The sequence below is a fragment of the Colossoma macropomum genome, unplaced genomic scaffold (assembly GCF_904425465.1).
Source record: "Colossoma macropomum unplaced genomic scaffold, Colossoma_macropomum, whole genome shotgun sequence".
Classification (NCBI taxonomy): Eukaryota; Metazoa; Chordata; class Actinopteri; order Characiformes; family Serrasalmidae; genus Colossoma; species Colossoma macropomum.
The window spans coordinates 16,919,874-17,045,405 of NW_023494804.1; the positions used below are offsets into that span (position 1 = coordinate 16,919,874).

Here is a 125,532-nt window from a genome sequence, read left to right on the forward strand (position 1 = left end):
TAAAGACGGGTCTGCATCATTATAACCAAAATAATTTATTTTTGTTGGGTTACATGAATATCTTTATTCATCAAAACAGAAACTCATCCGTAACTGTGACTAGTGAAGATGATCACAGCACACAGTAAACAAACACTGATTGGTTGGAGAGCTCATTTGCATATTGCAGCCTTCTGTAATATCACTATTTCATTGCAGAATTGCATAACAAGTAATTAACAATATATTCTGTAGCCCTAAACCATTGTGGGATGGTTTCATTCACACTACCCATGCTCCACCCACACGTGTTTTTTCATGGCTACTGTTGCCAGGCTGGGCAAAATTTACAGAATGCTGGTAAAAATCCCATTCAGCCTAATGAGAAACTGTAGTACAGACTCAGTTTATATCACAATACCTACATTTAGAGCCAGTTGTTCATTCAACCTAATGAGAAACTGTAGAGATCTTTGTTTGAGTTATTATATGACGTTGACCCCGCATTGTGAGATGCTAAGATAACCAGCTGCACTGTGTTATTGTAGCTTTTTAAAACAAAGCAGATTGGAAAATTAGCCACCTTGCAAACGGTAGCTCAATCACATGACAAAAAAAAGAACCCCAGTCTATCTTAAAGGTGTGAGCTATACAATAAACATAATTTGAATTGAATAACTGACTCTAAATGTAGGTATTGTGATATAAACTAAGTCTGTACTACAGTTTCTCATTAGGCTGAATAGGATTTTGACCAGCATTCTGTAAAGCTTGACGAACCTAGCAACAGTACATATGAATGAGGCATTTGTGGGCGGAGCTTGGGCAGCTCAGTTAGTATAAGGCTGGAACTGGGGTCCATATGCTTGTTAAGGAGCTTCACCGAAGTACATTCTCTGATTTAATCAGCTCTATGATCATCTGTATGGTCTTCTCATCTGAGGAGAGAGCAGAAACACAAAGTCACTCTCAAAACTGTCTACTCAGAGAAAAGAGAGAGAGAGAAAGAAAGAGAAAGAGAGAGAGAGAGAGAGAAAGAGAGACAGAGAGAGGGGGAGAGAGAAAGGAGTTGGTGGAGAGTTTGAAAAGGAGCTGTTGTGTTGTTAAAATGTGAAATACCTTCCAGATTCATTCGGGGGTTGGCCAGTTTCCTCTCCAGCAGCGAGTCGATGAGTTTGCGGAGGTGTTTAAAGATCACCCCAATTCTGACTGGAGCCTTCAAGGAGAAATAAACACAGTCACTCTTCACTGTATCAGCTAAAGACAAGGCAAGTTCATTTATATAGCACCTTTCACACACTGCTGGCATTCAAAGTGCTTTACAAATGAGAAAATAGTCATTTTAAAAGTAAAGAAGAATAGAAATTAAAACATGATTGAACATGATAAAACAACAGATTTAAAAGAGAAACTCATTCAATTAAAAATCAAATTAGAAATTAAATTTGGATAATTAAGAATTAAATAAAAATAAAAAAAAGTACATTTGGATATTAAAGTGCCATTACAGAGGAATACAAAGATATGTGGAGAAATTGTGTGGAAAGCGCAGATTCTAAACTTTCAATCTGTACAACATTTGTGTTTGTAAAAAGAAAAGGAGATATTTTATTATTATTTGAATTAGATGGAAAGTTGTGTAAAGTGTCTGTCATCTTTTTAAGGTCGAAAATAAACAGAAGTACAGAAGTGAGGATTCAAATCTGTCAACACAGAATGCAAATTGAATGTAAATGTAACTCCCTACATAATTAACTATGAAATTCATTATGTAAAATGTATTTAAAGTAGGGATGTAAATTTTGGCAACCGACAGTTGTTAGTGATAAACCGTTACCTGACAGAATTAAAATCACGAACATGAAAAACATCTAACACAGCACTGCGGTTTATTTAAAGACTTTCCGTTTTACTGAATATACCGCGCAACAGACATGACAGTAACATAATGCAGTCACATCTGTACATTCTTAAAAATGATGGTGCTTCAAGGGTTCTTTAGTGAAGAAAATGGTTCTATATAGCACCTTGAACACTCTAGGGTCAAGAACCCTTTGCATGATTCGTGAAAGCGTTCTTCAGACTGATGGAGAATGTGCTGTAAATGGTTCTATATAGAACCTTTTTGAAGAGGAGCTCTTTATTAGAGTACCAAAAGGGTTCTTCTATTGTTACAAGCGTGTGAAGAACCATTTAACAATGTATAGAATCATTTAAACACACCAAGTGTTCCTTGAGTGTTCATGGTACCATATAGAACCATTTTCTTTACTAAAGAACCCTTCAAGAACCTTTTAAGTGTGTAGGCTGAAGCCAAAGAGCAGAGCAGAGTCAGCTGTCGCCCACATTAACCGTGTGTCACTGTGCTGTAAACCACGTTTAGGATGGTTTGTTCTCTGCTGTATCCCTTCAGTAACAGCTCTGCTGCTCTCAGTTATAGTTAAGATGAGTCAGGGAGCAGAGAGTTGAAGTCAAGCATTACCAAGTTAGGCTACTGGAGCAAGTTGCACTCTTGCGCCCTCATGTGTACAATTAAAAAATGGTCCTCAAGTTAAATGAAATACCCACCTATTTAAATATTAATTTTACTGGAAATTAAATCAACTTTTTAACAGCAAGCATTGGTTGAAAATTTATTTATTTGTTGGTTAATGGTTAATGAGTTAATCAGTAATATCTCTACACTCTTTAAAAAGATAGTGCTTTAACGGTTCTTTAGTAAAGAAAATTGTTCTGTATAGAACCATGAACACTCAAAGAACCCTTTGTATGATAAGAAAATTTCGTAACTGCATTTTATTATTTTTATCATTAATATTATTATTTTATTTATTTTTTACCAGCTATGCTTAAAATTGTGCAAATATGTCATAATGAACAGGCAGCAAATTAGTCATTTTTAATTTTTTACATTTTTTTACTTTTTCCTTCTGTTATGAAGGTATAATTTCAGAGAAACACAATTTTGGTGAAGGTGTTTATGTTCTAACCTGAAAGTGAATCCATCCATCCACAGAAATCAGTCTCTCACGATGCTGGACGTCAATGTCTCCCCCAAACAGCAGGATGGGGAACGGGGAGATGAGGGTGGTGTCCCGCAGATAAACCTTTGAATACTTCACCTGAGGGAGAAAATACAGAAACATTAGAATGCATCTCAAATTAAACTTATTTAATATTATATTTACAAAGAAACAAACCCTTCCAATAGTTAAACAGTCAGAAAAGTTTTGCTAAAGTTATGCTAATTAATTTAAATGTATTATAATTCTGCTTATTTTCAGAACTGTTTTGTAATTGATGTAGTTTATACTTCCTTTACTTGTAATGATCTAAGATGATCTTGAGGTTCTTTTTTTGTTCTGCTCTGCTCTGATCCTCACCTTCTCCTGGTAAAGCAGCCAGCCGTGGGTCTGCAGGTTGCGGTTGACGGAGGACGGGTGGACCTGAGCTTTGCCCTGTGCCGTCTCCACCGTGCAGGCCACACGCTCCTGCAGGTCCACAGAGGGGGTGTAGATCATCCGGCCCACGCTGTCGTAAAGGCCAGCAGTCAGAACCGATGCCAGAATCGGGACGTCCTGCTTGGAGAGCGAGCCTGGACCTTTGTTTTTGGCACGGATCTGCGCGGTTCTGCTGAAGCCGGTCTGCTCCACCATCCGGATCAGCTCCTGCTTCACGTTCTGAGGGAGGAAACCACCCACAACAACAAGGTAAAAAAAAAAGTCACGGCACGCATGCCCAAAACACTTCCTGTGAAATGTTTGGGGACGCCAAGCTTAGAGAAGTGCTTTTAATAAATGGGTCAGTTCTCTCTGTTAGTTCACAACAACTTAACATATTATATGAAGAAAGCTGGTAGGCCTTTTTTCAAAAACCTGCATAACCAGTTTGAACAAGATGAAATCCTTGTACATGCTGATAAAGTGATTCCGATTCTGAAACTGACTCTAGAGAAGCAATTCCTACATTTTTTTTTTATTGCAACTGATTTTTTTCCCCATGAGGTCGAATTATAATGTTTGTATGTTTTTAGGCACCAAAAACATTATTAATTTGAACATTATCATTTCTCCAACCTCTCTTTATCCCTTATAAATAAACAGACTGTTTTTGTTACTGTGTCTTTGATATATGTAAATAAGCTCTGTTCTGAATGGCTGTGTCTCATTCAAAAAGCAGACCAGGCCGAAACACTCCTTATAACTTCAGTGGAAATGGGCAGAGCTAAACTGATGGCCTGTTGAGCCTGTTGAGCCCTGTGCGCATTCAAAGATAACTGCTGATGCTATAATGCTCACCTCTTGTGGTACGGATAGAGTAGAACTTCTACTAACTGTAGAAATATCAGTTCAGCTCAGCCTTTTCAGTTGTTGCCAAATTAACCTGAATGTCATTTGGTAGCAGCCAGTCTGTAAAGCACTTTGTAGCCGAACTGTACTCTGTTTGTTTCTAGCCAGTTCCAGCAATTACAGTTGTTCCGCCGTCACTGCAGTCGACCTGAGTTACATGATAATGGCTGCAGGTCAAATCTCATCTTACAATAATCCATTTTATCAATTTCTCATTTTGTATAAGCACAAATACAAAACAACTAAGGTTTGTGTGCATAAAGCTTATCGCTACTTGATAACACATCAGTCGTTACTTGACAACGCGTCAGTGGTGATACAATTTTGGTATCACAAATAACACGGTTAGAATGCTTCTCAACCAATCAGATTGTAAGGTCGGAACTAACTGTTAAATAAATTAATAAACATACACACACACACACACACACACACACACACACACACACACACACACACATCTTTACCTCGATGGTGATAAGTGAAGTTCGGTTCAGGAAGTGTTTCCTACAGTACATCATCTCCGCACGCATTCCCTCACTGCGGACGCTCTTCCACCTGACAGTGAGCAAGCAGAAAAAGTGAAAATCACCACACAAAGCAGATTTAGGCCTCTTTTCCACAGCAGGGCCGGACGGTTCTGAGCACAGGGAGTGACTGTTCCAGAGGCATTTCCACACGGACACGCTTCAACATGGAACGCTTACAAACCGGTGAAACGTAAACAGTCAACGCTGTCCTAATCTTAATAGAGTGCAGCGGTGCAGCTAGGCTAACCAGGATAGCTGAAGATATACTTCTCTGATCTCAGTGTCGCCTCCACAAGCCAAGATGTTTTCCCAACACATTTTCAGAAAGGTTCTCTGTAGAACCATCTATAGCACATTATCTATTACTCTGAAGAACCCTTTCATAATGCAAAGAGCCCTTTAATCATGCAAAGTGAACGTTTAAGTGTTCATGGTTCTATATAGAACCATTTTCTGTACTAAAGAACCTCTGAGGAACCATCTTTTTTAAGTGTGTATATAAACAAACATTCACTGCAAGTTTAGCGTGACAGGTCACAAATTACATGATCACATAATCACAAGCTGTAAACCCCGAGTTTACCAGTATTCCCAGTTCCCAACAACACTCGAACCAGCATTAGTTTCAATCCGAATGTGTGCCTGTGCCTGGTTCAGATATTTAAAATATCAAGAGAACCTAATTCAGCTGGTTCAAAAGTGTTAAATTAGAACTCTGCAAGCAGCACATCTCTGTGTTGGGGTACGTACCCTAAATAGGCGTTATAGATGGTCAGGTGATCAGAGTTGGCAATGCCTAAAGCGTCTCTGGCCAGGTTGGCCTCTTCCTTCCGACTCATCGGAGTGGAGAACGGAGACTTCTCAGACATAGCAGCAGCTATTGTGGCCTGCAGAGGACAAAAAAACATGGTCAGCATCCAAAAAAGTGGCAACCAAATTAGTTCAGTTGGTGTGTTATGGCTATTTTAAAGCCTTTTCACACAGAACAAATCGACAACTGATATACTGACAATTTGGTCCAAGACGAGGCTCATTCGCTTTAGCTGTGCTAAATGTCTAAACAGGTTCTGTAGTAAAGTGTCAGTTGGAGGTAACATGGCCCCCCAGGCCGAGACTTGCTGCTTTTGCATCATAACTCATTATAATAAAAGCTAATAGCTAGAAATAAGGAACAATAACAGCTAAATAAAACTGTTCAAGTGGTGATGTTTCGTGTTCTTATACTGAATGTGTATCTCAGTAAGCAACTAGGGCTGCAACAAACACAATTTAATAGTTGAATAATCTATCGATTATTGAAACGAATAATCGATTATTCGGATTATGAATCACTAAATTACCAAATAACTCTTATGTAGCAGTTTTTAAATTTATCTTGAGGTTGTTTCATACATTTGCTAACTAACAATGAAGATAATAAAGATGAACACCTTTCTAAATCTAAATTCTAAATTTAAACTGTGCTCTGTGCATTCTGCTGTTTGTCTACACTCTGTTGCAACTAAATGCTACAATCACAGTCATTACTGAAACGGAATAAAGTCTGCATCCCTGCATGCTATTGTGAGAGACTTGCTCTCCTCTGAGAGCAGGTATACACTGCCGCAGAGAAGATGCGCTCTGATGGAGCGGCTGGAAAAGTGGCGAATGTTTGTGGCAAACTTGTCCTCTATGAACAGATAAATCTGAAAGATTTTGTGTAAACATTTCATTATAATGGTAACCCTTCGTCCAGCTCCCCTGTGTGTCCTCTAAGAACTACCTCCTGAAACCGTTTATGAGTGGTGGCAAATGTTCACGGCGACCTCAAGGTAACAGTAAACTGCAAATGTTCTCCTAGGTTCAGTGAATTTGGACGCACCGGTGGCCTCGACGTTAAGACAACGATGCAATGTTTAAAAGCGTATTTGGAAAGTGAACAGGGTCGCTGTGAATAACAGTTATTGCTTCTCTGTTCCAACTCCATTAATGATAATAGAGAGCGTGCAGTTTTCAAAATAGAAGATGTTACAGCTCATAACATGAAGAAGGATGGCTTTTTCGTTGATATTAGCTAACTAGCTAGCTAGCTAGCTAATACAACTATTTTACCGAGATGAAGCTTCATCCAGTGAGCCGACGTGTTTCCTCTTCAGGTGCTCCCACGCGGAGGATGTGCCCCCATGCTAGCTTTAGAGGTAGCACAACTGACAGCGTTTTTTCTGAGTTAAGCGTGAAATGCTAGCAGTCTTTTAAGGATTTTGTTCTTGAGGCTGCCATCGCGCTTTTGTTAACTCTCCAGTAAGCAGTAATGTCAAAACATTCCTAGTGAGCGTGAGAAACATGCGTAATGACGCCATCAACTAATAGACTATTAAATTGGTTGGCAACTACTTTGGTCGTCGATTTTAGTCGAATAATCGTTGCACCCCTACAAGCACCTAAACTGCTTTAAGTGGTAGTTCACAGAGGAAAAAAGAGAAGAAAATTCAGACTTCTAATGTCTGCTACTGTTTTTAGCTATGCTAATGTTTATAGATAACAGTGTCATTAATTGCATAACCACATAATTAAGTCTATTAGAGATACTGAACAACTCTACACAGTCTGAGACAAGTGTGTGATGATTTAGGCAGTTGTTAGCACCATGAGAATTGGTGAGGTATAAGCTTCCATTACTTGTTAGCTACATTAGCCTTGTAGCTCCAGTTCTAAAACAAAAGGAGCTAAACTTCAGACACCAAACATCCACAATTATTTTCTATCAATTAAGATACAAGAGTGTTATTTTGATCAAGAAAAACAGAATATTCACTTTTTTCTAGTCTGAAACTTGCTGAACGTAGTGTGCCAAACTGCCAGTTAGTTGTGGTTGTAATGCCACAACACAGAAGTGCATCTGATAAGTGCAACTCCTTTACAGGCAGTTCACAAGCTCGAACTGTTCTAATTTTCCACTTAAAACTTAGATAAACTTAGATGATGTGTAGATAATGTAGGCTATAATAATTTTGATATAAAATTATTTTGATTTAAAATGACTGATTTTTCTAGCCCCTATCTACTTGACTACATTTGGAGTGAGATGAGCAAATCTGGGCAAGTTAGATTTTTTATTTGAGTATGGAAGTACGGAAAGCTGAACTCACGATGGGCTCCAGGCAGCCCAGGATGGCGCCGAAGATGAGCATCTTGCCGATCTTGACGTTGACGGGCAGGCAGGCGAGGTGCTGGCCGAGCGGAGTGAGCGTGTGGCTCTCTCTCTCGCAGGCACCAATCTTCCTCAACAAACTGACCGCATTACATACAGCCTGCTGCTGCGGAGCGTCCAGCGAACGAGAAAGGAACTCCTCTGGAGAACCGTACTCACACTTCTGCAGACACACACACACACACACACACACATTTGTACATTTTTAAGACAAAAAATTCTGTAAAGTGTTTTACAGTATATAGTTTTTCACATGATCATGAGATCAGGAGTCTAACTGTCCTCCCTCTCTCTCTCCCTCTCGCTCTCTCTCTGTGCCTCTCTTTCTCTCTCAGGGTGGTAAATGATATATTTTGTGTGAAAAAAAAAATGTAAAGTGCGTATTAGATCACCATGATGTGAAGGCACAGCTCCTCCAGAGGAACCCTCAGGATTTCTGGTTTGGAGTAATCAATGAAGCTATCGAACCTGCAATGGGACAGAAAATACCACACCTGTGATTTATACTTTAAGGCGGGGCAATGTGGCCAAAACCTTTATCACATTTTTCCATATCAAAAACACTACTAGATGAGCGAGAAATCCGACCGGCTCCCTCTGCATTAAAGCCAGGTTAGATCAGGAGTCGCAACACAAATGTTAACAAGAGCCATTTTGTCCTTTCAACAAAAATCAAACCAGCTTGGGAGCCACAACATTTAATGTCCAGTATGTGATAATGTCCTAGTTTAGGCTAAACAATATAAATATAAATTTACTTTGCTCTGCTTTAAGCTTCGCCTACAGCCGCTTTCCTCCCATCTCTGCCAGAAAACTTTTCCTCAGAAGTAGATCAGTTAAATGTCTCTGAACATTCGACTGTTTTCCGAGGCTGAAGACGCTTCTTATTCTCCAGCTTCTTGTTCGAATTTACCCGTTCCACCTTAAATTCTAACTGAGGCGCCGAATGTAAATGCGGCACCATTTAAGTTGGAACGGGAGAATTCGAAAGAGAAGCGACTTCAGCTTTAACGTACCAGGAAACCAACTGCGCTGCTTATAAATGCGAATAATGCATCGCTGCTATTGTGACCTGCAGTCTGCACGCCAGTTCTCAGTCTTTGCGAAACAGGGCTTTCGCACTATGTTGCACACGTCCTGTCTCAAAGATACTTTACTGACACAGCGATCCACGCCGTCTCTACAACGAGACCAAAACCGAAGTTATAAAATCACTAAAGAAAACGGGTAGAATAGCTGTAACATGTGCTGCGTGGACATCCATTACCACTGGATCTTATTTCACCATAACTGCGCATTTTATCACAGATGAGTAGCAGCAGCTTCTCGTGCTCCAAACAAGAGCACTGAATGAGAGCCTTGTAGTTCACTTACCACATCACTTCCATTTGTTTTATTAAAAAAAGATATTGGAAGTAAATTCATTATGGATCATTACAAATACTTTGCTTTAAAAGTACCAAGTCACTTTAAATAACAATAACACAGAGTCACTTAGTCACTTTAAAATGTATATTGTCTCTATATTCTGTATATATTCTGTGTATATTTTGTGTATATTTAATATATTTCAGTTGTTTTTTCTTTTATTTTTATTTTTACTTATTTACTTTCTGCAGAGTGATTAGCTGAGCCTCACCACAAGCATTTCAATGCATAAATGTCCTGACATGTTGGGCAAATGACAAATAAACTTGAAACTTAAACTCGAAAGTTTAGCTCACAGTGAGAAAATATAAATGCTATATAGAAAAAAAAAAGATGCATCGAGATGCATCATTAATCGTTTTATAATCGCATTGCAGCCCTCTGAATTGTAATCGAATCGTGAGGTGCCCTAGAGATTCCCACCCCTATTCCTTAGATTAATGGAGAATGTGCTATAGGTGGTTCTATTTAACACCTTTTGAAAACAGTTCTATATAACATCAAAAAGGGTTATTTTATTGTTACACAGCTTGACATCATAATTACACTATTAAAAAGAGGGTTCTTCAAGGTTTAGTAAAGAAATTGATTCTATATAGAAAACTGAACACCCAAAGAACCCTTTGCATGATTAAAGAGTTCTTTGCATCATGAAAGTGTTCTTCATGTTCTGTTCTGGAGAATGTGCTGTAGATGGTTCTACACAGCACCTTTTTTAAAATGGTTCTATATAGCTCTAAAAGGGTTCCACTATTGTTACAAGCCAAAGAACCCTTTTTGGTACCATATAGAACCCCTTTTGCTAAGAATATACACCAGAACCTCTTTTGGTGCTATTTAGAACACTTTTCAAAAAAGTTCCAGTAGAACCATCTACAGCACATTCTCCATCAATCATGATGCAAAGAACCCTTTAATCATGCAAAGAGTTCTTTGAGTGTTCATGGTTTTATATAGAACCATTTTATTTACTAAAGAACCATTGAAGAACCTCCTTTTTAAGTGTCAGAAATAATAGTAATAGTATACTATATATAATAATATCAATACAAATATTAATTATATAAAAGAACATCTATCCATACACTGTATACACGCTTCCCTCTACACACAACAGCAACACTTCAGAGTTCCAGCCTTCACTGATATTGGACTGAGGAACTGAACAGTATAAACATTTCATCAAAGTTGATTTGTGAATTAACAATATTCTGTGGAGCAGATCAGCATGACAAGCTGAGCAGATCATCACGGTTTCACACACCTGAATTTGGGGTAGAGGCGGAAGCAGAAGCCGTTTCTCACTCGTCCTGCTCTGCCCTGCCTCTGGAGAGCGCTGGCTTTACTCACAAACGTCTCCACCAGAGAGCTCATCTGACTGCTCTCATGATACCTGAACACACACACACCATCACTCGCTTTTGCCAAAGCATCCAAATCAGATTTTCAGACTTTTTATCTATTAGATGTTTGATAATAATATCTTTTCATCCACAACCACTTACTACAAATTACATTAGGCTGCATAGATCAAAGGTTTTCAGAAAATCCTAAAAGAACATAACTATTATTTTTGTGTACAACTACATATAACTATAGAGCAGACTAATTTCATAGTAGATACTGAATTATTCATAGTAGATACTGAATAATTCATAGTAGATACTGAATTATTCATAGTAGATACTGAAAAATTCATAGTTACTGAATAATTTTTAGTAGATATTGAATAATTCATAGTCAATACTGGATAAATCAAGGTAGATATTTAATAGTTTATAGTAGTTACCCAATAATTGATAGTAGTTACTAAATAATAAGTCTTGAAATTACTGAATAAAAAATAATTTGAAATTTGGAAAGCTGGTCTCATTTTTTGAGCGTTCTTTTGTCTTACCGGTTCTCTTTCGTTTTCCCTGTATCAATGACAAACACCACATCTGGAATGGTGACTCCAGTCTCAGCGATGTTGGTGGAGAGAACAATCTGAAACAGAACACACGCACATATTGACTCCTCACCTGCTCAGAGTAACAGCAACACAGCAGCTGGAACCAAACCTTGCAGTACCTTTCTCACACCAGCAGGGGGCACTGTAAAGGCTGAGGCTTGATCCTGAGAGGAGAGCGTAGAGTGAAGGGCGACAAGCTTATACCTACAGACAGCAAAAGGTAATGATTACACCACAATGAAAAACACACATTTAAAATAGCTTCTCAAATAATTTTTTAAAGCTTACATATAATAATAATTTACATTATGTAGATTAAATATTGGAAATATGGTAATTATTTACAGTCTATGGGTAAAGTCATTGTGTTATGGTCATTTTTGTTTTTTAAAAAATTTGAGATCATCATCCACAGTTCTGTTAATTATTTTTAACAGCTTCTTACTAATTATTAGAAGCCTGTGAAGTTACACAGAACAAGCACATAAGAATATTTTATATGCAACCAAACTGTTTTTATATTATTAAAACCTTTTGAATACTGGTGCATCACAGATCTTTTGACTTTTATCTGAGAACAGAGAGATTTAAGGAGGAATCACCTGTCCTTGGAGCTGAATCTCTTGTCTGTGGTCAGAAGGTCAAAAAGCTGCTGAATGTGGGCCAATCCAGGCAGAAATACCAGCACAGCCCCGTCTATCCCTGCAAACTGGGGAGATTTATCTGTATACAAGAGACACCAAAGGAGGTTTTTAATGCAATTTAAGTAGGGTTTGACTGACCAGTTAATTTGGGATAAAGTTCTGGGATCTGTAATTTCCCAAAATTCCCACAGATAGGCCGGACTGAAAGTTCATAGCCCGGATATTTATGTCAGCGATACAACACAGGACACATTCACTAACAATAACAACAACATGCCTGGATATTAGCAGGTTTTGTTATATTGTTTTCCATTAGCAGATTCATATTGGACTAAAATCATCACTAATCTATCAAATCGCAGAAATAATCCAGGAGAACGAATCCGGCTCGAACAGGGTTTTGCTGGACTCCAGCAGTGGTCCGTGTTTGCAGGGTTACCCAGGTAAGCGAGCAGGTCCAGGATTAGGTCCACATTGATCTTGTTTGGGTTCATGTACTGCAGGGCGTGACGTGTACGGTTGCTAAAGTGATCCAGCTCTGGACCTAGATCCCATCCAGCAGCAGAGTCCCGCACAATCACCTCCTAAACACAGACACACAAAGTGCTGCATATCAACTACAGCTACCACTGTATCAGCAGTATGGGCATTCTGTAAGTTCGGGTAACACAACAACAACAACAACAACAACAACAACAACAACAACAACAATAATAATAAATAACAATGACAACAGTAATAACTAGAGAGGAAAAATTTGTGAAGGAACTTTAAGTTGGCTTGATAAAGTCAGCTAATAACACTTCAAAAGTTAAAGCAGGTGCACAACACTTTTGACTGGGTTTATATAGTAATTCAGGCAACTGCTATAGTGCTACTTTGAGGTTGCTATGGTATTCTAGGTTTTTGTTAAGGTGTTGCTTGGTGGTTGCTAGGTGGTTGCTAAGGTATTGCTAGGCCATTGCTATGGTATTCCAGGTTGTTGTTAAGTGGTTGCTAGGTGGTTGCCAAGGTATTGCTAGGCTGTTGCTATGGTATCCCAGGTGGTTACTATGGCATTGCTGGGCCTTGCTGGGCCATCCCGGGCCATCCCAGGTGGTTGCAAAAGTGTTGCTAGGCTGTTGCTATGTTATTCAAGATAGTTGGTAAGATGTTGCTAGGCTGTTGCTATGGTATCCCAGTTGGGTAAAATGTGTTAGCAGTGTTAAAAAAATTAATGGTGTTAATAATTGTAGCAGTAATGCGCTATTAATGCGCTAACTTTGACATCGCTGCTTTTCATCTATGAAAGTGCTTCATAACAATAAAACAAAAACTTTGAAATATACAAATAACATAAATGTGTTTAATGGTAAAAATAATAAAAAAAAAACTAAAAACGTAAATTCAATCACTGAAACTGAGATAAGCAAAGTCATTCAGAGTGGTTTGGTGTGAAACGCTCTGTTCTGGAGAAACTTACTGAGTCAGAATTGTTCACAGTGGTGGTGATAGGAACCAGACGTCCACCTCTAAAAGCTCCCTCACAGAAAGTTATTACATGAAATGGTTATGAATACACTGCCTGATGTCTGAGACACTGTTCTACGACAGTTTTGGCCTTAAATATCCATTCATGGTGGAAGGATACATGCAGGATGTTGTAAAACAATCCCCAAAGAAAATATATTTTTTCTGATTTTTTCACTACTTTCCCACCATCAACATTCCATATAAAACCCAGAAGACACCTGTAGGTTCACTGGTGGTTTTGAATAGTAAATAAAATGTCTATATTTGTGTTGTAGTCATGGTGACCCCTGGTTCCTATCACCACCACTGTAAAGCCATCTGTGTCTGTAAAATCAACCGTTTTACACCAAACCATTCTGAATGTCTCAACAACTGAATAATACTGAAATTTAAAAAAAAATGACCGGAAATCCCTTTAAAAATAGCAAATGTTTATGACTGGACAGCAGCATTAATGATTGTAGTTTAGACTCGTACCTGATGCTGTAGTGTTTTTCCTCCCTTCTGTGTGATGGAGACGCTAACCTCCTCCTCTTCCTCCACAAACCTTTGACTGTAATCCGAATCTTCTTCCAGCACATACCCAGTCTCCTCCACGATATCCTCCAGGTGGAACACCTAAAACAAACAGCAAATACAAACAACACTTCACTTACATCACTCAATCCTTAGCACAAAATCATGCTGTTATTTATATGCATTATTTCTGACTCAGGTGGAAATCTGTATGGAAAGTGTGGATTCTAAACTTTCAATCCATCCCACATTTGTGATTTAAATTTGATATAAAGTTATTGTTGTATGTACAGTCTTGTTTTGCAGAAAGAAAAACACCCTTTGCATTTTTGCCATATTTTTGTTCCTTTTTCATTTTTCTGTTACAGTGCAGACTGTCCGCAGTAACAATACTCCACATAACTTCATCGCAAATGGGTGGAACTACAGTGCTGCAGGCTGAATGATCAGTCATATGTAAGAGTTGATGGTTGTGACACTACAACAAACTTTAAAGTTTGAAACAACTTGGTTTTCTGTAATATGGGTCCTTTCCCCACAGTACAGTTAATAATCCTCACCTCCACAGGGAAGGTCCTGCCAGGAATGGTGACCACAGGGCAGCGGTTAAAATAGCTGGAAAACTTCTCGCAGTCCACAGTGGCGCTCATCAGGATCAGCTGCAGGTCCGAGCGCTTATGGACCACGTCCCTCAGGATGGTCAGCAGGAAATCAGACTGGACGCTGCGCTCATGGACCTGAGGATGAGAAAAAGGCACACAGTAATCAACTAAACTAAACAAACCTTATCCTAAAGCTCCAATCAGGAATCACTGTAAAAACTCAGGCCAGCTTTCTTTACTGTGATATCAATCACCAGCAAATGAAGTTAAACACCTAAACAGTCCCTCAGAGTTTATACACATACATTGCCACTGTGTACAAAATTTAGCAGACATCTATTATAAAGAGGCACATAGTGCTTGGACCCTGATGATTGCCCCAATGTAATTTCGTCTTTTGTAGTGTTTACAGTCCACAGAAATCAACATGTTCTCCAATGATTACAGACACAAACTGAATGGAAGTTGATTGTCTTGGCTGCTAACAATGATAATTTTCATATAATCTTTTTTCGCCCACCAAAGTTACTAAAGAAGGAAACCCAAACAGGCAGCAACCTATTCCTAAAATTACAAATCAAATCTACACAATTTACATAAATGTTCAGCATTCAAAGGTTTGCAGGTATGGTAAATAATAATAATAATAATAATAATAATAATAATGATAATAATAATAATAATAATAATAATACATAACAATAATTAATTGACCAAAGTCAGAACCAGAAATAGACCCACTCTGTAACTGCTGTCATTCAGCTCCAGCTCCACATGCTCTCGTCTTTTTTCATCACTTTATAGATACTGGTCTGAAATTTTTTCAATGATATCAGAGGTTTTAAATGTTCAATGAAAACTTAATGCAGTTACAGCACTGTCTGGAATTCTCCCCGTTACAGAAGCAGTCCCTTTTGGCCAGATGCCTTATGGTGCTAAATTGCGAAAAGAAGAACTCATCAACCCCCCTTCTCAAATCCTTACACTGCCTACCAGTCTGTTTCAGATAAATGTCTTAATAGTGCAGGAGCAGCGTATTTATTTATTGCTGCAGTGATATGAGCCGAGCAGAACTCTCAGATCCTTAGGAACTAGTCAGTTAGTCCTGCTGAAGGTGAAGTCTAAACATGGAGAAGCAGCGTTTAGCTACTATGCTGCTCTTAAATGGAACCAGTGGACAGAGAGCATTAGAAGAGCCCAGACACTGGACACTTTTAAATCTGATCTGAGCAGCTTTCAGCTCAGTTTAAACACTGTTAGCATTTCTAGTCCCTTTTTCCTCTGTAACGGCACTTTTTTATCCTAATCTAACTTTTCATTTTAATTCGATTCTTCAACTATCCTAATTTTATTACTAATTTGATTTTTAATTTAAGGACTTTCTCTTTTAAATGTATTGTTTTAATCATGTCTCAATCATGTTTTTAATGTTATTTTCAACTATGTTTTTCTATTTGCATTTACCTTACTTTTTTTTAAACAACTCTGTATTTTCTGGCTCTGTATTTTCTTATTTGGAAAGCACTTTGAATGACAGCAGTATATGAAAGGTGCTGTATAAATACACCTGCCTTGCCCTGCCTAAACTGGAAATTGCCTGCCTCCCCAACTAATTCTCTTTGGATTAGGCATACACCGTACCATGCTACCCTTGAACGTATTCTACTGACTTTAAAAGGTTCCAGTGTAAGATTTAATTAAAAATGGCAGCCTTTTTTAACTGTGAAAAAGCTTTCCAACTGTACTGTCCCCAAGTAAAATTTATTAATTGTACCAGAACGTTGACCGTTGTTATATTGAATGTAGTTAATAATGGATCCATATATTATTTATTTATTTTTCTCACATCATGTTGTTGTTTGTGGTTCATTGTTTATTAAAACATATATTCAAAAATTGCAAAAAATAAAAACAAGTAATAATTGAATGTGGAGAAGGGGGCGTGGCCAAGCGTCGAATGCGGGACGGAGAAGCCGGTCTGGCTGAACCAGCGGGTTAAGTAGCTGATAATGTTCACCTGTGCCTTGTTTCTGCCAGCCTACTTATAGGCAATCTCTTCCTTCAGTAGGCGGCAGAGCCCAGAGAGAGAAGGAGACCACTGAAGGCGTGAGAGCTGAGCTGAGCTGAGCTGATGAGATCTGGCAGAAACAAAGCACAGGTGAACATTATCAGCTACTTAGCCCGCTGGTTCAGCCAGATCGGCTTCTCCGTCCCGCATTCGGCCACGCCCCCTTCTCCACATAGAACTTATCAGAACTTAGGATTTTGGTATTGGCCACTGTAAGCAGTTCATTATCGTTTAACATATTGGCACAGAAATTTCACACTGGTGCATTGCTAGAAATAATAAAAAATGTCCCCAAAAGCTCAAACATTTCTGCGATTAGCAGTTCTTTGACCTACGATCAGAAGCCTTTCCAAAAATAAAACAGGTTTAAAAGAGAAGACTGATCAGAGAACAGCCTGAAGGCAGCAGAGTGAGGGGTGCGTTCACCTCGTCCACGATGATGTGCGTGAGGGAGTTAAGGAGGCGGTCCTGCTGGAGCTTCCTCAGGAGGACGCCGGTGGTGCAGTAGAGCAGACGGGTGGAGTCAGAGGAGCGGTTCTCCATCCGAATCTGATATCCACACAGAGTGTCCTGCAAAACAACCACTCCATTACCACTGCACATACTGTTAACTACTCACATTAAAGCGACAGTTTACTTCCTTAGGTTTTTTAAAACTGAATGCTAGCAAAACTGAGTTGTTTTTAATTGGCTCAAAGGCACTTTACTTTTTGTAAAGTGTTCTATACAACACCCAAAGGTGTTCTTCTATTGTTACGATGTCAAGCTTGTAACAATGAAAGAACCTTTTTGGGTGCTATATAGAACCTTTTTCAAAAAGGTTCCATAAAGAACCATCTACAGCACATTCTTCATCAGTCTAAAGAACACTTTCATGATACAAAGAACCCTTTAATCATCTAATCTATATAGAACCATTTTATTTACTAAAGAACCTTTGAAGAACCATCCTTTTTAAGAGTGTAGGGCTGATTTTGGGGTTTATTTTGTAAGATCCCGGTGTTGCAGGCCCTGAAAAAGCTCTATTTGAGAACTCATGAAACTCATGATATTTCACACATGAAATATCAAATATAGGCAAATCTTGACCCCTGAATTTAAGTGTACCATTACAAACCCATCCAGCATCCTCACCTTGCCTCCAGGTTCGTCCTCACTGCCCAGCTCCTGACTGACCCTGCTGGCCAGACTCATGGCTGATATCCTCCTGGGCTGAGTGACCGCAATGTTACAGGGCCGCGCCTCGTTTCCCCCAGCCAGCAGCTCCTCCAGAATAAACTGCGGGATCTGTGTGCTTTTCCCACTGCCTGTCTCTCCAGCCACCACCACCACACGGTGGCGCCCCAGAGTCTCCAGCACACGTCCTCTGTGCTGAAACACAGGCAGCTGCTCTCTCTCGGACCGCAGCCTGCAGGCCAGTGCAGATTTACGCAGCTTCAGGAGAAGAGCCCGAGACTCCTCCCACAGCCGCATGTCCTGAACTGCATGCTGGGGCCCCTGCAGATCATCCTGAAGAGCCAAACTTTCCCACGAGTCCTCGGGCTCGTCTCCGGGATCCACGGAACCACACCTAGGAGTGTTCAGAGACCAGAGAAATGGTTATTTATGTGAAAGATTTTGTACACTAGTATAGTGCTGTACTCTGAACAGTATATTAGTATCATCGGAAAGCTGAACCTGGCCTGCTGGCTGTGGGGCTGCTGCTGTTTGAGGCGGGTGAGCAGGCGGGCGATGAACTGATCACGGGGTTTATTGATGGCTGAGCGAGTCTGTTCTTCCTTCTGCTGCTCACTGTCTCTCCACTCCAACCACACGTCACGATATGGAGGTGGAAGAAGCTGATGCACTGACTGAGAGAGAGAGAGAAGTGAATGGGAGGGGCTAAACTGCTGAGTTTAGTCATATATAAATATGTTCATGGTTGTGACTTCATTACCATTACGATTGAGTAAGGCCTAATCCCATTTCATCCCTTGCCTCTACCACTACCCCTCCTTTTTTCAAGTCTAGGGGTAGGGTGTCCTGATTGTTGTTGAGAAATGGAGTGTAATAAGGGAAAAAATGGCAAGATGACCACGCAAGCAACCAAAGAAACCCACAAATCTGAGTATTTTCTCCTTAAAAAATCACAACAACCATTGTATTATCTTAGTTTAATGTTGTTTCAAAGTATTGTGGTCCTTTTCTTCATAACAAGCTTAAAAAAATTGTTAGTTGCTTGCAGATGTCTCAGTAGCTAGCTAGCTAAATTTCCCATTCCACCTTAAATGGGACAGCAGTTACATTTTGGCACCTCAGGCATTTCAGGTGGAACAGGAAATTCAAACAAGAAGCTGGTGAATAGTTGACTTCAGCTTCATATCAGTGAAGAATTAGGGGTGGGTGATAAGAAATAATTGCCCCCCCCCCTTTTAAAGGCATATGATTCCCTAAATGTAACTAAAGCCCAGTAGTGAGGTTGCTGAACTTTACCCTCCTCTGCTATCACTGCAGACTGGCAGGGTCGCCTACAGAGCACCGCTAGTTGCCTGTTTAGTTCACATGCTCTTTAAAGAGGAGACAGGTAGGACTCACCTGTCCCTTCACCAGGCTATAGAGAGCCAGTGTGGCTCCTAAATGCTGCGCCTGCATGCTGTCCTCAGTCAAGATGGTGGGACAAACTTCCAGCACATCATCCGGCCTCTGAATACGAACCCTGACGCACAAGAATGTCCACATTTACACACAAATACACTGCCAAGTTAAAAACGTAATAGCTATTAAGAATATTTTTAGGTATTTTTTTAAACATCTCAAGCATTTTGAATACAATATGAGGTTATTAAGTGATAAATAATACACTGTAATGATCTATTCATAATGATGCCATGAGATTTGATCACCACTTTTCAATCTGATCATATCTGGACACATCTAACATTATTCATATTTACAGTTTCCTACTAATTAGGGAAATCTATGAAGGTGCACATAATGAGCATTAGATTAATTGCATGCATTTATACAAATGAATTAGCTTCATATTACTGACATTGAATCAGCGACTGCAAATGTTTGAATGTGAGCGTTCATACAAATATGCACACAGGTTTAACAAGCCAAACACAGCCAATGGAAAGATCACATACTTGCATTTCCAGTATCTTCCAGCAGGAACCTTCTGGAAGGACGGCGGTGGGCTCTTTGGAAGGTTTTTCCTGCACCAGTCGATCAGGAACTGTTTGGGAGATTTCCCGGTCCAGCTGCGGCCGGTGTAGTCAAAGTCCCGGATGTCTTTCGGCTCCTTCTTCTTCTCCGCTAGAAAGCAAAGACAGATCAGGGCCAGAATGCACCAGAGCACCAAAACCAACAGGATATGATATTATTTTAATCTAACTAAAACAGGTGGAACGTTATTAACACTGTAATGTTTCAGAGAATGGGCTCAGAGTAGACTTAAACAGGAAATCTAGCGATTTTTCAAAATTTCTGCACAGTAAAATCAGAAATGTAAGTTTTCTTTGGGGGCTATTTTGCCTCACAACACTGTGCATGTACTTCACCACAATAAACGGATTTAAAGAAAGACACTGCAGCACTAAATCTTCTCAAAACTATCATATAATAGTATATCAGACATCAGGCAGTGCAATCATAACCATTTCATGTAATAACTTTCTGTGAGGGAGCTTTTAGAGGTGGACGTCTGGTTCCCACTGCAAACCACCACTGTGAACAATTCTGACTCTGTTATATATATATATATATATATATTATATATATATATATATATATATATATCTTGTACACAAAAGCGGTGTCCCAATTCAGGGGTTGCATCGTTCAAAGGCTGCATCTGAAGGCGCGACTAGTGGCGCGACTAGGCTGTCCCATTTTGAAAGCTCCTTCATATGCAGCCGAGAAATGTGTCCTTCTTTTCCATGGCAACGACGGATCCGATGGGTGGGTCCTTTGCCAGCCAATGTATCCCGAGGTTCATTGCGTGTCAGCAAGGATTCAATTACATGGCATTATCAACAGAGGAGTGAACGGCAGCTGAGGAGCCACTGTGGTCTGAAGCAAAACTTACGCTAACGTTTTGTTTTGTTTTAGGGAGGAAGGAGCAGACAGAGAGAAGCATCTCCAGCTCTAATAAATGAAAAAAACAAAAAACTAAAAAAAGCGTTTCGTGACACAACAGTAAGGGCGGGAACAGCGGTGCTGTAACGCAAACAGGAAATCCGCCATAGAGCACACCGTCTCATTTTGGTGCAGCCTTCGAAGAACACGCCTTCATAGTCCCTGAATTGGGACACAGCTACTCTGTTGGGCACAATATCATTATTTCCTGAAATATTCAGCCAATCTGAGCCGGTCAGTCAGGAACCTTTTACTGAAATTTGGTGATTTGAGGTAGATTTACTGTACTCTCTTAACAAAGATGGTTCTTCAAGCATTCTTCAGATTGTTGCAGAATGTGCTGTAGATGTCAAGTTTGTTCCAGTAGCAGAACCCTTTTGGGTGCTCTATAGAACCTTTTTCAAAAATGCTCTGTATTAAACCATTTACAGCACATTCTCCATCAGTCTGAAGAACGCTTTGACGATGCAAACAACCCTTTAATGCAAAGGGTTCTGTGAGTGTTCATGGTCCTAAATAGAACCATTTTCTTCATTAAAGAACCGTTGAAGAACCATCTTTTTTAAGTGATATCTTGTCTATTGGTAAATACATTTTTCAGTGTGTTGCTCACTCTTCTCTGCTGGTGCCTTCTCAGCTTGTTCAAACAGGTTAAAGTTGAGGTCCTCGTTCGCTTCCTTTACAGGCGCCGGCTTTTTCTCCTCTTTCGGAGTGTCTGTGACTTTAATGGCTGGGTTAAACAGCGGGTGAGACTCCAACGGCTTCATCTCTGAAACAAAAACAACAGTAACAAAACACCTTCAGCTTTCCTCCATCAGCTTTCAGTCCTCTGTTTATTAATACTATTAATACTTGTCAGGATTCTATCACCACTTTTAATTTAAAGTTTAATTTGTCTCACTTCATTTGAATAGTCCACTACAGCCCCCTATAGATTATCTACGGATGTTCAAATTGTTAACAAACTATCTGTTGGAACTCAGTTGATTCTAAACAGTGGTGGGGTTAGGGTTAGGATTTGGACCAGGGTTAGGGCTAGGACCAGGGTGAGGGTTGGGTTTAGGTTTTGGGTTGAGGTTAAGGCTAGGGTTAGGATTAGAGCCAGGTTTAGAGTTACTGAACACACTGTGCAAACTTTTGAACAACATTTTTAAACAGTTGATCTGTAGCGTATGAGAGTGTATGACCTTGCTGAATGACCCTGATGCGGTCCTGCGCCGTTCGTTGGCCTATTTTGTCTTTCTTGGCTTTAGCGTCTGCTGCCATTTCCTTTGCATCATACAGCTGGGCGGTCAGCATCAAATAGCGGTCATTCTAGGAGGAAACAAATTCATTTACAGCAAAACACAAAGCAGCCAATGCAAGAAAACAACACAATCCAGAGCAATATGGCCTGTAGTGTTACTGCACTGTAAAACCAGCTCCAGACAAAGGCTCGTCTAACATTCTCTTCCAAAATTAAAGGGTAATTCCATCAATTTTTAAAAAATATTTCTTCACATTTTTCACTATTTTACCATCATCAATATCACATATAAAAGCTTGTGTAGGTCTCTACAAATCAACCATTTCACTCTGAACCACTCTGAATGACTATTTACATCTCAGTTAGGCAGAAATTTTAGAGAAACAGTGGAATTCCACTTTAACAGGCTGCAATAAGAGCATCTACTCATTGAAAGGCTTTCTGCTACACTCTGAAATAAAAGTATGAAAGGGTTCTTTGGGATGATGAAACAGAAGAACCACTTTTGGTTCCATAATGTCTATAATTAGATGTGAGAGTGTGAAGCTTTTTTGTTTTTAAGAATGTAGATGTTGAACATTGCTGTGAGGATTTGATTGAGCATTAGTGAGGTCAGGTACTGATGTTGGATGGTCAGTTCTGAATCACTCCAACTCATCCCAAAGGTATTGGATGGAGCTCCATCACTTCAGAGAACACAGTTCCAGTGCCCCACAGCCCAATGCTGGGGGGGCTTTGTACCCTCTAACCCACGCCTGGCACGTCTGACCTTAATTAGCCAAATCCATTAATAATCTGGATCCTTTTTGACTTGTAGTGTATTTAAGAAGGTAAAATAAAGTAATCTGGACCTACAGGATCAAACTTCTCATTCAGCTGTGGATTGTTCGAGCCATCTGCACTCCTCTCCTCCTCTTCACTGCTCTCCTCCTCCTCCTGCTCTGCATACCTCAGGATCCACTCTTTCACGTTCACTTCATCATCCTTTACCTGCGGCCGAGGACACACTTATTGTTCAGGTCAGACTGCTTACAATACAACACGCATTCTAAAACATGTCTCTTCACAGCAGTTTGGTGTCTTCTGTAGTTTTAGAACAGACTTGATGATGTGGTTTCTGACACTGTATGACTCACTGTTATCTACAAACATGGACTAAAGTATGTCACATACACTACTGTTCACAAGTTTGGCATCACTTTTTATAGTAATAGCTCTTATTATATTGACTTATAACTTATACAGTATAGACTAATATAAGTTATATAAGCACATTAAGGGGCCCATATTCTACATTTTTCTTGCCCCCCCCCCCAAGATCCACTTTTGACATTTGTGTGGCTTTATGTACCAAAAACAGCCACAATTTACTTAAACACAACAATTTTTCAGCCTCTCTTCACCCCTTACAGTTAAACAGACTGCTTTCGTTAATGTGCCATTAACAGTGATGTATGCAAATGAGCTGCGTTCTGATTCGACTGTGCCTCTTTCAAAAAGAATGTGTCACTGAAACACTCCTTATAACTTTTGTGTGAGTGAGTGGGGCTAAACCTATGCAGGCTGGATAGGTGGATTAACATAATTGTTCTGGTTTCTGTGACACCACAAAAACAATACTTTCAAAAAGTACCACATTCTGCTTAGTTTCGTTATACGGACTGTACAGACTGGAGAGTGAATGTTTACATACAACAAACTTTTTCTTGTCTTTTTTTTTAGAAAAGTGAGAACAATTTGTTTTTTGCCTTTGTTTTTTTTTTCCAAATAAAAAAAACATAATATTATAATATTGACTACTAACTTCCTCCCTGCTCACAGCCTTTTGTTGTTGCATCCTGCCTACCAAACGGTCTGTAGCCTGGTACCGGTCTGCAGTCTGGTGTTTGGAAACTTCTGATATAGACTCCCAGCAGGGCGAACAAGTTTAAAAGCATTAACTGAAATCCTGATGGTTTGCATTTTTCAGCAGAGATGTGAATGTGATTGGGGTTTTCTTCTGTTTGTTGATGATTTACCTTTGCTTTGGGCTTCTCCTCCTGTTTGAGCTCCTCTTTTCTGACCGTTGCCTGGCTCTGCTGTTTTTGATCCTGGAACTTGGCCCGACTCTTGTTGTTCTCCTCTCGCATCCTCTGGCTGAAGCCTTCCGGCAGCTCATCTTTGAACAAACCAATGGGTCAGACAAATTTCATTAGCCTCTTGCAGCTGTAACTGTATCTTGTAGTTACGCTTAGCAGCCATTTGATTGGACACATGAAGCCTATAGCTGCACTATATACAGTTGTATGCAAAAGCTAAGTTTGGCTTTTATGTTTTCATGACTTTGAAAATAAGTTAATCCTCTGCAGAGAACTTCTGCACATCTTAGTGCAACATTACTGTTTATTTGACCCTCATTTACAATGTAGGTGAGCCAGTGTAAGCTGCACTATATAAGAATTTAATGTTAAAACTGAAAGAAGTATCGTTTCTAAAATATGGTGAGCATGCATCACTGTGAGTCGTCCTGTGAAGCCTGAAATACTAAACATCAGAGGAGTCAGGTTGGGAGTTTTTTGGATGACGCCACACACACAAGCTCAAAAAAAGATCCGGCTCAATATTTAAGTCTCAAATGCATGAGTTCTCTTTAAATTCTCTATCAATCATCAGATTCATGCTCAAGGAAGGGGACCAAAGCACAATACATGCTACAAAACGTTCTTCTGCACGCTGCATGCAATTACACATTTCCACCAGAGAGGTCTCCAAATCCTCAAATCTTACACAGTGCAGCCTGAAGCCAAAAGCAGCATCCTTTACCTTCTCTCCTGACAGATTAACTTATCAGGGATTCAGAATCTAAATAGTAAAAACATAACTAATGCTAAAAAGTACTAATAATCATAGTAGTAAATTAAAAAAATACATCAATAAACCATTACAATTACAATAATTTAATAACGTAATAAATAAGATAAAAATAAAGGTAAACAAAACATGTAATTAACAAAATAAATAAAGTAATAAAATATGTAAAACTGTAGCTTAGCAATATTAAAATAAATAAGAACAGAGTAATAAAATGAATTAACAACTAAAAACATACCAAAAAATGCCTTGAAAAGTTAACTAAACTAGTAAATCTAGTAAATCTAGTAATCTAGTAATCTAGTAAAACAGTGTCAGTCTGATTGGAGGTGGTTGGAGAATAAAGGTTTAAAATGTTCATGCGACACCAGTGAGTAAAGCTTTAGAGTTTCTTGTAGTGAAGTCCAGTCCTCTGCTGCTCTACAGCTAAAAGCAGATTTTCCCAGTACAGTACAAGCTCACTGCACCTGAGAGGTGATCCAGTCACTGGAACGAGTCTGATTTACACTGAGCATGAAAAAATAAAATGTGGGCTGTGCAAAAGCACATTTTAGAAAAAATACAGCATAATTCTGAATTTGACCACTAGTGTTCAAATTCTGCACACAACTGCAGGTCTACAGTTACAGGCTGAAGCCCACTTGTTGCTGCACAGTTTACTCCCTTCATCACTGGTCAGTTTCTGACCAAAGGACTGCTGTTGTCCAGATATTAATTGGGTGGCGATCCATTCTCAGCACAGCAGTGTCACTGACATGTCAGTAGCTTGAGAGTCGTCCACCAACCAAAAAAACATCCAGCCGAGAGCGGCTCATTTTATAAAGGCAATTTTACCATCTTTGAGATTCAGGCAGAGCCAATCGAGCGCCGAGTGCAGATCCCCTCCGTACAGCATGCTGCTTTTCATGGCCTCTTCTATGTGAGCTGTCTTAAAGTGGAAGTTCTGCAGAGCTGTGTACAAATCCTGTCAAAACAAACAAATAAACAAACAAAACACTCAGTATCTGTACTGTCTCAAGGGTATTGTCACAAATATGGATAACGTCACATGCACCAGCTCAAAAAGAAAATCTGGCTCGATGTTTAAGTCTCAAATGCAGGAGTTCTCTTTAAATTCTCTGTCAATCATCAGATTCATGCTTGGGGAAGGGGGCCGAAGCACAACCAATGCTACATGTTTTTCTGCACACTGCATGCAATCACACATTTCCACCAGAGAGGTCTCCAATTCCCAAAATCTTACATAGTGCAGATTGAAGCCAAAAGCAGCAATCTTTACCTCCTCTTCTGACTGCTTAACTTATCTGACTAACAGAGAAATGCTACCTTTTAGGCATCCAGATCAATCTCAATCAACATAACCAGTAAAAGAAAACACAATGCATTTTCAATACCAGCAGCTTTTTAGTGGTGAGCCTCCCTGATATTGGCCCTTTGTCGCCATTCTCCTGTGTGTGGTCGTTGATCATTTTGATAATTTTCTTTTCCAGGTCCGGCTGAATGATGACCTTCAATCAGAGTGCAAAGAAACAGTCCATTAACTACTGCATGGCATTCATCACTGCAGGTTTATGAGCAGTAAAGGGTGCACAGTGGGACTGCATGATATCTATCGTTTGTTCATTGTTATCACAGCACTGGCCTATGCAAGACTGAAATGTTGTCTGTTTTTAAGAGCATAATGAACAATTTCTAACGATCCACATCAGATTTGTTGTGAGACAAGAAACAATTACAAAGAATGAAATAATTCTTGTTAAAATAATGCAAGGAAGTATTTAATATCGTTGCTATTAGTAAATATATTACATATGTTAGTTACCATCTCACAATATGTAGCAACATATCCACTATATGGCTTTGCAATCACATTGTGCAGTAAAATTACAATCTGCTACTTTGCTCACATCGTGGAGTCTTATTCCATAAACATTTGCTTCAGCTGGTGTCTTACTTTGAGGACTGATTTATCTGAGGCTCCACTGGTGTCAACCTGTGAGGTGCTGGTGAGGCTGTATGTTTTTGGTGCTGGAGAGGAAATAAATAAATGAAAATGATGAATTCAGCACAAATACAGCAACCTGAAGTATAATACACGCTTAAAGGGGAAGTCCACCAATTTTTTAAATGTTCTTGATGATGTACTGGTTAAGATGTGAACAGTCATTCAGAGTGGTTTAGTGTGAAATGCTCTGCTCTAGAGAAACTTACCAAGTCAGAATTGTTTACAGTGGTGGTGATAGGAACCAGATGTCCATTTATAAAAGTTCCCTCACAGCACAGAACGTTATTACAAAATAGTTATGAATGTGCTGCCTGATAATAATATTATTATTGGTTTTGACATAAGCTTTTGGGCTATAACTCAGCAGAGACGTACATGAAGGGTGTTGTGAGGCAAAAAACTCTTTTTTTCAGATTTACAACTATTTTACTATCATCAACATTCCATGAAAAGCTCGGAAGACACATGTAGGTTCACTGGTGGTTCTGGATAGTAAATAAAATGTCTATATTTGTGCTGTAGTCATGGTGACCCCTGGTTCCTATCAGCACCACTGTAAAGAAATCTGAATCTCTATAATCAACCACTCTGAATCACTGTTTACATCAAAACCACTAAACTATGGAGAAATTATGAAAATATTGGTGGAATGCCCCTTTAACCAGCCTAAGCTAATATGAGCTGTAAATCAGGGCTACTGTAAAGTGGTTTGATCTTTAGCTAAAGAATGAAGTCTGATGCTGAGACCTTTGGTTTTACTCTCCTTGTTGGGGGGTTTAGGGCAGTGGGCTCTCTGCTGCTGTGGTTGTCCTGTAGAGTCCGGCGCGCTGTTTACAGCTCCAGCAGCAGACGGAGCTGCAGATTTCTTCTTTTTCCCACCCATGGAGACTTACGGACTCTTTAACTGTATGATCAGATGGATAATGTGTGATCAGCGCGTTGGAGAGCGAAGAGAAACACACAGAGATCTTCATTAAAACCACACACACAACTCACTACTGCAGAGGGAAGCCGGGAATGGTTCAACTTATTTCAAAATAAAAGTCTCAGACAGACACTCGTTTGAAGTCTCACATTACTATCATGCAAAAATATTTATTTCAAGTGGCTTATCAAATTGTATCATATCATCATGAAGTTATGGGTGAAAAATTACGATATGATACCGTTATCGTGATAAATTAAATCAATATATATTTCTTAGCATATTGTGGGTATCATCAGTATTTAAAATGAAATTAAATCGAACAATTACCTTTAGATTTATGGAGCTCAGGAAAGAACATTTGGTTGATAGGTGACAAGTTAAATAAATAAACAAACAAACAAATAAATAAATAGAGTGAGTGAGTAAATGAGTGTGAGTGGGTGAGTAAGCGAGTCGAGCAAACAATAAACGGACAGCAGACAGTAAATTTACATCTTGTCATAGAAAAGGAAAAAGATTTAAATTATCCCATATTTTAACAATTTCCACAAAAGTAGTAACGTAATTGACATTATTAGATAAAACGACCATGTAAATTATTAAATAATAACATTTTTCTTTTGATTATTTTAGCATTTTATTTATTGTGTTCATTAATTATGTTTAATATGTACTTATTTAGTAAAACTATTAATCATTTTTTCATACAAAAATTAACATAAAATAATGAAAATCTTTTTGACTTTTACAGTTCACATTTTTGGTTTTGACTTTACGGCGTCAACGCTCATTAAGCGGAAAGAGCGCTGCATTGTGGGATTTGTGTCTTTTTCGAGCAGCATGGCGGACGCATTTGGAGGGGATTTGTTCAGCGTGTTTGAGGAGGAACAGAGCAGTTCCAGCAAAAAACCATCCTCAAAGACTACAGCGCAGCCCGGGTAGGATTATACGGGTTTGGGTTCTTATAAAGCGCTTTATTTTATAAACAGAAACACAGTGGCGCTTTAGTTAGTTAGCCTCCTCACCACATGCCGTTCACTAACCGGCTAACTGACTTCAGCACGCTTAAAGTACTTTAACAATTTTTGCTCTGAGTCTTCAAGATTAACCTCAAAGTGTTTAAAATGAGCTGATACGATGAGGGAGATGTGTGACAGCAGGAAACATTAACATGTGCTCTCCAGGACCACTGTAGAAGCTGCGCTGAGAAACAGAAAGGAAAATAAAGTGCTTGTGTTGGAGCAGATGAGTAGAGACTGAGGCTGTGTTTCTGTTGTAGTGGAGTTACTTCAATTCAATATTGACTCAAGTAAGTTAAACATGAGAGTACATTTTCAAAGCTGAACAACCAAAGTAGCAGCTCATAATACCGCTTAAGTAAGTTAAGTACTGAGTAACTTGGAGCACTGCAGTGGAAGTTTAGCATATCTCAGCAGAGAAACTAAAGTTTGTTAGACTGTCTTCTTCTCTTCTTGGATGCTTTTGGTCTGAAATAAAATGCTGCAACTCCAAAGTGAGAAGAGTGAGCAACTAAAATTGAAGTGAGGAAAAAGTAGATTGTGTTCCTCACTGATATACCTTTTAAAAAGATGGTTCTTCAAGGGTTCTGTAGTAAAGGGAATTGCTTTTTTTTTAGAAAAGCGTGTGTTCTATATAGAACCATTTATGGCTGTTTGGATTGAAGCTAAATCTATGTAGAACCTTTTTGTTCTAGCACCAAAAAGGGTTCTGTTATGGTTACATTGTCAAGCTTGTAACAATAACTGTATAGAACTGTATAGTGGTGCTGTATAGATCGATGGGTGCAGGTATCATGCAGATCACAGCTGAACATAATGACTCGTGATGAAGGGAAAATCCAACCCCATAATACAAACCTATCCTGAAACTGCACACACTCTCACTGTGTGGTGTCAGCTTGTTAGCGGTGTGTTTCTTTGTGGAGTAAACACCCGCGAGAGACACCTACCAGACCTGATATTAAACGCTAGTATTGAATCGTTGAGGTCACTGATTTAAGGATAAGTGTATCGGCTTTTAGTGTGTAGTTGCAGATGAACTAACATTGAGTGATTTTTCCATTTGTTTTTCAGGAAAACAGCCAGCACACATGGCAAAGACAAGACAGACTCTCCATCTGTCTCAGGGGCGAAGCGAGAGGCAGATAACGATGGGACTGAGGAGGTGGTGTTTGGTAAAAAAGCCAAGCTGGAGACAGTCTCAGCAGAGGAGATCAAGTAAGGCTCAGATACTCATGACCAAATTACTTTATATATATATATATATATATATATATAATATATATATATATATATATATATATATATATTTATTTATATATATGTATCTTTTCGTCAATCGATTTTCATTTCAAATCTAGTATTGACAGTTTTCTATCACTTGAACCTGAAATAAACGTGCAGAGGGCATGTGTTGTGTCAGGAGCTCAGAAATCAGGCAGTAAAAGATACAGGAAAGATCGGGCATTAATGTTGACAAGATAGGCTGAGTCCTGGCATTTTGGGCGACTACGTGACGTTTAATTAGTGTTTGTATATCTAATGTAGCTATTCTATCAGCAAAAAACTGAAGTGATGTGGGGAGGAGACTCTACAGGACTCCTGCCATTTATCAGTGCTCCTCAAATCAGAGTCCTCTATTGGCTTCCGAGTGGCGCAACCGTCTAAGCGTTGGCCCTATCATCAGGAGATTGCGAGTTCCCCCCCAGCATTCAAAGCGATGCTAGTCAGCGCAGGCGTCTGTTAGCTGACGTATCAAATCTGGCGGTTGGCACTTTCCTCTGAGCACGTTCAGCTGTCCAATGACGTTGCGTGAGTGGCAGTTCGAAAAGAAGGGGTGGTTGGCTTCACAGGAAGCCTGTGTTAGCCTTCGCCCTCCTAGCGTTGATAGTATCGTGTGATTGGGGGAGTCCTAACTAGCGGGTGGAATTGGAGACGACTAAATTGGGGAGAAAATCAGTCCTCTGGGGGGAGTCAGAGTCCTCTGAGTGCTGCACCAACATCCAATTCTTTTGTTATGTTAAACTAAACAATCACTATGAGACTCAGTGTTTGGCTTTAGGTCCTGTTGTGCTGTATTTTGTTAAGGAAAAGTCTGGATTAACCCTTATTTGCACACAGAGACAACCAAAATCGCGAGTGTCTATGCCTGCGAGATGTGCGTGCATGCGAAGGGGAGTCAGGATTCAGCACAACCGTGACAAACAGGCCTGATTTCAGTTATTTGCGTGCCCTCTGCATGTCTATTTCCGGTTAAAGCGATAGAATTTATTTTATTCTTAATTTATACAACCTTTTATTTCAATAAAAAACAAGAATTGACCCATTTTCCTGTTTTTCAATGCTATTATTATTATTATTATTATTATTATTATATGTGTGTTTTTTGTATTTTCATTTTTTTACATGGGTAAATTGAATAATCAAAACAACATCCACTGAAACTCATCTAGAACTGTGGTTGGTAGGATAGTCATGGCACACCAGACACAAATCATTGTTAATCAGTAAGGCTGATCATGAGAATAAAGAAGCCATATAATATGCAGCTGTACTTTAAGCAATTGTTCATTAATTGTATTGATTTCTCTCTCAGTCTTGCAGACCTGATGCCTAAAGTGAAAGTGGAGCAGGTTGAGACGGTGGAGGGCTGCACACATGAAGTGAGTCTGCACATACAGCCTGCTTTCATCACCCAAACTGTTAAAAGCTTGTTAAAGTCTCTGCATGTTTTTTCTATGAATTGACCAACACTTCAGTTTGGGAGTAATACCAGCCAATATTGACACTGTCTGTATGTTATAGGCATTTTTGCTGATAATGTGCAGATAATTAGCGACTTTCGTAACTCCCTTTTTTATAGAGCTAAGCCTTAGACCAGGGTAGCGTACTGCAGTCCTAGAAAGCTGGTGTCCGGCACAGTTTGGTGATTTTCCTGCTCTGAACTCTCCACCTAAACCTGCAGGTTAGCTCCAGGTTAACTAGTTGAATCAAATGTGTTTTGAGATGGAAAATCACCTGTGCTGGGGTCTGGCCCTTCAGGACTGGAGTTCACCACCCCTGCCTTAGACAGTTGTGCCACTGCGGAACCCAATGTGAGTTAACTGGATTACATCACTACAGGCTTAAGTGGTAAATCTGAACATAAAACACCATCATGGGTAATATATAGTAAATTGCATCCAAACCCAGAGGTTCACTATATGTATTGGGACACCTATGCTTTTATGACATCCCATTCTAAATCCATAGGCATTAATATGGAGTTGGTCCCCTCTTTGCAGCTATAACAGCTTCCTCTCAACCCCTGAAAAACAACCTCATAGCATTGTCCCTCCTCTGCCAAACTTTACGGTCGGCACAATGCAGTCAGGCAGGTAGCGTTCTACCGCCATTCACCAAACCCAGACTCGTCCATCAGACTGCCAGATAGAGAAGCATGAGTCGCTCCACAGAACAGGTTTCCACTGCTCCACAGTCCAGTGGCGGAGTGCTGTACACCACTCCATCTGACGGTTGGCATTGTGCTTGGTGATGTAAGGCTTGCATGAAGCTGCTCTGCAATGGAAACCAATGCCATGAAACTCCCGGTGCACGGTTTTTGTGCTGATGTTAATGTCAGAGGAGGTTTGAACTCAGCAGTTATTGAGTCAGCAGAGCGTTGGTGACTTTTATGCACTTTGCTCCTCAGCACTCAGTGAGCCGAGTGTAACTTTACGTGGTCTGACACTTCATATCTGAGTTGCTGTGGTTCCTAAACGTTTCCACTTTTCAGTAATACCACTCACAGTTGATCGTTGAATATCTAGGAAGGAAGAAATTTCACGAACTTTTTGCAACAGTGGCATCTTATGACTAAGAGGTGTGTCCCAATACCTTTGTCCATATAGTGTATGAGTGGGTATTTGAGTACTCAGTTAACCATTTGAGGTGTCAGTATTTGAATACTGAAATCTGAATTCGAGAGTTCATAACGTTTCATTATGGGAAGAGGGAGAAAACATACAGATTAACAATTCAGTAAAACGCAACAGGTTTGCATGTATTTGCGAGTAAGTATGTTTACCCTTTGCCACTCCAGATGTGCGTGCCTGAACGTGAGCACTTTGTTGAGGGTGTGCTGTTAAGGTCACAGCTGAGAAAGTTAGGCTAACTACTCTAGCTGATGTTGCTGAGGTCCAGAAACACTGAAAATATATTTCTCTGACAAACTAACATGCTGTGACTCTGAGGGGAAAATACCTTGTGTAGAAGACCATCCTCATCTGCTTCCAGCATAAAACTGAGCTCTGTCAGCTCATCTGAAGAGGCAGGCCTCTGTTACTCATGCAACATGAACATCTACCGATGTCTTTTGACTGTTTTTGAATAATATTAAATGTTCCTCTGTGAGCTGCTATAGTTTTGTGCACCTATTCTATGACTTTTGTGTAGTGTTTGCATTGTTTTATTGTGGAGTTTCCTGACTTGATAGGAGAAAAATGTTGTTTAGTTGCCAGTTTGTTTGTGAGAGGTTTCCTCTCTTCCCTGTAGGTGGCGCTACCTGCAGATGAGGAGTACAAACAGCTGAAGCCGCGAGTCGGAAAAGCAGCCAAGGTAACATAACTGTTTGCTTTCAGTTATGCATAGTGTCGTTTTCGTTGGTAGAAGGTGTGTAATAGCTAATGGAGACCCAAAGAAAAATAAGAATAGATCATGTTTTAATGTGCTCTGTGTTCACTTCCTCTCCTGCAGGAATACCCCTTTATTCTGGACCCTTTCCAGCGGGAGGCCATTTTGTGCATCGACAACAATCAGTCAGTTTTGGTGTCGGCTCACACCTCTGCCGGGAAAACCGTGTGTGCTGAGTGAGTCTGAAACTAACGTGCTGTTATTTACAAAGTCAAAGCAGCTAGAGTTTCTTTTCCATTGTAACCTGCAGATCATGGCCACGTTTTTGCATATAAATCCCTGTTACACTGGGTTAGTTTTATCTGGGGAGGTTCTGTAATCCAGGGTTTCTCAACCAGTGGGCTGTGAAGCAGTCTCTGGTGGTCCGCAGGCCTGTACTCAGAGGGAGGCCGTGATTCATATTTGGCCGGTAACATCACTGTAAGTCATAAAGACAAGTGGAAAAATGGTTAACTTAATAATTAAAAATCTATCAATTAAACGTTTTCATATTATAATCAAAATAAGTATTAATAGAGACGTACAAATAAAAACATCACAGTAGTGGCCTAATTAAACGTCAACAGTCTGAGACAACTCAGCCACGGACGCATGATGCAGACGACTGGCCAGAGATGAAGTTGTTTCTCAGGGCGCTTTGATGTGGACTATCACACCTTTTTCTTTAGTTCACTCCGTTTTTGATGTGTGAGCACTCCACCTGTATTCAGGTCTACAACAAACAGCTTAACTGGTCTGGCAGAAACCCTTGGGTCTCAGTCTGTTTCAAACCGAGCCTTGTTCAGTTCACTGCTGATGGAAACGTGCTCTGTGATGAAATGAGGGAATTCCTCAACAGAGATGGCTTTCTTTCTCTTCTAGAGGCACGTCGACGCTGTACAGTGTAATGACTGTTTTAACGACTGACCCTGTACAGGTTCTTAACACAAGCTGCTGTTAAACTATAGACGAGCGATAAAGTAGTAGAGAAGACGTGCTTGATTCCAAATCATGAATCGCGGAGGATATGTTTGTTTGAGCATCAGCGACCAAACAATTACTTATTTGGAAAAGCCAGTGGAGTATTTTCAGTGAGAACTTCATGGACTGCAGCACCAAATCACAATTCATATCTACTTTGTACATTTTCTATTTTTTTTTTTTCATTTTCTTTTTCCACCTTCTTTAGCATCACTTACCATGTGTTTTTTTAGGTTTTGTAACATACCTGCAAATTTTGCAAACCTACTGACAAATAGAATGTGCGATAAGATCTTTTCCAGGCCCTAATTTTCAGGTTTTCAGTGTCAGCATTTAAGAAAAGAAAAATAAAGTGGGATTTAAAGTTTTTAAAGTTAGTATTTTAGTTTTCCTGTGGGCTGCTATGCTTTGTAGTTATACACATGTGGGCCTTGAGGTGGAAAAGGTTGAGAACCCCCCCTGTAATCTAAGCAGTCAGCAAAAACATCTGATTAGTATGAGCCTGCAGTGTAGGATAGGATAGTTTTTCAGCTTTAAAGCCCTATTTGGACAGTTTATTAGTTTCACATGAGGAGGTGGTTGATGTCGTTTTCCCCTCCTCTTTCTCCCCCCCAGCTTTTCTCAGTGATTTTAGTCTTAATGTGCCATGTCAGTCAATTTTACTGACTGCATTCTCCTACATCAGTAAAAATTCCACATCCTTCCACCTTCTATAAAATGAGCTGTAGAAATAACCTCAAGTTCTGTTAACCCCATGCGAATTAGCATGTCAGTATAAACATTATCATATTCTGTGGAAATGGAGTTTCTTAAATAATTGGTAAACTCCAATTACCTACTTCCCCCAAACTAATCTTGTCCGAATAGGTTTTAAGATGAATCATTGTTTTAAACCAGTATGAACCGGGTGTGGGGGTGTGTGTGTGTGGTTTTATCAGTCTGACAGTAATAATTGGGCTAAATGGTTTTCTATAATAGTCTTCAAGAACAGCAGTCCTGTTTCAATCCACCTCATGTTAACTGAATAGCAAAACCTGTGTGTGTGTGTGTGTGTGTGTGTGTGTGTGTGTGTGTGTGTGTGTCTAGGTATGCGATTGCTCTGGCTCTGAGAGAGAAGCAGCGAGTGATCTTCACCAGCCCTATTAAAGCTCTTAGTAATCAGAAGTACAGAGAAATGTATGAGGAGTTTCAGGATGTCGGCCTAATGACTGGAGATGTTACCATCAACCCCACAGCGTCCTGCCTCGTCATGACCACAGAGGTACACCAGCTTCTTCTGTGGTTAAAGAAAATTATGATGCTCCGCCCACAAATGTGTTCTTAGATAGCTGATGTTGTGAGCTGGACAAACCTTACAGAGCACGTAAAAATCCAGTTAACCCTAATGAGAAACTGTAGAACAGACTCAGTTTGTATCACAATACCTACATTTAGAGCCAGTTAATTATGAAAATACAAATTGGGCTCAACTTTTATTGGTAGATGGTCAGTATTTACTGAGTGGGATTGCCTGCTTTCAGATTTTGAGGAGTATGCTGTATCGAGGGTCAGAGGTCATGCGCGAGGTGGCCTGGGTCATCTTTGATGAGATTCACTACATGAGGGACTCAGGTATATGACTCTGATATCATTAGATGTTTATTAAATTCCCCAAATGAATATGAATGTGCATATATTGGAAGTGGTCTGGGGGCAGTGATAAGAACCAAATTCACAGTATGTTTACTAATACAGTAAAATGTGTGTCCTGCAGAGCGTGGAGTGGTTTGGGAGGAGACGATCATCCTGCTCCCCGATAATGTTCACTATGTCTTCCTGTCTGCCACCATCCCCAATGCCCGACAGTTCGCTGAGTGGATCTGCCACCTGCACAAACAGGTACACGGTTCAGAGAGGACTGATTTCATGGGCTTTGCTCAGACTGCCAGTCCAAATCCGATTTTTGCAAACTGGATCCAAACTATATTTGGAGGTGGTTTGAAATATGATTCCAATCAGATTTTTACAGATGTGTCACAGTCCGGATGCTCTAAAATCAAATCGAATTTCAAAGTGTCTTTTGCGTCACTCACAACACAACAGTGTCAAAGAGTGATGGAAGTGCTGTGATTCCAGAAGAGCTCCAAAGATTCATGCTTATGCCAGAGAATTTAAGTTTAGAGGGTGACATGATGCACCTCCATCTCTCCTGCATCCACATTTGAAATCCACGTTACTGGCGCCTACATCCTTACTACGGCAACCCATGCAGATAGACTGGTGATGTCTGGATACACAAATCAAATCTGATAACTTGTTCATGTGTGGACAGTTAATTTGAGAAGCAAATCCGATTTTCCTCAGTCTGAGTGCAGCCATAAACTGTATATTTACTTCATAGTTGAGACTATGAATGTTTGTTTAGAGTTCATCAGTAAATCACGGGCCTCTTGTTAACGATGTTGCACTGATCCTTTAAATACTTGCAACAGTATTCATGTCACATTTATCTACCTCTGTATCTATACCCACTTTAGAGGTTGATGAATGTGCACTCCTAAAAAATAAAGGTGTCAGAAATGTTGCCATAGAAGAACCTCTTTTGATTCCCTACAGAACCTTCAGTGGTTGGTTCATGAGGAGAAAAGAGATGTGACCTTATAAGAATCTCCACATGATTTAGGAAGAACCCCTTAATTGTTGTTCAGCCTTTACTAAAGGAAGGTTCTTTAAGGCTGGGCCCACACTACACGATTCTTAGGCAGATTTTTAACCCCAATTTGCCACTTGCGACAAATTTTCATAGTCTGAAGTGATTTTCCAGGTTGGGAGAAATGACTGACTGTGTGGATGATCTGTTAGTGTGAGAGGAGAAATGAGTGAATCTTTAGCCCTCTGATCAAAATTTGAAGAGATCTGACGTGAGACCCTCTGATATTATCAAACATATTTATGACTCAAAACATTCATGAGTCCTGTAGTGTGAGAAGGTCAGAGATTTACTCAACGAGTGATTCAAACAGCCAATCAGAGAGCTGGAAGAGTGGAGAAACGGGTGAAGAGGCATGTATGCGCACTGCCTGAACAACGGAGCTGCATGTAAAACACAGGCAGATAAGAGCCATTATAATGTTTAGAATGCTGGATCCAGACATCAAGGCACTCTCTTTACAATTTCAGCTCAGCTGCCAGTTTGTAGTGAAATATTTCTCCAGCTCTCACTGTAATATCAGCACTTCTCACCACATATTAGCTCTGGGAGTTTGAGTACTTTTTTGTAGCCCAAACTCGTTATACAGGTTATTCTCTCTCTCTGCTTTGTCGTCTAGTCTAAGTGCCCTCATGACAAAAAAAACTAGAAATTCTGTAACAAACTGCTGTTAAGTTTGTGATGCTCTCCATTTTAGAAATCTGTTAAGATTAAGTTGTGCAGTGTATGGCCAGCATAAGCCTTTTTTTTCTTTGTTTTACTCATCTTTTTTTTAAACTTGGTTCTTAAGAGAACTGAAAAAGGATCTTGCATTGTCTCGCTTTAAGAACCGTTTGTGGCACCTTCATTGTGTTAAAGTATCTACATAAAACCTATATATTTCACCAACTATAAAAGGCCAGTAAGGCTTCTTTTATAGCCTCAATACTAAAGTTGTTGTTAGCTGCACATTGACCATGGCTGAAATATGAGCTTTAGCCATCATCTAATTTCAATATCATCATATCGAATTGTGGCACATGTTCATGTATCAACAGCTAGTTGCGGTGTCCAGAACTAGTTTCTGCCAAATTTGTGAACTAGCAAGAACCTCCACATCTGTCAGTCAACTCCAAAATTTAGTTTAATGTTTCTTCTGTAGTAAAAAATCTTTCAACTGATTGTTGGTGTTATAAGCAGTTATAAGCACAAAATCACCAGATTCTGTTGTCCTGTTTTTGTCTGTATCCAGCCGTGCCATGTGGTGTACACAGATTACCGGCCCACTCCACTGCAGCACTACATATTTCCAGCAGGGGGCGACGGACTTCACCTGGTCGTGGATGAGAATGTAAGATTGATCTGCTTTCTGCTTCTCAGTAACTGTAAGGAGCTCTGTGTGGGGTATTTACAGGTGAAGTGTGAGAGGTTTTGTGTTCTAGGATGCTTTTATCCCCTTTAATTAAGTTTGACTAGCACAATCTAGATGCCCTTGTCTGGAAAAAGAAGCCCCCTTGGTCTCGCATGAATTTGTCATCTTATTTTTTTCAGACTGTGTAATTTGTCGAAGCGCTCAATTGTTTATTAATTAAAGTTAACGTGATTACAAATAATATGCTAATATATGCTATAATATGCTAATATGCTTAAATAACTACATATATTTTCTCTGTGTTTGGTAAGTCCACCTTTGTCTTCGCATCTAAGAACAGCACTGTTTTCAGCATACCTGTATTGTTCCTGCATTGTTTCTCTAAACTGCTGGAACTACTTTTTCTGGCGGAAGAAACTGACAGTATTAAACACAGATTGTAAATGTTGATGAAATTAGTCTAACTATCTATCTAACTATCTTTCCCCTGTGGGTTTTTATTTATTTATTTATTTATTTATTTATTTTTAAGGGTGAGTTTAGGGAGGATAACTTTAACACAGCCATGCAGGTGCTGCGGGATGCCGGAGACCAGGGGGGCAGCGGTGGGGGGAAGTGGGACCCCAAAGGCAGGAGAGGAGGCACTAAAGGTAAGATTTAAAGCGATACTTCTCTCAGATGTGCTAAAAGTGTATGAATTGTGGTGGGGGACAGTTAGGATAAGACATTTTGTTGTGAAATGCTCGTTAAGTCAAATTATTGTTTTGCTTTATAGTCGATCTCCAAGACTTAATTATTTAAATAGAATTACATAGTCGTGCAGTCAATTATGCTTGCTTTTCGTATGAACAGGCTTGTCATTAAATTGTAATAATAAAATATCTGCATCTACTTACAGTGTGGTATGAATTGAACTTTCAATTAGTAAAGGCTGTTACTGCAGTAAAGGGGGACAAACTCCCTGTTAACACTCATTACAGAAGAAATGCTGTCTACAAACTTTTGGACATGTAGTGTATTTGAACAGAGTGTAAGAATGGGCAATTTAGGGCACGGACACCATAAGGGGCCTACGATGGTTCACTTTTGATACATCAGATTTTATTGATTGATGTAAAATAGGTTCTATAAGTGTTTAAGCACCTTGTCTTCCATCAGCACTGTCACTTTTACTGTAGTTTTAAATGGAAATAAGTGATGGAACATGGTGTCTCCAGGTCCATCCAATGTGTTTAAGATTGTGAAGATGATCATGGAGAGGAACTTCCAGCCTGTCATCATCTTCAGCTTCAGCAAAAAGGAGTGTGAGGCCTACGCTCTGCAAGTGTCTAAACTGGACTTTAACACAGGTACACAGGTGTTGTTATTTGCAAACACAGTAGTGCACTCTCCTTCAGAGTTAACAAACACACTGACTAACACACACTGACTAATCTTGCTGTAATACCTTCATTATCCACTTAAAGTTTGTGCTGGATATTACTTATCTAAGCATCAAACTTTTTTTTTATGTTGGAATGAAACAATAGAAGTCATATCGCCCCCCCTACACTTCCTGTAGTGTATTACAGTTTGTCAGAATGCCTGTGTGGATCATATGAACATTTATAGAGCGCTTTTGAAATAAAACAGTAGAAGTTTTTATATTTAATGCTGATGATAGTAAAATTGGTGGGAAATCTAAAGAGGAAGAATAGAAAGTTTTCTTTCTGCGTTAAATCACTCTGCATGTACATCTTTGCCAGACGTGGCTTTTAGGAAACCTTAACTCTAGGCCTGGGGTGTCCAGTCTTATCTGCAAAGGGCAGATTTTCACTCCAAACAAGCTGGAGTGACACTTCTGACTCCACTTGTTTACTCAGTTGGTCTTAGTCTTCAAACAGGTGAAAACCTGCAGCCACACCGGCCTTTTGTGGGTAAGACTAGACACCCCTGCCTTAGGCCAATACCTTCTTAAAATGGGAGCTGGGCGATGTGGCAAAAATGGAACATCATGATACTTCAAGAAGTTTTTAAAAAACAATTATATTTCTTGTACATCTAATAAACTTCTGTGCAGGAGCAAATTAGTGCAGCTTTTTAAAAAATACTAACAAAAACTGGGAATTCAGTGATTTGCATTGAGCCCATCACACACTGTAGTGCACAATTAAACAGAACTAATTATGCTCTCTTTGTAATGAAACATGGTTAGTCAGTGTTATTTGAATACTGACATACACTGTATACTCAGATCACTATTGTGACACATTGTGATGTAATTTATCACAGTAATGATAAACTTGGTTATATTGCCCAGCTCTACTTGATTATCTTAAAACATTGTATATGGCATGAAGCCGTGTGTTCGTAATTGTTTTGTGTAATAATTTTCTGTGAGGGAGCTTTTCGAGGTGGACGTCTGGTTCCTATCACCACTACTAAGTTTCTCTAGAACGGAGCATTTCACACCAAACCACTCTGAACGACTTTGTTTACATCTTAACCACTCAATTATGCAGAATGTTTTTAAAAATTGGTGGAATTCTTGTTTAAATGAAATAGGACAAAGCACCCACTGCACTTCCTATAGTATCTGACAGTCGATCAGAATGACCCAAGTGAACAATAAAAATTCACCGTGACTTGATTTTCATAATCTGCATCGTCACAGCCACAGGCGTGTTTGACAGGTGATGTTCATTGAAGCAAAAACAGGCTGCTCACTAGCTCTGAATGGCTGCGGGTGAAGAGACTCCAGTCCTTCATTTTGGTGAATTTTAATGTGTTGGAGCCTGATTTGTCTGGGTTTAGCCATCTAGCATTGCTAAATACAGGCTGTGGAGCGTGTTGCTAGTGCCTAAAAGATCAGGGGAAAAGCGGTGAAGTGCTAACTTTATTTCTGGAGCATGTGTTTACGCTGCTCTCGTACTGTAATTCAGTTTAAAGGCCTCTCTTGAGATTTTGGGAAATTTGATTATTTCCTGAACTAGCACTTTAAGTGTCTCTTTAACAGGAAAAATGTGCTTCCTTATTTGTGTTGATTTGAAATAAAGTTCTCTCTCCCTGTGACTTTTCTCATTTCTTCTACTCGACTGTCATTCCACTTCTTTACTGTCACTCTCTTTCTTGGTCTTTCTTTTTGTTTTTCTTTTTTCAGCTTCTTTTTTGTCCCCCTTTCCCCTTTTTTTGCTTCTGTCTGTCCTTTCTTTCTCTCTGTCTTTCTTGATTTCTTTTTCGCTCTCCTTTCTGACTAAACTGTATGTAATTATGGAAACTGTCCTCATTGTGCCACATTCACTTAAAACCCTCGTCTCCCTGCCAGTGTTTCCGATCAGGTGCTCTTTCCACTCGAGGACCTTTTTAAAGGGTTGAAGAAAATTCTCAGTAGTCAACTAAACTAGCAGTTAGTCTGTGTTTTTTGTGAATTCAATATTTAGGAAACCCCTTGTGTCTGTGGTAACAGGTCAGACCAACACTGATGGGCCTGACCTGTTAATGTTTGTGTTTATTGTAATTTTATGTAGTGTTTTGTATGTGCAAAAAAGGCTATTCTCAGTCTGTCTCATGAAGAATCATTCTTGATTAGCCAGCTAACTTTAAACTTATCTCAGTCCAGCCTGGATTTTCTGTCTTATGATGATAGGTCACTTTTTTACTGGGATAAATCACCACTGCATGTGCTGTGCTGATACAGCTTGTGCTGGGTGTCTAACCAGCTGCAGGGCCGGTTGTGATAGAGATTTCATAAACAGCTATTGATCCAGTCAGTTCTGAGCTTCTGACCAATCAGAGACAGTTTTCTGACTGAGATGGACCTTTCCGTTTTTTTTTTTTTTTTTTGGGGTCACTTTCTTTTTTTTTCATGTGGGAAATATCGCTAAAGTTTATCCTTTTCTATCTCAGACCGATGAAGACAAACTTGTTGCTGTGTTTGTTCAGCAGAGTTGATCACCGTAATGCTCATCTTATTGGAGAAAACAATCCATCCTCTACATCTCAGACAGAACACAGCATCACGGATCCTCACAACACCAACACAGAGAGCTTATATCACCCCCGTTTACATACTGCACTGACCGCCTGGATCTTTTAGAGAGATTTTAAAGCTCTGCTGCTGGTTTTTGAAGCTCTAAATAACCTTAAAGCTCCTGAATGTCTGTCTGTTTATGATCTTAGATCTGCAGATACTGATCTTCTGTAAAATGCAGAAAACGTGGAGAGACTCTTTCTGTTATTATGCGTCTAAACTGTGAAGCTCAGTTCACCTTTTATTAGACAGTTAAGCTCAGAGCTCACTTTCAATAAACATCTGAAAACGCAGCTTTTTAACTCGGCGTTTAATTAAAACTCTACGTCTCATGGTATTTATCTTTTTAATTTGATCTGTCATTTTATAGTTTTAAATTAGTACTCATAATTTCTCGTATTATTGTTAAGCTTTATTTTCTGTCTGAAAAGCACTTTGAGCTGCCAACCGGCATGAAAAATGCTGTATAAGTAAAGATTTTTTTTTTCTTCATTAGATTTGTGTTGTCAATCTCTTGAAAGCAGAGCAAACAAATCATATTACATATTTACCTAGAATATAAAGTAAATATTACTCCTTTAAGTTCTAACTTTGACAGTACTGCTTTCTGCTGCTATAAGTGCTTTACTTGCTGCATATTTACTTTCTCCATAGATTTATTTTTCCTTCTTTGAAAAATAAACCACTCACATGATTGGCTGTTTATCGTAAGTGTCACGCTTTCATGCACACGGGGAGAAAATTTGGATTAACTTCAGCATTAAGCTGAATGTGCTGTGTGAGAGACCACTGCTCTTTGTTGGCCTAAAACCTTCGCAGATTATGGTAGATGATGCCAACTAATCACTGCAGCCTTTAGATCTTTCAGTGCTCACTGTGTGCTCTGTCTCTCTCTGTCCATCTAGATGAGGAGAAGAAACTGGTGGAGGAGGTTTTCAGCAATGCTATCGACTGTCTGTCAGATGAAGACAAAAAGCTGCCACAGGTAAACAGGCACACATACACTAGAGATGCACTGAACTGTCAGCTCTCGAAATTGGTCAAAAATGGCACTTTATTTCGGCGAAACATTTGACTGAAAAACAAAGATTAAATGGGCTTTCAGCAAAGTGTCAAATCTAAGTCTTGATTCACACATACTGCTTCTGCGTGGCGTGAGCGACGTCGAAAGTCTTGCTTTTCATTTTGGTGCTCATGTTAACTGGTCAGCGCTTTCACGCACGCTGTGCTTGCGAAGCGGCCGAGTCCCAGACGCCGCACTGCTGGCATTGCTGTCTAAATATGTTCGTGTTCTTCTTTTTTGATTATATGAAGTTATCAGTCATGGATAAATGGCTACACATCCTTTTTTTATTTTTATTTTTATTTTTTTTATTTTTTTTTAGGATTTTTTTTTTATACTACATGATTATACAGTTACACAGTGAAATTCAATAGGCTATATTGTGTTGTATTTGCTTAGATTAGGCTATATTGTGTTGTATTTGCTTTGCTTCAATAGTCTATATTGTGTGTGGTGTGTTTTTCTGCTTTCCTGATTTACACCATTAGCTCAGGATGATAATGAAACCCGTGCTATTTTTAACTTTTAAAATTTTAAATGTTTACAGTCGTAAAACAAAACACTAATGACATGCAGACAAGCACTCAATTAGTGCTGGGTGCAAACATTCTTGCCACTAAAGAGAAAAGTTGAGCATTAAATGTGGTGAGCTCAGCAGGAGGCGGCTCTGTGCCCGGTGTTGCAGCATTTCTCAAATGTTAAAGGCCCATATTATGGAAACTTTTTAAGGGAAGAGTTTGTTATAAATTAAGTGTACTCCTACTAAAATGAAATAGCATAGAAAAGAAACCTTAGCTTTCATAATTTCAACTCCTGAAGGACGATCTTAACATCACAAAAGTATGTAAATCATTCATGCTTCAGGCTGCTGTTTTTAGCTGTGACATATTTAAGTCCATGTTTATAGGTAACAGTGTGTCATACAGTGTCAAACTACATGATCAAGTCTAATTATCTTTGGGTCCCTTTTACTAATTTAATGGGAACAACTTGGTAGACATAAGATAAACATGATTTTTCAGCATGGTGTTTTCAATGTCCTGTGCACATTTTGTATACCTGTGTGTTCTTTGGGGTCACTTTGACTGTTTTAGCTGTATGAAACATAAGACACATTAAGATTTTGCACATTTGTTTTGGTTGTTTTGGATGGTATTGAGGTCAATATAACGTGCAATTTAATAATCTTCAAAAAAAATTCCCTCTGTTTTAGGGCCCTAACATAACCACACCTGTGACACACCTAATCTGATGTAACCACACCTGCGACACACCTAACCTAACATAATTACACTTGCGACACCCCTAACCTGACGTAACCACACCTGCGATACACCTAACCTAACATAATTACACCTGCGATACACCTAACCTAACGTAATTACACCTGCGACACCCCTAACCTGACGCAACCACACCTAACCTGACGTAACCACACCTGCGACACACCTAACCTAATTACACGTGCGACACACCTATCCTGACGTAACCACACCTGCGACACACCTAACCTGACGTAACCACACCTGCGACACACCTAACCTAATTACACCTGCAACACCCCTAACTTCACGTAACCACACCTGCGACACACCTAACCTAATTACACCTGCAACACACCAACCTGACGTAACCACACCTGCGACACCCCTAACCTAATTACACCTGCGACACCCCTAACCTGACGTAACCACACCTGCAACACACCTAACCTGACGTAACCACACCTGCGACACACCTAACCTAACATAATTACACCTGCGACACACCTAACCTGACGTAACCACACCTGCGACACACCTAACCTAACCTAATTACACCTGCGACACCCCTAACCTGACATAACCACACCTGCGACACACCTAACCTAACATAATTACACCTGCAACACACCTAACCTAACCTAATTACACCTGCGACACACCTAACCTAATTACACCTGCGACACCCCTAACCTGACATAACCACACCTGCGACACACCTAACCTAACATAATTACACCTGCAACACACCTAACTTCACGCAACCACACCTGCGACACCCCTAACCTGACGTAACCACACCTGCGACACCCCTAACCTCACGTAACCACACCTGCGACACCCCTAACCTCACGTAACCACACCTGCGACACCCCTAACCTCACGTAACCACACCTGCGACACCCCTAACTTGACGCAACCACACGTGCGACACACCTAACCTAACATAATTACACCTGCGACACCCCTAACTTGACGCAACCACACCTGCGACACACCTAACCTAACATAATTACACCTGCGACACACCTAACTTGACGCAACCACACCTGCGACACACCTAACCTAACATAATTACACCTGCGACACACCTAACTTGACGCAACCACACCTGCGACACACCTAACCTAACATAATTACACCTGCGACACACCTAACTTGACGCAACCACACCTGCGACACACCTAACCTAACATAATTACACCTGCGACACACCTAACTTGACGCAACCACACCTGCGACACACCTAACCGAACCTAATTACACCTGCGACACACCTAACCTGACGTAACCACACCTGCGATACACCTAACCTAACCTAATTACACCTGCGACACCCCTAACCTGACGTAACCACACCTGCGATACACCTAACCTAACCTAATTACACCTGCGACACACCTAACTTGACATAACCACACCTGCGACACACCTAACCTCACGTAACCACACCTGCGACACCCCTAACCTCACGTAACCACACCTGCGACACCCCTAACCTAACATAATTACACCTGCGACACCCCTAACCTGACGTAACCACACCTGCGATACACCTAACCTAACCTAATTACACCTGCGACACACCTAACTTGACGTAACCACACCTGCGACACACCTAACCTAACCTAATTACACCTGCGACACACCTAACCTAATTACACCTGCGACACCCCTAACCTGACATAACCACACGTGCGACACACCTAACCTAACATAATTACACCTGCAACACACCTAACCTGACGTAACCACACGTGCGACACACCTAACCTAACATAATTACACCTGCAACACCCCTAACCTGACGTAACCACACCTGCGACACCCCTAACCTCACGTAACCACACCTGCGACACCCCTAACCTGACGTAACCACACGTGCGACACCCCTAACCTCACGTAACCACACCTGCGACACCCCTAACCTGACGTAACCACACGTGCGACACCCCTAACCTAACATAATTACACCTGCGACACCCCTTACTTGATGCAACCACACCTGCGACACACCTAACCTAACATAATTACACCTGCGACACACCTAACTTGACGCAACCACACCTGCGACACACCTAACCTGACGCAACCACACCTGCGACACACCTAACCTGACGTAACCACACCTGCGACACCCCTAACCTGACGTAACCACACCTGCGACACCCCTAACCTGACGTAACCACACCTGCGACACCCCTAACCTGACGTAACCACACCTGCGACACCCCTAACCTGACGTAACTACACCTGCGACACCCCTAACCTGACGTAACCACACCTGCGACACCCCTAACCTGACGCAACCACACCTGCGACACACCTAACTTCACGTAACCAAACCTGTGACACCCTTAACCTGACGTAACCACACGTGCGACACACCTAACCTAACATAATTACACCTGCGACACCCCTAACTTGACGCAACCACACCTGCGACACACCTAACCTAACATAATTACACCTGCGACACACCTAACTTCACGTAACCACACCTGCGACACACCTAACTTCACGTAACCACACCTGCGACACCCTAACCTGACGTAACCACACCTGCGACACACCTAACTTCACGCAACCACACCTGCGACACCCCTAACCTGACGTAACCACACCTGCGACACACCTAACTTCACGTAACCACACCTGCGACACACCTAACTTCACGTAACCACACCTGCGACACCCCTAACCTGACGTAACCACACCTGTGACACCCCTAACCTGATGAAACCACACCTGTAGTAGTGCGAGAACCTCTGATAGTTCACATGACAATACGGGGGTAATTCCCAAGAGAACTTTGATATTTCTCAGAGATTTAAATTGTTGGAGTCAAATTGACCTCAAGAATAGATGATGTTAGTCTTTGTGGAAAACAGGAGGGTAAACAACTCCATAAGCTTAATTATTGTGATGATTATGGTACGCAGTTAGCACCATCCTAATTGGTGGCTTGCGTTACTCCAGCTTGAAGGTAGAACAAAGGAACTTCAGACATGAAACATGGCTACGTTTGGGGTAGACTGTATAGTTTAATTTTTTCACTGAACTATCACTTTAAGAGGCTTGTAAAGCTCTGCTGAACTCTGTAGGACACTGTCTGTTTCTTTTTATCTTCTGTGACTCCCTCATCCCTCCATCTCTAACCCCTGCAACCACCACCACATTTCCTGGACCTTCCCACAGCTCTGGTTCCTCTCGGCCTGCTGCTCTGACTCATGGTGGCTTTCGCAATGCATTGAGATGCTGTAAGGACAGCTCCGGTCCAATTTTGCTTTTAGCGTAAATCAAGTTTTCATGCAAGACTTTCCCGTCACTCAGCTGGGATGGAGAGTGTTTGTGTTTTTTGGCCTGTGGATGTGCTCTCAGCGTTTTTCCACATGCTGGTCCTGTAAGGTCATCCTGCAGGTCTTTTCTGACTCACTCAGAATAACTGGATGTGTTCAGTTACAGTAGAGCGTCTGTGTCAGTCAGAACTCCAGCCAGAGCATGTTTTTGTCATGTGCCTGGTGTTGAACAGCATTTCGCTTCCTGGCTCAGGTTCATAAACTTGTCCAGGATTGCTTGTGGGTTTGTATGGTGACTTCTGAGCTCAAGGAAGCATAAGCTCTGATTTTTGTTATTGTACTGAGTCAGTTTATTTGGTACACCTATTTGTACCTGAACCCTTTGGTCTGCCATACAGGTGGTTTTTGCAGATTTACATTTTCAGACTGTAGTCTGTCTGTCCCTACACAGTTTCAGTTCTCTCTTCCCCATTCATCAGTGGAAAGGGACCACCATTGGACCACCATAAGAATTATTTGGTTGTGGGGTAAAATCCGTGCTTTTGGTGCCTTTGTGTCCCAACATGGCCAACAACAAAGTTTTGCCAGAGTCAAAGATTTGAGGTAAAATGTGAGACTGTGCCCACAATTAAAAATCCACCAATAGGAGAATGGAATGACTAAGAATTCACAAACAGGAGAATGGCACAGCAGACAGCAGTCACGCCTAGCTAGTAACTAACGAAAAGGCAAAGAGAGAGATTTAAGATGAACATTGATCATTTGGGGACAAATGGACTTGCTTGCATTTATAATCACTCGAGCTGGTTTTCTGGTACGTTTAATCTGCAGCGAGAAACTGTCAAACAGAAAGTCAGCTTCTCATTCACCAGCTTCTTTAAATTGCCCGTTCCACCTTAAATGGTGCAGCAGTAACATTCTGGTTCCTCAGGCGCCCTTTAAGGTGGAACTGGAAAATTCGAACAAGAAGCTGGCGAATGAGAAGCTGACTTTCAGCCTGGTAAAAAGTTGAATGTTGCGAGACGTTTTGCAAGTTACTGTTCTTTTGAGGAAAAGTTTCTGGCTGGAGATGCGAGAAAAGCTGCTATAGCTGAGCTAAAGATAAAGCAGAGCAAAGCAAGTCTGCATTTTCGTTTGTATTATACTTTTTGCCTATACTAGTACATTAGCACATACTGAGACATATTTACAGCCCAGATGGTAAAAACGTTACTTAAATAAATGGACATACAATGTTGTGGCTCCCAAGGCAGATTTTTTTTCTGGTTGTGTTTTTTTTTTTTTTGAAAGGACGAAATGGCTCTCATTTAACATTTGAGTTTCTGACCCCTGATCTAGAGTGAGTACAAATTAGTTTAAAGAAATAATGAATCAGCTAATTTACACTGCCTCCTCCTCCACCACCCCCAAAAAGTAGTCAGTTAGCCAAAACATGTTTGGTGTCTGAAGCTTGCTTCCTGTTCCAAAACTTCAGGCTAAAGTAGCGAACGTGTAATGGAAGTTTATATCCCACCAATTAGCCCTGTGCTAACTACACACCTAAATCACTCACTCACTCACCTCAAACAGTGTGGAGTTGTTCAGTGTTCACTAATAAACTCTCTTGCAGTTTCTGATAGTGTATAACACTGTTGTATACTGGAAAAAATTCAGACTCGAGCTGTTTAACATGCTTTTTCCTGTTTGTCTTTAGGTGGAGCATGTCCTCCCTCTGCTGAAGAGAGGCATTGGGATCCATCATGGTGGACTGCTGCCCATTCTGAAGGAGACCATCGAGATCCTGTTCTCTGAGGGCCTTCTCAAGGTAGGAGCCTTTGACTTTTTGTCCTTTAGCCTCACTGCCTTGTATGTATTAGAGATCTTTTGCTCTATCACAGAGGATAGAGGTGTTCAGCTAGCGATTATCTTAATGAATAGAGTAGACCTTGTGTCGTCATGTCAGTGATCTACAGATTCTGAGTCTAAGCCGTTTATTTGTATTGGAAAAATGCATGGGATTGAAAATTGGCACTCAACAAAAATGTAATTTAACCAGGGGTGCTTAAACCTTTACACACAGCTGTATATTCTGTACAAGAGCTTGCTGTAGTTTCTCATAATCGCTTTGTATTAGGGCTGCTTAGTTTGTCAGTCACTATCGTTAGATCAGTCTTCAAAATTGTTCTTGTTAGTGGAGCAGCCGTCCCTTTGTCCATCAGTAAAAGGGGAATTCCACCATTTTTTTTTCTAATTTTCTCCGTAATTCAGTGTGTGAGATGTAAACAGTGATTGAGTGGTTTGTTGTGAAATGGTTGATTTCTTTAGAGTGGTGGAGATGGGAACCAGGGGTCACTATGACTACAACACAAACATTTTATTTACTATCCAAAACCACCAGTGAACCTACACGTCTTCTGGAATGTTGATGATGGGGAAAATAGTGGAAAATCTTCGTTTTTTCTCAAAATGCCCTGCATGTACCCCTTTGCCAAGAATACATTAAGAATGTAGATTTTAGGCCAAAACCTTAACTAAAAACTATCATAAATCAATGTCTCAGACATCAGGCAGTTCATATATTCATAACCATTTCATGTAGTATCTTTCTGTGAGGGAGTTTTTAGAGGTGGACGTATCACCACTGCTGAGTGTTTCACACCATGCCTCTGTTTTTCAATCATTCAATTATGCGTATATTTGGAAAAATCTGTGGAATTCCCCTTTTAATGTGTGAGTGTATTTGTGGCTAGTTATTGAACTCTCATTTCTCCAGGCGCTGTTCGCTACGGAGACATTTGCCATGGGGATCAACATGCCTGCACGAACTGTACTGTTTACCAGCGCACGCAAGTTTGATGGCAAGGACTTCCGCTGGGTAAGCATGTCCACGTTACTGCATCTTCACTGTTGGATTGTTTTATTTATTTATTTTTTTTTGACACCTTGAACAGAGCAGCAATCACATTCTGGCACCTGCTCAGACATGTGTTTTCTACAGTGAACAGGTTTTGGGCAGTAGTATGCTTGCAGTGCTACTGCTGAGTGCTGATTGGTTGGCGTTAATGCCACTGAGTGCTGACTGGTTGGAGGTAATGCCGCTGAGCACCAATCGGTTGGTGAGCTGATGGGCTCATTGGCAGTTTATGCTCACCGACATCATGAATGTACATAAGGTACTGTTAAAAGATCCTGTATGTGAAGTTCAAAAACGTGTGACAGCAGGATTGAAATATTTTATGTTATGTTGAGACATTGTGCATAAGAGCCCATTCATTTTAGACTTGCTCTCTAGCGCCCTTTAGCATCTTACAAATCCGGAAGACACATTGAGTGGCGGTTCTGCTCACTAGAAATTCTCTGCCGTTGTCTGGCACAGCTGATGGAGTTGGGCAGCTTTTCGGGTGGACGGGAGGAAACAAACTCCATTTTTGATAAATACTATCATGTGACTGTGTATGATGGCACTTGCCATGTCACTGTGGCTTATTTCTACTTTCATTTAATTAGTAGGTAAAAGCCCACATTTACAAGTGGTGAACGCACAGTCTCTATACCGTTTGACATTAGACCAGGTATAAAATCAGAGGTGATATGGTAATGCAATACACACAGTGCTTAATTCATACACTGTTTCCCCATCTCTCACTCTATATACACTCTGTTCCTCCATCACTAACATGCAGGCCTTTGGGCCACGGACTCACTCCAAAAGGCCACGTATTGTTTGTGTGAGAAGGAGGCCATGACTCGAGCTGTTGGAATTAAAAAAAAAGAAATAAATAAATAAAAAATAAAAGCCCTTGGCGTCTCGGTTCTGGCAGGAAGCTCAGAGGAAGCTGCCATCCAAAACGCTTTGTGAGGAACATCTGGTATCCTTGAGTCTGCCAGAACTGAACAAAGCAGAACCTCTGCCATGTCTCCTCTGGATCCCCAGGCTGCTCGGCGTGTGATGGAGGAGCTCTTTTTAAAGGGCTCATAGCACGGAAACCAGACTCGCAGAGCTCCCCCCAGCCCCCCCATGTAGTTTGATATATGTAAATTCATTCGTCAATATAATAAACTAGACTGCAGATGCAGCCTGTTTTGGGTTAGACATGGTTGTGATGTCGCAAGCATGATGCTTTTCAGTGTTTCAGCTTGAACTCATTTACATATCAACCTTGAAGGCACAGTAACAAAAACAGCCTGTTTAATTTTATAGGAAAACATTGGAAAATTGTATTGAACAAATGAATTATGACTGTTTTGATATAAATTAAACCACACAAGTTGACCTTTGGGGGGGGGGGTCATATAATGCAAGTAAAATGGAGGAATATGAGCCCTTTAAACAGTGATTGAGACTAGCTCTGGACTTACTTGAGTGTCTGCAAGGTAAGAACAATAGTCGCAAAATGAGCCTGCTCCAGCCAGCTGTGCTGTTTTTTCTTTTTTTCGCCTCTGTGTGGAGATCTAAGAGGGGAAGGAGATAATCGGAGCCACATGGCTATGACGGACTATTGAACACACAGAGCATGAACGTCATTATGCGTGGAATGGGTTGAGAGTACGTTCGGGAATGTGTTGGAGAAAATTCACTCTCAAACTGAGACTGACGGACCTCGCTTCAGTTTCCAGGCAGTTACACCACCTTAAAAAGTTTGGAATCACTGTCATATTTATGATTATTGTTATCTCATTCAATAATTACTCAGATAGCTTTGTGTGGACTTTTTTTGTAACTATCATACAGCCTTCTCTGTCATATTTGGGCTGCGTACACACTTCCAGATGTAGCCAATCAACCAAGGCTTGTTAAGTGTCTCAAATCTGCATCGAGTTTTAGCACTCGGACTATGAAGTAATGTAACCAACAGGTAATGGAAGCTTATACCCACCAAATTAGCATGGCGCTCACTGACACACTCACCTCACACTGTGGGAGATGTTCAGTATCTCTAATAGACTTGATTATGTGGTTTCTGACACTGTATGTCACCAAACATGGACAAATACATTAGGGTCACTGAAGAGAGTATATCTTCATCTTGAAGCCTGAGAATTTAGTAGCACATCCCTTTCAGTGACGGTTTAGGCAGTGCTGTTTAAAAAGAAAGGTGGATTTGTGTTTGTAATGAGATCGTATGTGTGTTATCAGATCAGCTCAGGAGAGTACATCCAGATGTCCGGCCGTGCTGGGAGGAGAGGGATGGACGAGAGAGGAATAGTCATTTTCATGGTGGACGAGAAGATGAGTCCGGCTGTGGGAAAACAACTGTTAAAGGTAAAACTGCAAAGCACCGCACAAGAAGGTTAAGAAATAGCTAGCTTGGGGTTTTGTTTATTATTTTCTGCATATTTAAATTGTGTATGAGAACAGAAAAATCAAGAACAGTTTTGGCCTCACCTGTAAACTTGCTATTTTGAAGATACTTGTTTATTTGGACAGCAACATATGCTGACAGTCATCTTGATAAATCAGTACTGTTGTGTCGCTCACATTAGTGATTAAAAGAATCTGTGTAAAGATTAATATTAGTGCCCTCGTTCACGTGACATTCTCTGTATCTTGCTAAAGGATCTCGTCTAAAAGGTGACGAGTGCTCCAGCATCGCACGTCTGACTAGCTCCAGTTTAGCTTTAGCATTAGCTCATCTGAAGGGGCACCATCACTAAAACCTCAATAGACATGAAAACCTGCTGCTGTTATGCCCTGTGGCTAAACGCCTGCCGTGTTTTGATTAACGTAAACATGGTTTACAGAATCCTGTTTGCTAGTTTTAAATTGCCCTACATTCATATTTTCTCAGTTTCAGTTGGGCAATATTCATATTTTCCCAAACATGTATGTCTACACTGAACATCTTGCAAAGCCAGTTTGTTTTCGAATGATAAATATTTCATATTTTCTTCTGTTTGCTTCGGGGTTTTACTTTGTGCTTCTGAAGCTTTTAGTCTGTTAGTATGTGGTGTAGTGTTAGGGATGGCCTAAACTGAAAGAATGATTGACACAGCAACAGTAGCTAAGGGAGGCGGGACTTCTTCAGAATTTTGTACGGTCTATTTCAGCTCAGTAAGTTTTTCTAAGACTACTCAGAGTGAATTTGCTTATGACCTAACCACTCATTATGCAGAAGTTTTGAAAAAGTGGTGGAATTCCCCTTTATAGTTATAGTTTTCTAGTGGTTGCTCTGTAATGTCTCAGTTAGGAATAAATTGGTGTCTGTCACTGAGAGGACAGGACAGGCCTGTGTGCACCCCTCTCGTTTTTCTTCTGTCCTGAAACGTCTCAGAGCTCAGTGCTCTGTTGCAAAGCCGGTGTTTGATGGATAGACGTACTCTGAATGGTCGTTATACAGTTTGTTTTGAGAGGTTGTGTTTGTGTACTGAAAGTTTTTGTCAAATTATGGTACGCTCTCGCTCTGTCACTGCAGTTCTGTTTAAATGCGCTTTAAGATGACTTTTATATGCAATATTGTGAAAGCAGCACAGTCAACAATGAAACATGCAGAATAGCAAAGCCTTAATTCTATTTTAATGCATCATTGCAGTTATCCATAAAAGTTCCAAAACATTTGGGACAGGGGCAACAAAACGATGGTAAAGTTGTGTAACACTAAAAATCACCTGGTGGTTAATCGGCAGCAGGTCAGTAGAGAGGCTGAGTCTTTCAGAAGTAAAGATGAGGAGGGGTTCGCCACTCTGTAAAAGACTGCACAAGCAAATCAAGAATAATATAATCAACAACTCAAGAATAACGTTTCTCAACATAAAATAGCAAAGAACTTTTATAAAATGAAAAATATGACAAAGCAGACACCAAAGTATTGAGCAGCTGAAATCCTATGTTAAGCAAGAAACATTTCACTTTCAAAACTACAGCGGTCGGTTTCCTCAGTTCCCAAACGCTTACAGTGTGTTGTTACAAGAAGACGTGATGAAACACAGTGGTAAACATGCCATGGTCCCAATTTTTTTTTTTTGGAACGTGTTGTGGCATTAAATTCAAAATGGGCCTATATTTTTCAAAAAACAATAACATTTCTTAGTTTCAACATTTTGATTTGTTGTCTTTATACTTTTTTCATTGAAATATAGGGTTTAAATGATTTTGCACATCATTGAATTTTGTTTTTATTTACGTTTTGCACAGCATCCCAACTTTTTTTGGAAATGGGGTTGTAATTAAAACATTAGAAAACAGAAAAATCAAGCAGATAAATGCATTTACCACTTTCATAATGAGTGTTTTTGGAGCTAAATACTAGCACTACAGTTGCCAGCTCTGCACAGTGGGCTTATTAGATATTGCCAGTTGGCACAGATGCAATCCAGATGTGTTTCTTGCTGCTCCAGATTGCGGGCTAACAGGCTTGCAGTTGCATTTATTACTGATAATAAAGGAGAGCGTGCTGGCTGGCTGTCGAGAGCAATATAATTATTCAGGCTGCACCGGCTGTTGAAGCCTAGGTTTCTGAATTTAGTGCACCTCTGGTATAAATCTCTTTTGAGCTGCTGGAAAAACCTTAATCACTCCTCCGTTCACTGACGACTTCACCAACCATTGTCTTTATTTTAAGTTGACCTATTATTTTTAAGACCCTCTGCTCCCCTAAACTACAGCTGCCTTGTCCTTGTCAGGGTTGCCAGATTGGGCAGGATTTTGTGTCTGTCTGTGTCGCGTTCATGTGTAAATACATACAATATGGACAAACGTATTGGGACACCTACACATTACACCTACAGGAGCTTATGACATCCCATTCTAAATCCATAGGCATTAATATGAAGTTGGTCCCCCTCTTTGCAGCAGTAACGGCTTCCTCTCTCATGGGAATCTCTACAAGATTTTGGAGTCTGTCTGTGAGAATTTTTGCCCATTCATCCAGAAGAGCATTTGTGAGGTCAACACTGATGTTGGACGAGAGGGCCTGGCTGATAATCCCCGTTCTGGTTCATCCCAAAGGTGTTCAGTGGGGTTGAGGTCAAGGCTCTGCACGGGACAGTCAAGGTCTTCCATACCAAACTCACCCAGCCAAGCCATTTATGGACCTTGCTTTGTGCACTAGGGCAGAGTCATGCTGGAACAGAAAAGGGTCTTCCCCAAACTGTTCCCACAAAGTTGCAAGCATAGAATTGTCCAATATGTCTTGGTCTGCTGAAGCATTAAGAATTCCCTTCACTGGAACTACGGGGTCTAGGCCAACCCCTGAAAAACAACCCCATAGCATTTTCCCTCCTCCACCAAACCAATGCAGTCAGGAAGGTAATGTTCTCCTGGCATTCGCCAAACTCAGAACGCAGTTATTGAGTCAGCAGAGTGTTGGTGACTTATGCACTATGCACCTCAGCACTCAGCGACCCGCTCTGTAACTTTACGTGATCTGTGGTTCTGAGCTGCTGTGGTTCATAAATGCTTACACTTTTCAATAATACCACTCAGTTATTTGTGGAATATCTAGAAAGGCAGAAATTTCACGGACTGACTTGTTGCAACGGTGGTATCCTATTACAGTACCACACTTGAATTCAGTGAGCTCTTTAAAACAAGCCATTCTTTCACAGTTGTTTGTAAAGGCAGACTGCATGTCTAGGTGCTTGATTTTATGCACCTGTGGCACTGAAACTGAATGACAGACTATTTGCGTATTTCATATTTGATGGAGTATTTGAAGATTTTGTTGCAGCCCTAGCTAGACCCTTCATTATGCTAAGAGTCTCTAAATTCAATTCAGTTCAATTCATTCTTCTTTATTGTAATGATGGTCCTAAATGGAAATCAGTATTGCTCAAGAATGTGTTATAAGGTAAGGTTTGTTTTAATAAATAATAACAAATAAATAAAATCTTAAATAAAACTCTTTCTCTCTTCCTTCTTTCCTCTCTAGGGCTCTGCTGACCCGTTGAACAGTGCGTTCCACCTGACCTATAACATGGTGCTGAATCTGCTGCGTGTGGAGGAGATAAACCCGGAGTACATGCTGGAGAAATCCTTCTACCAGTTCCAGCACTACAGGGCAGTACCCGGCGTACTGGACAGTAAGAGACACACCACATTACTGACCACTTTCTCACCACAGTCAGTACGTTTACACGTATCTGATCTCTATACACTGTTCTAATTCTTCTGTTAAGTTTCTCAGAATAGAAGAGCTCTGATGTGAGGTCAAAGTTTATGGTTTTCATTTTTTTTCTCTCTCAGAGATGAAGAAGCTGGAGGAGATGTATAATTCCATAGAGATCCCTAACGAGGAGAGCGTGGTCACCTACTATAAGATCCGTCAGCAGTTAGCCAAGCTGGGTAAAGAGATTGAGGAGTATGTTCGTAAGCCCAAATACTGCCTGCCCTTCCTGCAGCCTGGACGACTAGTGAAGGTGATTTTTCACTTATCATTTAAGAGTGATATGGCAAAAATATGACATTATGTCCTTGTAGACATTTTCATAATGCACGATATGTATTATTGTTAGGACTGTTAATTATTATTAATGCTTAAATGCTTCTTTGCATGTTGAAATGGTTCTTCAGAGTGGTGATGAATGTGTTGTGTACGGTTCTGTAGTCAAGCTTTCAAAAAGGTTGCCATGGTGACAATAGCAGAGCCATTTTTGATGCTATACAGAACCATATACAACCATATACAATAATGTCTTTACTAAGACCCTAGAAGAACCACCTTTTTTAAAAGTAAAATAGTATAGTATTTGATATCCAATCAGCTACTTGTTAATATATATTAATTATATACTGGTTGTTTACAGTCTATAACTGGCCTAAATCTGTATTTTTATGATCTTTTCAGTTGTTCAGTGTTCTTGAAGAAATGACTGTACCCTTTATATACTCAGAAAAGAGCATTGTGCCACAGTTTATCATTTTAGCCAGAACATGTAATACTGCACTGTCCGTTTTTTCCTGAAGGAGGTCTTTTCTTTACTAGAGCTTCTTCTTTTCCAGGTTAAAAAGGAAGACCTGGATTTGGCTGGGGCGTGGTAGTTAATTTCTCAAAAAAATCGAACGTCAAAGTGAGTTTTGTTCTGTTTTCTGATTATTTGAACTTCAGAAACATTCAGCATTATTTTAAAAGTGCAGACGTTGCAGTTAATAAATGTGAATGTGAGATATGTATGGATAAAATAAAATGTTTTAAAAAGCAGATAAAACTGTGAATATTTGTTATTTCAGGCCAGTACGGGCGAGCTGGACCCTCTGTATGTAGTGGAGGTTTTGTTGCACTGCAGTAAAGACAGTGTGAAGAACGCTGCAACAGAGGCAGCCAAACCCGCTGCAGCTGGAGAGAAAGGAGAGATGCAGGTGAGACGGTTACAGGGGTCACAGTGCATTGACTGCATGAATTTGGGAACATCTGCATCAATTGTTATATATACAACATATTCAAACAGTCAGTCAACCTTTATTTAACCTTGGAGAACATGTGGCGTGACCCTCATTTACAGTATTCACTTGAAGTGAATATTCAATATTCATGTTCACTAAGGGTGTTTTCACAGTTTTCTTTAAATGAAATGACCAGGTTCTGTTAAACTGAACCTGAAAGGAAACCAAGTGCAAATGATCTCGGTTCTTTTTGTTTTAACAATGTAAGTGAACTAATAAAGAGGACTGTTTTTTTTTCTGGTCCTTTGAGATCTCAGACCCCTTCTTTTTCAGACCACAACTCCATTAGACCCCTTTCTCACCACTTATGCTTGCAAATTGGGCAGCACTCTCTGATAAATCTAACCTTTCAGCTGGCGAGAGGAACTACAGACTCACCTGTTGCTCTCCTATTGGCCACACTGAAACGATTGGCCAAAGTGCGTTGGTCAAAATTGGAAAAATGACCCTGCGTGCCTGCCGCGGTTGGTTCTTTTGTTGGCTATGCTCATCACAGAGCTCCACCCAGCGCAAATCCGCGTCTGCAATTAAATAGCGGATTTGAAAGAGCAGCATTCGTGCAGCATTCAGTGTGAAAGCAGCTTAAAGCTCTGTGTTGCCTGCCTGACTAGTATGAGCCTTTAACATGGTAAAATCACACAGGCTCTGGCATGTTATCGCTTTAATATGTCAGGGTTGCTGTCTTGTCACAGATCACAGACAGACTTTATCCTGAGTAGAACCATATAAATGATCCTTGGTCTGTTTTACCTGCTGAAGTGCTGAAGACTGTGACCGTGTGTGCGGTGAGCCTCGAGGTCTTCACCATAAAGCAAAGCAAAAGCGGACTGGGGCCGAATTGTTTTCACGGTTCGTTTTTGGGGCCGTTTAGAGGGGTCTGAGTTTGTTTGTTGTGTTCAGATATGCACAGAAACCCATGACTGAGCGGTGCCTAAGTGCGAAAACACCCTAAACTGAGTTTCACAGCTGTGTAATGTGTACGTGTCAATATTCTGTGGCGGTTAAGCATACATTTCTAAATCCATTGTGCATGTGTCTTGTAAAATCTGTCTTTCTCTTGCACTCTGTGTCACTTGCTCACTTTTTGTCCTGCACTTTATCTGCCTCATTCTCTCACTGTGTCTTTCTCGGTCTTGCTGTCTGTCTTGCTTACTTGCTGTCTGGCTGTTTGTCTCACTTGCCTGCTGCTGTCTGACTTGCTGTTTCTGTCTGTCTGTCTGTCTTGCTCGCTCGCTCGCTCTCTGCTTGCTGTTTGTCTGTGTCTCGCTCATTGTCTGGCTGGCTTGATCGCTGTCAGTCTTTCTATCTAGCTAGCTTTCTGTCTGTCTTTCCATCTAGCTCGATTTCTGTCTGTTTTTTCTGTCTCCTATCTTGGTATCTATCAGTTTGAATTTCTAATATTTTTTGCCCGTTTGATCAGGTGGTTCCTGTCTTGTTGAACTTGTTGACCTCCTTCAGCTCCGTGCGGCTCTACATCCCTAAAGACCTGCGGCCGTATGACAACAGACAGAGCATGCTCAAATCCATTCAGGTAACACACAAAAACGAACACACTTCCTGTTTCTTCGGTGAATGATCCAGACTTCTGCTGTATGGGAACACAGTGTTCAGAGTAGTTACAAATTGGTGACAAAAATCTATTAGCCAACAACGACAGTGATTTGTACTTAAAAACCAAAGCGCTTTATGGTGCTCTACAGTACAGTGAGAGCGCTTGTTGATCCTCAGGTCTTCAGAGACCTGGGTGATTGTTAGGCCTTGTGGTCCTCACACGCACAGAGTTGTGGACTTCAGGACTGCGAGTGCGGTGTAACAGGGCTACACAAAGTGTGGCCTGTGGGCAAAACTGGCAGTTGATTTGGCCCACTAGCCCTGTTTAACGTCACCTCCTCGCCCAATATGAGACCAAACATGTTTTTATTCCATATGTACCTCCTTATTTACCTTTTTCTTATGTTTTAGTAACAAAAAGTGTAATGCACTGCATAAAGTGTAGGGGGTAATATGGCTTAAATTGTTTCATATAAAAAGTGCTCTATAATGTTCATGTGATCTACACAATCATTCTGACAGTCTAATGCACTACAAAAACTGCTTCTCTTATAGATGTAACATTGAATGATGGTAGAGATTGAGAAGCAACTGCAAAAAGCACAACCACACGATAGTTGATAGATTAATAATTGTATAAATAATTGAGTTGTAGTTGGGTGCTTTGGTTGGTGCGTAATGTTGCTAATAATCTCTCTCTCTCTCTCTCTCTCTCTCTCTCTCTCTCTCTCTCTCTCTCTCTCTCTCTCTCTCTGTCTCTGTCTCTCTCTCTCTCTCTCTCTCTCTCTCTCTCTGTCTCTCTCTCTCTCTCTCTCTCTCTCTCAGGAGGTACAGAAGCGTTTTCCTGATGGGCTCCCTCTGCTGGACCCGATCGATGATATGGGCATTAAAGACCCAGGCCTGAAAAAGGTCATCCAGAAGGTCGAGGCATTTGAGCACAGGATGTACACACATCCGCTTCACAGTGACCCAAACCTGGAGGCCGTGTACACTCTCTGCGAGAAGAAAGCTCTGGTGAGTTCCTATATATGCATTAGGACACAAGGCCAATGGGGAAAATGGAAGCAAACAGGGATAGACAGACAAATCCACTAGTGGGCGCTGTGAGCAGTAGACTAGCTGACGGCAGTGCTTGAAATACAGCAGCGGTAAAAACTGCAGTGAGCAGGCAAGAAGAGAGAACAGAAATCACTTTTTTTCTGCTAAATACAGAGATAAGTATTTTATTGTTCCGAAATATTACAGTAGATGAAACCAGTTCTGTTATGGTTGTCGGTTGTTGGTGGTTGTGTGTGTTTTGGTGTGGTGGTGGTGGTGGTTGGTTGTTGTTGGTTGCATAAGGCTGCACCCAAATACATATAAATGTCATGCACAGCAACCAATCAGAGATCATTTAATACATTTATGTAGAAGTGATCCACCACTAGACTCAACTTTAGCTCTGAGGATATTTCATTTACTTGCTGGTAGCAGGTGTAACTTTTAAAACAACAAATGGTGTGAAGGTTTTCCTGGTCAGCAACTTAAAGACTCATTCCTGTGCGGAGATGACAGCTGCTTGCCTCTGGCACTGAGCTTGTTAAATCTGATAGCTGGAGGTGAGACTGTGAGATCTGTGGTGATTTTAACGTTCAGTTTACATCAGACAGTCTGTCTACTTCTGTATGTAGAGAGTCTGAGATTAAAACTTAATGAAATCCAGCAAAAACTCTTCTGTGCAAATCTCCCAGCTCAAACCGCAGCATCTCTTGCCTCAGAAACTATTAGTCTACTAACAGATAACTTTTCACTGACAAGAAACTCCTCATTCTGCTTTTTTCAGGATCTTTCCTGCTAGCAAAAATTAAGTTGTGCAGCCCCTGTCAGGTGCTAACATGCGACCTGCAGGTTTTGGCTCTTTATCCATCGTTAAGCTCACAAAGGTACTGAAAACAGCAGAAGACTTTTTTGCAACCTTTTATTTATTTTTTATTTAAAAGACATTCAAGACAATTCAGAATTTTTCCATTGTTAATAGGATTTATTCACTTTATTTGTTTATTTAGCAAGAATAATGTATATTACCATTATTATTTCATGTAAATGTGGCAGATTTAGCCAGAATAATTTAAAGTGTGTGTGTATATAGACTGTAAATAAATTATATATTTAGCAAGCATATGTTGTAACAAATGTTATGATTATTGTATAATTAATATAGCAGTACATATACTTAATTGATATATAACTATAGCAGTACATATACTTAATTGATTATTTATCCTTTGCTATGAAGTGTCTTAAGTGTAACTTTTTCTTAATTTTTAATATAATATTCTGGTCTTTTTTTCATTATCGTATCTACCAGCATGAGCTAATAAACCTGCATTTAGAAGTCTAGGTGTTTTACAGCCAAACTGGCCGTTCGGGTTGTGCTGGGTGCGGTCTCTATGACGACAGTAGAGGTCAACTTATTTTTTTTCTAAAGGTTGTTTCTTTTTAAGCACAAATGCTCTTGGCTGCCCACAGTGGACTGACATTGTTCTAAAATGTCATGTGAAACACTCAGTGGCTCCGTTGTTTCTGTTGAAACCAGCGCCACTGCGGCATTTCCTGCGAACAGAGTTTAAGGTCCATAGTGATGAAACAAAGACAGGAAGTTGAACTCTCGGTGGAGAACAGGAATCCAGATCAGTACGTAAAGCCATAAAGCTGCAGTTTGGCCTGCGGGTTTAGCTCGTTTTGTGTTTGAAGTTTATGTACTGATTGAGGTTAGTATTTAAAGTTAGTCGAATCAAAAGAGAGTTGAGCTAAATTCAATTTTCTATACCTTCAATTTCTGGTGTAATTATTCATATAATTTACATTTACATTAGGTGTACATTGTATATCAATCAGTTAAAGTCTGTTTATTTCAGTTACAAAAACATGGCAAAAATGTAAAGGGTGGATGTTCTTTAATGCAGAACAAGGCTGTATGCAACAACTTTATCAAATTCAAATCATAATAGAATATCTCCTACCTAAAATACTAATGCGATTGAAAGTTTAGAATCTGTACTTTCCACACAATTTCTCAACGTGTTTCAAAGAGCTACGATTCAGAAATAATTCATATAAAATTACAGCATGCTTTTGTTGACCATAACTGTTGAACATCTCTCACACTAATTTCTCTGGGTGCCTCTATGGGATTTCTCATAGTATGTCAGTGCTAAGCCAGTGGCGATTCACATAGACTTTTATTGTTCTAGATTAAACAGACATTTGAAGCAAAAGACAGTTTTATCTGAATCTTGTAACAGACATTATACATCTGAGCTTGTATGTATGAGTTTACAGTGACTCAGTAAAGAGTCCTGACATAGAAATGAGCTGCTGTTTTCCATTTTCTAACAACTAACCAGAAACTGCTTAGACTATGACTCATATTCAGTCAGTGACGTATCTAGAACTTCCAGAAGCACTAGAGTGATGTTCTTTCTCACCAAGTACTGTAAATCAAAGCCTGATTGGTTGGTTCCTCTGTTACTTCCTAATTATGTTGGTTGTTAATCTAACGTGGAAGGCCTTCAGTGCAGCTTCTGTAGTCCTAACCAATGGGAGAGCAGCTTCTCTGTATCTGCTTAGATACCACATAGAAAACAATCCAGAATGGATAATTTTCCACTGGACATTTGAAGAATTTAATCCTTTTGTTTCTAAAACAATGAGAAGTGTTACTACAATACTTGAAGTGTATTAATACAACAAGAAGGATGATTCTGTTAAAAAAAATATTTATTGGGTTCCCCACTGCTAGAACATTAGTCTAAAGCTGTAATACCTCATTCAGAGATGCTCTGTACTGTAAATCTCATTACAGTGGTTTATCAGATGAAACACTGAAGACTTTAAGCAGGCTTGATTAGAGCCTCTAATCTTCACTGATTCAGTAGAGAATGAGTGTCTTTGTTCTCTGGTCTGAGTCTGTTGTATGTGTGTGGTTGGTGTGTTTCAGTGATCAGCTCTGAGCCCTAAAGTGGATAACGAGTTTAATCGGAGTTTAATTAGACGTGACATGAAATTAGAGACAAAACAGTGTCCTCAGTGCAGATCAGCGTGGTTTACCTGCTCCGTCAGACTGGACGCTGGAGATCAGCATTTCGGTCAAATTTAGCATTCAGTATTTGAATTTAAGTCATTATTCTAAAATGAAAGATAATTGTTCATCAGAGTTGTGTACGGTCAAATCAGATTGTAAATTGAGCGCACGCAAATTTCAACAGCAGTTTTATTATTCATCAGTTTCCTCTTTGACACATCTGTACAATCAAACTCGCATCTAATAGGAGTGTGTCAGTTTGAGCGTAAAGGTTTAATAATGTAAAAAAAAATGTTTGTGGTTAACAAATGTTGTACTAATAATAAGAATAAAAATGGGGAATAACATCAATAATAGTAACAATCTGAGCTCATGACAATCCGATACAAAAGTGGATGCGCTTACTTTACATGCACATTTTAATATAAACAAATGCAGCAGCTATTCTATAATCCATTTAAAGACATACTGCACTTTGCTTTTGTTTTATACTACTGTCTCCACCCACAAAACAAACAATACAAATCACATCTAGTGCCCATACACTGCAATAATACAGCGTTTAAATGTTCATTTGTATGACACATCATTGTACAGTCTTTAAAAAAACAAAAACAAAAAAAAACCACTTTTTTTTCACATTTTATTCTTTCCAGTGATTATAATTTTAACACTAACATTTGGACGGTAGGAGGAGCAGTGAGTGAAAACTCGTCAAACACAGCCATTGGCTCACAAGATGATGAATGCTGTTTTATTGAATCACTACTGAAACATCTGCATTAATGCTTCATGTAAATATGTAAATTATATGTAAATGAGGTCCTGATAGGCTAGTACTTCTGATTCTTTATTTGCTCTCAGATCTTCGCTGCTTTCAAGATTGTTTGAAGGTTTCACAGATCAGAGGCACAGCAGTTTGTACGTCATTAAAGGTGATCAAATCTGTGCTCCTTTTGCATGAGTTTGATAAATAAGGGCCAGTGTGTCCCGACTGTGTTTACACCTGGCTTTTCATACAGTCAAATTAAACCTAACCGTGATCTGATTACCAAAAACGTGTGTTGATTCAGAGTGTAAACAGCCTCTCTATGTTCTCTGGGCCTTGGTTATAACAAAAAATAACTAGCCTGATATTTTCTAGTAAAATAATATATAATTGATAATAGATCTATTTTAGTCTATATGCTTTTCGTTTTAACTGTTTTAATGAAAATCTTTTCAACCCAACATCTTTTGAGAACTACTTCTGTCATTATAATAAACCTTTCCACAAATGTGCGCCTCTGAGCTTCTGCTGATAACACTCCCTGCTGGAGAAACGTCAGACGGCAAGTGTTTTCCAAAGCCCCGTCCATGCGCTTTTTACCTTAAAAAACATGCCGTTTTCCATTGTTGGTGGTGTTTTCATAATTCAGCTAAACACCAGGACACTTAATCTGTACAGAAAATACTGTACACCAGCTGCAACAGTCAATTTGGGGCGAGCTGAAGTTCCAAAGTATGTTGGCAATAATTTGGATTCCATTCATGTAGCAGAGAGAATTAACAGTGGCAGTTTCTTAAGAATCCTCTCTCTCTCTCGAAACTTACTACTGGTGTGCGAGCTCACCCACTTTTTAAATTTCCCAACATATTCTGTTTAATGGTAATTTGGTCCTCTCTAAATCTCTCTCGGAGCCATCATGTAACTCTCCATCATCGACAATATCCAATTATATCACCTTTCGCCCAGGCCTAGTGTCCACCCTCAAAAATAAGGCCCTGAATACCTAAAACAAAACCTCGGGAAACCTGTGTTGTAGTGATGAAGGCCTTTATCTCTCTGATCTCTACGTCATGTGGTCTGTTTGTTTACATGGTTACTGTTCACATGAGAGATGCTGCAGGTGTTCTGACTCTAGTAACCGTGTTTGTGTTTCAGGTTGCGGGTGATATAAAGTCTGCGAAGCGCGAGCTGAAGAAGGCTCGCACCGTGCTGCAGATGGACGAGCTAAAGTGCAGGAAGCGCGTTCTGCGCCGCCTCGGATTCGCCACGTCCTCCGACGTCATCGAGATGAAGGGCCGGGTGGCCTGTGAGATCAGCAGGTGCGGCAGCCAATCATATCACTCCATATTAACATAATCAGCTCTTATTATCTGCTTTATTGATAATGAATGCAGAACAGCCCAGAGATGGAGTCAGATTTGACAATGTAGACTTGAGGATTTATTCCACAGATGATAGTTTTAAATAGAAATAATAACAGTGGTACTGGTTGTCGGGTAGTTGCGTAAGAGTGATCATTATTAGTGTAATCTTCATTCTTCAACCTTTGTTAATTATACTAAATTTATTTTGTCAGTATTATGAGCAACAGTACTTAGTATTTATGGATGCACTGTAATTTTGAGCTGATGTCAATATATGTTTTTTATATATACATTTTTTTGTTTTTGTACATATCTGCTGATCCATGAACTCTTAAAATGTGGATGCTATGAATAAAGTCCCTGGAATTAGCATTATAGAGAAATGTAACACTTCTAGTCATATGCAAAAGTTTGAGCGTTTTGTTGTTTTTCTAAGTGAAACGTTAACACACACTCCACATCAACTGAAATGACATTTTTTTCTTACAAATTTCAGAGAACACATTCTTTGCATTTGCTGATTAACATATTGGATGTTTAAAACATAAAATCTACGTTGTGCCATAACTTTTTCACAGGACACATTTTGGTTTATTTACACCCCAATATGTTAAATTCAGCAAATAAACAATAATTGTGCATTAAAATGTGCCGAAGCGTGTTCTGTGTCCACTTGTAATTGCACCTGGGGCGTAAAAACTTGTGTACAACTGCAGTAAAATTAATAAAATACGGATGCCGAATTTCAGTTTTCTACTGATAGCAATATGAATCACGCGTTCATATTATTACTATCGTTGTTGTTGTTGTTGTTGTTGTTGTTGTTGTCAACTTTAAATGTACTGTCTGGTCCACTGCTCCCTCTAAAAGCCTCTGAATGGACTGTAGATGAAGTGCAGCAGGTCAGTTTTGTGTTCTGTCTCTGAGGGTTAAATGGGCTCTGTGTCTTTTCTGAACTGTCCTTGTTTCTCTGTTTTTCAGTGCGGATGAGCTGCTCCTGACCGAGATGATTTTTAACGGGCTTTTTAACGATCTGACGGCAGAGCAGGCGACGGCTCTGCTGAGCTGCTTCGTCTTCCAGGAAAATGTAATTATGCGCATATTTCGTCAGTCTGTTTACATATCTGTGATAAATACGTAACTGCAGGGAGATTGTTATTGGTTGTTAATGGAGTTTCAGAGCCGCAGTGTTTATACGTTGACAGGGTGAGTTCAGGTCAGCACTGAGTAGAGAGTGAAGCCAAGACATTCCCCACACACGCACACGCGAGCACATTGGAGACTCACTGACTGAAGTGTGTGTGTGTGTGTGTGTCCCTCTACAATCAAACACACACGCTACCATGACCTAAATTGACTGTGTGTACGAGATCAGCTGACCTCTCTTTGTTCCTTGTGTTTCTGTCTGTACACGAAAGTGTGCCTGAAACTGAGAACTGAGAACATTCAGTGCAGTAAATAAGCTCATTCAATCTAATATGGAGGTGTGACTCCATATTTTGAGCTAGATTTTAATTTTTTGGGAAATCTAACGTTCTGTCTTTTGTCCTCTTAAGTTTTATACTCCAGCCTAAAGTCTAGTTAACATGGTGCTAGATAAATAGTGTGAATATGCAAATTACATATCACTGTCGTGAGCACCTCTCATCTCTGAAAAATGAAAAAATATTCTTGGTTCCAAGAAAGCCACAGAGAGCCTAACTGTCAGCTCAATGCTGGCCAACACTGGCGTCTGTTAGCAACAGCCTTAACAGTTAGTGTTCTCCTCCAAGCGTGTTGATCTCCAATAATTTTAGCAGTTTGTAAAAATGTGGTGGACCGTCCCGCGTCTCAGAGGAAGCTCATGTTGGCCTTCACCTTCCCAGCTTGGTAGCATCGTGTGATAAAGGGAGACCTAGCTTGGTGAAGTGTATGTGAGTAAAACTGGGGAGAAAAATTATGTGGAGATTTTACAGGGTTTCTGCTGACAGTGATGTTATGTTTCTGTAGGAGGCGGCTGGTTTCTGAGCTCATCTGTGCGGCACTGTGTGTTCTTGCTACTCAGCTCTGTATTTTTGTTTCGGGGTTGGGGACAGCTGTTTCAGCTCCTCAGTCAGCTGTCAGTTTGGACCCCACACTCCCACCACAGTGACCATAGATCACATCTCATCCTCCATTAGTAACCCAGAGTGCCGCAGTCTGTTCAGACTGGTGTCACTTTTGACATTTAAAGTAGGTGAAAGGTCGCAGCAGCTGCTCTGAAGAATTTCATCTTTTGTCTTCTCCTTTTTGAGTTCATGTAAAGCCTTATTTCTGAAAATATCTAATTTACCCAGTTTCATTTTTTTTTTTTTACCCTGAATGTAGTCGATCAGCCAGGACACGCTTGCTAACAAGTTAGAGGCTCGTACCCCACCAGTTAGCATGGTGCTAACTGCTAAATCATCTAACACTTGCCTCAAACTGTGTGGAGTTGTTCAGTATCTCTAACAGATTTGATTGTGTGGTTTCTCACACTGTATGTTAGTGAGTGATGGTTAAGGCAGCAGTTAGCACTGTGCTAATTGGTGGGGTGTAAGCTTTCATTACATATGAGCTACATTAGCCCTGTAGCTTCAGTGCTAAAACTAAAGAAGCTGAACTTCAGACACCAAAAATATCTTGACTGTTTGGGGGACAGCTGTAGTCTTTCTGCATGTTGATGTTCGGCTCTTCCTGCGTTTGGCTGACCGCTGTGTGACAGGTGCTGGAGAACCTCAAACAGCGCGGACACACACACACACACACACACACACACCACACACACACACACACACACACAGCTTTGCAGTTAATCTGCTCCCACTGAGGCCAGTTCATACAGCTGTCTGTGTTAAAGAACACGAATACATTTCATAGCTCTAACTCGTTTTTTTTTTCTTTTTAAATTCTCTCCCACTACTACTCTCTCTCTCCCTCCCATCTCTTCTTTCTTTGTCTCCCTCTTTTTCTCTCTTCCATTTTCTCTCTCCCTCCCTCTCTCTCTCTCTCTCTCTCTCTCTCTCTCTCTCTCTCTCTCTCTCTCTCTCTCTCTCTCTCTCTCTGCAGGCTAATGAGATGCCAAAGTTGACGGAGCAGTTAGCAGGTCCGCTGCGTCAGATGCAGGTAAACGGAGTTCAGGAGAGAGCAGAGTCACTCTAAGTCAGACTGGGTTCTGCACATTACACTCAGTTATCTATGTTTACTGAACACATTCAGGCGGCAGTCTGTGTTCTGTCAGCTCTCACTGGAGCAGCTGCTCATCTGTTTACAGTGCTCACTGAATAAATCATGTGGTGTAGAAGCCGTAGTTAATCTGTAGGATTTAACCCGTTAAACTGCAGTCATATTATTCGGTTATTAATCTAAAGCCTTAGAGCGTGTAATACCTCCACAAGCACAAATAACAGCTGTGATTCGATTTGGCTGGACTGGACAAGTTTCTGTATGTAGGCGACATCAATGTTTAGCCACTCCTGCATCAAAGAAATACGCAGTTCGGCTACATTTCGTGGATCCTTCCCTGGCGTCTTATTTGTTGATCCAGGTAGTCCCATAGATTTTCAGGAGGATTGAAATCTTGTTTTTACGGGCCAGTCCAGATGTGCGAATGCTCCTGAATGTCAATCATGCCAGTCACTTTCTAGCCCTGTGAATGTGAGAATTGCCATCTTGGAATACAGGGATAGGAATGTTATGTTCTTTGATAAGATGAGCAACAGGCAAAACCTGGCTGTCCAGCAGCTCAGTGTAGGCCAAAAGACCCATTTCTGCATAATTACAGCACTCCCAGAACATCACAGAGCTCCTCCAGCTTGAACCACACCTTGCATACTGTCCTCGTTGAAGGCTTTCTGAGGTCTACGATGAACACAACGCCAGCATCATTCACATACAAGCAGAAAGGAGATTCATCTGACCAGATAACACATTCCAGTAATGAACAGACCAGTTTTTGTCTCTCTTCATCCACTTTAACCGGGCAACTTTGTGAGCAGAAGTGGGCAAAGGCCTCTTGCGTGCCACCCTGCTCCATATGTTCATGGTGTGCAGTTCCCTGCAGTGTTCTTTCAGAAATTGGTTGTGAAGAACCCGCATTAACTAGTTGTCTAGAAGCAACTCTTGCCTGGAAGTGAAGCGATTTTTATTCACAAGCCATGAAACATGCCGGCGGTCCCTGTCCATCAGATTCGTCTTTCAGCCACGATTCTGATGAGAATTTCCTGTAGACTGGGATTTCTGCCACTGCTGGTCAACCGGTATGACTGTACGCTTTGATACACCTGCAAATTCAGCTACTTCTTTCACACTGTGGCCTTCGGCACACCCTAATACAATTACTCCTTTCTGCCAGTCATTAACATCTGCTTGGTAACCCATTTTCAGCACACAGAATGAGACATTCACTGCACTGTACCACCTCCTCTCAATCTATGAATTCCGTTGCACACCCCGTAGGTATTTATAGCCCGATCACCCTCATGCAACACCATCTGCAGGAGCCTGAAGTTACTACCACCCTAAACACGCAAGGCGATACATTTTTTGTCCGGGAGCTTAATCTGCAATTTCCGTAGTTTTAAGAGTGAGGAATCGACTCATATAGAGACCCTTAGAGTTTGAGGTTAAATAGACTGGCAGGAATTAGGTGGGTTTTTTTTTTTGTTTGTTTTTTTTTCCTCATCTCAACATAAAAGAGAACTGATCGCAGATCTCTAATTTTCTGGGGAGTTTGTGGAATACAGGCCCACTGCAGTGCTTTCCTCGCACTGATAAACCTGATTCAGTTTAATGATTAGTAGTTGTATTAGACAACCAAAGACAGACTTAAAGTTAGTCACCCAGGCGTGATGATCCCGTCTAATCTCACCTAATCTGATGTGGCTGTGTCTCAGGAATGTGCCAAGCGCATTGCCAAAGTTTCTGCTGAGGCGAAGTTGGAGGTGGATGAGGAAACTTACATGAACCAGTTCCGCCCACACCTGATGGACGTGGTTTACACCTGGGCCAATGGGGCGTCCTTCTCACAGATCTGCAAAATGACCGACGTCTTCGAAGGTAACTCTCGGCTTCAACTTAAAGAACTTTTTTTATTTTATTTTTTATTTATTTATTTATTTATTTTTTTTTAACTTCAAGCAGAAAGAAAGAAGGGAAAAAATGTGCACACATGCTGCCTGTTTTAAAGGGATAGTCCAGTTAAAAAAGCATGTAGCATAGTTTTGTCTATGTATATATTAAACAGCAGTGTTGTTTCCATCAACTTTTTACACATATTGCAAGCGATGAAATGAAAATTGAGAGGAAAAAAAGTTGATACTTGCTGCCCAGCAGCTTGTTTTCATCAGACTGATTTTTTGCAATAAAAATTTCTTTTTCAGTAATGTCATTTTCTGTGAAAAAGCTTCACTGACCCCCCCATAACCTACTGATAAGGACACTTATTCATTTTTTATTTGTTTATTTTTTCAAAAGTACTATTATACGAGGGATCCTGTGTCTCCTACATACAGAGCAGTTTTAGCTATTTTTATTTTAGAAATACTGTAGTCTTTCCTGTCTTCTCTCTCTCTCTATAAGAGCTAAAAAAGGGTGGGGCCCCTTTTTTAAAAAGTGCGCTCATCTTCTCGGGGCAGCTCTACGCAGTTCGGGTTTGTTGTGCGAGTCACATGAAAGAAATCTGTCATTTCTTTTTTAAAAATGAAGCTTTTAGCAGCAGTTCAGGAATTTAGCAACCCATTTTCCGCTATAGAAAACAACAAAAGTTTGTCAGCACTCAGTGAAAATGTATTCTGTGAACTCTGTTCATGGTGGAGGGATACATGCAGGGTGTTGTCTCCAAAGAGCAGCCATTTTTAAAGATTTATCACTAAACAATCCATATAAAACAGAGAAGACGTGTAGGTTCACCGGTGGTTTTGGATAGTAAATAAAATGTCTATATTTGTGTTGTAGTCCTGGTGATCCCTGGTTCCTATCACCACCACTGTAAAGTGCAAAAATGCAAAAATCCCCTTTAACATTACACAGTTTGAGGCGAGTGTGCCTGCAATGCGATTAGCACCATGCTGATTGGTGAGATATAGGCCTTCATGGCTTATCTACATTAGCCTCGTAGCTCTAGTGCCTAAACTAAAGAAGCAAACCTGAGACGCCTCATACATGTCTCAGCCGATGAACTATGTTTGGTTAGAGGAGGTTGTGTAAATTAGCTTTTTTGGCATACTGTCATTTTGAAGTGTTATGTTTTCATCAGCAGCTTTTTCCCCTGCAGTGATGTAAGTCTAAACTTGTCTCCCCCGTCTGTCAGCACGGCTGCCCCGAGAGTGCTGTGGGTATCCCACCAAACTGAAACGAGTGATAAATGAAAGCGGAGGGTGCTAAACCTGGAGGTGAAGAAGTGGAGGAGTTAGTTCTTGGCATGTTCTTCCACTCAGACTGTGGAATTCCGCTGCTCTCGCTGGCTCTCCTTGGCTGTTTCTGGCAAGCTAAGCTGAAAGAAAACATGCTGCCAAGAAAAGCACAAGTTTCGTAGAATTAAGCAGCTGTGATGGAAGTGGACGCTGCAGAGGGGGGGAGCGCTGAGGGCAGAATGACCAGATTTATTTGGTATTCTGCAATCAGCAGGGAGAGCTCTTATCACTCCACATGAAGGAGGAATATGAATTCTTTTCCCTTTTTATTCTCTCTTTCACTTGGAGGCCTCTTGCGCTTGTTGCCGGCTCATTAGGTATCTGTGCTTATCGGTCACTTTATCGGAAACACGGCTGGGTATCGTTACATTTTTCAGTACTGGTTAGAGAGGCAGGATTTATGACTCTTTGCTGTCTATCACAATTTGATATGACTGCATCAAAATCAACATCTTTAACTGCTTAATCCAGGTAGGGTTGCGGTTGCAATTGGGAAAGCAGAGAATCTCAGACGGCCCTGTCCCCTGCAACTTCCTCCAGCTCATTCTGGTGGACCCCGAGCCGCTCGCAGGCCAAAAATATAATCCCGCCAGTGGGTCCTAGGACGACCCCGGGGTCTCGTCCCAGTAGGTTGTGCCTGGTGGGAGGCGTCCAGGGGGCATCCTGAGCTGAGCTGTATAGAAGCAGTATGTACATTTTAGCAGCTTTTTCCAACAGATGGTAGTGTTTGGAACCAGGGCAAGGAGAGCGGGAGAGAGAGAAAAGAGGGCCATGAGACGTTTAATCTGTTCTGCACCTATGTCAGCAGCATTTGCTCCAAAATAGCAGCTTAAATGAGAGATTGTATATTAGAGGTGTAGCGATACACATGTTCAGATCTGATAGTTTTTGATTGTGTAATCAAGATTAAATTCGATTTTTTGATATGTATATGAAGTCTCATAAGAACCATGAGACGTCTGAACTGTGTACTCCAGCAGAGGGCAGCGTAAAAACCTGCGTCTTGCGTTTTATGTCGGAGTTTAACTGTTAAGTCTGAAGAAGAAAGAGTAGAAAGACTACTGAAGCTGGCTAAAGGCCACGGCAAACCAGACAAGAAGCTCCAATAAACATCCAGTTCTTTTTACACTCATCATATATCTTTAAAGGAATGAAACATTCAGCATCATTGGTCAGGTTTACATGCAGCATGCTAATTTGTTAATAATCCAACTAATTGACTAGCTCAAGTGTCAATTAGTTGGCACTTGAGCTAGTCAAGAACACATCTATGTATACACTTCAGTCAGAATAGATTAGTCCAATTAAGGCCATTCGGAACACACTTCCTATCCGATTAAACAAGGTGGTTGATCCTGTAAATAATCTGTTAAATAGAAGAGTAATAGCCGTATAAACACCTGTATCTGATTACATTCCCAATTGGAAAGTTTAAGTACGTTCTGTGGAAGTGTATCATGTCATAGCGAAAGTTTATAACGTTCAACATGGCGGGAGCAGAAACTGGTCTGCAGAGGAGACGAAGTTTAAGGGCTGAACTTTAGAAGACGGTGGTGGGGCGGGCGTCCAGCTTATGTGTCTCAGAACACGACGTCTTCCTCTCTGCTTTCTTTAATAAGTACATGTGAAGTACGTTTTCCTGAGTCTGACATCATTTTAAAGTAATTAAAAACACAAGCGCTGCTCACTGCTGCTCGTCTCACTCTGACTAGACTCATGATGGTAACGTGGTTCTCTATGTATGCACAAAATTTTGGATTGTATTACTTGTAGTGTGAATGTAAACAGATTTTCCATCAGATTGTTGAGTAGAGTGAACACAAACACCTCAGTCTTAATATATAATAGGAATGTATTCAATCAAATTGGCAATAGTTGCATGTAAACTCAGACAGTGACTAGCTCCGACTTCTGCTCTCTCACTCACGTTTTTTTCCTCATTTTCTCTTTCAGGCAGTATAATCCGCTGTATGCGGCGGCTGGAGGAGCTCCTGAGGCAGATGTGTCAGGCAGCCAAGGCTATTGGCAATACAGAGCTGGAGAATAAGTTTGCTCTTGGTACGGCTGCTCTTCTTTTCCTCTGATACAGTTTTATAACCTGTTATTTTATTGCCGAAGCAGTGTTAAAGACCCTCAGATATACAAGCTTTCCCTGCTGCTGTTTGGCTCACGCAAACACAGCAGCTTTCAGTCAGGTAGCTGACTTTTGATTATAACAATGTTTATAAAATAAGGCCCATTTTAGTGTCATAATGTGCAGCATTACAATGAGAAACATCATCCGTATAAAACCTGGATGTTTAATTGTAAAGTAAATGGATTTAAAAAAAAAAACTATTCATAGATGAAAGACAGTTTAACAGTTAGTTAAACTCAAAATTTGCATGATTTTCCACTTACCCTAAATGCAGAAGAGCTGCTAGGCTACGGTGCTAATAAACACTGGAAGTCAATAGTCACCCAAACAGTTTCCATAAATACATGCCTAGCGCTTCTCTCAGCCCACTCAAACCACATCCAGGTCTTCATGAAGGTCATGCAAACATGTCAGTATGGTTTAGAGCCCAGTATGACTCACTGTGAACTGCATAAACTACAAAAAAATGTAATTGGCTGTAGATTATAGAATATCCTGCTGGAGACCTTCCTTGTAATTGTGACACATACATAGAGACTTTGGGGTCATTCTCCATTTGGAGAAATTTTGTACAATTTTGTCCCAAAACTAAATTATCTTAATGTCTATTAACATCTCCTATTATCATATATGCAAAAAGGAGAGCTTAATTCCAAACATAGTTTTGAGTCACTGGTGTTGTATGAATGTGGTGTAACACCAGTGACTGTGACTGCAGTGACATTCTGGTTAAAACTGAGGATTTTGTAATTTTGACTCATTGGTGGTCAGGTGATCACGTGTAACTATTTCAAGTCAGTAATACAAATGATATTTGACATTATTGTGACAATTTTCATTACCCAGCCATTAAAGCACATAACACTGGTGACGCAGAGGTTATCTGCTGCCTGATAAACAAATTTATTCAAATTAATGAAATATAGTGAGAAGTGTGAACTCGCCTTCTCATGCCTTGAGATGCTTCCTTTGTGTGGCCCTCGTCCCAAAGAAGCAGATTAATAGAGCTGAAAATACTGTGTTAAAATGTAACATAAGAGTCCTGACAACACCAGTGACCAAAATCTGTGACAAATGAATTTTCTAAATAAAATACATATTTTTAAAATGTAGTATATGTTACGTTAATGATATACAAAAAATAATCATGAATCTGTTTTATACAAATTTGGATGTAATTTGGAAGAAACAAAGATTTTGGCATGTATTTGTGGGGATGGTTTGGGTAAAAATTGACTTGGTGTTTAGCATAGTTAGCCTGGCAGCACTTTGTATGACAGCAGTGTATGAAAGGTGCTTTATAAATAAACATGCCTTGCCCTCCCTACCACTAGGTACATGATGCAGTACAGCGAAATGTGACCTTTCAGCTGATGTGTATGAAATCTGAAAGCGGCTCAGAGAAAGATGGTGCTTTGTGATCTTCGCCTTGCAAAATAAGCTTGGAAAGTCCTGTAAATCTGATTTTTCCCTCTTCTTTCCTCTTGTCTCGCCAGGTATAACGAAGATCAAGAGAGATATCGTGTTTGCTGCCAGTCTTTACCTGTAAAGGAGGACTCTTCACTGCACATCTGTTGGTTTATGCTGGACCCATATTGTGTTTGTTTAGCTCATTTTGCAGAATGACAAATGGAGACAAGAGTGACTCAGACTGTTTTGTGTTCAAGCATAATGGGTTCTTTATTTTTTTGTACATACTCTTTTAACATAATTTTTTAATTAAAAAAAGTCTGTATAGTGATTATTCTCATCATACAAATAAAAAAGGAGCTTTTTTTTCCATTTTCAGAGAAGTAGAGGTTAGCATTGGGGTCATACACAGGAAGCAGTGGTAGCAGCATTAGCGGCCCGGGCAAGGCATCATGGGACATCATCCATAAGGAGCTGAGTCATAAACACACAAACACACACAGCTCTGCAGTAAGCAGGGGGTCTACATTCACAGGTTTCCAACCCAGTGGTCCGCCCTTTAGTAGGTACATGCCAAAAAAAAAAACGTCACGACGAAGGGTCCGAGCAGCTTCAGTTGGGGCTGTCGTAGTGATTTCCATTGGTGGGGGTCTCCTGCAGGGTGGTATGTGGGATAGCAGCTTCTTTCTGCGGTTCCACTGGCTTCTTGAAGAAATCTGACACGAAGAACACCTGTTGGGGAGACGGACAGGTGACGACACCCGCTGACACAAGCAGCTGCACTCATCTTGTTTTGCTCCTTAAACTGTTAACCCAGCTGATCAATTGACATGTTTGCAGAGTAGTTCAGAATTGAAGGAGTGAGGCTAATGTTGCTAGTTCAGTAGTCACCCAAATAATTTCTGTAAAAATGTATTTCTTTACTTTAGAACTGGAGCTATGAGGCTAACAAACACAACACAGTGGTCACCCTGATAGTCCACTTCCCTCAATCCACTCAAACAGCATCCAGCTCTTCATTAAGCTCAAAGAGCTGGCTGTTTGAGTGGATTGAGAGAAGTGGACTATCTTGGTGACTACTTTGTTGTGTTGAGTTCCCCTTTAATGTCAAACCCTAGGCGTATTCAGTTATTAATCCAAAGACAACCTATTCAGTAACTTATAAATTTGAGTATATTCGATATCGATGCTGTTGTGCAAAATCCTTATCTCAAATATTTCTTACCCCTTGCATTGTTAAAAATCTATAATGAGCTGACCAAAATAAATGGTCCAAAATTGCTTGGAAATAAATCTTGTTACATTTAACTTTCATTATAAGTTAAGAAAATTTATTTCTCAAGTTAACATTTTGAAGATACAAGGTTTTGTTGCGACAGCAGTGATACATGGAGCAGACAGTGGCTCTTATGTTTTAAAACAATGTTTACATGCTACTAGGGGCAGGTGATATGGAAAACATATATAAAAGAGATTTTCACAAAACTTACGATACTTTGACACTACATGTGGTGTGCTAGTACACTGAAAAATATGACTTCTAGTAACAAGCAATTGAACTAGTTTTTTAAAAAAAAATGAAATATTTAAGTTTAGCCATTTTTAGTGTAGTTAAATTAGTTTTTTTTTAATAATAATAATAATAATAATTATTATTATTCAACATTTCACCTCCTGCGCTGCACTAAAGCTGGTCAGTGATTAAGTACTGATATCCACAGTACTTAATAAAAATAAAATAAATTGATAAAATCCTGTGATGCTGCCCACCTCCACACCACTTCAAACTCTTATTTCAAAGAGAATCCAATTTTCTATGATTTAAGACTTCGACCTAAACATCACAGAAACTCCTTAAAGCAGGTCTGAGCATAATGCAGGGCTCCCTGTGCTGAAAATGCATGGCTGCAGGTGAATTCACCAACAGTAACAGTTAACAGTAAATGTTGCATTTTGCAAAGACTGTGCTGCTGTTTAAAGAGACAGTATAAAGGAAAAAATGCTTCTGATCGTTAAATAACTAACAAAAAAGTTATTTACCATTTACATGATGTTAGTACTCATGTGCTGGGGAGTCATTATTAGCAGAGACACTATTTTAAGTCCAGAATTCCTCTAAAGCATTTTTTTCTCCATTTATATTTGGGTGTTCAGTGTATATTTTAAAACTATTCTTAATCGTACAGTGGCTGACAAGACCCAAACTCCTCAAACACTTAACATGACTACATTTGAACTGCACTTTACAAACAACCACATCTTGAGAAATGCTGCAAAGCTAGTCACAACAAGAAATATTTTAGAAGACTCTGAAAGGGGCTGGAACATCTGTGATGGAAAATGACTGACAGACTGCAGAGACACTCATTCCAGCAAGTTGAGGGTTAGCTTGGCTGGCAGGTTAGCTTGGCTGGCTAGTTAGCTGTCTGACATGCCAGAGCTGCACTACAGTATTTATCAGGTACATCTGCTATTGCAGTTTGAAGTTCTACAGTTAATTTTCATTACAATACACTGATATTAGTTATTTATCTTCTCAAATAAAGGCACAGCTTTGTTCTCTTTGAGTGTCTCTTTGAAACATTTCCATTGTGTTGTGACTGACTGCAGCGTTTCTGAAGGTCCATGTGTTTCTTTATTTGCACTACTGAAATGAAGCGCTCGTCTCGTCATTCTGATGAAATTTTGATTAGAGTTTTCTGAGTTTGCAGAGAGGTTTCCAGCTTGTTTTTTATTTTGCAGTGTTGGCACTCATTGGCCACCGTAGGAATCGCTATGAAATTTCACACTTCATAATGCACTGAATCATTTACTTAAAGAACTGTAACTGAATCATATTGATCTAAGACCCCGTTTACAGCTGATCACTTCATGCGTGAGGCCAAGCCACATAAAAATGCAAGTGTAAACGCAGCCAAGACGCAATAAAAACAGATACAAATCTGATCACTTAAACCACTTCAGGAGGTGGACTGAGACGCATTTGAGCCAACACATCTGTCTTTCTAAGACACATTCGACAACCAAAACCCTCTGGTATAACTCAAACTCCTCCCCATGCAGTACGTCACCAGGTGCAAGATACATGTCTGCGAGGAAGCTAAACATGGAGGACACACATGGTAGGTGACCGGATCAAGTGAACTGCTTAATAGCAACATGGACAGACACTACTGTACAAAACAAACTGCACATAAAGAGGCTAACCAGATAAACTGTTGGTTGCCGCATAAGGAGTAGGTTTGCATATTCAATCCCACAGCAGTCGGACTTCAGTCTGAAGTAACACACAGACACATTTGACTACCAAGTGTTTATGCATGAGGCTTATCAGGATACAATCCAGATACTAGACATGTGAAGTGACCAGGTGTAAACAGGGTCAAACTATCTTATGAGACTGGAGATATGCGCTTGTACTCACCACCACTATGGCCATGATTGCCCCCTGAATGAGGCCTGTGAGGACGTCACTCCAGTGGTGTTTGTAGTCAGACACACGGGACAGTCCTGTGTAGACAGAGGCAGCGATCAGGAAGAACTGGATTGTGGGTCGCAGGAGCCTGGCCCATTCAGCCTGCATGCGAGCCTGGAGATAAAGCTGGAGAGAGAAAAGAAAAACATAAAGGCACGTATGACACCATAATAAGTTACTACTAGTGTTACTGAAGATATTTCTGTAGGATTACTGTAAGAATCTTACAGTAAATTCAGTTTATTATATAATGTGCTACAGATTACTGTAAAACTGCATTACAGGAATATACATTGGCGCAAGTGCTGTATGTCACTACACAAGCACTATACAGCACTATAGCAGTAATTTAGTTTCTTAATGTATTATTACAGTTCTTGTTTGTGAGGGAAAACAGTAAACTCTAAAACATGATTTAGCAGTTTAAGGGCTTCAAACTGCATAGCTTAGGGTGAACAATAAGGCACAAATGTAACATCACGATACTTGAAGACTTTTTTTATGTTATAGTCTAGTCGTTATAGACTATAGACTGTTTATCTGAAGTGTGAAAACAAGTTGGGATGGATAAAATGCACCAGCGACACAGCAGGGTCACATTTAAAAAGGCTCAAACACGTGAAAAAACGTCAATGATCATTTATTTATTAGAAAACAGTAACACTATTTCAAGGTCACCTAGAGAGGCTCCGTAACATAATGCACAAGCACTGAATAACATTTCTAAAAGGAATACTTGAGTATTTATGAACACTTATGATCAGGATTCACAAGCTGACATCAGATATGTTGTACCTGTCGCACCTTTGAGGGAACATTTACATTGTTTGTACTTTGATTAATGAAAAATGTACCTGAACAGCACCTTTATTTCTAACAGTGTACAGTGATGTACATCATAAAACTGTTATGAACTGTTATGAAACGACATATCAGTGCTTGTGCATGTGTCATGAAGTCCACCCTGGCAGCCTAAATAAATACATAAATAAAGTGTTACCGTAAAAATAAATTAAGCTCAACTCAAACTAGAAAAATTACTGAATATGAAGATGTCATAACAGCTGGACATACAATCAGCTACTTGCTGCCTCAGCAGTTTATGTTCTTGTTTAGAAGTGTTTTTTAAGATCCATGCAGCTGTTCAGTGTTCTAGAAGTACTGATACTTGTCATACTCGTCATGAACCCTGAAAAAAAGAGCACTCTGACGCAATTCATCACAATAATGATAAATCAGACAACCTTTACACTCCAGTGACTGCGAAAAAAGGAGGTAAACGCCCCGTTCCTCAGGCTGGGAGAGGCACAGCTGCTAATTTTGTGCTGGTAACAGCTTATTGTCAGAAGTTGACGATTACAAACTGGTTTCTCCTGCTGTGAAGAGCTCTTTATTTACACGCCTGAACCTGAGCGTTTCCTGGTCATTTGTGGCTTAATGTAAATAATGTGTGATGGTTTGCATTATGGATTTGGATGCTGTTAAAAGTGCTGTTTGTTTGCATCATCAAAACCATCAGCTATAAGGTGACCTCACGTTCACTATTGGCTACTGTGGTAAAGCTACAGGAAACTCCTTTTACATTAAAGCAGCGTTTTTCAGCCTCATCTCTAGCTGCTTCATCTGCACTGTATGATTGATTACCACAGACAATCATTTCAACATGTTTCCCTTAAAAAAGAACAGAAAACCTGCTGTACTGAAAACATGCCTGGCTACACTGTCAGGAAAGTCTTAAGTCAGTGCAACTGAAAATATATAACTGCAAACCTGCTGACCCAAAACGTACCTATAATAGAAGCCGTTGGGCAGTTGCGTCATTACCTGCCCTTTAACTTTAATTATGCTGCACAGACCAGTGTCACAAGTTTCTCATTGTAGTGGGTCGTCAATAATAATAACAATAATAATAACAGTTCACTGTACACTCATCACAGAAGAATACTAACTGAAACATTTCTTTCCAGGCTGGTTTTTCTTCCTCTACAACTTAATCATTAATGCAAATCACGCTGTGTAGGAGGGTTATGTGATGTTTTGTCATCAGTGCTAAAACATGTGCAACACTGTCAGTATTTGCATACAACTTATTTAAGGTGGCAAATCAAGAAGCTCCAGCTGCCCAGTTAACTCTCAGAAATCAGTGTCACTTAAAGTGGCATTACAGAAGAATTTTACTGGATTAAGTAATGAATTATAGTTATGTAATTCATTATTATTCCATATTATACATAATTCTGTATAGTTATGTGATACACATTTGATTTATGTTCTACATTAACAGGTTTAAGTCTACATTTTAAGTCTACAAATTGGTAACCCAGCGTCACCTAAACATTCTGCTCTGTATTACAATGAATACATCAGCAAAAACTGGTTTGAAACATCAGTCAACTCTAAACATCTGTCTGATGCTGATACTTATTCATAAGTATAAGCAAATATCTGCTACTGATGCGGATATGTTTCTGGTATCATCATGCTGTGTGTAAATTCAAATCATAATAAAATATCTCCTCTTCTACTTATAAACACAAATGTAAGATAGATTGAAAGCTCAGAATCTGCACAATTTCTCTGCCTTTGTCAATGAGCTCCAGGTCACATTATTCAAATAAAAGTACACCATGTTTTACCACCAGTCAGAGGGTTCTAAACAGACTTTGTGAGCATTAGAGAACTTTGGAGTTCTTTCTCAGGTGATTATACTCATTTTCCATGACAGTGCACGTTGCCCAAGTGGCCTTGATGTTTGTCCTCTGGTGATAAGATAACTGCAGTGCAGCTGTGATTGAGATGTGCAGCAGAATGACTTAAGACTGCTTAAGGCCACATTAACTTCATCACATTAAGGAGATTATGGCCAGTTTATTCCACTGAGGCTAATTAGAAGCAACAGCGGCCAGCAGCCACTTACGCTCACTTACATTCAACAAAGCGTAACCTGACTGGTGTGCAAACGTCATCAGTAATTTACCCATAAATTGCTATAAACAAAAAGGAAACAATATTTTTAACATGTAAACAACACAACTGCTTACTTTGCATTAACTGTCCACTATAATAACTGACGGCTAATAACAGCTCATATAGGCTAATCAGGCTAATTAGAGGCCTAGCCTTGTTTGCCGATGATGATTGTGATTGACCATGATAACCTACTACGATAGCCAGGTAGGGAGTTAGCTTAGCTAAGCTCCCACAGTCAGGACAGTAACACTTTACTAAATTACAGTGAGTGCACTTAATAATCCGATCATAATTTCTGCAGTTGTCTGATTATTCAAATCAATATTCATGTAAACAGCATACTCTGATTTTTTTAGATCGGAGTAAGGACTAGAAATCTGATTAAGAAATCCAATAAAGAGAGTTGGATTTTAGCTCAGTAATCAGATTTCTCAGTGCATGTAAACTCTTACTCTGATTTCTTTTGGATTTCTCAGTCTGTGCATGTGCGAAAACAGACAGCAGTACCAGAAATAAGCAAGCAGTGTTGCTGTGAGATGCTGCAAAACACTTTTGGAGCGACGCTGAAACCAAATACAAGCTTGACAAAATGAAGGATTTAAATATTTTTCATTTTCTAGATGATGTATGTTCATATTTTCAGGTAAAGTGGCGCGATGTTTTTAAAAAAAAGCTGCGGCATGAAATTCGAGTTGTATGTTACGTATGTTACGTATGTTGTATGTTATGAGTGAGTATATTGGTTGTAAAGCAGAAAAATCCTATTACTGCCTGACTCATGTAGACCTGGGGTTTCTCAATGATCTGATTACTCAAGTGCATATAAACATCTTGATCGTATTACTGACAAAATCTGATTTTCTGCAGTTGTCAGTTTATTAAGTGCATGTAAACGCACTCACTAAAATACTGAACAGGTTGTAAGTATTAATTCAGTAAGTATGCGCACAGTACTGTGTAATTATTGTGGGTAAACAGTAGTGGGTAGTTAGTTATATGACATAAAAAGACTACATGAATCAGTACAGAGTCTTATACCATACATAGCTTTTTATTAGCTATAAACTAAACTGAATGAGGGCTGTAAAAACAATGATTTTTACTGTGGTTTTACTGGGTTCTTATTGTTTACTTCAAAAAATCTTTCTGCAGGATAACGTACTTACAGGATTTTCTGGTTCACTTTCCTGCCTAAACATGTGATATTATAGTGAAATATACTCTTGTGTTTGTACCATCTTACTCCAAATATTTATGGGGCATTTTACTTTAGTAAAGAAAATGGTTCTATATAGAACCATGAACACTCAAAGAATTCTTTGGATGATTAAAGAGTTCGTTGCATTGTGAAGGGCTCTTAAGATTGATGGACAATATACTGGTTCCATATAGAACCTTTCTGAAAAGGGTTCTATATAGCACCAAAAAGGTTCTTCTATTATTACAAGCTCGACATCATAACAATTGCAGAACCCTTTTGGTGCTATGTAGAACCCTTTTAAAAAGGTTCTATACAGAATCAGCAATTCTCCATCAATCTGAAGAGTCTTTTAATTATGCAAAGTGTTCTTTAAGTGTTCATGGTTCTATATAAAACCATTTTCTTTACTAAAGAACAATTTAAGAACCAGCATTTGTAAGAGTGTAGCACTTTGGGGTCTGTACACATACCTGGTTAATACCCAGAACTTCATATGTTTACCTGCCCAGGGATTGCAGTTGGAAATTAGTTCATTAGCTAACTCTGGAGCCAAGCACCACTTCTGTTTTGATATTAGTGTATTTTATGCATGATCCCTAACAAAATAAACATCATAAACTAATCAACTAAACTTAAGGTACTGTAACAGAAAGTGTAACCCAGATAAACATGCTAGTTTGGGTTGGGGGAAACTGAATTTTACAAATTAAATCATTTAAACTTTAAATTCTACAACATTTTTGTCCAATCAGAAATCACCTGAACACAAGGCTCCCTCTAGCTGAATGTTTACTGAATGAACCTCTAAAATGCCCTCAGACTGAGACATGTCATAAAGTATACATTGACCAATTTCCCATAACTAAGATCAGCATGTTTGAATTGGGTGTGTGTCAGGGCTCAGTATGAGGGCCGTTTGAGTTTTGTGTTGATTTGTACTCTTGAATGTTACTGAGCATGTTTCCTGAAGCACATCCTGCCTCTTTAGATAACACAGTACTAAACAGACCTTTTGTTTTGTGGGCACGAGAACCCTAGATTGTTTCTTGGTTACATCTGGATGCCAAATTGTAATGGAGGCGTGTTCTATTCAGTCTAACAGATGGTAGTGCAGTCTATTCTGAAAGTGTATATTGACGGCAATGTCATTTCTGGCCATATCATTCACCAACAACAAGTGATAATGCTTAGTTTGACGATGTTTTATATGATGGTGGATGCAGTTTATTACAGGTTATATAACAATCGTTACATTCACCAAATTGTACTGTAATTAAGTTTCTTTTTAAGAAGGGCTGTTGATATTTATTAGTTTATGACTATTTCATTTGGCTAAGATAAGGAAGGCTATAGAACGTCCTGTATATTATAGCACTTAGCTACTGGCTGAGGAAACTGTGGAGTGTTTTATTACCGTGGTGCTGACCTGGGCAAAGGGTAAGGAAGGCTTTAGTGTTTTTGAAGAGTTATAAATAGATACTTACTGCCAGGAACAGCATGCAGTACATGGAGAAAGAGGAGTGGCCAGAGTAGAAGGACAACCTGTAACACAGAAAGCGAGAGAAATGATGAATATTTCAGCAGGTGAACAATGAGCTCCTACACTGTCACTGTTACTCAAATCCACTCATATTTACCACAATATATTCACTCGTATGCGTAAGTTTGAATATGGTGAAATGTTTTGTTAAAAGTAAAAATAACACAATATCTTTCAAGACATTTTTCTGCAAATTTTAAAACACAATTTCTGTTTATTCATGGAGTTCAATATGTTGGAAAAAATAAAAGTTAAATACAAAATGTGCTACAACTTTTGCTTTAATTTGAGTAAATAAACTGTAATTGTGCATTAAAATGTGCAGTACTATGGCTTCTGTAGAGGATATATTTACATATTTTGACCAGGGTACCCAAACGTTTGCATACAACTGTAGATCAGGTAAGATAACATACATTGTATTACATATTTTACATATGCTATTTCCAAAAGAACAGAGGCAGTTTTTCTAATGGGTAAATTCAGCTACTTTAAGTTTTACTGTATAATATAAAATGTTTTTGTGTATTTCTTTTGTGTATAAAACACCTCTGAGTTTTAGTGCCCCTTTAATTAGAGTATTATTTTGACGCTGGTCTGTGTTATCAGCCTTTGTTACAAACGAATCACTGGAGACATGCAAGTTTGAATAACACGTTTACACCCTTTTCCGGGTGAGAACAGCAGGGCGAGTGTGATGCACGGGTGTGTGTGTCAGTCAGGGTCCTAGAGAGGGGAAGTGTGTGAGCGTGTATGGATAACATCAGTAGGAGGAGGGTGGGCTTTCTATCCGGAGGGCTTTAGGAGTCTTCCTGTTTACATTAGCCAGGGGCTCACTATGGAGCATGAGGAAAAAAAACATCCCGAGACAGAGGAACAGGACGACTGAAACCCATACACACTGACTGACCAGTCACACACACTGAGTGACCGCTCACATAACACATTCACATTGCTTATTTAAAAAACAACCAACAGTCTATATAAATAAATAAATATATATTTTATATATATATATATATATATATATATATATATATATATATATATATATATATATACACAGTGGTGTGAAAAAGTGTTTGCCCCCTTCCTGATTTCTTATTCTTTTGCATGTTTGTCACACTTAAATGTTTTAGATCCCCAAACAAATTTAAATATTAGACAAAGATAACATAAGTAAACACAAAATGCAGTTTATAAATGAAGGTCTTTATTATTAAGGGAAAAAGATATCCAAACCTACAGGGCCCTGTGTGAAAAAGTGATTGCCCCTTAAACCTAATAACTGGTCGGGCCACCCTTAGCAACAACAACTGCAATCAAGCGTTTGCGATAACTGGCAGTGAAGCTTTTACAGCGCCCACTCATCTTTGTAGAATTGTTGTAATCCAGCCACATTGGAGGGTTTCCGAGCCTGAACCGCCTTTTTAAGGTCATGCCACAGCATCTCAATTGGATTCAGGTCAGTACTTTGACTAGGCCACTCCAAAGTCTTAATTTTGTTTTTCTTAAGCCATTCAGAGGTGGACTTGCTGGTGTGTTTTGGATCATTGTCCTGCTGCAGAACCCAAGTGCGCTTCAGCTTGAGGTCACAAACAGATGGCCGGACATTCTCCTTCAGGATTTTTTGGTAGACAGCAGAATTCATGGTTCCATTTACCACAGCAAGTCTTCCAAGCCCTGAAGCAGCAAAATAGCCCCAGAACATCACACTACCACCACCATATTTTTCTGTTGGTATGATGTTCCTTTTCTGAAATGCTGTGTTACTTCTATGCCAGATGTAATGGGACATACACCTTCCAAAAAGTTCAACTTTTGTCTCATCAGTCCACAGAGTATTCTCCCAAAAGTCTTGGGGATCATCAAGATGTTTTCTGGCAAAACTGAGACGAGCCTTTATGTTCTTTTTGCTCAGCAGTGGTTTTCGTCTTGGAACTCTGCCATGCAGGCCATTTTTGCCCAGTGTCTTTCTTATGGTGGAGTCATGAACACTGACCTTAACTGAAGCAAGTGAGGCCTGCAGTTCTTTGGATGTTGTTGTGGGGTCTTTTGTGACCTCTTGGATGAGTCATCGCTGCGCTCTTGGGGTAATTTTGGTCGGCTGGCCACTGCTGGGAAGGTTCACCTCTGTTCCATGTTTTCGCCATTTGTGGATAATGGCTCTCACTGTGTGTCGCTGGAGTCCCAAAGCTTTAGAAATGGCTTTATAACCTTTTCCAGGCTGATAGATCTCAATTACTTTGTTTTTCATTTGTTCCTGAATTTCTTTGGATCGCAGTATGATGTCTAGCTTTTGAGGATCTTTTGGTCTACTTCACTTTGTCAGGCAGGTCCATTTTTAAGTTATTTCTTGATTGAGAACAGGTGTGGCAGTAATCAGGCCTGGGTGTGGCTAGGGAAGTTGAACTCAGCTTTCCAAAGATGTGATAAACCACAGTTAATTTATGTTTTAAGGGGCAATCACTTTGTCACACAGGGCCCTGTAGGTTTGGATTTCTTTTTCCCTTAATAATAAAGACCTTCATTTATAAACTGCATTTTGTGCTTATTTGTGTTATCTTTGTCTAATATTTAAATTTGTTTGGTGATCTGAAATATTTAACTGTGACAAACATGCAAAAGAATAAGAAATCAGGAAGGGGGCAAACACTTTTTCACACCATTGTGTATATATATATATATATATATATATATATATATATATATATATATATATATATATATATATATATATCACTGCTGTTGGAACAAAACCTTGTTTTTGACATGCTTTGAAAATGCCTGTTGTCCTTTACATTGTGTGTAAATTTCATGATGAATGGACCAAAAGAAACAGCCCAAAATTACTTGGAAAAACATCTGGTTCCACTGACTAACAGTTATCATTTAAGAGATACAAAGTTTTGTTCCGACAGCAGTGATATATGTTTGTGTTACTGATTCACGGTAGTTACTGAATAATTCATAGTAGATACGTAATAATTCATTGAGAGTAATTCATGGTTTAAGACAAGTGTGTCCAACTCAACCACTAAAAGGGCCATATTAAAAAATCTCAACAAATCCATGGGCCAGAGAAAGAGATGTATTATTTCATTTTTAATTAACTTTTTGCTATTAACTGCACTAACCATTGTTTATTCAACTACACAAAAACTTAAATACAGGCTCTCTTAGTAGACTTGGAAACATTACACCCATACTTTAAATATTCAAAATGTCTTTTAAACCTATATTTTTGCTTGAACTAGACACTTGGCATCCTTTCTTTGCTGCGAGTTCATTAAGATTTGGGCTTAATTGCTGCAGTTAGTGCGTTCGGTGATATGACTGGTATGGAATTGTGTAGAACAGAGATGTAACCGCTGTCCCACAGCTTGTTGTTGTGGTAGGAGAGTCGGAGCATACATTACATTGCAGTGCACGCTGGGGACTGTAGTGCAGTGCATTGTGAAATGGACTAATATTATTAGACAATGATAATATTTTGCAGGCCGGACAGGACTGTGTCCTTGTGTTTGACACATGGGGTTTAAGGGGTTAAGGCTGTTTTGAACAGTGAAAATCCTTTTAAACTAGGTTCAGTCGGAGGCAGGACATCTGAAAGTCCTAATTCAATAAGATAATAAATGTGCTTTGTTTTGATCTAGCTAAAAGCTGAGTGTCTGTTTGGCTCGCTGCCAGGTAAAAGCTCAGATGAAGATAGATGAGCAGGCATGTTCATCCTCACTGATCGAATTACAGCTCTGCTCACGAGGCTCCAGACAAAGAGCGCTGAGAGGAATTAACGAGAGGCTGAAACAGAGACGGAGGGGACGGTCTGCAGACCCGGCCCTGTCTATTCACTGTCCACTGACCACATTTAAATTATGCACTCACATACTTTATTCAACCTTTAAAGACCTTTGTTTAAGACACCAAGTTTGAAATTCAGATAAAGGTTTATTGGATTTATTACAATGTGGAACAGTGTGACTGTATGATCATTACCGAGTTTTATACCATTTCATAAAACCACGCAATCTGATTGGTCGAAAAGCATTAAAAGCATATTATTGTAAGACTAAAAATATTAATCATGACAACTCTTCTTTTGTGACTTCCACAGAGTGAAATCAGTTTCCTGCTTTTATCCCTGATATCTGACGAAAGCAACAGTGTTTGCATGTTCAAACCACTAAGTATATATATCATATATATCATACATAGATAATTCAAAAAGATCCTCTTACTAGCTGGGCAGTGTTGACTAATAAGTAACCATAGTAAGTAAGGTGGCTAATCAGTCAATCTGTCCACTTTAGGCTTGTGTTTTAACAAAGAAGAAAAGACAATTAAATCACTAATCGCAATTATTTATATGATGACTGTCAGCTAAAATTTCACAAATGTGGCAGCCCTAGCAGTCAGTCAGTGACATCAACTTATGTAGGCTGGCATGCTGGTGGTCCAGCAAAAATATATATTTGAAACAACGTTGGAGCTTCTTTGCTTCTTCTTCTTTTTTTTTTCTATATTTTAAAAACGGCTGTATAAAAGCATTAGAACACTGGAGGTTTCATGTTGCTGTATGGCAGCAGTGATGTTATTCGCAGTAACTAACTCCCTTTAGTGTTGTATTGCTTATTACTTCTGGTAACTATCCCATCCCTACTGTCAACACTGCAGAACAACGGCTGGCAAACTCTGGACAATACTTTCACAAAGTTGGCTGAATTTTGCTATTTTGCCGTTTTCAACTGATTGAACAATGTTTATGTATCCTTAATCTTAAATGTGCTTCATTTACTTTTAGTTTTAGCAGTCTCTGAGCCCTGATGGATGTTTCTGACCCTGCGTAACATGCTGTTATCTAAAATATAAATAAAGCAAAAGTAATGACACACTCAAGATGACTGTTTTTAGCTATGCTAACATACTTTAGTCCATTTTTATAGATAGCAGTGAGGCATACAGTGTCAGCAACCACATAATCGAGACTATTAGATACTGAACAACTCCACCCCTAATTGGTGGGGTATTAGCTTCCATTATGTGTGAGCTACATTAGCCTTGTAGCTCCAGTGCTAAAATTAACGTAGCAAACCAAACATGTCTTGGCTGATGGACAATATTAGGGGTAAGAAAGAAAATCGTGGGTACAAGAAAAATGTAGGATGTGCCCTTTAACTTGCTGCAATCCCGTGTGTCCATGCGAACTCACTCTAACGAACGGTGGTCTGCGATCATTCTTGGCAGCCCACTGCCCCGGCTCTTTATTTGTTCTATTAATGGCTCCGTCTCCTGGCAAAACAGTGGAAACAGACCAGGAAGGTGCCTCTCCATTAGAGAGGAACCACACCTACTGTAAATGAGAGTGTTCTGGCAGGGCCTGCTGGCCTTGAGCCTGGTCCAGTAAACCAAAGCAAAACCTTCAGCGCTAGACAAGAGCGTGTTTATGGACGGTCAGACGGTTTACCACAGGATTACAGAGTAGCGGAGTGTGCAAACCGCAGAGCCACCACAGACACTCCAGTTTTCCAAACCATCGCGGGTAAATTGGTGGGTAAACGGCCCAAAAGGCCTACAATGAAGATTTTGCTGAAAGGACCATCTTTATGGCATTAGTGAGGAGAGCCCATCCCTAAGCCCTCCAACAAAAATGAGAACACGCAAAAACTGGGGTCCAAACACCAGGGGTGGGCGATACAACGTTATATCGCCCACAAGTCTATGATGGGTATGTTAAGTGATTCTAGAGCACTGAACAACTATATAGATGATTAAAAAGACACATTTAGACCACTTATAGTCACATAAGCTTGAACAAACCTCACATTGAATGTTTTTTTTATTTTCAAAGAGAAAATTAGTGCTCTACGGGAAATAAACCCAAATATATTATTTTTCTAAAACTTTTACTGTACAATTTCTATTAATTTGGGAATCTGTATGTTAAACTAAGCAATAATTGGGGATGTGGATAAAATATAAAATGTGGATAAAATGTGGATGTGTTGACTTATTTACACTTAGAAAATCAACAAAACACACACAAAATTGTTAAATTATAAATGGTTGAATATTTTATGCACTACTGTTTTACAAAGACAGTACTAAATATGGCATTAGAGCATCCCTAAACCTCAGCAATTATTAAGAATGTAAAGGTCTATGAATATACTTGATTTTGCAAATGGCCTGTTCCTAAGCCCCGCCCCTTGCCCCTATAGCCTGCATGCTGTCTGATCAAATAGATAAGACAGAGCACAAACAGAAATAAGATCCCCTCTAACTTTAATAATCAGAAAAATTCTGTCTTTGTCACTCCAGCACCAGCCACTGACTTCACTCGCTCAGATTTGAGTCTTTATTCTCTAAACTTGCCTCAGTGCAGCACCAGTGAGCCGGTGTAACGAAGATAGTTGATTAAGCTTAAACTCACAGGTGCAGAAGTTTGTATATGAGCAGTATACATAATAATAAACTTACATAAAGAGTTAAAGCAGCTGTGCAGCTGTGCATCTAAACATGCTGCAGCTGCATATGAGGACCTTATTCTATGGAAATTTCTATGGAAATTTCACCAGCTGGCGCTGACATGGAACAAAAAAGACCCTTAGATTAACTTCATTAGGTACAGTTTATGTTCTGAATAGCCACTGAGAATCATAGTCTGAGAACTACTGTGAATTTACACAACAGGGCAGTACACCAAATTCAGTAGCACTGAGGAAGCAGACTGAGAAGTTCATTTACGACGATGATTTTACTAAGCAAACTGCCTCGGCCATTCAAAAGCCACTGTGGGTTAAATCACAACCCAGTAAGTTTAATATTAGATCAGCTCCACATGAGGTAAATTATTTTCTGCTTAGTGGATGATGTGGAAACTTGTTGGCTTGTCAAGGAAACACTCAGGACAGAGAAATATCTTTTCTAACTCAAGCAATTATGGTTAGCCTAGCCCAGGCGTCTACAACATGCTGCTCCGGAGCCACATGGGGCTCTTTTACTGCCCTGTTGCAGCTCCACAGCAGAATTAGATAGCTGATCATTGTAACAGAGTTTTAAAACTAAATGGTCATAAATGCTGGAGTTACATAGCCTATATCTGCTAATTCACCCTTTAACCCTAAGGGTTTGCGCACAGACTGCTGGTCAATGCGGACAACACTCTTGTCTAGCTAGTAGCTAAAGAAAAGGAAAAACATGTATAATTTGGGGATAAATGGACTTATTTGCATTTTTAATCACTTCAGCTGGATTCCGAATACGTTTAATCTGCAGAAAGAAACTGTCAAGCACTAAAATCTCGCAAAGCTGAAGTCCTCATTCAAATTTTCCCATTCCACTTTAAATAGTGCAGCAGTTACAGTGGCGCTGCCGTGGGATATGAGGGCTGAGACAAGGGAAGGAACATCAATAAGTTCTCTCTCCCTTTAGGCACAGCTGATGCCCTTATCAAGAGCCGGTGACCTTGGATAAGCATCGGCAGCGCGTGGTCTATGACGTGGTCTGAATAACTTCACCCGACACCTCTGACTGTTAAATGATTATTTCAGGGTTTACCGGGCAACTTGTACAGCGGTGCACACTCACTACATTTTAGCCTGTTTTTATTCACCTCACTTAGTAAGGACACTACTTTCAGTTTTAATATAAAAATCTTAACATAGTGCAGCTTTAATAGTTTTTTTTTTTTGCAAACACTAAATTGGGGATGGGTGGTGTGGCAAAAATGTAATCATGATACTTCAAGAAGTTTTCAAAATGAAAAATATCTTTTTTCACACATCTGATAATCTCCTGATACAGAACAAAATAGTGTTGCATGTAAAAAAAATACTACCGACAACTGTCACATGTCCTACACTTTAGTCTAATGAAACAGGATTAAATAGGCTGTCTTTGTAATGAAACATGCAGTTGGGCAGTGTTTTGTAAGTACTAGTTATATTTCGTCATATTGCCCAACCTTAACAGCTCTGCTACGTGGACACCATTCAGCAGACTGCATGTTAATAACCATGCTATTCTTATGAAGGCTGATCCTCTGCTATTGGACCATGAAGGTCATTCAGAAGCTTGTAATTGGTGTAACTGAAGGCTCTAACCTTGAGGGGGGTGAGCATCTGAGCTATCAGACTATGCCTGAAGACTCAGTTTGGTACAGTTTGAACAGATGCTGCACTGTTTCTAGGACGGAAAAAAGTCTCCTGGAACAAACCACATAAAAGTTCCTCTTGAGGAAAGGAAGGATATAAATATTTTACATGCTCGCAATTTCCACTTCAAAGTCTCCATGCGCTAAACTGGAGTGCTAATGGCAACCTAAAGGTCCAAAAAAACTCCTCAGCTGGAAGTTCATCTGTTAGCAAGTTAACTCACTTTACCCAGTTTCTCTCTTTTACCCCAAATGTAGTCAATCAGCCAAGACACGTTTGGTGTCTAAACTTTTCTTCTTTAGTTTTTTTAGCACTGGAGCTACAAGCCTATACACCACCAATTAGTGTGGTGATAACTGCTTCCTAACTGTAATCTTCAATTAGACTTGATTATGTGGTTTTAGACACTGTATGACACTGTTATCTACAAGCATGGACTAAAGTACATTAGCATAGCTCAGAGGTCGGCAACATGTGGCTCCACAGCAGAATTAGATTTTTAGATAAAAATAAAATAATCCTCTACTGCAGTAAAATAAAGCTCTGCTGATCGTTCTAACACAGTTTAACAATAAATAGTCTTAAACACTGGAGTTAATGTAGAACTGCTAATTCACCCTTTAACCCTAAAGGTTGGCATGCAGACTGCTGGTAAGACAACAAGACAGACAACAATCTCAACTAACTAGTAGCTAACGAAAAGGCAAAGAGAAAGATTTAGGACGAACATCGATAATTTGGACACTAATAGACCTATTTGCATTTATAATCACTCAGCTGGTTTCCAGATACGTTTAATCTGCGACGATAAATTGTCAAACACTAAAAAGTGGCGAGGCTGAAGTCAGATTTTCGTTAAAATTGTCCCATTCCACCTTAAATGGTGCCACAGTTACATTCTGGCGCCTCAGGTGCAACTTAAGGTGGAATGGGAAAATTCGAACAAGAAGCTGGAGAGCGAGAATCTGACCTCAGTCTCATACAGACATTTGAGAGACATTTTACAAGAAACTGTTTGACTTACAAGGGAAAGTTTGCGAGATGCGAGAAAAGCAGCTATAGCTGAGCTAAAGCTTAAAGCAGAGCAAAGTAAGTCTGTGTTTTCATTTATATTTTGGCCCATCCTAGTATATTAGCATATACTGAGACATATTTACAGCCAAGACGATGAAACGTTATTTCAATAAAATGGACATAAAATGTTGTGGCAAGGTGGTTTGATTTTTGCTGAAAGGACAAAATGGCTCTTCTTAATGTCTGAGTTGCCGACCCCAGCATAGCTACAAACAATGGCAGCAATCATCTTGAGGCTGGAATCTGTACCCTTCTCTGTTTTTACACATCACTTTTGCTTTAACTGGATCACAGTCCAATAAGACTCTCCTTCGTCTTTTCTCCTATTGGTATTTGTGCTAACTCACAAGTGTCCTATAATAAAATATTTGTCCATTTAGAAACCTGAATCAGTTAATTATATCATGCCTCTGTTTGTTATCATATCATGCCTTTTGATATGATATAATTTTCATTTCATCATGCAATTGTTAATTATATCATGCCTCTGTTTGGGTTGCTAACTCTTTTATCTGCGAGCTAAACAACACTGAGTACATCCATACATACACACACACACACACACACACACACACACACACACACACAATGTAACTCACTAATGTAAGAAATTAAAATATCTTTTAAAAACAATAATAAAAGTAAGTATTGTTTTAACAAGTGTAAATGTAGTTAGGGTTTGGGACAGACACCTCCTAATAGGAGGTAAGTTTATTTACACACACACACACACACACACACACACACACACACACACATATATTTATATACACACACACACACACACATATATATATATATATATATATATATATATATATATATATATATATATATGTGTGTGTGTGTGTAAACTTACTTCCTATTAGGTGTCTGTCCTAAACCCTAACTACATTTACACTTGTTAAAACAATACTTACTTTTATTATTGTTTTTAAAAGATATTTTGATTTCTTACATTAGTGAGTTACATTACAATGACTTAAAATCTTAAATTAAAACCTTCTAAAAAAAATGCTGTCCCATGTTTTCATGTCACTACAGAAACACAAAGAGTTTTCGTCTGTAGGCGGAGACTTATTTTAGCCATTGCCCTGCATTTTAGAGCAGGAAATGAGACTGCATCCCTGTCCCTTACGGCCACATTGTAAGCAGTTAGATCCCTTTGCAAGTGTGTCTCCAAGTCTGAAAATCAGTGTGGAACATTAAGAATTGTCACTACCGAAATACATATTTTGTGCACTTATGTATTTTTTATGTTCAAATGAAAAATATGATGATTTTATATGTGTACAGCTGTTTAAAGCTGTGTTTGCTGGTTATGTACTGGCTGTGTTTTTGAGTTCTGCACAAAATGAGCTAAAATTCTCACTAAACGTAAACATTTGGTAAAGTATCGGTAGTGTTATGATTGTTTTATTAGTAACAAAATGAAATATTTAATCTTTTCTTTTTAATAAAATAAACACAATTAAGGTATAGGGTCACTCAAAGCAAAAGGATTTTAGTCTGGAGTCCAAGATCAGTTAAAAGTCCTAGATGTGTTTCAGCTCTGACTTTGTTTCAAACACAGATGACCCACCTGCCCTCGTTGACCATGGTTTTGTCCCCAGTGCAGGTGAAGTTCTCGATGTAAGCTCCACTTGAGCAGTTGATCAGCTTCCAGTCAGGTCTGCAGACGTACAGGAAGTGCGGCCGCAGCCGGCCGATGGAGTATTTGGCAATGTCAGTGAGGGATTGGCTCATTGCGGCACCAAACAAGAAAGTGCCGATCGCTTTATAAACGCAGGCAACATAGCTGTTGTTGAAAGAAGACTTTGATTTGAGACGGTTTAAATAAACTGAAAGGCACTCTCCAATGACCATCTGTGAGGGGAGAGGAACAAGAAACAGTTTAGCGGCCAAATCAGGAGAATCATCTGCAACCGACTGTGTAAATGTACACATGAGCTAAAGATATTTCACACTAGAATCACACAATCACATCATAATGAGGATGTCCACTCTATATAATTAGGAAGAAAGACAGAGCAGTAGTGGTATTCGACAATGCAGCCGCCACTGGAATCTTCGTAAGTTTATAAAACAGATCATTCTAGCTCTAAATCTGATGGTTAAGCTACAAGTTATTGCAAAATGCTCCATATACATATCATACACATCAAGTGAAGTCTATTTTAATACACCACGGTAACTAAAGAACGTATGTAAAAATAGTTATGTTGCTGTAAACTACGATGCCTGGTAGAAGAATTAAACTTTTAATGCTCTGCCCACAAATTGTTTTTTATAGCAAATGGTGCCAGAGTGGACAAGCTTAACGCAATATTAGCACAACTAGTTACAACCTAACAAGCAAAATGCAGCAATCTTTAACTCCTTAAAATCCCAGGATTATTACATACTAAGGCACTCCAATGCACTACAGGGACTCCAGTGCAAACTGGCTGAGTTTTGTGCAATAAAACTTTGGACCTGCTGGTTGGTCCCGTCCATTTTAGGGGTTAAAGTTACTACATAACATTTAAATTGATAAGCCTACATGCTATAGTTGCTGTAATCTAAACTAGGCGGGTTTTAAAACTATACAAATGTTTAAAAAAGTATCCTAACACTGAGAACTGTTATACAAAATATATATAATTCAAAATTAATGGTACACTCTAAATTGACATATTGCCAGCCAGGACAAAACCCTGTATTTCCTTAACAGCAGAAACAAAAAGCGTTCTTAACTTTGTAAGTTAATGGAAAATAATTTGTTTCTAAATAATTTTGGAGCAATTTTATGCGTCCATTAATTTAATCTAGTAAATCTATACCTGCACATATAGATTGATATCTTGTACATCTTTTACCATATCTTGTATAATGTAGTGTATATATTTTCAATATTCTGTCCTGTATATACCCTGCATCTCATTTATCTACCTTAGACCCACTAACTGCATGTATATAAATGTGAACAACTGTACATATCACAGCTTTAACAGTAATAGTAACCTATATTACTGTTACAAAACTGTACACTGAGATATATATACTATTTTTAAGTACTATAAGTGGCTACTCACCTTTGCACCTGTGTTAACGTGATGTGACAATTTGATTCAGCTTAAAATTTTAGCACCATATAAAGGGCAACTGGAGTTTTGCAATGGTGTAAAAATGTAAAAACGACCAAGTTAGTTTGGCTAATACTGACTTGTGCTTGTCCAACCTGGCAACAGTTGCTAAGAAAGAATGCATTTGCAGGCAGATCATGTCTAGGTCAACTGTGCACTGTGATTGCTAATAATAAGTTTTTTATTGAACATTGGCATATTTTATCATACTGTATTTTGTCATTGTCTAAAGGTGATTTTTCTCCACTTGACATCACACCTAACAATCCGTAACCGTGGAAAAATCCCCGAAACACGTGTTGTCTTGTGACTTTCTGATTAAAAGTTCTCAATTCGGGACTATTTTTGTGTGGTCATGAGGAATACCCACTGACTCCCTGCGTAAACTGAATCACCGCGTTCTGACTCAGCTCTGTACTGTGTGGATTAGAATAGTTCAAAGTTTACGGTTTCTCAATCTCAAATCCGAAAGGGCTTTCCTGCTCCAGCACATGTAATTCAACTTCCTAATTATAGCTGCTATATCAGAAGTGTTGTGGTGAGGAAAACAAACAGTTCAACACTGCGGCCTTCCAGGACTGGAGTTTGAGAACAGTGGTGTAAACAGCACGAGAGCTGAGCCAGGACTGGTGCACATGTTAAGTCAGCTGGCACCTACTGGGACAAAATGAGTTTAGAGCGCGCTGAGGATTCACCTGGGAAATGAAAGTGGAACTTATTAAAATAAGGACCTAACCACGGTCCTTCTAACCATAGAAGTAGTTCATCTGCTTTAAAAAGAAACTACTTCTTTTTGTAGAGGTGTCTGGAACAGGCTCTTTGAGTTCACATTGACAGTTCAGATTGAAGAATGGTACATAAAAAGGTCATAAACTCTTAAAGGTTATAAAATATACCAAAGTATACAAACTGAAGTTTATAAGTCTATAGTTGTAAAATCTAAAAATATAAAGTATATCAAAGTTTGGAAGTTATAAAATCTATAAGTAATACAGACTATATAAGTTATACGGTACACAACTTTAATTCAAAAAAATTATCATACATTTAATGGTATGCAAAAGTTTGAGTCAGTCAAATGTTCAAATGACGTTTTGCGGATTTGGTGTAAAAGTTAACACATTCTCTACAGAGACCACACTTTTAAATGCAAATTTTAGTACACAGTTACTGCTTACTTGTGTAGTTTAACAGTTTGAAAAAAATAAAAAATAACTTTTTCCCTGGGCCACATTTAGTGTTTATGTTAAATTGACAAAATAAACAGTAACCATGCATTAAAATGCGCAAATGTGTGTTCTCTGTAGAGTATATGTATATGTAGAGAACATACATTGTAGAGTTAAGTTATAAAGACTATTGTTATGAAGTCTATTAAGGAAGTATCTAAATCAAAGTATGCAAGTTGTAAATACTAAGTTCACTCATATCTATAAGGTAAAAGTCTATAATTCACATTATTCTGAAGTTAATAATAACAGTGACGTATTTTACAGCTTGCTAAGTGCCAGGAACCTGCCAGTCTGAGTGTAACAGAGACTGTTCACACTCACTCTCACTGTATTTATCTCAGTAGCAGAACTATAAAATGCACCTCAGGGGAAGACTTCAGCTCTAACGGGTAACGGACAAAAAGTTGTCACTTGTACATTTTCCTGTCAACTGATGATTTTCTAGTGATGAGAGTGTCTAGCCTTGTGAAACACACTGTGGCTTCAGTGCGTGCATCTGCGGTTGGCGCAAGACACTGTTTTTGGCGTGTAGAATTTCAGACGAGTCTTTGTTTCTGGTAAAAGTCAGAGATGTGAATTAGCTGCAGATACTTTAGCACGTCTGGAAATTTGTAAGACCACCACAGCGCAAAAACCACAGGTCGGTTTAGAAGGAGGACGAAAGCAGAGGAAACAGAAGCTGAACAAACTGTTAAAACCACACAAAGCAGCATAGATGGCTGTTCAGCCAGTGTTGAGCTCCAGTCCTGGAAATAAAAAACCCGCATAGTAACAAGCACTTTATGAGATGAATCAAGCTGCGACGTCATCAAAAAATAAAAACATAATGTACATAATGTACATAATTTCCCTCACCCCAGGTGCAAGTCAATCAGCCAAAGAGGTTAGTATTTAGTTTGTGTCTGAAGCTAAGAGGCTAATGTAGCTAGTAAACCAGTGTAAAGTAGCTTTAGTATCCTCGCCAGGTTAGCATGGTGCTAACTGTTGCCTAAATCCTCACTCATCACTGTGGAGTTGTTCAGTATCTCTAAAAGACTTGATTATGTAGCTTCTGACTCTGTATAAAACACTGTTATTTATAGATTCCTAGTCTTTTTAACTATTTTTATTGATTCTGAGTATTTTCAAATGCTAAAGCTTTCATTTCTACTGAAGTATATCAGTGAAGACAGTGATCTACTTTTTCCTCAGTTCCAATTTGGCCATTCATTTTTAGTTCCTAACTCTCTTTTTTGGGTTTAATTTGATTCTGTTGTGTTGGCTCAGCTCCTGTTCTGCTTTCCTGTTGATCTCTTACTTAGAAGCTGGATGGAGTTCCACTGCACTGCTAAAGGAGGAACTCAGCACTCCTTGGGTCGTATTACAGAAACATCTTCACTCTGAAATCTGATCTGTTTAGTCTCCATGACAACTTCAGTACAGACTGAATTTAAGACAGTAGCTATTACAGAATAACAGTTCCTAACTACATAATCTCATCATTAACTCCAGATAAGAAAACAGTATCACACAAACATCCTAACTAGACTAAATCTCCTAAATACTGTCCTAACTTTAGGATAAACCCCAAGTGTCCTAACTTCTGTTTAAGGGTCCGTTTCTATTGTTTTTAGGCAGCTGTGTCAGCAGCATAGTTCACTACTAGCATAATGATGCTACATTTATTTATACTGTAAAACGCTGCTTTCACTGTGAGATATTTTTCTTTTCTAACTCTGTGTTTTAAAAATCTCAGACAGCAGACAGCAGTACCACAAATAAGCAAGCAAGGTTGCTGCGAGATGCAGCAAAACACTTTTGGAGCGACGCTGAAACCGACTACATGCTTCGCGAAATAAAGAATTTAAATATTCTTCATTTTCTACATGATGTATGTTCATATTTTCAAGTAACATGGCACGATGATTTAAAAAAGGCACGACATGACATTTTATAGTATGTTTATGTCACATCTTCTTCTGTGAGATTATTGGCTGGTTGCAAAGCAGAAATCGCATTACTGCCTGACTCATGTTGACCCGGAGTTTTTTTACATTATTTGATTACTCAATTTATTTTTTTTTAATGGGAATTTAATCTTCAGTGTCGAGTTTTTAAGTCTCTCTCCATTCAAAGAGAGAGGAGTCTTGTATGAGTGGAAAACCTTTCCTTGTAAACAAGCTTTACTATATAAGGACTTTGTTATCGATCTTGATCGAGTAGCTTAGGATTTCCTAACTTTCCTAACTAAGGTATGATTACAGATAAGATATGCATCTGTAACACTGGTAAAAATTGGTGAAAAATCTTATCTCGACCTTGTCAGATCTTAACTTAGAACTAAAGCCACAGTATACTGTCTTTAAGCTATGCTAATGTTCTTTATCCATGTTTATATATAACAGTGAGCCATACAGTGTCAGAAACCACATGATCATGTCTATTAGAGATACTACAACTCCACACGGTCTGAGGCAAATGGGTGATTATTAAACATGCAGTTAGCGCCATGCTAACTGGTGTTGTATAATCCTCCACTACCCTACTTGTTAGCTACACTATCCCCGTAGCTTCAGTGTTAAAACTAAAGAATCAAACTTTAGACATCTAACACACTTTGGCTGAGGGTGTAAATGCTGAAGCAGGTTATCAAGATAATCTGTGCAGAGCCAGGACTGGAGCTGAACACTGCTGCCTTAAGAAAAGGAGAGAGGGAGGGAGCGATAGAGTGATGGAGAGATTGTGTTACTAGTGAACAAAACAGAGGGCACTTACAGTAAGCAGTGTGAGAGGTATCATTACTGCTCCCAATAACTGATAGGATATGGTGTCTTCTTTTAGAGGGTACTTGATTGAATCATCATTACAGAAAAATCCTCGTTTGAATGGTTTGTGTTGCAGTGTGAGTATTGCGAATGGGAGTCCAGCTAGCAAAAAACAGAAGCAACGAGAGAGAAAAACAATGACAGACGAGGGTTAAAAGAGGGGCCTGGACCTCCAACAGCCCAAACCAACCCAACACCACCAACACCAACAAACAGAGGTGGGAGGTAACTAGTTTATTTAGTCTACTCAGTTTAATGTAATTAAAGGACAAATATTGTGTATTTCTCTCATATTTTTATGATTTTTTGGTCTTATTTCCTTTTTACATACTGTTTTTCCAACCTCTCTTTATCTCTTAAAGTTGAACAGCCTATTTGTAACTGTGCCTTTAAGACTGATACATGTAAACAAGCTCTGTTCTGATTGGCTGTGCCTCATTTAAACAGCAGTCCGGTCTGAAACACACCAATGAGAGGGCAGAGCTAAACTGCTGTAGGCTGAACAGTTGGATGTACAGTAGGCATATTGTTTTATATCGTTTTTGTGACATCAAACATACAATTTTAAGCTGCATCTTATTTTATTTGATCATTGTTTTGAGCTATTCTACCCACCTCTGAAAACACACAAGCTTTAGAAGAGGGTGCTGGTAACCAGAAGAAAAGTGTAGCAGTTTAACCCCAAAAAATAAATAAAAAACAAGGGGATTAGTGAGGTACTGTTAGGGCCAAGCTACACAACATCTGCTATTAGATGAGGTTAGAATGTGGTACAGACAGAATTCTGTTCATTTCACACAACTTTTTTTATGAACGTATTAAGCCGTCTTATTTGCATTAGTATATTAGTCAAATACAAAAAAACCTTAATAAAATGGGTCATTTAAAACCAGTTGTGTTGCAGATAAAGGTATAAAATGTCTAACATGATATACATATATCCACAACTACAAAATATCTACAAAAAAAACAAAAACAAATTGACATTTTATACGTTTTCAGTATACTGAATGTTGCTATAGGTGATAATATATTCAGAATGAAGTTCTAATCAAATAAGAAGATTCAGAATGCCTCATACTTTAAGTGTTGATCAAATCTCAAGGCAGACAGCCTCCACAAACAAATATTTATAGCTTGTTTTTATTATAATACATATATATATATATATATATATATATATATATATATATATATATATATATATACATATATATATATATATATATTGCTGCTCACAAAAAAATTATTATATCAAACAAATAAAATAGCTTGCCATGTTTAGCTTATCATATTTAAATCCAAACTGTATAAGTTATCAATGAAAAAAATAACAATTATTAATATGACAAGTGATTCCAAGTTTGTACATGTTAATTTAAGATAATATCACTGATCTCGATCTTGCAGATTTCACTCAGTTCTGGTATCTGAAGCTGTCTGGCTGTTTCTCAGCTGCCACTGCTGAAGGAAAATATCTTCACACTTATTATGTGTTATGAATTTGCGTGCTAAACATTGTGTTACCGTAGCCCGATTTGCTGTAAAAGTTTTATTCCTGGTGTGGAACAGGACGTGACCCGTTCAGCACCAGCAGTCATTTCCTGTGATTTTAAAGAGGTTCTTGTTTATGTGGGTTTAATTGCTTTGTTTTGACTCTGTAGGGTTTTCATGCAAAACTGTGTCGGTCAAATTTAGCTCACATGACCTAAACACGATGACACAAGGCCGATTTGAGGCAGTTAAAGAAAAAACATCTTTGTGGGTTTTTTTGGGGGTGGGGCACTATTTGAGTGGGTGTCTGACAGATGGGTGTCAACTGCAAACGCATACTGAATATAAACCAGGCAGTCAGGACAGAAAATAACGATAAGGGACAGCTTTTGTTCTCACTGACTGAAATACAAGAACATATACAAATTCACTTTCTTTTCATATTTTGAAAACACCAGCTTCCCTCTGCATTGTGCCAGAATTCCATGGTGAACGGACGAATGGAAATGGTCCAAAACTGCTTGGAATAAAATTATATTACACTAAAGGTTATGAATTCTTTTGTTTTTCAGAGATATGAGGTTTTGCTCCAACAGCAACAATATATTAAATTAAATTACGTCAACTGTAGAACTTAAAAATGCACATTATACTTACATTATAGATTATACTTAAGAAGTCTGAAATCACTTTTTCTTCAATACTATAAACCAATTTTACTATGAATACACATAAATTGATTCTAATGTGATGGAAATATCTGACAGGACAAATAATTTGCAGAAATGCCTAATATTCAAAAAAAATGAAGATAAGCTTATAAGGGTTAATACGAGCCTAATCTGTGTAGTATATAATCAGAACTCTATAGAATCAGGACTCCATTACATATAAAGTAATAAAAATCAAATTTAATCTTCATCACAGAATCAAAAACTGTATCAGATCTGAACATGTGTATCGTTACACCTCTAATATGTAACATCTTTTACATTTAAGCTGCTATTTTGGGGGCATATGCAAAAAAAACAAAAAATATTTTTGCACCTAGTTATTCCTGGTGCAGATTAAACCTCTCACAGCCCTCATTTCTCTCTCTCTTTTCTTGCCCTGGTTCCAAACACTAACACCTATTGGATAAAAGCTGATTAAATGTACACAATACTTCTTTATAGCTGAAATATATTGCTGCTGTCATATATAATTTTTCTGTGCTTTAAATTGTGTGAATGTTTTATAATTAACTGACCGACAGATATGGATCAAACCTGATCAGATAAAAAAAAACTACACTAAAATACATTAAAGTTAAGAAAGTTTTGAGAGAACATTTTGTTATGACAGCAATGATAGCATGCACAGAGCTGATTATATAATAATGATGAAGATGATGATGTTAGTCCTGAGTAAACATATAATAACACCATTATTCTCACTCAAGCATCGAAGCGCAGCATTCAGTAAAGCCGCAGCACAGAAACCCACAGGATCTGAACGAACGATGACAGACAATGTGCAGGAGCCGTATCGCTGAGGTCAGTACGGCGGACAGTTCGTCTCTACAGGCTCTCAGAGATCCAGCTGATAGTTTAAACACAGCTTGGAGTTCTCATAGTGAGGTTGTCGCATGGAAAAGTTTAAACAAATAAATTTTTGTCAACACATCCTCTACAGAGAACAAACCTACACTCTCAGAAAAAAAGGTACTAAACTGTCACTGGGGCAGTTCTCCTCGTCACTGGGGTTGTCCCCTCAAGGGTACACCTCAGTACCTTTAGTCAGGAAACATAACTGTTGCATAAATGTCTTCTAAGTTGTACTGACTCCACACACCCCGTTTCACCTATAGGCTTTTTATATAATTGTTCTATTTTAAACCATTAGGTCATGAAAATGTACAATTTTTTTTTTTACCTGAAAAAACTTATTTAATGTTCACAATTGGACCTTAAAACTACTGTTGTGCCTTTGAGGGAACATTTACATTGTTTATACCTTGATGAACAAAAAATGTTCCTTGCACTAACAGTGTAAATATGCAAAATAAGAGCACAATTTCTGTTTATTTGCTGTGTTTACTATATCTGTGGAAAAAAAAATAAAATATATAAAATCTGCCATAACTTTTTCACAGGTTTTATTTTTTCCCCTAATATGTTAAATTCAGCAACATTTGCAGAATTATGTTCTTTGTTAACATCTTTTACTTTCAAAATGAAAAGAACTTGGAATTTGACCAAACTTTTGCACTGGACTGTGTTGTTTTGTCTTCTTTTCCTCCATTGCGTCACCATTGTGTCTCGTTTCCAATCATACACATTCACATTAAAAGTAAAACACTAATAAAAGCTTGTCTGATTCAACACAGCTTCAAATAACAGGTCTTTTACTAGAGAAAAGCCTTCAGCCTGAGGACAGAACTGAAGAGCTAAACTCAGTAAATGGAAATGGAAAGAGGCTTAAACTGCTGGCTAATCTGTAGTTTACCCAGCACATAAGCCAGATGTCTAGTGTAAAACATAATCTCACTGAAGTCTTAGCAAGTTTCAAAGGAGAGTGATCTGTATTTTACTAAAACTTGAGCTAGATTAGCTGACAACTTCAACTAGCTAGTACCTAGCCGAGTCATGAGTCAGTCAGCATGCGAGTCAAGTCCCAGACTCAAACTGACCGGTCTATCCGTCTGTATGTTTTCATATGTATATATTCATATGTATAATATAAAGCCATAAATGTCAAAACTCTGATCAGAAAAATAGAACCAAAACACCTCTATGATAATGCTAAACTTTGCTAGCAGCTAATTTCTAGTAGCATGTTAGCACTAAGCTAAACGTTTTTCGGGCATCACAGAAGTGGAAATGCTGGGTTTCCTTCTCAGAGAAAACATTTCTGCACATTTTAATGCACAGTTTATGTGCTGAATTTAACATATTGGCATATTTTCATATATTCATATTTTTTGTTTTATTTTTGCCCATATGTTAAATTCAGCAAATAAACAATAACTGTGCAAACGCTGTTCTCTGTAGAGGATGTGTTCTTCTTATTTTCACTTTATTAACAAAAGATGTAATCTGACCAGGGGTTTTGCTTTTGACTATACATAGCTGGATAGACTGTCTGCTTTAGCACGGCAAATTCAGCTAATCATGAATGAAATGGGGTGAGCTGGAGCAGAAACATGAACCTGTGAAGAACAGTGTGTGCTGTCACGTCATCCTGAGCTGAGATCAGACTGAGAAGCGTCTTAAATTACTCTCGTTCTGTTTCAGTGGAAGCTGCGTGTAGGTCCCTCAAATCCCTCACAGACACATGTTCAACTGTGAGTCACATCAGCTCAATCCACTCCGACCGTCTGCACATAAACTCTGGGACATGAGGTTTTCATCAGTGAGGGACGTGTAGAGTAACCTGTCACTGATACCACACCTACACACACACACACACACACACGATACATGACTGACTGATGCACAGGCATACAAACTAGGGCCGGACCGATATAAGAAGTGTCACCAATATCAACATATAATAGCTAAAAATTCCTAAAATGCTTTCAAATTATTATTATTATTATTATTACTAACAATAATAATAAATTTAACAACGCAAAAGTAATAGTTTTTAGGATATTTTTCTCTTTTTAAAAAGCTGCATCTTATGTGGTGGGGTTGATGGGGACACATATTTGAGGTCATTATAACATTCTCCCTCAAATGATCTCAAATTGTAACAAAATGTGTAAAAACTAACCAAGTTTAATTTTGTAATGTTTTTTTTTCAGGTTGAAGAATGGCGTTCACTAGAATGAAAAGACATTTTGTGTGTTAGAATATGCTCGAACACAGTCAAACAGGAGTGTGCAGCAAGCATTTTCGAGAAAATTCAATAAAAATGCACCAACTGGAAAGCAGATTTGGACATGGCACAAAAAATTCAAAGAGGAAGGCTGTCTGTGCAGGACAAAGGGATCTGGACGACCACCAGTATCGGAAGATATTATATTTGTGAAGCTTTGTGAAATCGGTTATAAGATCTACATCCCTCTGAATTTCTTGTTCGAATTTTGACAAAAAAAGCTTGTATTGTTCAACATGAAGCCTATTTATTTTTGTTTGCCTAGGACATGTAGTTACTCAGATATTCACATCTCAAATGTTATTTTTTTTGGGACACCCTGTATATATATATATATATATACACACACACATACACATACACATGTATATATATATATATATATATATATATATATATATATATATATATATATACACACATATATATTTAATATCTGACATCTCTGTGTGTTGTCCCTCTATGTTAAATGCTAATTTAGATATTTGTTAATTAGATATTTGTACAGAATTTCTCACCATTTTTTTATATGTATTGTACAGAACTTCTCACCATTTGACAGCTGTATTTGAATGAGAGAGCTACAATCACGGACTGTACAGCAACATACGGTGAGCTGCAGGTGGGCTTCAGCCTGCACTACTACAGATGGGTCAAACTAGGGAAACAGGTTAAAACTGGTTTGTAATTATGCCGTTAATAACATGATATTAGCGCAATGACTTAGACAACATGAGTTATAACTCGTCTTCCTAAGGTTACGTTTAGATGCATTTAATGTTTCCATTAAATTTTTCCATTATGTGTGATCATATGTACAAAAAAAAACCATTTCCCAACGCCTACTTATCCCTTAGAACTAAACAGGCTGTTTTTGTTACTGTGAATTTAAGACATGCAAATGAGCTCCGTTCTGACTGGCTGCCTTATTCAAAATGAGTCCAGGCTGAAACGCTCTATAACTTCAGCAGGTGGGGCTAAACCGCTGCGAGCTGAATCGGCTATATGTAATATATGTATCTATAATAATCTATATATGATACATGTAAATGTGAGGGTATTGGTGATATCACAAAATCAAATCATTCACAACAGCAGCTGTTTGTTTTGAAACTTTAACCAAGTTTACATACTACATTAAACTTTTTTTTTTTTTACAAAAAAGTGAGAAAAATTGCGTTTTTCATGATATGGGCCCTTTGAAACAACAAATAACAGTGTTTGACCAGCAGTATTTTCACTGATACTGATAAATCTGTGAAATCTTGATTTGATCAGCGAACTGATGTATCGGTCAGGCCCTAACAGACACACACATACAGAACGCCTTGTCCCTTCTTCCTCGGAGGAGCTGCTACTGGAATCTATATTAGCGCTGGTGAATCAGGGCACGGAGGCGTTCCAGGAAAATATTCCTGCTATTTTTGGAGCCACTCTCTGCACACGCAGACAAAGCAATCCATCTGTTCTCCAGAAGATATTATCTACCCACTTTTATCTCTGACGCTCTGTCCAGACATTCAGAAACAAACCCTTCACTTCACCAAACCCGAAACTCAGTTTTTCAATCTGAATGCGGAACTACATTTAAGAGCTGGGTGCAAATATATATTCACAAACTGCATTAAATAAACAGGATCCTCCATCTTTTTGACATTCTGAGGTTCTCAAGGCGATCACTCTTCTGTAAACTTGCTGAGGATGTTCTGAAACTTTCGAAGATGATGAAAACCAAATTGCCCCATTAGGCACCACAATCAGAAATAATCATTAGAAATAAGCTGCATGTCGTCACCAGCGGCTCCGCTTAATATTTAGAGAGAAATTAAAGTGACAGTCCAGCAGAAAAACACAAATTTGTACAGTTTTCCCCTTCTCTCAACTGTAATCGATTAGTCAAAACAAGTTTGGCATCTTTAATTTTAGCACCAGAGCTATGAGGCTAATGTAGCTAATGCTAACTAATTAGCACTGTGCAAACAGCATGAAGAAAATCGAGTTCTTAAAGGGCCCATATACCACATTTTCTTAGCAGACGGTTGTGTGGTTTTATGTACCAATTCATTTTTGTATACTCATTTTCCAGCCTCTCTTTATCCTTTGTGATTTATGTAAACGTGCTCTGTTCTGATTGGCTGCCCTCATTTAAAAAGCAGTCTGAAACACTCCTTATAACTTCAGTGTGAGTGGGTGGGGCTAAACTGCTGTATGCTGAACAGGTGGACAAATGTTTGTTTTTTTGTTTTTTTACAAAACTAATGAACAGACTTAGTTTTCATATTCTCACGTTTCGCATGAAGTCACACTGTATTGGCGCTGCCATTTTGAGGACCGAATCAGGGAGCGACTGTACTAGCATGATGCCTTTAGTATGCTGTGCTTTGTGAATGACTCACTTGCAAGACATAACAGAAGCCGAGAATGACGAGAGACTGCACAGACCTTTAATTCAGTGATTTCGAAACTCCAGGTTTGGTGCCCCTGCACTGTATCCTGACGACGGGATTAATTAGCTAATAATATAAGATATTTTAACCAGGCAAACCACAATTATGTAGTGCAGGGGTTGCAGGACTGGAGCTGGGGAGCTCTGCACTAACTGCACTAGCAAAATCACGTCTATCGAAACACAACGTAGTTTTCCGACCCACGAAATTCAGTCTTATATTTAATGTTTATGTTTCTCAAATTAAGCATCATTTAAATCTCCAGAAACAGAGAAGCAAAGTTATACCTGGCTGTTTGCAGCTCCGTTAAGGGGACAACTGTTTATCTCTCAGCTGTTAACATTAGCAAATGCTATCTAAAGGCTAGCATTGTTCACATCTGTGTTAATTAGCTGATGTCGCCTTACCCTCCTATGATGACAAAGAGTGTTTTCTCCTCTTATGTAACACCATCTGCCAGTTTAAGTGGGACCAGGAGTTTGGGGGGAAACTGTATAAGGATCGTAGCCAATTTTACTGACTTTCTCGAGGTAACGTTTTTTTTCTTCCAAAGTAAGATGAGTAATTTCAGCCATCTTTCACCCTTTAGTTATGTTCGTGCCAAGCAGCGAAGCCAGAAATTCGGTCTCAAATATGGCGGCCACAATAAAAAAAAAATCACGTGACTGAAACCCTAGGATATGGACTGGGGAGTGAATGGGCATTTTGAAATTTTAACAATGTATATACAATACAGTGATGAGAACGTGGGTTTCCTTGATATGGGCCCTTTAAGTAATCTCTAATTTCTACTTTCTGATACTGTTATCCATAAATATGGACTACAGTACAGATCAAATTCATGCTTCAGTTGTCTTTATCTATCCAAATAAACTTCAGCCCATGTGATAACAGTGTGTCATACAGTAACACAAACAACATAATCAGCAAAAAATTAGAGATCACTACCACTGTTTTCAGCTGTTCAGTGTTTACAGGTCATACATTCACTAAACTACATTAGCCTTGTGGCTCCAGTGCTGAAACTAAAGAAGCAAACTGTGGACCACACACGTCTTGGCTGATCGAAGTAAATTAGATTTTTGGCTGAGCTATTCTTTTAAGATATGAGATATAAAGATATGAGATATTAATCACTTGCAGAAGTGATCTGAGTGGACATCCTCTACTGTTCAGCTTTTGCATCCTGTTTTGCAAGTTAAAGTAATGCGCAGTGAGACGTCCAGGGAGTCCACTCAGAGAGAGAAGTATTCATAGTCTTGCTGGTTGGACCAGAGGCTGAATGTTTTAGCGCCCAGCTGGGTTTGATCACTCCCAGTGATGTCATTCACACAACAGCTGCTTTATCAACTTTAAAATGTACACAAATTTATGCAAAGTTAAAGTTAGACACAAATTAGGTCAACTTCTCTGCCACAACATCCATTCCAGATAACTTTTTTTATAATATTTGATATTTGACATTAATATTAGTAGAACTTCACTGCAGATATTATTTTTATTTTTTTTATAAAGTAATTCCAGATATCTTTTTTAAATAAATTAATGTCAAGATATTTTTAAGTTCATTCCAGATTTTTTAAAAAGAAATTAATTCCAAACATATATTTTAATTGGAACTTCATCCTGTGTATTCTTTATAAAAAGTTTGTTACAAACATTATTTTTAAATGAATGCATTTCAGATATTATTTTTTATTTACATAAATTAATTGTGGATTAAACTCTTACTGGACCTTTATTCCTGATGTTAATTTTATTATAATTTGGTTCTGTATATTATATACATCTATTCTGGATATTAATTTTATTTTAAAAATCATTCCAGATTACTTTTAGTGTAACTTAATTCTGAATCTAATTTTTTAAATATAACTCCAGATACAAATACGTTTAATAAATTAATTTCAGATTTATCAGATCTTCATTCATTACTTACACTATAACTTCTTGATTATTTTTATATTAACTCATTATATTGGAAATTATATTTCCAATAATTCCAGATACATATTCTTCTTTCTCTTCTTCTTCATCTTACTATAATTAATATAATAGTTTTATAACATTATGATAATTGTATTATTGTTGAATGTTATAATAGTTCAATCAAATTTCCAATAACTTAATTCCAAATATTTATTTTATTATAACTTAACTCCAGATAAATGTTCTTCTTCTTATTAGTATTACTATTAATTATATATTTCATAAAATATTATTATAATTTTACTAATTATTCTAGAGTTTCATAAATAATTAATTCTAGATGTTACTTTTCTCATTTTATGTTATACAGCCTTCTATCTCATTTTAGAATCATGTATATTTTTTCTACAAATGATCTGAAGTCTGCAGTCGAAGACTCTCATCATATTAGACTCATTTTACACATTTAATCACAATGAAAGTCTTCTATAATATTGAAAGCAGCGATTATTATTGTTTAAATGGCAGCGTATGGGCGCTGTTATGTTCCAGTAAATACTGCACTGGCCCTGAGTGGACATCCTGGACGTGTAGGACACTTAAAGAGCTGCGGTCGCTTTTACTTACACTGCAGATGGGCAGTGTGAAGCCCACACTGTAGAGCACAGTGGAGGTGACGGTGCTGGAGTTAAAGGGGTAACTGATGCTCTCATCGTTACAGAAAAAGCCCCTCTGATATGGCTTTATTTTACCCAGGTTAAAGGCCGCCAGAGGAAGGCCAGCTGTGGATGGAAAGAGAAGGGTTAAGAAAGGGTTAACAACCTCAATATGGCGCTGTTGGTCAGCAGAGTCTCCTGCTGATGTTCCTCAGGCTGTTTGTGTGTTTAGAATAACAAACTCTGCTTAGTAAGAACGCTGCAGTGGAACAGAAGTGACACATGCTGCTGATCATCTTCCCTCCAGAGTGACATCATCGAGAGTGAGTGAGCGCAATGTGAGACACTGATATCATGTTTGTACTTCACCCACAATCCTGAGCTGCTCAGATAAACCGCACTTAAAGCCCCGAAACAGAAGCTGCTAAAACGATGTCAAGGACGAGCTGAGAGTCAACAACGATGCTAATAAAAACACTCGATGCATGTTCTTCATGATTAATCACCATAATAAAGTATTTAAAATAAAACAGTAAGCTATATACATATACTCGTGGGTGAAATGGCAAAAATATAATATTGTAACACTTCAAGAAATTTACATGATACATATGACACAATATTCATTTTTTTTAGACATCTGATAAGTTAGAACAGAGATATAAGAACGAGCAGTGCTACATTTGAAAAAATACTATATACTACTATTTTTATTTAATATTCAGCACTAAATCCAGTTAAATATGACTAATTTTGCTCTCTTTATAGTGAAACATGCAGTTGGTCTAATTAATGTCTACAAGTACTGACCATATCCACAATGTGTTCAGAAACTGTACACTCTGGATTCAGCCATGTGAGCACAATTCATACTGGACATAAAGTGTGATATTTGGGTGCAAAAGCCAAAATTTCATAACTCACATAGTGCACTATATAGGGAGCAGTGAGCCATTTGAGATTCAGCCTTTTCAGAGGTTTGATCTTATAGATGTTTATTATCGACCATTAATGGACTGTTTGTGTTGCAGTTGTCAGCTCGTTACCTGCTTGTTTTATGTTAAAGAACGTTAAATATTGCACTTAAAAGAAACTTGTATCCATGAAACGACTTTGTTTAACTCGTGAAACGTGAAATGACCACTGGAGTCATCTAAAAAAAAACTACATTTAAATCGGTATTTTGCTGAGTTATTTTTACTTAACCAAAACAATCCAATAGTAGTTTGGTTGATATTACCTGGAATGCACAATAGAAGAAACATGATTTGTGAAAATTCATTAGAATGGAGATCTCTGTTTTTGCAAATGAACTCATATACCATCATATTGCCCAGCCCTAATAAATGCCTTGGGTTTAAAAAGATCAGAACATAACCCTTGTAAATATCTAAGATCTGAATACTTAAAGTGAAACTCCACTAATATTTCAAAATGTCCAAATAATTTGATCACTGAAATGTCAACAAAGACATTCAGAGTGGTGTGACGCAAAATGCCTACAGAAATATCGCAACTCATTTATTTACAGTGGTGATGATAGGAACCGGGGTCACCATGACTACAACACAAATACAGCCATTTTATTTACTATCCAAAACCAGTAAACCTACACGTGTCTTCTGAGTTTTATATGGGATGGTGATGATGGGAAAAGTAGTCAAAAACCATGAAAATGTAAGATTTCTTTGGACACTATTTTGCTTCACAACACCCTGCATGTATCCCTCCACCACGAAAGACCAAAATCTTCCAAAAACTATCGTAAAACAGTGTCATCAGGCAGTCATAACCATTTCATGTAATATCAATCTGTGAGGGAGCTTTTAGAGGCGGACGTCTGGTTCCTGTCACCACCACTGTGAACAATTCTGACTCAGTAAGTTTCTCTAGAATGGAGTATTTCACACCAAACCACTCTGAATGACTCTGTTTACATTTTAACTGTTTAATAATGCAGGAATTAAAAAAATTGAGTTCCCCTTTAAAAGTCCTACACTATAGTCCTGTTCCTTTCAAATGTGACTGGCAACAAAGAAAACATGAACAGGTGTCCCCAAACCTTTGACAAGCAAAGTATATAACAAATACCCTCCAATCTGCACTCAGACTCAGCGTCCTTATCACACAGATAAAGACTAACAGTAATTTTATTTGAGGAGACTCTTATCATGCTGCTTTTCTGCACCCGGTCGATAAAAACGACCTCAGCAATGCCACACTCTTCTCTCTCAGCAGTAGCAGAGTATAATTATGTGTGTGTGTGTGTGTGTGTGTGTGTGTGTGTGTGTGTGTGTGTGTGTGTGTGTATGATCAGTGTGTTATCTGACTGTAGCCTGTAGTTGTACCACATCACACTCACAGGATCAGACAGGTTAAAGTCTAACATGGCTGTTCGTCTGTAAACTATGAAGCCTCAGGCTGTTATTACTGCTCAGAGAGCTCAGCTGCTTAATGCCACTATTACATGGCATTATGAACTGCTTTTTCTAATCAATACTGCATTATGTTAAATCAGGTGCTTCTGATGGAGTTTAACAAATCCATGTGATGGTTGGAAGAGAAATGTGGAAACAAATTTGTTCTTCAAACTAGCTCATATCAATGACTTTTGATCAAAATAGGAAATTCTTGTTACATTTTACTGTATTTATATTTATTCCCATTTATTCTGATGCTATACAGCATTTTTACCAGCAAAAAACAAACTCATTGCTGAGATATTTTTTTTTGACCCAAACCTACTTTTACCTTAAATCTCAGTATCTAAATTGGATTTGGTTGTATAGACTTAGAAGTGACACATGTAGCACAGACACACAGGCTTTATTCTACAGCGTGGTGCCTCTGGCTGGAAGAAGAACAGTGTTGGTGTGTCTGTGGCGCTGAGAGCAGGCGTATGGAGCTGTGCCAGTCTGCTGCTTCTCTGTGAATGAGGAGATCATGTGTGTCGTCGTGTGTTGTATGACCCATTGTGAGCTCAATGAGCAGATTAATAGCTTGGCTCTTTCCACATACTCTGACTCTCAGGCTGGTTTTCACAGAGGATTCCCATTCACAGAACGCGATAGACCAAGACCAGGCCTTAAACTCTAATCAAGACAAGTCTGCTGGGCTAAATTACATGTAAACTGTATACACAAAAAATAATCGATAATCATATAATCATATAAATCGAGTTCAGTCAGCATCCGGGAAAACCACTTTACACTGCACATTCAGAAAGACGAGCCAATGAATAATGCAGAATTATTAATTTCCTACTGAACGACTTATAAATCCATCAATCAATTGATTTATAAGAGCAATTATAAGTAGCTCAACTTTCCTATTTACCACTAAATAACTTCTCTCTCTCTGTGATCAGTGCTTTTTGTAAAGATACTGACAGTGCAGCACACTCTCAGGAATAAAGATACTAAACTGTCACTGAGGCTGTACCCCTCTTGTCACTGGGGTGGGGCCCTCAGGGGTTCATCTCAGTACCTTTAGTCAGGGAACATAATTGTATCATAATCCATTGAAAGTTGTATTGACTCCACACACCCCGTCTCGTCTCCAGGCTTTTTATGTTATTGTTCTTTTAAAACATTAGGTTATGAAAAGCTACAAATACATACTTTTCACCTGGAAAAAGTAATTAATTGTTTACTCGGATATTTAAACAAGACATGAATATTTTGGAAAAAATATCTTCATCACTAACTAGGCTGACTACTCTTGCTGATGTTAACTGGGTCCAGAAACAGCAAACAATATTTCTCTGACAAACTAACATGTCGGCACATCGTCAGCATATGTTTTTGAATCATGACACATTTTCAGATGCATTCTTCTGCATGAGGTTAAATTAGATTAAATTTCATGTGCAACACCATGAAATGTAAGTCTACATTAATGTTGTCCAAAGTTGATTATCTCAAATTTTCAAAATTTGCTGGAATGCATATTACTAACCAAAACAACTATTAAATACATACAAAAAAGTCTCCAACATAACATCAACCATATCAATATAATATCATATACTTTATTTTGTGCACTCACTGACATTTCAACTGTTCCATCCTTCCAATCTCAAAAGCAAATTTCTCTCTCATGAGCATCTATAAAGACCATATGACATATTTGTGAGAAGATTGGATATAACATAGCCCACTTTCATAAGGAAGGAGAAAATCAAAGGGAAAAACAGGAGTTTCCAAAACTGAAGCTCAAAAACTAATTAAAAGCTACAGAGACAATGGGACTCCTAACAACCACCTGGAAGACCTAGTAGAAACCAAAACTGTCCCCATCAGATAAACAGCACTTAAAGCTTTCATCTTTGAGAGAGAGGAGAAAATCAAGCTGCTTCAGATCTGAAAACATCCACAGGTGTTTCTGTCCATCCTTCCACTGTGAGAAGACAACTCAGCGCTATGGGTCTGAAAGGATGTGTAGCTGTCAAGAAGCCTCACTGAGAAAAGGAGACGGACACATCAAACAAAGAAGCTGAACAATGGACTGACCACCCAGGTGGACCTCAACATCACTGAATGTGTTTGATTACTTCAGAAAATGATCAACTAACTTCTAAGACTGAACTTTGGAGGTGTGTCTGCAGATTTCTGTGAGAAACTGAAAGTGAGTCTCCTGAAATATGTTGATATGTAGGTCAGGTTTTGTTCCTGACTTCTTGCTGCTCCAGCCATCGCATGGATTTGTTAAATTCTATTAGCAGCACCTGATTTACTTTAATGAAGGACTGATTAGATGAATTACACTCTTAAGAAGATGGTGCTTTGGGGGTTCTTTAGTAAATAAAATGGTTCCATATAGAACCATGAACATTCAAAGAATCCTTTGGTTCTTTGCATCATGATGTTCTTCACACATTATTAATGGCTTTACACATTATTAGCACTGCAAATCGTTTGTTGTCAGAAGGATGATATCGAGGTGTAAAAGTGCTTCAGTCGCAAATTAGCCAGCTGGCTAACACTACCACATTGACTTTTAAGCCAATTAATAAATCAATTAATCAATCACAGCCAGTTAAACATTACCATATCCTCCTATCAGTCTTCGTTTAAATCACCAGCCTTCTCATCACCGGATTAAAAAAGATTTTGGCTGACAATGAATAATGAGTGAATAAAATTAGACGCTCCTTAATAAGAATATATGACTCAATTACAACTGCTCTCTCATCACACGGCTCCTCACGCCACTATTCTGAACATTTACAGGTTGCTGAAGGAAAACAACCTCACATAAATGTCCCCAACTGTCTCCACATGCCTTCTTTTTTGAAGGGTCAACTTCTCCATTTTTTTCAGAATTTCTGCATACTTTAGAAGTAAACAGAGGCATTCAGAGTGGTTTGGTGTGAGTTCTAGGGAAGTCACAGAAAGTTAGTACATGAAACAGTTACAAATACACTGCCTAGGATTTTGGCCTAAAAAGTTTTTCAGTCCATTCATGGTGGAGGGATACATGCAGGGTGTTGTGAGGCCAAACAGTCCCCAAAGGAAACTTATTTTTCAGATTTTCCTCTATTTTCCCATCATCAACATTCCATATAAAACTCAGAGAACATCTCATCTCATGAAATTTTAAAAAGGTGGTGGAATTCTCCTTGGTGTTATCAAGCCTGCAGCAGTTAATCCAGATAAAGCTGGTGTTTTTATAATATCATAGCTGCACAGAGCCAATGATGCAGACTGTGGGAAGCTCTGTGTACTGGAATCATCTCCTTGTGTGCATAAGTAAAGGCACCAGTGAAACAGACAGACGCGTGCTCAGAGTCTGCTGGTTCTGGACTGTTTATGATTACAGTAATGCTCCTGCAATGACAATACATAAGTGGGAGCCTGGGGCGGGAATCACTACAGTCCCCACGGTATGATATTATCACGATATTAGAGCCATGATACGATTCTATAGTTACACCGTTTTTACTAAAGCAAAACAGAATTATGAAGCAAATAAAATTAACATTCTCCTCAATTTACATATTAAGCAGACAACCTACAAATGAGCTTAATAAATGATGAAAAAGTAACAAATAATAAAGCACTGATATTCGGACCTACATTATTTTTTTAAATATTGTGATACTCTTACTATGTTATATCAGCCGCAACCCTTGTGATAATCTTAAACTGCAACATCTTAAATCCAGCCAATATATCTAATATTTCTCATTATAAAATAGTTTTATAAATATTACAGTTATTCAACCTGTTTTTACCCATTTTTGTTTGTTTTAAGTAATTTTATCTACCGAAAGAATCTTCAGTGGCAGATCATCTCCAAGAAATAATGCTTGAAGTAATCTTCTAATGCCACTTTTATTGGAGAAAATGCTTAAAACAGGTGAGAAATGTCTAGAAATAAGTTAATTAATGGTATAACAATCCTACAACAGATTCATAATGAAAAATACTACATATATTGGCTGGACTATGTTTTCACTATAAGATGCAGTCTACGTCCTAAAGAATAGCTGGTTTTGCTGGTTAAAATGCAGCCACAATCAGTCAGTCTTCTTTTGTTATGTTTGGAGGGTTTGGGGTCAAACCTGTATGAATTAGAATGGTCACTGGTACCTGATCTACAGAATTAGGACAGTACAGCATGAGCCCCATCAGTATGAGGGGGGCACTCCCATGCATCTTTAAAAAATAATAAAAAATAACAAAAAACAATAGCAGCAAACGGTGCAAGAACACAATATAATCCAAGTACATACCGAGCAGGAGGCAGGCGAGGTCCAGCAGCACGAAGGGAATCCCTCTGGTGTCAAACATCTTGGAGCAATGAAGTGGGTAGAGAGGGGGGTCTTCTAGTCTTCTAGCTTAAACCAGGCTGAATGACAACAACCAAATACAGAAGTGATTAGAGTCAGTCCTCACTGACAGGTGGAGAGTGCATATAAACAACGAGGATAAAGTCAGCTCTGTATTCGCCAGCTTCTTTTTGAATTCTCCGTTCCACCTTAAATGGTGCAGCAGTTACATTCTGGCGCCTGAGGCGCTCCAGAATGGAACTGCTGCATCATTTAAGGTGGAACTGGAAAATTCGTACAAGAAGCTGAGTGAGCAATGGCGACTGATAATCACCTGGACAGGACGGGCAGCTCGAGCAGGCGGCCTCGCGGGGATCCTTGGGACACGCCGAGCATCTCAAAGATTTAGAAAACGAATAAAAAGCGACAAAACAACACAAACACGATCACAGCAGCAGAGACTCGCCCAGTCTCGCGTCGTCAGTCCAGCCCGGCTCAGTCAGTTACACGCGAGACACGTGACCCCATCTGTGGCTCCTCCCACATTAGACTGAGGGCGTTGGCGTATGTTGTAAATAAATATTCGCTTTTATTATTTACTTTGTATTATTTTATTAACATTAACAAAATAATAAACACTCGGTCCATACAGACCTATGACTATATACAGACCTGTGACTCTAGTTTTCTATACACCTCTGTGTTGTACAGCGTGTATGTAATAACTTATACAAATGAGGTGTTTTGTTTGATATGATATTTGGCTCATACTTTGTGTTGTAGTTTGTGTTAAATGTATTTATTATGAAAACCAAATTTTGGAAAGTTTAATCTTCGTTTCAGAGGTTTTATCCTGTTTTCTGTGCCTACCGCTTTCGCAGTGCATCATGGGGGTTGAAGTTTTTAACGGCGCCTGCTTAGCCTGAGGTACGGAGTATCGCTATATAACAATATCTACATTAGGTGTTTTGTTATGATCTCAAACGTATAATTTGTGTTAAAGCTTGTATTATGTGTGTATCTTGTGTAAAACCAATTTTAACAGTTCGTCTCAGACATTTCATCTTAGCGATTTCGCTCGCCTGGCGCTCTCGCAGTGCGTCATGGGAGTTGTAGTTATTTACGGCGCCTGCGCCACGCTAACGACGCTGAAACAACTTATGTTAAAAACTACAAATATAAAAATGTTGCTTTTGGCTCGTTTTAAATGATACTTCTCTCATTTGGTGTATTGTTTAAACGCTAAAATCCGAAAACTTCGTTACTGTTGTATGACGTTCAGTATTAAGTTTTTAATTTTTTTTTATAAATTTGTTATTTATTTATTTATTTGAAAAAAAATGATGCTGCACTTAAAGGAAAAATAAATTATAAATGATCACACTGCTATTTAATTTTATAGTGGAAACAAAATAGTTTTTGAGTTCCCAGTGGGAGTGTAATAGAGTCAGTGGGTCTATTTTACTGTACAGCTTCTTATCAAACTGTGTTTCTCACTTTCTGCAAAAAAGGAAGTTTGGTTATTACACATACAGTGCAGAACACTGATTAAGGAACACAGTCAACAGTGCCGTTATTGTTTAAAAAAATTGAAAAAAAAAGAAACAGCCTCATTTGAAAACTCCGGAGGAAATTCCTCACAAAAAAGAGACCTTTATTACACTGCAAACAAAAAAAGGAAAGTGTTTTTAGCAATAAATAATTCCTTCAGGTTCTTTGGCAGCTGTCCACTACATATAAAGTCATAGGAGCTGCGTGTAAGTTTTTACTTTATCAAAACACAGCAAGGAAATTACCTAAAATCAACCGTGACTGTTAGAGCTGGGCCTTCAATTCAGGCCATGAATATCAAAACTCGTAACATGAGGAAAAACCCATCTCTGTGATGATACTAAACTCTGCTAGTGTCCATATGGGGATTGTAGCAGTTTGTTAGCACTAAGCTAATGTCGATTTACATTAATCTTTTTGGCAGTTCTAGATTAAACACAGACATCTGAAGCTCCAAAAGAACAGTCCATGTTTTACTTGAAGCTTGTGACTGACATATTAGCATCTATTTAACCTTGTATCAGTTTCAGTTTTAGTAGTGAGATCTGGTACAGAGCTGCCGGCACTGTTTTCCATTCGTAATAAACACAATAACCGTGTTTCAAAGCTAAGCTAAGGACGTCTGCATTTCTCGGCCGGTACGTCACTGAACGCTGTTCTGTATTGTAGGATCTTTCGAATGTGGCCGAGAACTGCGCCTTCCTTTGTGAGAAATCACGAGAGTTTGTAATGAAGTATAAATTGTATACCATTTTTTAAACAGATTTATGTTTGTGTTATTTACATCAGTAAGCTGTGACGTGCTGTGCAGCCTGCTCAGGCCATCTCCAATGTGCAGCATTGAACACTGAGGATGAGCCAGCACTAGGAAGGTCTCTCTTTACCCAACTGTGTTCGTAGCTTTGAGAGACTGATGTGGCTGCAGCTTGTATTGGCAGTCAGTAATGTATTTACTCATGAAATCGGTCCTGCTTAATGTAAATCAAAGCGTCACTGGTTGATTCTTGTTTGATCAGTTTGTAATTAGGTCGATAGTTAATCTAATGTGTAAGGCCTTCAGTCCAGCTCCTGAAGTCCTAACCAATGGGAGAGCTTGGTTGCATGATGAACAGTAGAATAACAGAAGATTACCTGACGTGTTTTAATTATTACAGTTTCACAGTTGAAATGGAAATTCCGCTGATTTTTCAAAAGATTCTGTTTAAAATGCTTAAGACAAAGTCATTCAGGGTGGTTTGGATGCTCTGTTCTAGAGAAACTTACCGAATCAGAATTGTTCACAGTGATGGTGATAGGAACCAGATGTCCACCTCTAAAAGCTCCCTCACAGAAAGGTATTACATGAAATGGTTATGAATACACTGCCTGATGACTGAGACACTGTTTTAAGATAGTTTTGAGAAGGTTTTGGCCTGAAATCCATTCATGGTGAAACAAAATCGTCCCCAGAGACAACTTATGTTTTCACATTTTTACCTATTTCACCGTAATCATTCCTATAAAACTTACAAGACGCGTAGGTTCACTGGTGGTTTTGGATAGTAAATAAAATGGCTATATTTGTGTTGTAGTCATGGTGACCCCTGGTTCCTATCACCACCACTGATTTGAGTCTCTATAATCAACCATTTCACACCAAATCACTCTTAATGAATTTGTTTACATATCACTGAATGAATTATGTAGAATTTTTGAAAGAATCTAGCCATTTCTCTTGATTTAAACCAGTACGAAAGACAAAATATGCTCAGTTTTAAACCTGCACTTAGGACAGTTCCTCTCCTTTAAAGGTACAATTTCATGAATGCTGGTTTCACTGCAGCGCAAATAATGATAGACTGCTGCCACCTGGTGGTGAAAAGTGGGAAACACATGCGCATAAACTTTAAAGGGCCCATATCCTACAATTTCCCTCGTATTTTATTTTTTCCCACTATCACTTAGAGCACTTGTGTTGTGTCATCATTTTTTCCATCCTCTCTTTATCCCTAGAATTAAAAAGCCTGTTTATGTTACTTAGCCTTTTAAACCGGTATATGTAAATAAGCTCTAATCTGATTGGCTGCCCTGTTGTGCATCAGTCAAAAAGTAGTCCATGAAAAAAAACACTCCTTATAATTTCAACACAAGTTGAAGTAGTTTCCATTTATAGACAGTACAGAGTAAAAGGTTTTAAAATAAAATGCTACACCAAACTCTTCAAGAAGTTAGGAGCATTCAGTTTTCCATAATAAAGCACAGTGATCAGCTCGTTTTGCTATAATTTATTTTAAATGTTGTCCAGAATAAATCTAAATTATTTTTAAATACAATAATAAAAAGCTGCAATCATTCATTTTTACAAAAAAAGAAAAGCTGTTAAATAAAATACTCTTTTAATAAACATAAGAGCACAGTACAGCCCTGTGTGTTAGATAAGGTCCTGCAGGCTGGACGCAGCTGAGAAAACTCATTAAACCCACTGCTGTCACTGAATGACTGTCTCAGAGTCACAGTGTCGAACTGTCTGTGTCTTTAAGTTCCACGCTGCTGTGGGGAAGCTTCACTTCTCTCAGCCATCAGAGTTCATTTTGTTCACGCTTCTGTGTCTTTGAAGCTAATTGTGCATAAATTAATACAACTAACACAAAACACAATCTCTTATGGACAAAACACAGGATGAAAGTGAGGTTTCTGAGCCACGTCTTTGAATTAGTTGAAAAGTCCATTTCATTTTATGCCTTTTAACTCTCAGCTTACAGTCCAAATAACACTGCGGTTTACAGTTAATTTCATAACACACATATTCAAACATTAAGGACGTCTAACAGGACAAACAGCCTTGGATGTTAAAGGGAAACTTACAGTGTTTCTGTTTGTCGTGGAACAGCAAATAAAGGCTATGGATAAATAAAGCATAAATACACTGCAAAAATGATCTTGTCAAGTAAAGCTGTCTTAAATATAGTTGATAAATGTGATCAATTGTTGTAAGCTTATTATAAGATTGTCTGGCTTATTTCTAAACATTTTATTGCTTGTTTTAGGTACTTCTATTCAGTAAAATGATCTCACTATACTGGCAGATCATTTTGATTGTTGTAAGAATTGAGCTTGAAAGAAGCAGAATTATCTGGCAGTATAATGAGATAATTTTACTTACAAAATGAATGAATTTACATACAAGTAAATATCTATTAAATGTCTAGAATGAGGTAAATAATCTTATAATAAGTGCGCGGCCATCTCAAAATGGGAAATATTAGATATTTCCCCAGATTTAAGATCATTTCACTTGACAAGATAATGTTTTTTTGCAGTGTATAAAATACAGACATTCTCCATCTGTCTGAAGAACGATTTCATGATGCAAAGAAGCATTCGTGGATCTTTGTAGAACATTTCCTTTCTAAAGAACACTTAAAGAACCATCTTTTTTAGGAGTGTACTGCATCAGCATCTGCCCATTGACTTCCATTATAAGAACATTTGGGCTCAATAGTTTTTCCCTTCAGGGGAACCGACTGAAATTATTGTCTGTGGTACTTAATACTACAATCTAATTTAACAGACAGAGGTTAGGTTGAAAAATACTGAATTAGTCCTTTAATCAGCTCCATAATCAAGTATCATAAAACTGAATTCTAAACAGGCTGTTTTTGCAGCTTAGTCTTCATATGTGGACTGTATTAACTGGGGAGTGAACGGCACATTTGAAACAGTGTTTACCAACTACATCAAAGTCTTTAATGAAAAAAGTCAGGAAAACTCAGTTTTCCCTGATATCGGCCCTTACAGTAGAAGTCAATGGGCAGTTCAGCATCTGCTCATCAATGTCTATTATAAGTGCTTGGAGTTGACAGTTTTCCACTCTTATTGAAGAAACATGTTAAAATTATTGTTTGTGCTAATCGTCTGTATGTTACAGGCGCAGTAAACAGAGGTCCTATTGATCATTCCAGAGTATTCCTTTAACTTTAACAGCTCAGTTACCCAGTATTCCCAAATAGCCCCAGTAGCAAGAAAGAGAAATAATACTAAAGCAAAAAAAAGCTTAAACTCGTAGTTCTTTGAACCACTCGTCATGTAAACTGCTGCTGTGAGTTTGCTCAGACGTTCTCAACTCCACTTGGCTAATTAAGCTCATTCTGCAGAAACGTCCACTCAGTAAAGTGTTTCCATTGACAGCCGCTCTCTGCCATCAATACAGGCAATCAGGCAGAGAGTGACGCTGAATTGACCAACTGACCATCTCCTTTCCCGGTTAAATCTCAGTGAGGCAGGTTCTGAATCACTCTGCCTTTCACACTGTAGATCTCTATGGAGAAACAGCTTCTGTAATGCAGTCGTCTGTAATCGGACCTTTTGGCTGATGCTGTATTTTTGCTGAATACAGACAGATTCGTCTGATAAAGTCTTAGTCTGCAGAAATGAAGGTGATATCTTATATAACCTGGACCTGTGGAAGATTGTTTCTTATAGGACGTCACCTTTTCTGTCAAAAATATTGACTTAGTATTTTGAAACAGTGACTTATTTACTTAACATATTGGCTTATTGTGTAAAAATAGAGTCATATTAATGACTTACTTTGTTGACATTTAGTAAGTCAATATTTTAAGAAAACAAGTCATTATTCTGACATAGTAATATTTCTAAAAAAATAAATTATTTGATCAAATAAAATGTTAAGTTAATATGTCAAGAAAATGAGTCATTATGTCAGTATTTTGAGAAAAGTTAAAATTACAAGAAAATAGGTAATTATTTCAACAATCAATATTTCAAGCAAAGTCATTATTTTGAGATATTGTCTTTATTAACAGAAAAAAAGTTTTTTGAAATTTAAACAGTTACTTCAAAATAGTAAGTCAATATTTCAAGACAATAAGTCATTATTTTGACATACTAAGTAATAAGTCTGGACAAGAAGAAATTATTTGGATAAAAGAAGTCATTATTGAGAGA

General features: G+C 39.0%; 3 protein-coding genes across 4 annotated transcripts; 1 reads left to right on the top strand and 2 right to left on the bottom strand.

Moving 5' to 3' along the window:
* Positions 1 to 725: 725 nt before the first annotated feature.
* Positions 726 to 28,020, bottom strand: dhx29 (DEAH (Asp-Glu-Ala-His) box polypeptide 29). Its single transcript, XM_036595419.1, has 28 exons — positions 27,737 to 28,020; positions 26,939 to 27,012; positions 26,379 to 26,492; positions 25,819 to 25,948; positions 24,153 to 24,292; positions 22,990 to 23,124; positions 22,076 to 22,202; positions 21,502 to 21,657; positions 19,898 to 20,066; positions 19,344 to 19,464; positions 18,447 to 18,619; positions 17,904 to 18,339; positions 17,196 to 17,339; positions 14,660 to 14,836; positions 14,061 to 14,201; positions 12,511 to 12,655; positions 12,030 to 12,150; positions 11,547 to 11,631; positions 11,374 to 11,462; positions 10,741 to 10,869; positions 8,441 to 8,516; positions 7,987 to 8,211; positions 5,609 to 5,745; positions 4,796 to 4,886; positions 3,363 to 3,659; positions 2,970 to 3,101; positions 1,099 to 1,195; positions 726 to 917 (listed from the first exon to the last, which is right to left on the bottom strand). Exons 1-28 carry the CDS (start codon positions 27,870 to 27,872, stop codon positions 859 to 861), a joined length of 4,056 nt encoding a protein of 1,351 aa, XP_036451312.1. The 5' UTR covers positions 27,873 to 28,020; the 3' UTR covers positions 726 to 858.
* A 716-nt stretch (positions 28,021 to 28,736) lies between these two features.
* On the top strand, positions 28,737 to 76,795 carry mtrex (Mtr4 exosome RNA helicase). Its single transcript, XM_036595089.1, is given in 28 exon segments — positions 28,737 to 28,855; positions 30,011 to 30,154; positions 31,533 to 31,599; positions 33,470 to 33,532; positions 33,671 to 33,783; positions 35,654 to 35,828; positions 36,088 to 36,178; positions 36,321 to 36,445; positions 38,488 to 38,586; positions 39,140 to 39,257; positions 39,825 to 39,956; positions 43,522 to 43,601; positions 49,934 to 50,044; positions 50,993 to 51,094; positions 53,357 to 53,482; positions 57,087 to 57,237; positions 57,401 to 57,573; positions 58,157 to 58,169; positions 58,172 to 58,224; positions 58,385 to 58,513; positions 60,018 to 60,128; positions 60,974 to 61,162; positions 66,136 to 66,299; positions 67,326 to 67,431; positions 69,411 to 69,467; positions 71,237 to 71,399; positions 74,708 to 74,812; positions 76,388 to 76,795. Coding segments are annotated over 28 exon segments (3,111 nt in total). The 5' UTR covers positions 28,737 to 28,757; the 3' UTR covers positions 76,441 to 76,795.
* Positions 76,551 to 119,557, bottom strand: plpp1a (phospholipid phosphatase 1a). Of its 2 annotated transcripts, none has more exons than XM_036595090.1 (7): positions 119,369 to 119,557; positions 118,999 to 119,114; positions 112,234 to 112,388; positions 96,297 to 96,580; positions 85,432 to 85,489; positions 79,726 to 79,902; positions 76,551 to 77,033 (listed from the first exon to the last, which is right to left on the bottom strand). In XM_036595090.1, the coding sequence occupies exons 2-7, from the start codon at positions 119,054 to 119,056 to the stop codon at positions 76,914 to 76,916; spliced, it is 852 nt and encodes a 283-aa protein (XP_036450983.1). In that variant the 5' UTR covers positions 119,057 to 119,114; positions 119,369 to 119,557; the 3' UTR covers positions 76,551 to 76,913. The 2 variants fall into 2 exon arrangements, with proteins under 2 accessions (XP_036450983.1, XP_036450984.1); XM_036595091.1 differs by lacking the exon at positions 112,234 to 112,388 and adding an exon at positions 101,826 to 101,977 and having other exon boundaries at positions 119,369 to 119,556.
* Positions 119,558 to 125,532: the final 5,975 nt, after the last annotated feature.

Excerpts from the sequence above, each read along its gene's own strand:
- plpp1a (XM_036595090.1), bottom strand. The coding sequence starts at position 119,056 with ATGTTTGACACCAGAGGGATTCCCTTCGTGCTGCTGGACCTCGCCTGC. Across the intron at positions 112,389-118,998 it reads CCTCGCCTGCCTCCTGCTCG|CTGGCCTTCCTCTGGCGGCC; the intron begins GTATGTACTTGG and ends TTCCATCCACAG. Across the intron at positions 77,034-79,725 it reads CAATCATGGCCATAGTGGTG|GTGTTCTTCGTGTCAGATTT; the intron begins GTGAGTACAAGC and ends TCTCCCCAACAG.
- dhx29 (XM_036595419.1), bottom strand. The coding sequence starts at position 27,872 with ATGGGTGGGAAAAAGAAGAAATCTGCAGCTCCGTCTGCTGCTGGAGCT. Across the intron at positions 12,656-14,060 it reads GAAAAACACTACAGCATCAG|GAGGTGATTGTGCGGGACTC; the intron begins GTACGAGTCTAA and ends GTCTGTGTTTAG. Across the intron at positions 11,463-11,546 it reads CCCCTGCTGGTGTGAGAAAG|ATTGTTCTCTCCACCAACAT; the intron begins GTACTGCAAGGT and ends GTTCTGTTTCAG.